Source organism: Gordionus sp. m RMFG-2023, chromosome 1 (assembly GCF_954871325.1).
Source record: "Gordionus sp. m RMFG-2023 chromosome 1, tfGorSpeb1-WG-v2, whole genome shotgun sequence".
In the NCBI taxonomy this organism is placed as follows: Eukaryota; Metazoa; Nematomorpha; class Gordioida; order Chordodea; family Parachordodidae; genus Gordionus; species Gordionus sp. m RMFG-2023.
Window position 1 is genome coordinate 75,929,739 of NC_088775.1, and position 136,055 is coordinate 76,065,793.

A 136,055-nucleotide genomic window follows, 5' to 3' on the forward strand; every position below is an offset into this window, starting at 1 on the left:
ATTAAATATAATTAATAATATTTTATACTAATGAAAATTTACTATTATTTCTTTCCTGCTAGGCAAAAAAAATTAATGCTATTTTATATGTTAAAAAAATATAAAAATCATAATTATAGAAAAATTAGCTTTTTACAAAAGGGTTGCCAAAAAGTAGTAATTATTTTTTCAGAGGGTAAAGTGCTAGAAAATTCTATTAATCTATTTATATATGATTTATGGAGGCTTAGCATTACATAACCTCCTTTGAAGGGCATTATCGCTTCTGCCACCCTTTAGGCGGGTTCATAGTCATAGCCAGGATTTTCCTAAGGGGGGGGGGGGGAATAAAAAAATTATTGGGGACTTCGCCTTCAGACCCCATTTTATGTGGGCCTTTGGCCCGCCGGGTTACTTTAGTCTATATAGTCATAAAATATTTTTACAAGATAGGAGGTAAATTTTAATAAAGAAAATAAGCCTGGAACAAATATGAAATATATTTTTATTAGTTTATATAAAATATAATAAATTACTTGTATATACATTAATATAAAAGCATGGTAATAACTTATTCCAAACAAGTATAATAAATTTATTTATAAAAAGTAAGTAGACATATAGTTAATATTCCTCTATTATAGAATTAGTCAGGGGCGTCGCTAGCCTTTACAATCTCAGGGGGCTCAACTAAAAAAATTTAATGGCTTCGCCCCCCATACTCCCAATTTGCATATATTATACTTTTTTAAAATTTGCTAACTCTAAACAATTATTCTGAATTTCATATTTTGTCATTTATTATATTTTGCATATGTTAAACAGTATTAACTTTAAAAAATTGTTTTTTTTTACATCCTTAAGCCATTTATGGCGTAACTTAAAATATTTCAAATGTAATAAGAATTGTTTCTTTCTTTTTGTTAAAAACAACTTTTATATTTTAAATCAATTTGTTTATAAACTAATATTAAATTTTATAAATCAGTTTCTTTCTTTTTGTTAAAAACAACTTTTATATTTTAAATCAATTTGTTTATAAACTAATATTAAATTTTATATTTTATAAATCAATTTACTTAATAAACTAATGTTCAATTTTTTATTTTTAACTTTTAAAAAAAAGATCAATTTATTATAAATTACATTAAATTAAATTGCCAATATATATAGGAAACTATTTTGAATATGTGATCAATATATTTTTTTAATTTAAATATCAATAAATTTACGTAATATACGTCTATAATATTTATTTTCTGCCTTTGATTTCTGCAACCTTTTCATGGTGGCAGCGGTGGGATTGTTAAACAGTATTAACTTTAAAAAATTGTTTTTTTTTTACATCCTTAAGCCATTTATGGCGTAACTTAAAATATTTCAAATGTAATAAGAATTGTTTCTTTCTTTTTGTTAAAAACAACTTTTATATTTTAAATCAATTTGTTTATAAACTAATATTAAATTTTATAAATCAGTTTCTTTCTTTTTGTTAAAAACAACTTTTATATTTTAAATCAATTTGTTTATAAACTAATATTAAATTTTATATTTTATAAATCAATTTACTTAATAAACTAATGTTCAATTTTTTATTTTTAACTTTTAAAAAAAAGATAAATTTATTATAAATTACATTAAATTAAATTGTCAATATATATAGGAAACTATTTTGAATATGTGATCAATATATTTTTTTAATTTAAATATGAATAAATTTACGTAATATACGTCTATAACATTTATTTTCTGCCTTTGATTTCTGCAACCTTTTCATGGTGGCAGTAAAATTTTCTAAAATATTAAATATAAATTAACTTCTTAAAATTTTTATAAAATCCAATACTATAAAATAGAAAAATTCAAGGATATTGTAAATTATAAATTATGAAACAGACCTCAAATAATAACGTTAATATTAATATTGAATTTCCAACATACACAGGTAATGGCGATGTTTTTCTAAGTCGTTTCGAAGACATATTCAACGATGCTCAGATCTCTGATATCGAAAAAGCAGGATCCTTCACAAGAAGACTACCAGACGGAGAATACATCAAGCTCAAATCGATATGTTCACCTACCGATTTCATCAATCCATCGATATTGATTGAAAAATTTAGGTTATTACACCCGAGGAAATCTACAAGTTCGAAATTGTTATTATTCAATGCAGCTGTACAAGGTAAAAATGAAAGTTACATCAATTGGGTAAGTAGATTATGTATTTTACAAAATGAATGTTCGTTAAGCGATAGTAGAGTCATTGAAAAAGTAAAAATTTCATCAAATAGCAGAAGTATCAGGCAGAAAATTACGTTGAAAGGGAATATTACGTTAGCAGAAGTCTTTAGTTTAAGAGATGATTTTGAGGAGACAGAATTAAAAGAAAATATAATAGCTAAAGTTGAAAACATTTCTTTAAATGAAAAGACTGAAGAAGAAACAAGCGTAAAACATTTGGAAAGACAAAGAGGCATAAAAGTTGAAGAAAACAAACAGGTGGTCAGATACGACGATAGACATAATCCACGATCGAATAACGATAACAGACAACGATGGACAGCAAGAGGCCATGACTTTCAAAGAAATATTTATCAAGGAAATAGTTATAACCCCAATTACCAAGGAAATAATTACAACCCTAGATATCAGAATTATAACGCGAATTATTACAACGTCAGAGCAAACTATCCAGGATCGTATAATAATTTTTCAAGATTTGAAAATAGAACCAGTCATAATAACGATAATAACCAAAGATTTTATTATGATTACAATCACGGATTCAACAGATGCTATGATACTTCAAGATGCACGCAAAGGCATAGTAATAATTATAATGGAAATCGAGGAGGAAGTTACGCATGTAATTGTAGACATCATGTCGACCATAATAATCAAACACGATACACTAATAAAATAAATACCATAAACATAGAAGAAATAAAAGAGGATGATAATAATAAAATAGAAAAAAAAGAATATAATTTGTATAACTTGGACATAAATAATATGGATGCTGATAAAGACAACACAGATAATAACGCGTATAAAGTAACTTTAAAATTGAATAACCTGTCAACGATGATGCAGGTCGATACTGGCTCTAGATTCTCAATAATACCTAGTTCGATAGCTAAGAGCGCAGGCATCACTGAATTAAAGAAATCTAATTTAAAATTAACAGGCTATGACGGCTATCAAATCAAAATATTAGGAACGGCGCAAATTAGCGTAAATTATGAGGGAGTAACTAAAAATTTACAAGCGATCGTTGTTAATAGCAATAAGAGTCCATTACTTGGCAGAACTTGGCTAAGTGCCTTCAAAAATATTTTAAAAAAATTTGTGGGAAATATAGGTGATGATTATTGTAATGATAAACTTACTAAACTCATACATGATTACAAACTTAAAATGGCCGATAAACCCATCTGCAAAACCAATATCAAGCTTCGCTTAAAGCAAAATGCTGTACCAAAAATAATACCAAATGTTAAAAAAATAAATTCTTATAGATTAGAAGAAATAAATCATTTGATAACAATTGAAGAAATTATAGTTATTAAAAACAATAATGAAACAAAAATTGAAGAAAATAATAAAATAAAAAAATTTATAATTAATAAAAAATTTAAAAAAACTTTGGAAAAGAAAATTAAAACAAAGGTGATTAAATATCATGATGTTGAAAAGGAGATTAAGAATACGATATGGAGATCATATGTTGAAAATGGAAGGAGAAAGAGAAATTTTGTTATAAAGAACAAGTTAAAGAGAAATTATGATATAAAAAAGTGTTCAAATTGAAAAATAAAGGAGTAAAATTTAAAAAATAAAAATAATTAAATAAAATATTATAATATAAAATGAAACAATTCCAAAACGGAAATTTGTTGTATGATATAGATACTGGGAACAAAATTATAAAAAGACACTTGGACCAAATAAAAAAAAGATCAACTAATGTAGAACTTTCTTCTAATGATGCAACAGTTTTTAAAGCGAATGTTAATAATAATGCATCACCTTATACATTGAATTTTAGAAGGGGAGGTGATGAACCAAGAAACCAAAATGTACATCAGAATCGCAACGTTCAAAGACCAGTTAGAAATAGTGTGTTGCCTAGAAAATTTGAAAATTTTATAATGAATTAAATTTGATAATAAATTTTTTTTTCTCTTCCTTATATTAAAACAAAATTAGTTTTTTTGTGTGTGGAACTAAATTGATAAAACGTACAAAAAAAAAAAGATCAACGAAGAGGTGAACGAGCAAGAATGACAAACGACAAAAATTAAAAAAAAAAAAGGTTTTATGTTAAACAGTATTAACTTTAAAAAATTGTTTTTTTTTTACATCCTTAAGCCATTTATGGCGTAACTTAAAATATTTCAAATGTAATAAGAATTGTTTCTTTCTTTTTGTTAAAAACAACTTTTATATTTTAAATCAATTTGTTTATAAACTAATATTAAATTTTATAAATCAGTTTCTTTCTTTTTGTTAAAAACAACTTTTATATTTTAAATCAATTTGTTTATAAACTTATATTAAATTTTATATTTTATAAATCAATTTACTTAATAAACTAATGTTCAATTTTTTATTTTTAACTTTAAAAAAAAAGATCAATTTATTATAAATTACATTAAATTAAATTGTCAATATATATAGGAAACTATTTTGAATATGTGATCAATATATTTTTTTAATTTAAATATCAATAAATTTACGTAATATACGTCTATAACATTTATTTTCTGCCTTTGATTTCTGCAACCTTTTCAGCATACAAAATAAATTAACATATAAATATTTAAAACAATACAGGACATATCTAAAAATAATATTTTTTAATACAAAATCTATTTATTACAGTATAAAATATTTTCGATGGTTGATATAAAAAAATTTTACGTCTAAAGAATTACATGTGATAAAAAAGGTTAATTAATTCATACATATGCCTCAATTGATAATGGTATTTAAAAAGCACATAAGACTATATAATTCTTAGCAGCTTACTTACAAAATGTCATGAAACTAATTTAACTCTCTATTACTATTTTAGAGGCCTTACCAAATTAACAATTCTCGAAGAAGAGAATATAAACGACCAATCCAAATCATAAAACTATATGTTAGTTAGAGCTTCCTCTTAGATGACATGATGGAGATAATTAATCGAGAAAATTATTGTGAGATATTAAATTTCTATAAGATTTTCTTCCATTTTTAATGATATATACGACTACACAGTTGACCATTATTGCATGTCTAAAATATGCAATCATATGCACTGAGTAGCTGTAGTAATAATCTTAAATTACATAGCCACAAAATTAATAGATGCTGGTTAATTTACAGTCATAGCCATGACACTCACGATGGTAACCCATATCATAATTTATTATGTTAGAATTGATGAAACAAAATCCTAAAAATCTTTAGAAGAAATTATGCAAATATATTGATGCCTTGAGTTCAGTCGCGTTACGGGGGTGGTTTTCGGGTTTGGACCCCTCCCAGAGCAAAAATTTTTTTTAGATTATACGTTCAAAAGACTTAAAAGTGATTTTATATGAATTATATTTTTCTGGTTTTGATGTTTGTGGAAGGATATTATATTACTATTGAAATTATTCTGGATAGTATTATTATAAAGTCATTGAGAATAATCTACTAAATTATAATAACATATTATTGATACATTTAAAAAAAATATTTATTATATATTATCGAAGATATGGGATATGGTTATGATTTGTAAGATAAACCCGGCCGAAGGTCGGGCAAAAGGGCCGAAGCGCCTCCCAGATTTTATATGTATGGACCCCCTCTAAGGAAAATTCCTAGCTACACCACTGCTTGAGTTATTTACACGACAAGGATGACATATTAGAAATGAAACATTTTGTAACTATAAAATAAGAACCAGAGTGAAATCATGAAAAACAATTAAAATTTTATATATTTTTGTCGCACCATCTCTAGCTGGTATATTATATCTTAAAATAATAGTAGTTCGTAATAATATCTAAAATATATTCGTATTAAAAATTTAACTCAAAACTGTTTTTCAATGAAGAAAAAAAATAGTTTTGCTAACACGTAAAAAAAGAGAAATCTAATTTATTACATACATTGTGAGATGAATAATAAGATGTTTAATTATACTAATATTTTAAATAAATAGATGGCGTTAAATAGTTGAATGCATATTGTTATTTATATTTATTATCAAAAGCATTGATTAGTAAAATTTTAAAAATATTAACTGTAATATATTATATAACTATCAAATACGTCTTCAAAAGTGGAATTTTACCTAATATTTTAGAAATAATTATATTTAGTAGACAGAGTTGGGCAAAACAGCGAATACTTGTATCTAAGATACAAGTACAAGATCTTTTTGTATCTTGTACATAGTATCTTTTTTCATTTTTAATAAGATACTAGTAATATAATATCGATTAAAGTTTTTTAAAAAAACGATAATAATTTTATTTGTAATTCTTTTGGTATATATACATTTATATAATTATCCAATTTAACTTCTAATAATATGCAATTTGATTAACCTCGATAATATAATATTACATGTCGGAATAATATAATATACAAATATAAGGTGACCTTTAAATATATCTTACAATAATAAATATTCAAATGTAACATATCTTCTTTCCCACCAAGATAAGATTGTCTACCAATCTTTTTATTTACCAAGTTCAAGTTCATCTATATTTTTTTGTTGGCTTTACTTCCCTTGTTGGATAACCCGTTTGCCTTCCTTTGACTTGGTTCAATTGTTATTATTGATTTGATTTCGCGTAGTTGGTCGGGATGTTTTAATACGGTTTTGTACGTTTATTTTTTTCTTCTTTTTCTTCTTCCCTTTTCCAGGATTGTGATGGCGATTCGAGTTTTTCGACCAATTGTTCCCACCATCACTGTTTTATTTTCGCTTGTTATTTTATCATCATTTATCTGTAGATCTATAGCGATTTTTGCGATTCGTTGGTAGAATTATTTTCAATCGTAGTTCCCCTGAAGTTTTACGTACCACTACCATTGGAGTACTCCAGGTTACTCTAATTCACGTTACCATTATCATTATATTGTTGATCATGTTAATTTCTACATATGTTGGTAACGATAAGTCAAATTCTATAATCCCTGGAAATCCCAATAGGCTGTATTAATCATTTTGATGTGCCCTTTATCATATCATTAATTCTATAATCTATTGAAATCTAAATAGGCTGCATCGTGCCTTTATAATAAATTCTATAATCCATGGAAATCTAAATAGGCTGCATCAATCATTTTGATAGTGCCCTTTATCATTATCATAAATTCTATAATTTTGTTTAAGTTTCACGGTTGGTCTTCGTCTTTAGTATCTGGGTATCGTAAACATAGTTCTCCGGCGATTAATTTAATTCTTTATTATGGATTCAGTAGGGCCGCGACTTAATCTAATGAAATCAATTTCTTCTCTATCAATAGAAAATTTTGAGGATATTTTGTCTATAGTCGTCGATTTCATTAGATTAAGTCGAGGCCCTACTGAATCCATAATAAAGAATTTGAATTCGCGATCAATTAATCGCCGGAGAACTATGTTTACGATACCCAGATACTAAAGACGAAGACCAACCACAAAATTATAGAATTTATGATAATGATAAAGGGCACTATCCAAATGATTGATACAAAAAGATTAATAGAAAATTTCGAGGATATTTTACGTGTCTATAGTCGTCAGTAGCCCATTTATCTCATTCATCTTTTATCCATAATTGCTATATCAATTTATTTATTTATTAATTTTTTTAACAAAAAAAAAATTATAATTCTATATAATATTTAACTTGACCGAAGACCGAAAACCGCGCGACCTTTTACATCGTCGCCAAATATTATATCGATTAAAGTTTTTAAAAAAAACGATAATAATTTTATTTGCAATTCTTTTGGTATATATACATTTATATAATTATCCAATTTAATTTCTAATAATATGCAAGTTGATTAATCTCGATAATATAATATTACATGTCGGAATAATATAATATACGAATATAAGGTGACCTTTAAATATATCTTACAATAATAAATATTCAAATGTAACAAGTATCTGTATCTAAGATCTTTTATTCTGAAAAGACTTGTATCTTTTTTATTTTCATTTCCTTGACAAAAGATACAGATACAGATTCTTTTTATTATTCATGTTTAAATATTCACACATTACAGTTTATATTTTATTTTCCTTGGGAATCTTGTATTAATTTCCTTATTTTTTTCACCATATTTTAAATATGATGACAATCAAAAATAGCTGGAAAATTTATAACTCATATTAGAGATATGCAAAAGTAGGCCAGGCCCGAAACTAGTGTTGTTAAAAGGTTCGATTTGAGCCGATTTTTAAAAACGGCTAACTCAATATTTTAGCCAGAAAAACGCCTAAGCCTCGAGATTTCGATTATAGATGTATAAACCTTTGTGCTATCTATGACCAAAATCTTCAGTCTTGCGAAATATTTTTCTGGCTAAAATATTAAGTTAGCCGTTTTTAAAAATCGGCTTAAATCAAGCCGTTTAACAATATTACCCGAAACCGGCTTGGCCCGAACGAGCTTCGGCCGGGCCTATTTTTAAAAAAAATAAATCTGGTTTGGGCTTGGTCGGGCTTAATATTTTTTAAGAAAATTCGGGCCTAGTTGAGTCGGGCCTTAGAAATTTTTTTAAATATGTCTAAATTTATCACTTTTATGTTAAATTTTTTATGAAAAATAAAAGTATTTTATTTTATAAAAACAAATTAGACGCCATATGACATATATCAGTAATTATAAAAATTAATTTCTATATTTAAATAAATTCGGACAGGGCCGGGCAGGTAAATTTTTTAAAAAAAAATTTGGGTTCGGGCCGGACAAAACTTTATAAAAAAATCTCGGGCCGGGCTTGAAAAATTAGGTCCGATGCAGTTCACTAACTCATATTAAGGTAGATAGATAAAAAATAACAACACCAAAAGCTAAGATTATATTAGGGATCCAAACCGAAATGAATATAGGTTCAAGTTCAGGTTCGGATTGTATAATGAAAATATTTTTTAAATTTCATAATTAAAATAAAAACCTTCTTTTTTATTAATTGCACATTATAAAATAATATTATTTATAAATATAACAAATAAATATATCAATGATTAATTTTAATATGAACAATTACTTAAATTTTTTTTATTAAGCTGCACAATTAATATATTTTCAAAATTCGTCTCACTCAAATTACATCTATAAGGAGATAATATAAATTTATTTGTTGAAAAACATCCTCCCACACTAACTTGGGTAGCTGGCATTGCCAGTAAGATATCAGATTTGATGTGTCATTTATAAAACTATATGTAAAAATTTATATATTAGATTTAATTTTTTTCTAGACATTATAATTTAAAGCTTAAAATATTTAAAAAATATTGTAAAATGGCAATATACTAAAGTTTATAAAAATTATGACTGACGTTTATCAATCAAATGTGATTGATAATAATTTTTAAAATAATTTGAATATAATTAAAATTTTTGCAATATACTACTAGTAATAACTTACACATTATTATATAAGCATAAAATTTTGAAACTCGAACAGGTTCAGAGGCATTTTAGCGGTGCGGTTCAGGTTCGGCTAGAAATTTTTTAGAGGTTTAGGTTCGGTTTGGGTTTGATAAAAAATATCGGTTTTTAGCGGTTTAACGGTTCGGTTCAGGTTCGGTTTGGATCCCTGATTATATATATATAAATGTTATTCGATGGAACATCATTACCAATTTTATGTAATATTTTTTAATTTGTAGGATGATTAACACTCATGGTAGTGAAGAAGAAGGTAGTGAAATTTAAATTATGGAATTAAGTTCCCGTGAATCAAATCCCAATCTTAATATTTATATGGAAATTTTTGAAAAATAAAAGTTAAAAAAGAAAATGAACAGGCTAAATGTAAAAACCTTTAAACACAAAATAATGATAAAGGTTTAAACCAAATTTTGTTAAACATATTAAAGTATATTATTTATGTGTAGTTAAAAGTAGCATGAGTTATCTTAAAAATTTAATTTTACAATATTGTCTACCTTTATTAAAAGCTGCCCAAGATAAGAAAGAAAGAATTTTCCTGTGATATGAATATAATGAGGCTTTTTTGACAGTACCAAAAACTTATGGATTGAGTCAGATGATAAAAAAAAAATACTTTCAAAATATATTAATAAAAGAAGCCCTAAATATAGAACCAGGAATATAAACAAGCTCAAACTATAACACCAATAGATTTAACATCTAATAAAAAATTATGATTATTTTTCTTTTGGTGAAACAAATGTTGCTGAGGTAATACAAATAACATTGAACTGGTGGTTTAAATTCTATTAAAAAAAGTTCGAAATACATTATAAATGCTTAATTATCATCCTTCCATTTAGGAAATATTTTATAAATATAATAATGCAATACCTATATCAGCTCCAATTGAAAGGTTATTTAGTTTTGGCACAATATTAAGTACGCCGAAACGGCAAAAAGGACTTGAAAAATTTAATTATTTTATAAAATAATGAATCTATTTTAAATACTTTTTTGCAAATTAATATTTCAACTCCCAATAAAAATACTAGTCTCCCTTCCCTATCTATGCTAAGAATGGGCTATTACTAATATTAAAATGCCTGATTATTATAATTAACTCATCATTAAATATTTTATTAATTATTGTTAATATTCATTCTTATTATATGGGTGTGTTATGTTCTTCAAAAATAAAGATAAAAACTGTATTTTATAAACTATTCTATAAATTTTAAAGTATCTTGTATTTAAGATTTAAGTAATTAGACGAAATATAAAGTATCTTTTATCTTGTATCTTTTTGATATTTTGAAAAAGATACTAGTATCTGTATCTAAGATTCATTTTTCATAAAGAATGTGTATCCAGATTCTTTTTCCTGAGGACCTGCCCAACTCTAATAGTAGAGGATTATAAACTATATTCTACCTACTTTTTATAAATAAATCTCTTATACTTATTTGGATTTGGACCTTGAAAATAATTTTAGAAAGAGACATGATAATTAAATTTAAAAATCAATAATATAGTTAATTAGTGATGTTAAACTCGGCTAATTACGATTAAATTTGTTAATTTTCAATTAATAAATGATTATATTAATTTAATTAGGGTTATATAATAATTTAATTAATAAAAGTCAATTAAGATTCAACTGTTATTGCTAAATTAATATTTAGGGAGTGATATTGATATATTTTTAACACAGAATTTGATCGCAAGCTGACATAGTGAAAATATAATTTATATGTATTAATCTAATCTTATAATTAAAATAGTATTCATTTAATAAAAATTTAAATAGTCTTATTAATTTTTAAATAATAAAATTATATCTATATATTACTCAATAGAATTATAAAAGAAATTGTTCAGGGAGCAATTAAAAAAATTTGTTTTTAGTTCAAGGGGATATTAAGGAGTCATTAAAAAAAAATTTTTGCTTCAGGGGGCTAGAGCCCCTGCGCCCCCCCCCCTAGTGACGCCACTGGAATTAGTTACAAAATACTAGGTAAAATTCCACTTTTACAGACATATTTGACAGTTAGAGAATATATTACAGTTAATATTTTAACAAATTTTACTAAGCAATTCTCTTGATAATAAATAAATATAGCACCAATTTACATTCAATTATTTAACGCCATCTATTTATTTTAAATAAAAAAATGATATTAAAATTAATCTTCATATTATTCATCCCACAATGTCTTTAAAAGATATTTTCTGATGTCCTTATCAATATTTTATAGTTTTCTGTAAAATATATAGTTCTCTATATTGGTAAAAATTACTTGATTGTCATATGATAATTGATAAAATTAGATATACTGTAAATCTATCACATATAATATTCCACTGATTGTGCTTTAATTTTTTATATTTAATTTATGATTTAATTTATCAATAGTTTTATAATTATATTATACTTTTATTAAGATAAATAAATTAAAATTACTCACTTTATAAAAAATTATATTTGATATATTATATTATTTAGTAATTTTATGGATCTATTATTAATAATTGTAATAAATTTCACTTTTGTCTTAAGAATTATCTTTGGCTTATATTCCATTTCTTAAAAAGCATTTTTGGTTCACTTTTTTTATTATGATGAATAATTAAAAAATATCAATTTTTACATTCTTTCTTTCAAATTATTGTTTAAGATATATGCATACATTTTTGGGTGTCCAGGGGAGGGGGCTAAGGGGTATATTTTTTATTAGCTTAAAATGATATTCACAAAAAATGATAAATTTCTGCCCCCCCCCCTCCACGCCTACGCCTATGACCGGGTTTATTTTCGCATATCTTATACTATAATTAATTATTATATATAACAAGTATTCCATAATAAAAATAATTAACCGAATTTAACTAGAATGTTTTACTGCCAATAACCAATAAATAAATCCTTTAATATAATTATTAATTTATATTAGATTTGTTTTCATTGTATTCGTCAACAAAATACATTTAATATAAAGATTATTTTTTAAAAAAATTATACAATATAAAGGTGCAAAGGAGGAATTTCCACCCCATCCCAAAAAGGAACTAGCTCCCGTTGCATTTTTGAAATATAGTGGCGCACTTTTGGAAAAATATACGAAGTCCAGGAGAACCCCTCTTTAAATAAAATGATAATATGTTTATTTGAATTACATAATTATAATATTAGAACAAATAATTAAAAAAAATTTTTTAAATAAAATTAAGTTATATTAATATGCACTTTTATAATGTAAATTTATGTGTAATATTAAAATTAATTAATTATAATGCGGTAAACATATTTAACATTAAATATGACATGTCGAGATATTTTATAATTATAAATTAGTATAATATTAATATAAGTAAGCTACTTATACAATATTAATAATTTAAGTTAGCTGAAATTTGTGAATTCTTCATCCAAAAATCACTATTTTTTGCTGGCCAGTTTGATAAAAAAAATAAAAATATAGAATATCATTATTATTATTTTTTCTATAGAAAACCAAATTCAATAGTGCAATATATAAAAATTATATATTTTTTTAATTGACTTTACTAAAACACTAAAACAGTAGCAAGGTAGCAAGCAATATTTGGAGAGAGTAAAAAAATTATATTTATTATTTGTTTCTAAAAAAAATCAAAATGGAAATAATATACCAATTTCTTATATGCTAATAATTATTCCCTCAAATTTTTTCTAATAATTCAGTAAAAATTGTTATTTTATACTTCTACTGATTTGTATGGAGAATATTATTTATTTCATACCTAATCTAGGTTTATGATTATGGACATTATAAACTCTGGAATCCGCACTAATATGTAGCTTTTTATAAATAAATTATTTTCATCGATTGACAAATATCCATCTTATACATTATGTTAACAATAATATCCAATGAGGCAATACTACTTTATATATGTACAGGTGTAATATCTTACAAAATTATTTAAAATTTAAAGGGTAGTAATCTTCATTAGATTACATTTCCAGTATTATCAGATTTTTCAAAATAAAACACGCTAAAATAATTATTTAATATTCGGAAATAGCACGTGCAGAATTCCTATCCTATAAATTTCAGGAAAGTTGGACCATGAATATTTGAGCCATTTTTTAATTATATTTTGGTAATACACATTTGAATAAGATATTTCAGGTAATCATATTGCCTGAATTTATTGCTGGTAACATATATGTGTTCCTTGTGTCAATTGTTAAATAATGGCACCATTTTGCGTTCATATAAAATATTTCATATATATGCTGCGCAATCATAATTTATATTAAAATAGCTTTAAGGTATATAATTTATAATATAAATATATATTCCTTCAAAAAATCCTGATACATAGGATATAAATCTAAACCCATCTATTATATGTAAGTTATGTAAATTAAATTTTTTTTACTTTTATATTTTAATCATATTTATTCTTTTATTTTTTATCATTCTCTCATTTTATTTTACATCAATTAAACCATATATTGAAATTTATGTAATTCATATTCAAAATTGCATTAGAATAGTAATGTAATTCTTTAATCACAACAAGATTGTTGATTTAAATTTATAAACTTGAAATTTATAAACTTGAAATTAATAATAATCATTTAAAATATTATTCATTATAATAATATCAAAATAATTATAAGTGGGTTCTTAATAATAAGTTCCACGTTACTATATTTCTCCTATCCTCGTTAACAGAAGCACCTACATCTTTTTGATAAGATACTGCGTCGTAATATGTTGACGTTTTGCACCACGTAACGAGTGATCAGAAATCGTACTCGGTTCTATAATGCTGGAAATGTTCACGACTTACGTTTTCTCATAAATTCTGCTTCCGGCTTTAGCATTTATATGCATTTTAATTAAGTAGTGTTACTTTTGATATCCACTCTTTGCTAATCAAAATTTAAGGTATGATTGTCTTGCAAAATATCAGATCTTATAAGAAAATTATTTAATTTTTATGTCATCATCCTCTTTATGGTAACCTTTAATTGAGTTTCCTTGGACATCTGTCTATCAATGCGTCATTGGTGATTCAATGCTATTTATTTGGGCACTTACCTCTTTATATGATATAAATAATAAGTCCATTATCCTACAAAAAACATGTCTATTATCTACAAAAATCATATCCACCAAAAATGATAGACCCCTTTTACATCAAAAATATTAAGTCGATTATACACATAAATTGTAAGTTTATCATCCACAAAAATGACACTATTATCCAAAATATAATCTGTCTTTTATCTGATAAATGATCAGTTATTCACAAAAATGATAAATTTATTATCCACCAAAATGATAAATCTATTAACTAATTCCATTTAATCACTCTCTTGAATAGTTTTCCTTGCCGTCAAATTCCTCTTTGTATTCTGTGAATATTTGCTACCCTGCGAAATTCTTTGTCGGCTACTTGTCATATTAATATCTTTAGTGGGCACTCCATTCGAGATCAAATAACTTGTGAGCTCGCACATAAATATTTCGAATAATCGCGAGGATATTTGTTGGTTGCTGCAAGTGGTTTACCTTTCAACAAAGCATGAATATCGATTGCTATGAGCGAGTGATCTCTCAAAAGAACATCAATATCAGTTTGCTGCAAACGATTGATCTCTAAATCGACCATCTATATCGGTTACTAAGTGGGCATTATATTTTTTCATGCTGATGGTGAACTGTTTAAGATTACAAATTTGGATGTAATCAGTTGGTTATCCTTAATTTTATGTCTCGCTCATAGTATTTTATGTTTATTATCAACGTTAATAATACGAACTATTTCAACAGCAGCTCGCGACATTTAATAAAATTTATCAAAAGAATTGTTTTTTTTTAAATTTATTTTAGAATTGAATTTTTCTCATTTAAAATATCCCACAATAACTTTACGTTATTTTAGATTCTAATAATTTATTTCATAACTTTAATTTTATTACATTTTTTAAAAATTCTTTATATTAAATTATTTTTATTCTTTTGCTATTCATTCTTTTATTTTATATATTAGTCAATTAACCATCTACTCCAATTTATATAAATTTCATATTCAAAATTGTTTTAGAATAATGTATCGATTCTTCATTTTTTTAAAAAAAATTATAAATTTATAAATTATTATACAATCTTTACAGAAATAATAATATAATGTCCCAATATTTTAATGTAAAAACATTAAAAGCTTATTCTAAAAAATGCAAATGGTTTACTACAACTACGAGTTCCCTCAAAACAAACATAATTATATCCAAGATTATTCATTCGATATTATAAACTCGGATAATCAACAATAATTATTTAATTTATAGAATAAATAATTATCAATATATATGTTCATTAAAATATAATTATAATAAAATTATTATTAATAATTTAACTTTACTACAGTTTCAATTAGAATTGATTTTTCGGTAGGTCCTTTTAATTCGTGTCAAAATTTTAGCTTGATATATATTTTTAAAAAAATGTTCATCATTATTAAATAGTATTTTTATTATTAAATGCCTTTTTTAATTTGTCATAATTATTGGTGTTTTATCAATATTTAAAATAACGAGAAATATTCTGTAATCATGAAATGACGTTGTAATCAATTATACCTTTGACGTGCATACATACATTTATGATAATATTTCCTACCGAAATAACTAACAAATCTATCATCGAACCCCTAATAAAAAAATTACAAAATAATCTCAACACTACCGAAATCAGCGATATACAACTATTACAAAACAACGATAAATACGGCAGGCATGAATAGCTCGAAGCACTTCCAAGCCAAACCTTAGATTATCTCTTAACCAATAACCAACTGAGAGTTACTATAGGCTTTAGACTTGGATGCTCGCTTACACATTCACACATGCCACCAATGCAGCCTACCCATTCAACCTAAAGCCAGACACAGTCTAAACTCGCCATCTCCGGAATAAAGCAATTAATAAAATCATACATAACGCTTTTAATAAGGCTAAAATACCCAACATCCTTGAACCAACCAATCTCTCATACAGGACGGCCTCAGACCCGACGGCTTAACCTGCACCACCTAGTACAATGGTAAATCCCTTATTTGGGATGCAACCTGCGTATCCTCCTTTCCTTCATCAATTAATACAAACCCTCTTACTTGTGGGGAAAATAAAAAAATTAATAAATATTCAAAATTAAATAACTTTATATTTTAGCCAATAGTCATTTCAACGAACGGCAATTTTTCACATACATATATTTTTTTTTAAACCTTATCACGAAAAATTATTAGCATAACAAACAAAAATCGCGAATCCTTATTTCTTAAACAAAAACTTCAATTGGAATTTTTTATACTCAATTATACTTGTTTTTTAGGTACATTTTCATTATTAAATTAAGCTCTTTTTAGAGCCTTCGATACTAATAATATATATATATTTTTTTAGTAATTTTATATATTTTTACATATTTTTATATAGTTGTTTTAATATTATAGTGTTTTATCATTTATTTTAAATTATACCAATATCAATATATAAAATAAATTAACTTTTACAATTAACAAAAATAGAACAATTATTCACAGAAGCTCAACAAAAGGCTTCTTAGGATACAAATTTATCTGAAAATAGTTTATAATATGTATTTTTATACTAAGTCTTTTTATAATACCTTGAAAAATAATTTAAAAATTTAATTATCGATAAAAATTTAATTTCTTTTACGCTTATTATCCATAATCAATAAATTTGACTTGTATATACTATGCTATATATGTACTTAAATTAAAAATCATGAAAACTATATTCTCGTGAATATTAACCTTGATATTCATTCTAACAAGTAAAAAAAAATAATGATGAAAAAATATATTAAATGTCACAAAAAAATAGAATAAAATAAAATTGTTTAAATTTTTTTATGACCAAATATCGTCATCTCATATTAAATAATATCTAATCGTTTTGACGGCAAATAGATTTAATTTAATTTTTTTTTTTACTAAACTCATTATATTTTAAATACAAATATTAATACATAATCCCAATTTAATTTTAATTATATTCGTATACAAATATATTCTAAATCAATTTTAATTCTGATGGATGCAGAAAATGTTCATATACAGTTTGGACCTTGGTGAGCAATATAATATTCAATTTCATATTATGATGATTGGATAAATATTAAAAGGAAAAGGAAATTAGAAAGAGGAAGAAGAAGAAGAAAGAAATGATAAAAGAAGGTAATAATATAGTAACTAGGAAATGCTCTGAGGTATGAAGTAGGCTTGGGGGAAAGGGGACGTGAGGATGTTTCCCTTCTTTCAAAAATTTGCCTGTTCATGTAAATATCATTTTAAGTCAATAAATATTTCCCCTTACACACCTTGTGATAACCCAAAATTATTTTTAAAAAAAGTAACATAACCAAAGTCTTACAATTACAATAAGCGGACCTAAAGATTTCCAATAAAATTCATGGGGGAGAACCCCACTTAATATCCCCCCCCACTAAAATTTTTAGCTACGCCTACGAGGAGAATATATGGTTTGTTGATTTGGATTTCTTACTTTTTTGCTAATTTATTTGGAATGAGTAACGGGGGAGGGGGTGAAGAATAGCCTGTTAGTCTTTGTTACTAATATATATATTTTACCTAGTTCTTTAATTATCTGATGATATTGGATTGAAGAAGTATATAATTATTTTTAAATTGGACCATTATAAATAGGAACATGTTATTTTAAACATATTATATTAGATCCCCTTCAAACATACTTGGGCTAATAAATATTTTGACAAAATTTATAATTTTAACAAATGATGGATAAAATTTTAAAAACAATAATAAAAATAGATTTGGGTCCATCATAGCAAAACTACACGTTATAATCACCTCAATTAAATAAATATAATGACTTCTTTAATTATAATTATAAACATATAATATATATAAACTAATTTATTATGGTTAAAATTTTTGATTGATTAGGAGCCCTGATAATTTGCTCTATAGGAGCTGCAAAAATATCATAAAAACGTGTCAGTCCAAAATATTATGTTACATTATATATTACTGTCGAAATTTAAATTTTTTAAAATAGCTAATTTTTGTTCTGAAAGTACGCCAAAGCCATAATAAAAGAGCGAATTTCTTATAAGCAGATTTTAAAAATCGATCAGATGTTAAATCATGTAGGATCGGATCCCACTATGAATCCAGCTTAAAATTTAGCATGGACCGAAACGGCGTGGACAGCCCTGCCTTTAAAAATATTCTGTGCAAGTTGCCCGAACTGGTAAAATAACAAGTTCCATGCCAATTCTTTAGACCGGTCGGTAAACCGAATAGCAGATCCTCTAATGAGCACGTACTGAATAAATAATATATTAGCATGCAAAAAATGTTTAAATATTAATAAAATTGATCGGAAGTTTAATTTAAAAAGAAATCAATAAATTATAGATTTAAGCCCAAAGAGGTTGGACTCAATTTTGTAGGAAGCTTAAAGCTGGTTATGCATAGCTCCAATTTTTATATTAATAATCAATTATGTTGATTTAGCAATTGATTAAGTAATTGAATAGTGTTTGGTATCTTTCATATAGTCAAATTAGTAAATGAACTATCTTTTTTGAGCAGAAGTAGCTATGTTCTAATTAAAGAGCTAATTTTTTTAAAAATAGTAAAAAGATATTTTTTTAAGCTTTTATTTTAAAATGGTTAATAAAATAATTATTTATAATTAGAATAAATAAAATGATGAATATATCAATTAATTTTTGCAAATTCTATCTACCTTATCTTGCATCCATTTATATATAGCCTAAACTAAACTTATATGTTAAATAAATTTCGAAAATGTTTGCTATTTAATAACAAACTATTAAAATATATATTTACATCCCGTTGAATGATGATTTAGTTTAGAGAAGTAACGTATAATAATAATAATACTAACAATTCATTTATTAAAATGCACTGAAATCTCTCATTCAATGGTTACAGTCAATGACATTGACTTCTTAATAAATCGTTAGGTTACGAGTGAATATGTATTTATGAGATAAGAAGATATTTTGTTAGATTATGAAAATTTTGAAAAACATAGATTACAACAAGACAAATCCCAATATCAGTATTTCATTAATTTGTTATTAGATTAAATTAAAGAAAAATTTAGACGTATTTTTCAGAAGCTTTTATCAAAGATATGATATTTTAGAAAATATTCTCTGTGCAATAGCGCATTACTTAAAGTAGAGTTGACAACATTCAATTATATTAAGAAATTACTATATATAATTTAATTTTAAAAAAAACATTCATTGATTATTATAAATACTATGATAATACTATTCTTAATTATATACAAATAGCGAAAATAACCTATATTTGGTTTCTTTTAAAACCTTATTCAACAAAAAAACGTCTAATTTATCGATCGTAACGTATTTTTTTTTTAGTATTTCGACTTTCAAAAATGTTTATAAAATGAAAATTAAAACATGCAAATAACCTATTTTAAATGGGTAATTTGTAATATAATATCTTATTTCATCAAATAAGGCCATAATAAATAAATAAAAGGGCCTATACAGTAAAAAAAAAGATATAGAAATTAACCAATTCTAAGATAAAAATAACAAAATTTTTATTAAAATGGTTTACATTGCATAATATAAAATATAAGAACTTTTATATATTAATACCTTGAAGCTATTTTTTTTAGAAAAATATTATATAACTAATTATTTATAAATCTTAAATAAAATAGATGGAAATTAGGGTTTAAATGGAAATAAATCGGAAGAAGAAAAATGAAAGATTAATTAAATGATTATGTTTTTTTGCTCATCCCGAAACAGAAAATAAATAATTTTTATGACTAAGCTATTATTTCAAAAAGATTTATACTAATCTAATCACTTTTATTGCAAAAGTAAAACTAAAATTATAGGATTATTTGGGGCATAAGTTAATGCAGAAGGAAATAAAATAAATACTGGGTATATGCCTCAGCTAATGAAGGAAATAAAATAAATACTGGGTATGAATGATAATACTGAAATGATTTTTAGAAGCATAGCGGAGTCTGCAAGGGTTTAAAAATTAATAAAATTGAAATATCAGATGTGGCCTATTTATTTAATAATATTTGATGCAATTATGGCAAATCTCTGGTATTCATAGTGTGTTGTATTTGTGGAAGAAGTGTTATTAAGTGGTAATGATAAAACAGATTAAAGTTGAAAATAGAAAGGTTTACGAAATGGGCAGAAGAATTTGAATATAGATAAGTAGAAAGAAATCGATATTTATTATATCAAGGTTTACGAAATGGGCAGAAGAATTTGAATATAGATAAGTAGAAAGAAATCGATATTTATTATATCTAAGTCGGTTCTTGTGGATGCAGGGGAAGAACGTTATCGGAAAGGTAATTGAAAACTAAAGGGGGTCGATTCTTTTAAATAATTAAGGTCAATTTTGTTGAGTGATTGCAAAATGTGGAAAGTACTGAAATTACTTGTGGAAATGGATAGTTATGGGCAGAATTTTATTAAATAAAAGTATATCCAGATCTTAAGAGCAAGATATACTCGTCAGTGATTAGGCTGGCTTTATTGTATGGAGATGAATGCTGATTTAAAAAAAGCAGAAAAGCAGATAATGAAACAGAAATAAGAAGGCTCAAAAAGGTGCTGAGTAAATCTAAGGATTTGTGAGTAATGACATTATTAGGAAAACGTTGGATCACTTAAATTCAGGTTGAGAAAAAGGTAAGTGGGCTTCTTTGGTTGTAGAATTTGGAATAAACTTAGAAGAGGACTCTCAAATAAAAAAATGGAAGAATGTGGTTGTCTAAGACTCATGGAGCTCAAACCTATCAGAGGATATGATTAATCACAGAAAAAGGCGGAGGACTAGAATTAAGAGTCCGAATAAAGCTTATATTTCATATAAATGATATTAGATTGGAATAAAATCGTAAATATGGCGACATTATTTATTTTGAAATTAATGGCTGAATAACAATTTTTTATTTTAATATATTTTAAATGTCAAGCAATATCAGAGCTGTAACTAAGAACTTTTTGTTAGAGGGGGGGGGGTTGTAAGAGTTACTTTATACAAACCAGAGGTGTTGCTTGGGGGGGGTCTCTGATATTTGCGAAAAAGAATACCTACATATTCACAAATTAAATTTTCGACCACTACTAAATTTTCTGTGTAGCGGGGGGGGGTGGCTTTTCCTTTAACGTTAACAAGCTTTTAATGTTAAGACTAATTATTAATTTAATATAATCAATTTTTAATAACTTTTTATTGAAAATTATATAAATCTATATAATGATAAATATAACTACAAAACAAAGTAAACAAAAAAATCTAACAACTTAATTTTAAATAATCACGTTTTTTAAAATTATTATATATTTGTTAAAACTATTTATAAAAGAGCTTACATTTAAATAAATGCATAATTATAGATTTATATCTTCCCAAAGATTATGATAATATCTAAGAATTTTGATTTAAGTTTTTGTACAATGCCTATAAATTTTGGCGTCATTTATAAATGCCTAATTTTGCCTCCTAGATTTTTTAAAAACTTGAATTATTGAAGAAAAAAAAACTGTTAGTAGATGCGACTATAAGAATAAAAAGAAAATTGTTTAGATCTTCATTTGTTAAAATCTTTTTGGTTTCGTTTTGGGTTAGGGTATTAATGTTGGTGTTTGAAGGGAATGAAGAGATACAAGTAAAGCCCCATAATAATTTGCCGAGGGCCAGTGATAGTTGTCTTCATCAAGTCTTAATCCATCTACGTGGGATAATTGGTGGTTACAAGATTGTTGGAAATGTATATATTGCTGTCAAACCTCGATTAACAACATGATTAATTTCTGAATGATGTTGGTGTCACCCATAGCTATGCATGCCATTTAAGCCCTGCCTACCCTTTAAGTCAACTGGATAATTGCATTTGTTACACAAATGCGTCTGTACGATGTCATATCCTAGATGTAAACCTATAGCAACTCTCAATTGCTTATCTTATAAGAGATTACCAAGGTTACGACTAGGAAGTAACTCCATTCATGACCACCAACTCCATCAGTTGATTTAAGGAGTTAAAGAGAGTCCAAAAGTCTATTGCCTGCACTGCTTGGAAGTTAAGTAAGGTGTGATTACATTTTTGTGAATGAGGATTGATGGAGATGGTATATTACCTTCCATTTGTTAGTTACGTCTATTAATAAAAGGTCAGTGGGGTATATGAAGCCTGGGATAATAAAGTTGTTTGTAAATCTGAATGATAAAAATGATAATAAAGATAAAAGATTGAGTGGAAAAGTTTAAACTACTAGATATGAAAAATAATTGAACGAGTGACCATTTGAATGGGGCTGATTTAACGATTACTATTTTTTCTGCATATATTTATAATTTGTTCTAGTTTGGATATAAAATTGTCTTTTTAAAAAAAGGAAGATGAACGGAATATATGTAAAAATTTAGGTATTTAGAACATTTAGGTATTAAAAATAGACACTAGCATGCTGGTAAAGTTGAAAAATATTAACATAAATTTTAAAAACTGGAGCCGAATTTTTAAGATTTCTTTTTTTAAATATAAATATAAAAACGAATACTTATATCTATGTGAGATGGCTAGCTAGTCCTATTATTTTTTTTAAAATACTTATTATATATTTCTTTTAAAATTATATTTTTTTAACCCCTCCAAAGGGGATATAGATAAGTATATAAAGTTTAACACTTTTTTAAAGTATGAGTATCCTAATCTTACTATATTTAAAGAATAACCTAATATGAAGAGTGTTATTAATAAAGTATATAACTACGTGGGTGTGGCTAAAAATGTGTTTAAATGGGGTTGCCTCGATGATGAAAACTATGATATTGTTCTATCAATCAAAGCTATCATTAATATTTTATACTTATTTAATTATATATTATATAAATAAAATTATAACAATTAATAAAAAAAAATTGTTTGATACAATTCACAATTTAATCTCAACAATAGTTGTTAATTGTGGCATTTTTTTTAAATCATGCAATCATGAAAAATAAGGTATCTGAAATGTATATAAAAATGGCATCTGTATCTTGATAATTTTTGGAAATGTATCTGTACCTATATCTATTTTTAGGCCATGTGTCCGTATCTAGGGAATTCAAAAATATCTTTAAAACCGTGTTAGAGACCTGCAAAATTAATTATGGTAAAAAATTCTATCTAGCTCCGACCTTTGACCTCTGCTGTTCCACACTTTTTATTAATGGAATAATTAGAAAATATAACTCAAAATCATTTTTATTTAATTCTCTATTTTAATGTTATGCATTACATTTAAACATTTAGCACTATCTCTGATAATTTAATGATGTTTATTTATTTTCTATTTATTACAAAATATTAAAGAACAACAAGAAATGTTTTCACTTTTCTGATTTTTAAAATTTTTTAAAATTAATTTTAATTTTATGATATTCAATTCAGAAAAAAAGTAAGAATATGAAGGAAATATAAATATATTCGAGCCATGAACAGGGTTGCCAGGTAAAAATTATAATAAGTGTTCTAAAAATTATCACCTTATTTATAGATTCCCGCCTAATCACCAAAATATTTGCTTATTTTAATTTATCTGCCCTATTTTTAAAAATTAACAAATAATTTTAAAGCACCTTTTTAAATTTTATTTTCTTCCAATTGATAGAGGTATAAAAGTAAACCACTTCTTAAAAGAACCAAAAGCAAAAAAAAATATTAAAAAAAATAAGAAAACCAATATTATGACAAATACAAAAATGCCAGTTCTATCATTTTACTAAAATTTGAATTAATTCTTCAATTCTTTTTATATTGAATTAAATTTTAAAAAACCAATAACTAGTAAAACAGAAGAAAAAATTATAGTCAGACAATATATTTAATAATTCCTAATTTTTTGTTTTTTTTTGTTCAACCCATAGAAGTAAGAGAATTAATATTCTTAATTGTGAGATCATTTTAACATATAAGAGAGGAAATTATTGAAAAAAGATACAAAATTAATTAGCTATAAGACAATCTAATGTTAGAGATATACTGCATAAAAAAATATCGGGATTTTTAAGCCTACTCAGAATAGAGGGTAGTGATCTGCATCAACCCTAATTTTCAACAATTTTTATAATTACTCAAAATGCAAGATATATGTTATATGGCGTCTAGTTACTATAAATAAAATAAAATATTTATATTTTACATTAAAAATTCAACATAAAATTAATAAATTTAGAACTAAAAAAAAATTTCCAAGGACCGACCCGACCCGGACCGAATTTTTTAAAAAAATATTAGGCCCGACCAAGCCCTAACCCTATTTTATTTTTAAAAATAGGTTTTTGCATATCTCTAGGGCACCTTAAGAAAACTAATTCAAAAGTGAAGTAGAATGTTTCTTATTAAAAATAAGATTTATTGGAATTTATTTAATTGAGAGAAACAAGTTTCCATATCAAACTATCTTCGAAGATTACACTTGACAGGATATTACTTCTATAAGGCAGGAAAAAACTCATTTGAAATTTTGTTTACATCATGCTATTACATATATCCTGAGAAGAAACCATTAAAGAACATTACAAAGAAAGTTAAATTGGGATTTTAAATACTAAATTAGACAAAAGAGCAATGGGGAACACAATCATAGATTAATCAAAATTTTATATAGATTTTGGATAGTAGAAAATAGGATTTTAAAAATATAAGTAGAAACCAACCGTCCTGATTGCTTAAGAACTATTAGGTTTTCACATAGTATCATGGGGCTTGCGTGCGAAAAGCTTGGGATGCATTCTATTTATAAATTATATAATGATTATTGTTAAATATCAAGATATCGTCAATTAACTGATACCAAAGATACATTTATTAGGACATAATGTATATCCACCAAATCACTTTAAAAGGATGATATCAATCTCTTAAAATTGAGATATCCTCAAACTACTTAGAAATCAACCACCTAAACCAAGGATTATTTGGTCAGAATGTGTGCCAGAATCTTATTAATTCAATAATTTTGGAAAGTATTCGTGATATGTGTAATCTATACAATCGGGCAATTAAGTGTGCTTAGAAGTAGATATATTATAATGCAAATAAATATTCATTAGCTAATATTATAGATTTGAACATTTCTATATGATAATGCAATTGCATTAGGAAAAAATAAAAAGATTTTTTTAAATTTCAAATAATGCCATCATATTTTGCTATTTTTATACGAAATATTTATAATTAAATGGTAATATTATATCAATAAAACATTGTGCATTAAAATAGAATTATAAAAAAACCACTTGGTTTCACGCCTTGTAGGGTGTGGTGTGTGTGAATAGGTACAAATTCAGATACGACACCCATTTTCAGACCTATGATAATATTTTAACAAAAATTGGGCCAACTATCCCTGGTCTCCCTTATATTAAATCATGATAGTAAAATCATATTAATTATTATAAATATGTAATATATATTTATTTTAATAATTGCAAATGTTGTAAGGGTCAATTTTGAATAAGCACCTAGTTACAATTATAAATTGCATAATTAGTAAAGTAACTTATAACTAGTTGTAGCTACATTTCAAAAGAAAATTTATTTTATAAATTATTTATATACAACCCTAATTCTTATCTTATCTTAATGTAATCTTTAAAGAAGGAAAGAAAGAAAGAAATATCATAAAAATTTGTGCTTTACTAAGCAAATCTTTCGATAGGAACACTTGATGTAAATAAGATATTATATATAAACAGTATTTAAATTTGGGAAACCATCGTATAAATTGCGAATGAGATATATAAAAAAGGAATTAGTAATAAATATTTTTTCGCAAAAAAATATGACTAATTACTTCAACAATACCAATAATTTTAAAAATAACTTAAATTCTGTTGTGGGGAAGAGGTATACAGAAATTTATCAGGAGGGAATGGAACCACAAATGCCGATTCATAGTTATAGCTCTGGATTTAACGTTTAGGTAAGCTTAAATATAATTAAGCTTTATAATTCATATATTTAAAACACCATAATTGCTGTTAAATTCAAGCTTAAGCTTAAAATAATTCCTAACAATTTAATTTTTTTTAGTTTTCAAAAATATTTTAAAATGGATTTAGGATATAAGAATAAATATTATCCTTATTAACATATTAATGAACATTAACATTTTAAAAATATATTTATTTTTTATTTACAAATTAAGCCATTAAAAAGAAATTGATTAAAATTTTAAATAATTATTTTAAAGTCAATATCAACTCTCAAACTACATTCATCTTTGAAATTCTAAATTGATATAATAATAGTAACAAGATTCAATGAAGTAATTTTTTAAATATCCTTTTGAAAATGCGAAAACAATAGAAATAATCAAAAGATACAAACCCAAAATTAGTTAAAACGTTCACGCATGATAAAATTTAATATAATGGTTTCATATTGGAAATTATTTTATAATCGAATATCAAACTTGAAAATCACTTATATATTTAATGATTTGAAGAAAAAAAATATTTCCTATACCAATTATCTGTGTCGTGTTGCCTATTTCGCATATAATAAAACTAATAAAAAGTTTATTACCCTTACATTCGATATTTATATAAAACCTTTCATTTATTATGTTCAGTTAAAAGTTATATTTGCATAGAATAATAAAATTTAATTTATCATTCTGATGGTGATACTAGTGTTTTTAATGTAACTAGAAATACATTTCGACAAAATAACTTTAGCCTGCAACTTACATTTTTTGGTATGTAACTATAAATATAACTAGTTTCATAAAATTTATATTCTATTATATCTTAAATAAAAGGTGTTTGAATATTTTTATAAATGTGCGTTAATACATTAAAGTTAAAATAATATAGTTTCTAATTTTTCCCGCCAATCACATCGGAAATCTAAATTTTATGATATGTGATGTCAGGCTTGGCCCAGTGGGAATTTAGTTTTGCCAAGCCCAGAAAAATAAAATTTTGCCAGGCCCGTTTCAATTCTTCACTAAGGTTATCCGGATTGGCCCTGTTTTTAATTTTTTAAAAAAATACAAGGTCTAAAACAAAATAAATATTGTTGAACACCAAAATACACAACTATTAATCTTGGGGTGTAGTTAAATTAAAAACACTATGTTTTGTGGATTATCCCTTCTATGAAATATCAGAATTCGTCAAATATACACCGTGTTGTAAGCGATAAATCTGTCAATTCAAAATAATTCAATCTCTATAACAAATAAGAAAGGGATAGATTTACAATGTTTAAAGATTTCAATATCATTTTAAACTAATTTTCTAGGACATAAAAATAATTCTAAACAAGAAAGCAAACTTATATTTTGTATTATGATGGTCTAAGTTGAGAAGCTATTTTTTGACTGGGGTGGGGATGGGGGGGGGGGATTCCTATTAAATAACTATTCCGGTGGAAACCTAGAGTAGGGAGAGAGAGTACTACTTAAGTTCAAACTTTCAAAATTAATAATACTTTGCAACAACATTATTATGAATGAAATTTTCAGGAACATCAGATCAACACCGTTCTTCTTTATTCTAGTATGTGAAACACCGATTAACTCAAATATCTAGTGGCTGTATGGTCATTGAGTTTATTGATGTGGGGGGATGGTTTCTTAAAATGAGTATACCTCAAATTTATACCTAAGATACCACAAATTAGTCGCTATCCTTGACCAAATTATATTTTTACATGTGGTGTTGGGGGGGGGGTACCGGCGCATTCTAATATTAGACAGATTCATGTCACAATAATAATAAAATTTTTAAATTGAAAATTTTGATATGAACTCGGCATTTTATCCGATTTTATTTCCACCAAAAGTTTACAATTTATCCCAATTTAGAATTTAAAAGATAAAACCAAAAATACCTAAATAAAGAAACTATAAACATTTTAATATAATAAATCTATAACTCAAAATGCTATCGAGTTCAATTTTGCATGTCATTTTAGGCTAAATAATTAGTGTTGTTAAATGGCTCGAATTTACCCGATTTAACTTTATAGCCAAAACATTATTAGCTAAGCCTGGAAATTTTACCAATAGATGTGTAAACCGTTCTGTCATCCATGGGCAAAATTACAAGCTTGAGTAATTTATTTTTAGCTTAAGTCTTGAATTAGCTGTTTATTAAAAATCGCTTAAATAGAGCCCTTTAACAACACTACAAAAAAATCAGATTAGACTCTAAATTAATGTCATATTTATTCTGCTATTGCTAACTAATAATACTGTTTTAATATATTTAGAATTTTTCCTAATTTTTTTTAATAAGATATATTAAAAATTATATCATCTAATAACTTACTAATATATTTTTTTTTAATTTTCAAACTAAATCTCGAATTATTTCGTATAAAAAAGAGCCAGGCTTATATCACCGATTCGAATAATCAAAGTGGCTTTTTCCCTTTTAAATCTCATCTTTCCATCTATGAAAAAATTCAGACTAGTCACTGTATTTTTAGAAATAAATATTAATAAAAACTTAAAAAGATTTAATTTTCTTTAACAAATTCAAGCTTTTAAATATTTTTTTTTTCAAAAAAGGCCAAAGGTTAGAGGAGGAGTGTCCTCATCTGTTTAAATTTTATTAGGATGACATAAACTTATCTATATTCACATATTATATTTTTAAAATTTGAAATAATGAATAATTTTTAATAGCAAAAAAAAATAGAAATTTTTTTAAAAATTTCAATTCAAAAAAAATTTTTAATAAAATCTGCCCGTCAAATTTTGGTTAATGATGCTTACTACCAAGTGAATGTTTGGAAATATTTTAAATACCAATCTAATTTGCTAAATACCGACCCAAATTTTTTAAAATGTAATAAGACCCTTATTATTTAATATATTAAAACGGAATCACGTGGTCGAGTCCGGCCTTCTATATATCATCCCCCCAAGGATGGAACTACCAAGTTAGAATAAGAAAAAAAACATAATCATTCCTGGGATTCGAACTCGGGAGCATAGGATAAGTAAGCCAAGCTCTTGCCTACTATACCATAGAGGTTTTCCAAAAATCACGATTTTTCAAATATATATTATAAATATATTTGGTAGTGCCTATCCAAATGAAAAATGAACAAAATTCAAATTTGATAGATGGTACCTTAAGGTACCAAGCATCATTAACCTCTAATTTTCTATAACTCTTTTCTAGGGTGATATGTATCACTTTTTTAAAAAAAGTTCTTTATAATGAATTTTATATAATATTTTTTTTTCTTCGTATAATTTTTAATATATTCTTATTTGTTTTGTTTTAAAATATATTTCATTTTGATATCATTTATATTGTATTGTATTTTTTAATTGAAATCGTTTTAAATATATTTCATTTCTTTTTGATATCATTTATTATATTGTATTGTATTTTTAAATTGAAACCGTTTTTAAATAAAATCATTCACAATAAAAAAAAATATAAACTATTTAAAAAAAAATTATATTTTCAATATATAAATAATAAATAAAATTACATCCCCGTTACCTTATTTAGTAATTTAGTGTTGTTAAACGGCTCAATTTGAGAAAACGGCTCAAATTTTAACAGTACTAAGTGATATCATAATTTGTAATAATTGTTTGATAAAAAAAAATACGGCTTTAAAAGTGGCGTCTGTGTTCCAAATTTTCTATCCCCCTCCCCTGATATCTGCCAAAAATTAATATTTGTTTTCTTGCAATTTATATGCAAATTAAGAACGGGCATTTCATTAACTGGCGCTAGTGTAAACGGCTAGTTTTGACCTGATTTTTAAAAAGGGCTAACTCGATATTTTATTCTGAAAAGATATTATGCAAGCCTTAAGAGTTGCTCATAGATGGCACAAAGGTTTGAACATCTATTAACGAAATCTCAAAGCTTAGACAATATATTTCTGGTGAAAATGTTGAGTTAGCCGTTATTAAAAATCGGCTCAAATAGAGCCGTTTAATAATACTAACTAGCGCTAGTCATTTACAAAATAATTCAAAATGATTATATAGTTGATTCATATTCTAATGTTTGTAAATACAAATAATACCTAACATAGAAATATACAAATTTTAACCGCTTCCCCCTCCCTCCCTCTTACTGCCCCTTTACTAAAATTTTCTAATTATCTATAGAATGGGATGGGCTAATATAAGAAATAATATTTAATTTATATTAATTAGCATAAAATAATAATTTGTTGACTAAAACCTTTCATTTATATCATCTTTATAAGACACGCTAAATGTTTTATAAGATTAACTTTAAAATCGATTGATTTAAAATAAAATTGTTATCTTTATTTATATTCTTATATATATTTTTTTGTTTAGCTCTTATTTTCTTTAAAATTATATTTTGTACCATTTCCAATAAATTTAAAATTTCATTAATAATATATCAGAAATTTTTGGAATGGAAGTAATATATTTATCATTTGTTAGATTCAAATGTATTTTTTTTTGAATCGTAAATGTATTATATCCTATTATGCAGTCAGTGCAAGTCTTAAAATTTCAAACTTTAAACACTCAATTTCTTCCCGTTAAAGGAAGGTGAACATGATATAACACGTTACATATTAATTATAAATTTAGGTCAAAATTTTTTTTAAAATATTTTATATTATATAAAAGCAAAATGAAATAAATTAAATGCAAAATCAAATTCATTTCCAGCTGTTTGAATATTTATAAAATATAATTAATAATATTTATTAATTAAATTTTATTTTCAAATTTTTAAAATGAAAAACTATTCATGATCATGGTCAATCGATGAACTTGAACAATCAAGTAACAGCCTCACTTTTGTATATTTTCTTTACACTTATTATTACGTCAAATTGTGAATTTTTTTACATTTGGACTCATTTATTGTAAAAACAATATATTAAAAATTAAATTTACTTAATGCTTTTTTTTCATCAATAAATTTTTACATGCAAAAATTATTTGACATCAAATAATATGAAGCTAAGTTATTATGGGGCAGTTTTTAGCCCATCAGTATTTTAAATGTGTAAAAATTTTGACTTAGAAAAAAACTATCTTGTAACTCGGTCCCGGTTAAACTTTTAGTTAAAAATGATACTATCTAAATTGTTTTATATGTAGAAATTTGTCTGTTTTTGTGATTAATAATTTAAGTTAATAAAACCCCCGTCCTTCACTCCCCCAAAATAATTACTATAAATTCAAAATAAAATAAAAAAACTGAACATTTAAAAATTGTAACAAAGCTAAATGCCTGCAATAGGTGATCTTAAAAATCACCAATAGAATTTCTGGAGCATGCAACATAATAGTGCCTCACCTCACCTCTTAGTTCCCCATTTTTTTTTTATTTAGAAAGTATTATTTCGTTCTACGTGAATTTTTTATACATAAAAGTTTTCGTGTGGCTGTTTTTATATATTTGAATTAAAATAAACTGATCATTATGGAAATTAGGGGGGATGAAATATTGAAATATAAACCTAAACAATTTCCAATTTAATTTTAGATTAATTTTTGCAAAATAAGGAATATTAAGTATATCATAAAAAAATAAATTCTGTCTAAATAAAAATTTGTATTATATTTTGTCTACAGATTTTCAGATATTTCATGGTCAGTGTCAACCTCAACATTATAAAAAAATATTTCTAAACATGAATTATTGCCTTTTATTATATTTCTCTTTCTGCTTACTAATATTGAATTGAAAGATAAAAAAAAAATTCTTCAGATAATTTAAAATTTATTCAAAATCAAAAGAAAGATATAAGATATTTTTTATAAATATTTATGATTATTTTTTTAGAAAATAACAATAAATATTTAAAAAATTTGGTAAATAATTTTTATTAAAAATCGTTTATTTTCGGTGAAATAGTAAAAATTAATAACCATCTGTTAACGCTATTATTAAGGTTAAAATCTTTTTTTTAATATTTGAGTAAGTAGATTGGTATTTGAAATTAAAATTTGGTAATATTTTGTAGGTTAGAAAAATAGGATTTAATAAGAATTCTGATAAATCGGGTTATATATCTAAGATTGTTCAAATTCTAAATCTTGAGGCCCAATTCCAACCTAATATTTCGTATAAGAATTAATTTTATAAATTGAAGCTTCAATCCGAATCGTTTAGTTATAATATGTTAATAATTTTATTAAAAATAATGATTAAAAAACAACTTTATTTAAAAAAATGCAAATTTACTAAAGACATTTAATTTTCAAGGGGAAGATTTTGGACCATCGGGTTTAACCATTGTATTATAGATAATTTTTGACACGATAGTTATTTGGCAAATTGCATAAATTTTTCCGGATATTATATTGCAGGATATTTTGTTTTTTAAATCGTCAACTCGTGTTTTTATCAGCATGTTATCAAATGGAGTTTATTTTTTTATATATGTTTTATTTGATAAAATGATTTATTAGATTGGGGGGGGGGGTCATTTTGCCTACAAATTTTTTAAAGGGGTAGTTTTGGGGGTTATAAATTAAATTTATATGAAATGCAGTTTTTTTCATTAAATTGAAATATGATTAAAATTCATGCAATCATTAATAAAAATCGAATTTTTGGGGGATTATCAATTAAATTTCTCGATGAAACAGTTTTATCGAATATGATTTACAACACCTATTACATCGGTATCTCAAACTCTTATTGTTGTTATCCACTTGCATTATTGGATTGTAACAAGTATGTTCTATTCCTGACTGTATCAATTGGTTATTTAAACAAAACTCCTAAGTTGCTTTATCGTTATGAGTATATGTATTACTTTAAAAATATTCATTTGAAAAAAAAGAGAGGAAATAATCATAAGTTTGCATGGAAGGATCATATACATATATACTCTAATAATAATCGGAACTAAGGATTGTAGCTCTAAATGATAATAAAGAAATAAAAATTATAGCTCTAAATATGTTAAAATATCAAAAACTCGAAAATGATAATATTTATAATTTAGATACATTTTACAACTTTTTTTTTAAAAAAAACTTCCAAAAATATTTCTAAAAAATAAAATAAAACATTAACCAATCAGATAAAGAACCAATTCAATGCCCCCCCCCCCCATCTCAGAAAGTATCAACAAACGAGATTTAGATGTATTAATTTCAAAAGAATGATTAATTATATTCCTTACATTTAAATACCAAAATCATTGCAAGATATTGCCATTAACGGTTATCCTTTTAAAAAAGTTTAAAACACCTTTAGGTAAAATATAATGATATTGAATATTTAGCTAAAGTTATTTTATTTAATATTTTAATCCGAGAAAATTTTTTATGACATACATTCAAAGACTATTATATCATAGACCCGCAGACCCGGTCCTATATCTGGCACAGCCCTGGTACACGGGTCGGACCATATTTTTATGGGCCAGACTTAAAAATTTTTCTAAATACCCAGGTCGAATATTTTAAATCGCCATTATTATCTATAAAAATTAAAAATAAATAAAATATATATTTTTTTTAAATTGTATATCAGGCACGGAACAATATATCAAACATTCATTCCCTTACATGTTTCCATTTTTTCGATTCTTATAAAATATTTTTAGGAAAATAATATTCAAATTAATTATTTATCTAATAATTATTTAGTCAAGGATACTTAATATTCTAAATATTATGTACTTTTTAAGGGAAAAATTATTTTAGATAAGTATCATATTATCTCTCTTTTCTCTGAGGGAATTACTTATTGCCAGGGAGAGAGTGCAAAGAGGGACAATCGACTAATTGAATAGGAAGTGTGGTGATTCAAACTCACTATAAGATAATTTGAAAAATTATTAAATATGGATTTCATATCTGAACAACGAACTTTAAAATGCTGAGGTATATACATATTTTTTTTAAACCAAGTCTGTAGAAATCTTAGATCAACGTAGATAATAACTGAAGTCTGCGTTTTTTAAAATAATTTCTAACGCCAAGTGATAATTTGACCAATTTACACGATATTTAAAATGGTTATTTGCTTTTCAAAAGAAGGATTTGATATGCTCAATTTGTGCACATTATAAATATGTTTAAAAATATTTTTATATATATTATGTAATTAGCCGAGCGTAATTTAAATAATATAAAAAATTGTTCTCTGATTCTGATGATGAAAATGATTCTTAGCTACAATTAAATACTACAATTAGCGAAATTAAATCTCCAGTAAACACTACATTTAGCCAAAAACCAAAATTCCTTCCTACCTTGTTAAATGACATTGGTATTTTAGTATTTTAATCCTACCCAATATCTGGCTATCCCTTTGACTTTAAACATAATAACCTAACCATTACACACCATCTTATATATTGCTGCACAACAATCATTAGTATTATAACATTATAGTGACTTGCTCAACAGTAACTTACCACCAAGATTTCTTTGATTCAATCAATGATGAAATTACTTATCTCAATCAAATATACTTGCTCAACTTACCACCAAGATTTCTTTGACCCAATCAATGATATTCCTGCACAACAATCATTAATACAAGAACATTATTGTGGCTTGCTCAACACTAACATACCACCAAGATGTCTTTAATTCAATCAATGATGAAAATACTTATCTCAATCATATATAGTTTTAAGTTAATTTATCTAATTGATTTTAAAAATATTTTTAAACATTCCAAAATTCCACAATCATCTAAACCTCAAATTTTAACATATATTTTTCAAAAATATAGATTTTAAGTTAGTTTGTTACATTTTTTAAAATATAAATTTTTATTTAAACATTACTCAATTATTCTTAATACAACAAAATTTAAATTTTCAATTTAATTTTATAACTTTTATTTATTAATTTATTTTTTTTTATTATTTTTAAAAAATAATATTTTTGAAAAGTTATTCATTCATACATACCCCCTACCCTCTTCTCCTTTTTTTTTTATTCTTCTAAAATGGGTATGTCAAGCATTTGTAATGCCTGCCATAGAAATATAACCTTGACCCAAGTTATTTGTTTTTATAAACATGGGCCCAGGTCAAAACCATGTATAAACTCTGGTAAACCCCCTTCAAATGTAATTTTGTACAACAAAATTGAAACAACCCCCATTGTAATTCAAAATTTTTATCCTGATTTTTATGATAATTTTTTTAAAGTGGGAAAAGCCACCAACCTTAATCCACCTACCCCTTAAATCAAGGTCTTTGATTTCTAATTTTTTAACAACACTTTAATCACATACTCTCTTTTTACAAGCACATTTTTTCTTTGTACACATTTATTCCTCACAATTGAACCAAATTAATTTTTTTTTTCTTTTTACTTTTTCATTTATATACTCTTCAAGACTCAAATTCTCTCACATTCCTTTTTATATCCCCATTAATACAAAATAATATTTCTTCTCCCTTTCATAAACATACCCAAAATAATTTTTTTTTCTCCCCTTTTATATATTGTTTCTCATGCATAATATTTTTTTTTTTTACTTGTACACATTTATTCCTCACAATTGAACCAAATCTTTTTTTTTTACTTTCTTATATATATATTCTTCAAGACTCAAATTATCTTACGTTCTTTGTAATATCCCCATTAATACAACATAATTTTTCTTTTCCATTTCATAAACATACCCTAAATAATTATCTTTTTTTCTCCCTTTTATATATGCTCCTCAGTCTTTCAATCTTTTATTTACTTTAACCATTACATTTATTAAAACAAATAACCAACCTCTATCAAACACCAACCAACCCCAACAACCTTTATGCCCATTCTTTCCTCTCATATTTAATAACCTTATCTTTACAACATCATTATTCTCTGCAGATTATTTCTTCCTAGTTTCTGTCACATCCCCATTCTCAACACAATTATTCACAACCTTTCTTTATCAACACAATGGAACGCTGCCCCACGTGCTCCAAAAACATAAAAATCACCAAATCCGGCCTTTTCACCAAGCACAAATCCAAAGGCAGTGCTTGTCCTGAGTCTGGAAAGCGTCCTTCCCCTCCCTTCCAAAATCCCCTCTCCATTTTTTCTACTCACAGTTATACTTCCACCTCATCCAATAACGCCCACATACCAACCACATCAGACACATTCATTTCCCTCCCACCTACCACTCACGTCGACATCATTAACTTTCTAAAATCCGACAAACCTCCCATTATTTCTAGAATTCCCAAAGGCTCTAGAATACAAGTAGCCAAAGCTCTCTCTACCTGTCTTCATTCACTAATAAATAACTTTTCCTCTCTAGATCATTGGCTCAAACTTTTTTCATTTTCTTTCACGACTCTCCAACCTCCCAATCCTGAGATTCACAAATCTTTAACCCAACAAATTAAAGACGCAACCATACACCCCCTCACCCTCACATCCACTTTTTCTCCTCATAATTCTAAAAAACTTTCCAGCCTCCAATTAAAGGCTAAGATAATTTCTAACAAAATAAACAATCTAAACATCAAATCTGCTCTCCGCTTACTAGCATCTGACGACTCAATTGCAACCAGTAATGAGGAGAGCTACAACAAACTTAAACTTAAGCACCCTCCTGGAGGTGATTTCATACCTCCTCCTCCGCCCAACATATTTCCCACTAATTTCACCCCCGTCGAGGTGCGCAAAAGTATCCTATCCTTTCATCACGACTCCTCGCCCGGGTATGATGGGCTTCGCCCCATCTTCCTCCAGGACCTTACATCCCCCCTCATAAGCCAGGTCCCTATTTTACAGAATCTAACAACATTCTGCAACAAAATTGCTCATGGACCTGTTCCCGAATCCATCAGGCCACTCCTGTTCGGCGCTAAATTAATCGCACTCGAAAAGCCGAACAAGGACATCCGGCCGATAGCAATCGGGACCGTATTCCGTCGCCTCGTTGCTAAACTCATAGCTTCCAAAATTAAGGACAACGCAGCCTTAATTTTAGCACCCCATCAACTCGGTATTGGCATCCAGGGAGGTTGCGAAATAGCCACACACGCTACTCGCATCCATCTCCAAACCAACCCTAGTGACGAAATCCTCGTCAAAATTGATTTTTCTAACGCCTTCAATTCCATTCGCCGTTCCCACTTTCTTCCACAAATATACCACTCATTTCCCACCTTCTCCCAATTTTTCCACTCCTGCTATTCCAAGCCATCTCATCTCCAATTCAACAACTACTTACTTTCATCATCTGAAGGGATCCAGCAAGGCGATCCTCTAGGCTCGATACTTTTCTGCATTGGAATCAACGAAATGGTCAAAAACATTTCTACCAACTGCAATCTTCCACTCCACACTTGGTACATCGACGACGGAATGTTCTGCGGCTCCCCTCACGAGGTCGCCAAGGCCCTCGCCATCATTAATACACATTCCGCCGCAATTGGACTTTCACTTAACGAACAAAAAACCGAAATATGTCCACTTCATTGTTCCATCCCATTCACCCATAACTTCCTTACAACCGAGCTATCATCCCTCACTCATCTCGGCTCACCTGTCGGTGGCTTGCAATCCATTAATCACTTCTTCTCTAACGCATCATCCAGCTTACTTCACTTCAAAAACATCTCTAAATTTCTCCCTCGCCATCAAGCTTTTTTTCTCCTCAAAAACTTTTACTACATTCCTAAAATTCTTTACGCTCTTCGATCCACCTCAATCTTTAAATTTCCCGACTCACTAAAATCATTTGAAACTTCCGTCAAATCTCTTGCCGAAGAGATCCTTAATCTTCGTTTCAACCATAATTCATGGCTACAAGCATCACTTCCATGCAAGCTCGGGGGCATCGGCTTACGCTCACCTTTAACTCTTTCCATCAGTGGATTCATCGCCTCCCGCCTCTCATCTGACTCACACATTAGCCAGCTTACTCACTTTCCTGACCCATTATTAGCTGAAGCCCAGACCATTTGGGACAATTCCGTTGTCCCAAACACTCCTCGACCCTCCTCCTGTTTACAGAGAGACTGGGATACTCCACTCAACGAAGGCTCCGTCGCTTACCTAAAATCGAGCCTTCATGACGACGATCTCACAGTCTTTCACCAATTAAACCAAGGATCGGGTTACGAGTTTCTGGAAACTATACCCTCCAACAACCTCGACTTATTGCTGACCGCTGACGAGCTAAGATTTGCTATTGGATTACGGCTCAATTGCGAAATTGTTCTACCGTACCAATGCAAACATTGCGAAACCAGCGTCGATCGCAAGGGCAGACATTGCCGCTTTTGCCGAGGCCGTTTTCCACGGCACACCAATTGCAATGACATCATATTGCGCGCTCTCAAATCCGCAGGCATTCCATCAAGACTTGAACCGACCGGCATTTTTAGATCCGACGGAAAACGTCCTGATGGAATGTCCTTGATTCCTTGGTCTAGGGGACAGCTACTAGTCTGGGACTTCACCTGCATTGACCCAAATGCACCATCCAACCACAACGTCGATGCCCTCGCTCTAGCAGAAACTCGTAAAACTATCAAATATAGTTCCATAGACCCCTCTTTCTTATTCATACCTATCGCCTGCTATACTCTTACCACCTTCGGTAGCAAAGCTCTAAGTTTTTTTAAAGAATTAGGCAAACGGATTCGGGAAAAAACCGATCAGCCTAAAGAGTCCCTTTTTTACGACAAAGACTTGCTACAGCCATCATTCGCTCTAACTACCTAAGTTTCATCTCTTCCATTGAATAATCTCCTATGTCTATGCTCTCTCTCTCCTTTCTCTTTCCTAGTTTCCATTCTTTTATCCCTTACCCTTTCGCAAATTATATTTTTATATTTTTTTACCTTTATTAATTTTACCATATAAAAAATTTATTATTTGCTATAAACTTTTGATAATATATTATATCAGCAACTATTTATATAAACTGGCCGATATTTTTTTTAAATTTCAAATCCGGGCCGATCCGTTCAAATTATACTTCTGCAGGTCTCTGATATATATATATATGTTAGCGTCAATGTGTTTTTTCCGACAATATATTATTTTTTCAACTTTAAATCATTTTTTAAGCGCGTTTTTTAAAATTTAAAACTCTGATTTTATTTAAAATGTATGCCGTAATGTTTGGAATACCTACCCTACGAATATTAGACAATTTTTCCATGAACTTATAAATAAACTTATGATAATTTACATCCATATATTTTTTACATAAATTATAAATGACTCAAAGGTTAACAGCAAGATAGGTATTCTAAGTATGATAGAATATATTTCCAATAAAATCAGATTTTTAAATTTTAAAGAACGCTAATAAAAAATGATTTAAAATTGTGAAAATAACACTACCGGGAAAAAAATCAGTGAGACTGACATATGTATATACTATTTAAAAAACGATAAAAAATAAAAAATTATATTAGAAGGGGATGGGGGTGGGGTGATGGATGCACAATTATGAAAAACATAATTGAGTTCCTAAAAAAGTACACTAATTGTATTTAAATATCTATTTACATTTTTTGTCTTAAGAAAAGGTTGGTCTTTAATATGTAGATTCATATTTTATGGGTCAAAGATTTTTAAAAAAGCAATGTGTTAGGGACAAAATGCCCACTGGCGGATGTGGCAATTGGAGTTATCCAATGTTTTGTATATATTTATTTATTTGTTTCGGTTTGGTAAATGTGTTGCTATTGATATTTATGGGAAAAGTGGTAATTAGGGTCCAGATGAGAGATTTACCCATAGCCAATAGAATAGTGACCATAAGGTCTAAGGGCATCATCAGATGAAAGGTTGCGAAGTTCTAAAATATTGGGGATACAAGCTTATTTTAGGAATAACTGAAGATTATTTATTGGCGAATGACGCTGTTGACGATTCTGGCTTAGGATAAAAATTAACTCATATCTGTCCTTAGGATTAGGAGAGTTGCAATTCAAGCAACTATGAGGTTGGACTATATTGCAGCCAAGTCTATAACCTAGGGTAATTCCTAGTTGTTCATCAACTAAGAAGTTTCTTAAGTCCTTACTGGTCAAAACTTCCGACCCCACTCATGACTGCCTATTTTAACATATTTTTAAAGAGTTGTATATCTTAATGGGGAAGATATGTGAATAAAATGGAGTAGGATTTTGAAATTAAGAGTAAAAGGATATTTTTGTGATTTATTACATATGGAAAAGCGGTATCTGTTTAAACATTGTTCTGACACATTGCAAGGGCATAAAGGAAGATTAAGCTTGATATTATCGAGTTATTTAATAATCGAGAAGAAAGAAAAGATTAGAATGAGACGGTATGAAGGGGTAATTGGTCGAACACCCATTTTTCTAGGAGGAAGTTAATCTTCAATTAAATTGGGTTAAATTAAAAAAAATTCTTCCCAAAAAGGTTTTAAATAAGATCCAAACGTTAGATAAATTCTTTAATTAAAAAAAGGAAGATGCACGAAAGATATGTAACATTTTAGGAATATATAAGCTTGCGAATTATATAGAGCCTCTATTGTGATGGGAGAATGTTTAGAATTGGGTCCAAACTGAATATGTTGTAATGTTGACTACAGATTCTTTGGGGAGGAATGTTAGATAAGGGTGAGCCAAAAAGTGTTAGATTATTAAGTTCAATGGTTTTGTAGCCAAATAAAGCATTTTGTTATTATCCAGAAAACAAATTTATGTCTAAGTTTCTAGGATACGAGCTATATTTTTAGAATTGGCCTCAAGGAGGGCCACAAATTGTCCTATTGTCAAGGTACCAAATCATTAAATTCAAATCGGATATAGATATAAGATCATGGGTAAGGTCATGAATACCACAAAATAGAAGAGTTCTAAGGTCTATGAAATTTGTGAGGAGAGGAACTTTAATGCCATAACACGTTTCTGAAAATTTAGAGTAATCGGGGAATTTTTGATTGAAATATTTAAAAATGATCACAAACAAAATGTTAGAAGCATTTTTGAAGTCCAATTAGGGAGGAGGATTCTGCAGGTAAATTTGTAACACGTGTGATGCTATTTTGCATTCTCCTTGACATATACTAAATATTTAAATTATCCTTTGCTCAGCAATAACTAAACTTACCAAGGAATTTTATCAAATTATAAATGTATTTTATAAATTTTAAATTTTACTTTACAGAGGAAAGAATTTTATCATTAATTTTAAAATTATTTTTCAATAACAAATCTTCATAACGATTTTTTAAACATCCTCTGGCATTGAAGATTATTCGGTGGAGAATAGTTTTTGATTTGCAATTATGTATATTTATAATTACTTGTAAAAAAAAAAATTGCCTGTATAATTAGTAATCATCATACCAATTATATATAATAATACTTACCTAGAGAAATGATTCATCTATTAAAATACATTTTGAAGCATTAAATATAAAAGCGAATTTGTAATGACTACAAAAATACGAATCGAGTAATTATTAATTTGCAGTATGAATAATACAATTATTTAATTTGAATCCACGAATATTCCACTCGACCGCTAAAAGATATTTTCAAATAGTGAAAAAAAGTAGATAATTACATTTAAAAAAATGTTTAAAAAATGGAAATAACATGTTCTACAAAGAACCTATTGAATATTTACAAAGAATTTTGAAAATTACCAATAATTTTGAATATTTATTTTTGAATAAATATTACTAATATTTTGGAGATGATGAAAAGGATAATATTTTTTTTTCTTATTCACATTCGATTCTTTTTGAAATATATACTCATGTTATTCGTATTTATAAAATACGAATTTCGAATAACAAATATCGTTTTAAATGCATAGTAATAATAATCTAATATATTTATACTATTTTTTATAGAAAAATCTTATAGCTAGTATGTATGGCAATTAGATTCGTTCTAATTAATATTAAACGTATCATTATTTTATTCTCTTTACAGAAATTTTTAATAATATCATTTTCCATTTTCTTTTCCTTTCATTTATAATTCGAGGATTTATCTTTAAGCTTGTAAGGAGGGGGGGGGGGTCAATCGTTTATTTGAAACAGAGTTGTGGGTTATTTGACTTTGAATTATGGAGAAAAAAATTTAAACCTTTCATTTCTTAAACGGTTAATGAACTCAAAAGGACTATCTCATCTTAACCTTTTCTCAAAGGAGGACAGTTTCATTTAATACCTCTTGATAAATGGTGGGACATGAATGACTTAGTTATTCCTAGTAATCTTGTAATACTATCGAATGAGGAGTTGAGCGAGGACATAGAATATACTAGGTGCGATATAAGCATTCCTCATAAATTAATTCGGTCGCCATATAGATATTAATTCAATAAACTCGAATAAATTGAACTTGATCAACTTCAATCGTTTCGAACTAATATATATTTATGTGATAAAAAATCAGATTATTCTTATTAATAACCAATAGTTGCAGGGAAAGCATATTTTATGTGACTTTATTTGTTTCTAGCTTTCGTCCAACATAAATATAGATCCTAATGCTAAGAAGCTAAACATCACTTTAATTTTTGTTTCACCTCCCTGATATAAGGATCTTTTTAACTCTCTAAGGTATAGATTCCTTAAAATTTTAGGGAAAAAAATAACTCAAATTGAATCATACCTTCTTTTTTAGATTTTATCGAAATCTCGATGTTCCGGTGAAACTATTTGAATTTCCAGAATCTTTTATTTTTATATAAATGTTTTATTACAATTCATGTGAGATATAAAAAGAAAAAAAATACATAAAATATAAATTTGATAATATAATAATAATTTATACAATTTTTTCTTACAATACTTATAAACAAAAGTATAACACGAGCATTGAATAATTTAGATATTCATATCAATGTTTAATTGTTTTAATCTATAACTAATCATAAAATTTTCAAAAAATATTATCTTTATTTTGTAATACTTACTATCTTTTCTCTAACGATTATTTGAAATAGTAATATATAACTAATTTAATTATATCACTTAAAGACTAACTATGCATTAATAATTATCTCTCTTATAAATTATTATTTTTTAAATATAATTTTTTAAGGTGGCCTGTCCTGTCCTTTAATATAATCAAATTAGAGTTATTAAGGTATGGCCATATTTGTATTTTTTTAGAAACATAAAAAAAATATCTAAATATTGAATAAATTATTATTTTTGTTAAAATAAAAATTTTATTTCTAAATAAATTATTTTATTTATCAAAGATTTTGTCCTTTTTAATAATTTTCCAAAAACAAATATTGATAAAATAAAACAACAATTCTTTCTAGTGAAACAATATAAAGCGTATTCAGTGTCACTAAAAATATTTTTCCCAAGGAAGCGATGTCTCATTGATAGAAACTTTTAAAATATGTTTTAAAATTAAATAAAAATAGTTAGCATTGAAGTTACTTTGTAAATATTTTATGTATGCGTTTATAGCATATAAATGTATCTTTTAATGATGAATAAAAAATAATATACAATGCTAAAAAAAAGTGTATCACAATTATATCAATTTTCTATATCGGATCTAACACATTTATGAGAAATGTATTTATATTATGCCTAATGATATATTTGATGATATTTGATTTGATATTATTAGATAGTATTTTACGAATAAGGAAAATACATTATTCATCGAATAATTTTATATCTATTATTCGATTGAGTTATTTGAAATTATTCGATCAATTATTCTTATAAAATTAATTTATCATATTCATACATATTGGTAAATATAAATATATTTGTTTTGAAAATTATTTAAAAATATTTGAAACTATTCCTATTTAATAATATGTTACTACTAGATTAATTAGGAATCTTCTATGTTTATTTCCTATTTCACTTTAAGCATTTTGGAAAAAGGTGATAAACTGGAATAAGCTTATTATAGGTTTGGATATGGGGCAAACATAATTTCAATAATGTTTTAATTTGAATTGATACTTGTTTGATTTTTTATATCCGCATACTTTTTCTGTATAAATTTATATATATACACGGTTTTGATTCTACTTTTATCGACTCAATTATATTTGTTCATCTTTTATCTGGAAAAATTATTTTTTACAAAATTTAATCCCTTTTCTTATTGAATCGAATGTGGGACGAATTGATAGTAATTTATTTATTTGTACCAATGCGAATAATTTAATTATTCGATATGAATTTTTGAATAGAATAAGAATATTTTAAATATTTAATTCGATCATATTTATGTTAATCGTTATCCGACCTTTTAGAATTTGTATAGGTGTATAGATACGTATCATTAAAAAGTTTGCTTATCCAATACGGTTTTAACATAGAAAAATTATAAATTATAAGATTTCTGAAACCCCAAATTAAAAGGCTAAAATTTTTAAATAACAGGCTTACACTGTATAAAATGGGCAAGCATAATTAATTAACTTGTGGAGTAATTGATGTTGAGTTTTAAAAATTTTATCGATTGAAATTAGATTAGCGTAATAGTAAACTAATACTATATTACTTTTTTTTTCTAAACAAAATTATGTGTGAATCGTAAAATCAATATTTTTTTAATTTTTGAAATTTTATAAATGCTTAATAGTGACTACTTATATGTAAATAAACTGTTTAAAATATAAATAGAAAATAGCTTATTCATTCAGATAAAGGGCTAACCCGTAATTAACCCGTCCTAATATGAAATAAAGTAGCCGGACTAGGCCCATTATTTTTTCAAAACATTTACAGACAATATATATTGTTATCCAGGCAGAGCCTTTTATTATTTTTTTTAAATAAAATTAATTTTATTTTTCTCATGATAAAGAAGGTTGCTGTTAACAAAATATATAAAATTAGGTAAATATAAGTTTAATAGTTACATTCCTATTCACCTTATCATAACAAAACCATAATCCAAGTATAATAAATAAATATAATAATGCAAGTAAGGGTTATTTGAATATGATATGGGAATGGGATAGTTCTCTTAATTTAAATATGTTTGATTATCTAGTGATATGTTTGATACACTTTTAACTGTTAATCACTATAATTTATTAACACTACCAAAGTAATATAGAAACGATAGCTTACTTTACCTATACAGTAAAAAATAAAAATAAACTAAATATAAATATAAATTAGCTTATCCCAAAAGAACAATCACTTTTATTTTGTCAGGACAAAATATTTTTTATAACTAATTTAATGGGTTCGTTTTCTTATTTGCTTTCAGGCTCTTTACAAACGAGGCTCGCCAAAATTAGACTATTTTAGGGTATGCCAACTTTTGGTTCTTATGAAGTTTTTGGTTTCCTTATGGCTACTTATTTTGATTTTCATTTCCTTTGTTTTTTTGCTAATTTGGATTTTATTTTTCTTATTGATTTGGCTTTGGTTATGGACCTAAGTTATTTGTTTTTTTTGCAATTTCGAAGATTCTGAATAATTACTATCAGGGCATTTTTATAAGAGCCATTTGTTGCTTTGTATATATAATTTTATAATCATAATTCTCCCAAAAAATTAAGACATTTATGGGGCAAGGATGCAGCAATTATTTTATCTAATTATGATTCCAGTTTTCTGAAATTGCAAGAATTGGAAATTAAACCTGAATCATTTACGATAAAATTGGAATCGATGTAGTGATGAATGGAATGCCTAAAATGAAATCCATGACAAAAAAATTTTTTTGGAATACCAAAGTATAATTTCTGCTCAAAAAAAATTGATTTTTTTAAGAAATATATAATTTAATTTAAAAAATATATATAAATTCGAATTTTAATAAAATATAAATAAATTCGATTTTTTATAAAATAGATCTATCATTTCTTTTTTAAACAAAATAGGTTTATCGGTTACTTTTAGATATTTAATTTTTTTTTAATGATCATCATTTTTTTATTAAAAATAGGTTGGAATTTCTAAAAATATAGATTATTTATTTTACATCGAAAATATAAAATACCAATATAAAATTCTATTTGATGAGAAAAATAAAGAAATAAGACTCTTTTAAAAATATAGCAGCATTCATTTTTCACTATGAGCGATTAAATTGATATTCAATAATTGTGAGACTATGTTTAAGGTACTCGGACATAAACCCATGCATGGGGTTAGAAAAATACTTAATTAAATATTACCTGAAATGAGGTTATTTAAATTTTACGCAAGGATGATCGTTTTTATGAAGAACACTTGATTATTTAATATTCTTATTATGTCTATAACTTAAAGGGAATCATAAGAGATATTCTAAAGTTCTATTTTCTAATAGTACTCTTCTTATTTCAATATTAAAATTCAAAGTAGTGTCTATTTATATTGAGGTTTTAATGACTTGTTTGATGAGTTTTATTAAGCATAGGCTCCGATATCTTTTTTTTTAGTAGGCATTATTTAAAAATGGAACATTTTAATATGGGTGAAATTATTTTGTTTCAACGATAAACAATAAAGACGTATAGATTATAATTTCTTGGACCATATGTGTAATAATGCTTATTAAGAAAATATAATGCATTTCATATAATTTTTAACTTTTTAACTAAAATTTGATCATAACAGTGAGGTAGAAGCTCCAATCAGGCAAAATTTATATTATCAAAGTTGCTTGACTTAAATTTCCGAAATTAGGTGGTAAGTTACAATATATGATTTTAATCAATATTCAATTTACGAGTGTCTCTTCCTATTAATTATTTCCATTTTGAAGGATTATTTATATTTATATTAAATTCTGACTGATGTGTATGCGTTCAATAATCAATATCATTTTATTGAAGCATCACCAAAATCGAGGATATTTTAAAATTTCAAATGATCTTATAAAATTGAATATTTTTTGTTATCTAACTGAATGTCCCCACTATGGCTCCACTTTTCTGCTATGCTTGCTATGTCTGTCACTAATATATAATTAAATTTACATTTGATTATTTGTCTAGTGTTGTTAAAAAAAGTTCGATTCACTCGATATTTCAAAACGACCCGATTAAGATGATAGCCAAAATAATTTATGTAAGCCTCTTGATTTGGCAAATAGGTGTATTTTTCTTCCATCTATGAGCAAAATCGCTTACTTTCTTTCTTTTTTTTCTTCTTTTATTTCTTTCCTTCCTTCCTTCCTTCCTTCCTTCCTTCCTTCCTTCCTTCCTTCTATACCTAAAACGAATTATTTGTTATTCGATATTCGATTCGATTCGTATTTTACGAATACGAATAACACAATTATTCGATTCAAAAATTCGAATCGAATTTGAATAAGGAAAATATATTATTCGTCGAATAATTTTTTATCTATTATTCGATCGAATTATTCGAGATTATTCGACTAAAATAATTTATAGTATTAATATATATTGGAAAATAATCATATATAAATCATATATTATTATTAGGAATTATTTGAAATTATTTCAATTTAATAAAATCTCCTAGTGGAATAATGAAAATTGCGCCAAATTTTGAAACTCCATTTTAATTTATCTCTTAATAGACCATTACTTTAGAAATTTCTTTTATGATAGAGATGGATGAAGAAGGTAATTTATATAACACATAACATATACAAATATAATAAACTGTTAATCCCATCACATCAAGAATGACGGGCAAACCTGATATTTCTCTTTCATTTGATGATGGAGAAATCATAAATTTGACTTTTTGCCTAAAGTTTTTATTACTTTATTTGTAAAATATTGCTAATGCCGTGATATCTAAAATGGCGAGGGACATATTGTCGATACAGGGATCTTCAACCCCATGTGAGCGACTCTTTTCTGTTGGAGCTCATATGGTTACAAAATACAGAATGTCGTTAAAGGAGGAAACAATCCGAAAAACTTTATGTTTGAAAAATTGGCTGTTGTCAGATTTATCTTCTACATTATATATATGAATATTATATTGATTTTTCCACATTGTATATAAATAAATTATATATGTATGCTTCTATTTTGTCTCACTAATAAAATTTGTTTGTCTTTATCCTTAGTTAAATTTTATAATAGATCTTTTTTAATTCATGGTAAATAAAATTTTCGAATCGAATCGAATAATCATTTTATTATTCATACGAATACGAATAATAAATTATTCGATTCGATTCGTATTTTTGTAGGTATACTTCCTTCCTTCCTTCTTTCCTTCCTTCCTTCCTTCCTTCCTTCCTTCCTTCCTTCCTTCCTTCATAATTGTTTTGATTATATTCTCAATCGGGCCTTTTTTTAAAATGGACCCGAATTGGGACATTTAACACATCTATCCCAATCTGAGTAATTTTTAATGCAGTCTAATATCTAATTATTGGAAAAATTTTTTCGCATTTAGATTTTTTTTTATTAAATTGATTTTCCTTCTATAAATTAAGGTCATAGGGCTATTATCAAGCTATATAAATTAAACAATTGCTCCAAGATGATTTTACTTCGAGATATTTGTTAAATGCAAAATTGGAGATGATCTAATACCTTAGAATTTATTTACATTATTCTAACTTATTGTCTCATCGTGTATTCTTTTTTTAAGCTAGTTATCAGATAAAAAAAAAGACATTTTTGTACATCTAATTAAAATAAAACTATATATCATGATAAAAATTCACGATAAATTAAAATAAAGAAAAACTATATCAAGCTTATAAAAATCTTAACAATTTTTAATAAAGGCCATAAGGCTAAAGTAGTGTTATTAAACGGCTCGTTTTGAACCGATATTTAAAAAAGGCTAGCTCAATATTTTATTAGGAAAAATATTATGCAAGCCTTAAGATTTTGCTCATAGGTGGCACAAAGGTTTCAACATCTATTAGCGAAATCTCGAGGCTTATAGACAATATTTTTCTAGCTAAAATATTGAGTCAGCCGTTTTTAAAAATCGGCTTAAATCGAGCCGTTTAACAACACTAGCTTAAAGTAAAATATGTGTTTAAAATTTTCTTAATAAAATTAATTCATGAAAAAAAAGCGAATTTTTGAAATAATTTTTCAGATTAATAATTGTTAGTTTGGCTAGGTAATAATTTATTTTACACTGATAAACTTTTTCTTGTTAATCTTTTTAAAGATGATCTAAGAATATTGAATAATAATTCATCTCTACCACAACGGCTTATTTAATGCATTATTTGTCATATTTTATATAACTATAATTAAAGCTTTTTATGATTTAAAAAAAAAATAAAATAATAGCACACCCCATCTAAAATGGTAGTTTAAATTTTTTTTTAAATACTATAATTTACCTTTTTATCATTTAAATTCCTAATAGAATAGAAATAGAATAGGAATATCTAATACATACAGTATATTGTAAATTTATAATAATTTTTTTATTTTATACTTCAAGATTCAAGTATGTAGCCAACTCAGACATTATCCTTGGAACATTCTTTCGTCTTAAAAATTCACATATCGTCATAAAAATCAAAAATTATTCTTTATAAAATAACAACTTTTTGGATTATAAATCATGAAGAAGGAAAAAAAAGATGATAACTGAATAAAATATCCTCTAGGGAAAACTCTTGTTTGGCTTTAGTAAAGATTAAAAAAAAGAATTTTTTATCAATAACGATAAAACAAAATATAATTGAATTAATATTTTTATCTAAATTTTAAATAAAAGTAGAAAAAACATTATGAAAATTTAAAGAGGAGACAGTCCAAGTTGGTTGTTGATTTTTTTGTTTAAATGTAAGTTGTTTAGTTGATTTTTCTCTCGAGATATTAATTTGCACAAAATCAAATATAAAGAAAAATAAATAAATTATTTATTGAGTTTATTGCGTTATGACAAGGTTATTTTTGGACGATTTGTATGAATTGTACCAATTGGACAAGGATAAAAACATTAAAAATGACAAAAATATTGTTATATTGCTACAAATATTTGCGACTCGAAAAGATAAGAATTCCAATAATTTTGAATATAATTTTATCAAAAAAATTGATTATTGTCATGATTTTTTTATCGCTAATGACGAATCATCAAGAACGAGATTGTTTCGGACAGATAAATTCTTAAATATATATCATGGCGAAAAATTATTCGGTGAAATTACAAAATCTCATGATAGCTCATTATTTTATTACGCATTTCTACATTTTTACCAAAAAAACTTCGATTATAAATATTTTGACGAAAATTCCCTATATTATAAAGATATTTCGGGTATTAACGGTACTATACTCATTAATTTTGGAATTAAAAAACTACCTCCACCATGCCAGATTTGCAGATTAAATTTATTTCATGTTAATAAAATTTATAACGAAAATATTTTCTTTTGCAATCTTAATGGAACATACAACAGTCGTTACTATAGCAATACTTTAAATTTGATACAAAATGTTAGCAAATCCACCGCTAAAATCCTATACCAGGACATTGTTGATGTCTTTGCAAGATTTAGAAATACTTTGAATCGTCAGATCTTGAGAGTTATAACTAAAGAATCTTGTAAATTCTCCAAACTCAAGCGCTACTTTTATCATGGAACATTTATTCATCAAAAAGTTGATTACAGGCAGCTAAAAACTTATGAAAGATACGGGGCTTTGAACAGAAACAACAACAATAATCATGAAGATGACGATGATTACAGAAATAGCGACGAAAAGCTTAGTCAAAATCATTGTAGTTTGCATTATTCGGAACAGGGGCCGGCTATATTTAACAGTCACACTCGACTTATTAGTTTTGGTTTGAGGAAGATCAAATCCACGCCAACAGTTTCCTCCCACCCTTGCCATAATAATATAACAAGACTATGGAACTCGGAGTTTAATTTGCATAGTGAACGTAAAATACCCGTGATTACACCTTTAAAATTTCAAGAAGATTTATCCATATTAGAAGACGTAAACAAGGAGAGCAATAATAATAACGAATACGGAGACGAGTCTCAACATGTATACATACGAACGTATTCTACACCCATATTTTCTTCACCTGATCGAAATATTTTACCTTTGGGGTCTCCAACTAAATTTTCGCTGCCAGATGATTATCTCAATGTTCAAGCCATCACAAATAACATTAATAATAATAATGAACCTTTTGATAAACAAATAGTTGAAAACAAAATCAATAAAAATAAAGGACATAATAAATCGTCTAAAAACTTTGAAATCGATGTCACTAAATCAATTAATAAATTTGACAATAGAATATACCCGATAAGCGGTAATGTTAGGAATCAAAAATCACCACAATTTTTCAATAAGAATACTGGTTTGTCAAAGTTTTTCGATTTTTCTACCCTCGCGGATTATTACAATTCTCTCAAAACTAAGCAATCTAAACAAGAATTAGCTAAATCGGATAATTTCTCGAACACAAAAAGCGGTTCTAGTTTGCTAAGTAGCGCGACCAAGCCAAAAATTTTAAATATTGTCGAAGCCCTACAACAATCCAATCAAAATTTGTCTTATAACAAAGCATCAAATTATTTAAGTCGCTCAGATAGATCTGACATAAAACATAGGTCATCTTTGGCCCTTTTTCCATTGCATTATAACACAGACGCTAAATATAATTCGGCGACAAAGAACATTAATTTTATTACCGACATTGCCTCCATATCTTTAAAACAGCCTGGTCGAAAATTCGCGCAGTTGCAAAAGCCGGAAACTCTCATGAAAAAGAAAAAAACACATAAAAAGAACGGTGCAGGCATCGCTTCCACCTCCATTGCAAATATTCAAGAGACAAACGAGGATGACAATTTGGTGTCCAATAGCTATATATATTCTCAGCGTTCGAGTGACCCATTAGTTCCCACCATTTTTTATACACAAAGACAAGCTTCTCCCAACAATATTTCCCAAGATCACAATTATCCTGTCATTGATACGCCTGAAGAAAATGAGGGAAAAACTCCGCGCCATTCTTTAGCTAAGATTGATAAATCTGTTTTACACCCACCCGATTTAATCGCTGCGAAACCAGATAAGCATCAATATGCATGGACCAAATTCTTTAAATCTTATAAAAAAGATACCTCAAGAAGTAAAATAACATCCTCGAAAGATCAGGATTTCCATCCTTCTAAAAAATTGTTCAAATCCCAGCCCTCGAAATCAAACTATAATGAAGATGATGATTCTATTCTATTAATACCTTTAAAAAAAGATGATATTCTACATCAGACTAGCAAACAGCAAATGAGCCACGAAAGGAGTTATGGAACTACCAATGATGCCCTCAATGATAGCACAGAACTGCCTTACCTGAGCGAGAGTTCTATATTCAAAAATTTAGAATATATCGAAAAGGAAGAGACCAGGGTATTTCCTACTAAGGGTAATCAACGACCTACTTATGATCATTTTCAGCATAGGCGAACAAACTCTTCGCCTTTTAAAACTCTATCCAATAACGATACCTCAGACCCTAATCTAGCCATCATCAAAGATTCCAATTTATATTCCAAGATTAAAACAACAAATGATATAATCAATGACCAAACCTTAACCAAAGATAAATCATCATTTAAAAATTCTAACGTACCAAATGAGGATAAAGCTTTGTACGTTTATTGTAACAAATATATGGACAAAGAAAAACAAAAAATCGAAAATCACGAAGACACTATCGGGAAAAGGATAAGTGATCAAAGTAACAATAATTATTCTAATCGTAAGATCGCCTCTTTAGAAGGTCTAAATATGGACCACATAAGGAATTCGTACTACAAATCCGATAATATTTTGATAAAAAATTTAATGAAAATCCCTTACAAATTGATTCATAAAAAAAGGCCCGAAAATAATCTCAAGAAAGGTTACGAGAACCGCGTATGGAAAAACGATTTAGAAAGAGGCACCGATTCCAACAAATCTTTACTAAAAGAGGATAGCGAATATTACAGTGGAGATTTAGAGATCGTCAAAAGACCGAAGGCAGTCTTCAAACCAAATTCTTCGAATTTTAAAAATTACTATGCCACCAATGGTTTGAAAAGAATAAAAAACTCTGGCGATGATAATAATCTGAAACAAGAGAATGCGGGATACCGCCTTTTCCGGCGCAAGGCTTTGTTCGAAAAACGCAAAAAACTCAGTGATTGGTGCCTTATATTAGCTGTTATCGGACTGGTTCTTATGATATTCGAGAACGAATTATTCTATAGGACACAATCTCCCAAAGTATTTTGTATAAAAATATGTTAATGTTAACTTAATACCGATTTTTAAGTCATTTAAATATTTTTTTATAAAACTTAACAACTAGCGGATTTTAAAAAATTAAATTATAAAATTGTAAATTAACTTTCAAGACAACCGTAATTTAGTCACTTTTTTAAAAACGACTGAAATAAAAATATATTACCTAAGCCTCTAGATTTCTAAATTGATGGCAGAAAAGACTAGTTTTCTTTTGACCGAATCTTGAGGCTAAATTGTTTTTGGCTAAGATCTTTTGATTTAGCCGTTTTTTATAAAAGCGCCTAAATTGCGGTTTTCGACATACTAGGATATAAGTGAAGAAAACTTTTTTTACATTTTGTGAATATTCAGTAAATAGGTTTGCATAATTTAAATTATTATTTTAGTAAATTTTGTTTTCAATCGTCTAACTCGATCCAACTCCAAAACGAACTGCGAATCTAAGTTGATTGAATAGGCTTGAGTGGCTTATTTCTTTGGCCTCAGCTTCGAGGATTGACAATTTTTCTTCACTTTAACCTCAAAGCTGAAACGATTTTTTCCCCTCAATTCTGAGGCTGCGCCATTTTTTGGTAACGACTTGAGTAGAGCGATTCTGCAACACTAGTCATATTGTTCGCCCTCCTTTAATTTGAACATAGAAGTTATCAATTATAAAACCCTTCTTTTCAGTTCATAAATAAAATATTATTATGCAAGTCCTACCATGCTCCCTTCCATATGTTCATTTGTAATTTAACTCTTAAAGAGGAACCTTTTTCTTTGAGAACCACAATTTAAAAAAAGGAACTTTTATATACTATATATGCAATTACCGTTTTATAAAAAAAAAATTTTTTTTACCAGGCAATCACTATCATTGTCGCCTTCACCTTCAAAGTTCTAATAACAATATCTACAATAATGTTGCTCATACTCCTTATTTACTATTATAAAACAGAACTCCGGGTAATTTCATATAAAAAATATTATGTTGTGTTATTTATGTTTATTTTTTGGTTGAACCAACATTTTATTTATGTTATCGTATAATTGATTCATGGTGGATAATTCGATTACAATTTTACAAATTTACAACTTCCTCCCTCATAGATAAAATTATTAATGTAATAATTTTTTTAAAAAAATCTATTTTATATTGACATAGATATTTAAAGTGGAAAATTTTGTCGAGGATTGGAGAGTTGCTATAACATCTAAGGGAGTCCTAATGTTGATAATAGAACTAGCCATTTGCTGCATACATCCCGTTCCGAAACTTGCTTTTTTAAAATATCTAATGGATAGAAACAAAATGGCTCATTATTACTTCAACGATGATAATGAAGATCTACAAACAAATTCTACCGTCCATTTAACTATTTTAGCCCCTATAATTCAAAATGATCTGCCCATCGCTCATAAGTTTATTATTATTTGCAATCTGATTTCGATATTTTTCGATCAGGGCGCAATTATTATAACTAATTGATTTAAGAGACCCCTTTAAGAAAAATACATCACAGGGTTATTTGAAAACTAACAAAACCATAGATATTAGAGCCACCATATAAAAATAACCTTAAATATAATTTGTTTTCATATGATATATTTCATTCCATTTTAGTCAAACTGATGTGATACTTTCGGTGCTAATGTTTTCGCGTTTGTATTTGGTCGGTCGTGCTTTACTATTACACAGCAAAATGTTTAGCGATACTAGTTCCAGAAGTATCGGCGCGCTAAACAAAATCAAATTTAATACGCAATTCATATTTAAAACGTTGATGACGATGTATCCGGTAACGGTGTTATTAAGTCTCATGATATCTTGGTTTCTCTTGGCCAGCTGGATATTACGCACTTGCGAAAGGTTATTTCCTTTGATACAAATATTTTGTGGAAGATTGTTGTTACATTTGAGTCTACTAAGAAAGAAAGAAAGAAAGAAAGAAAGAAAGAAAGAAAGAAAGAAAGAAAGAAAGAAAGAAAGAAAGAAAGAAAGAAAGAAAGAAAGAAAGAAAGAAAGAAAGAAAGAAAGAAAGAAAGAAAGAAAGAAAGAAAGAAAGAAAGAAAGAAAGAAAGAAAGAAAGAAAGAAAGAAAGAAAGAAAGAAAGAAAGAAAGAAAGAAAAAAAAAATATTTATAATTTATTTTCTACTTTATATATTTAAATTTAGGCAACATGACCCAAATAATGCCAATATATTTAATGCATTTTGGTTAACCTCAATCACTTTTTTAGCTATTGGTTACGGTGATCTAGTTCCAAATACTTATTGCGGTAGAGGTATAAGTGTCTGTACCGGAATAATGGTATATGTCTATATTATTTTTGTTTACATTTTACATTCGAGGGGGATTTTATTGGTTTGCTACTCACGCAAAAAAATTTTACTACATTATCTTCAATTTTTATTAAGCTATATGCAGCTATAAGCCTTAAGCTAAGAAACATACCAGATACTTCACTTCTAGCGTTTGAGAAATTGAACATTTAAAATATATTATATATTCATTTTATTATTGCAAAAAACATACGATAAATTATGTTGCAAATGTTCAAATGATAAATTTTTTTTTTTAGACTTGTTATTTAACATAAGCACTCTAACCTTAGAACGATTTGCCTTCTGAATGGTTTTATTGTTTATTATATTTATTTTTAAAATAGTTAATAATTTTTAATATAAAATTTTAAATTGGGTCTAACGATCAAAAAAATTTTTTTTTAATTTTATTAACCATTTTACCTTATCTTATATTTATTATTATTTTGTAAATAGTTTTTTTTGTCAGGAATAATTTTTTTTTGCTTGTTTTATTATTTGGAGTTGGTTCGAAGTTCAAAACGACATTTGTCTTTAATAAAATTGTTTATAAATTTTTGTCGAATAGCTGACATTTATAGTGGAGAAGGTAATTATAATTGTAAGCGGCAGATATGTCATAAAGTGATTTGCCTTAAATTTTCGCTTGGCGTAATTTCAAATCATTCATGCATTTTTTGTTCAATTTCTAAATTTAATTAGGAAAAGAAAATTCAAGTGGAGCATTTATTTAGTTTATACCAATGTAATTATTTAGGATAATAATAATAATAATAATAATGTAAAGGCTAAATCTAAATGGTCAATCCTTCAATTATTTTGAAAGGAATTAATGGACGAATAGGTGAGCATATTAACGTATGCTCATGGAAAGCCAATATAGGGGGGGGGGCTAAGTCCTTGGCAATTTATCAACCTTGCCATTCAAAAAAAGTAACGCCTTACTCGTTACTTAAAAAATACCAAATATTATATATGATTTTTATATTTTTTACCAATAATTCCAAAATTAAGATAAACAAAAGCGCTTAAGCTCAACATAACTTGTGCTAAACACACTTTCAAATAAATAAAAAATTAAATAAGGGAATTTATTTAAAATATGATCTTTATTTTCAAAAAAACTTATTACATCACCTTCAGAATTTTCATCATCCTCATCAAAATATTTTTATCTTTATCAGAATTTATTCTGAATTTATATTTTTGCCTTCATATGTTTTTTTAGATTTGAGCTGCTGGAAAGGTTGAAATATTTTAATTAGAGCACAATCTACATTTACAAAGTCAAGACTTAGTGCCCTTAATTTTCTTTATTTATATAAAATGTGTTTCATACTGGGGTGGTTGTTCTGAATTAAAAAACTTGGCTTAAATTGTTTATTTTAAAAAAAACATAATATATAATAAGATGAAATATTTTTTTCCATATTTTTTAAAGAGCGTTACTCGAAGAAAAAGAAACGCGTTATTCGTTGCCCTTTAAAACAAGTAACGAATGGCGTTCTTTTTCCTCAAATAAGGTAAGACGTTACTTTTATTAACATTTACAAGACTATTAAATATTATTAAGACTAACAAAAAAATGTTATATGTTCTGCTGTCAAGAAATGATTATTTCTTAATAAGCTCGAGCTTATTTAAGGGATAATCGTTTAAAATTTAAAATTAGGAAAATAAGGGGAGTACCGTTGAATAATGTCAAACGCATAAAAATCTGATTTGGCTTATTAATAGTTGCCATTCTAATTAATTAATATGGAGCATAAAACTATAAATTCCGAAACCTACAGAGCTAACTTAAGTCAACATATTATTTTAGATAGAAATCTATGAAAAATTAACTCAATTACAATCTATCAAGCCTCGCTTTCCTTTTGCATATAACCTAGGATTCAGTTAGCGAAGAATGACTTTGCAGAAATGAGCGATGGCATAAATCTTTAAGATTAATTGGCCCCATATCATCCCCATGAGGAACTTTATTTAAATTTATTTGATAAATAATATTCTATTATAGTTCTTAGGAATGGTTTAGGAGTATGTAATGTTAAAGAATACTAAATGGGGTATTGGATATTTAAATAGTTTAGCTACATTGTTGGGTGTTAAGGTATTATTTTAATTCTCGGAAAATGTTTATTTTATTTTATTTATAGATCTCTCTTTATTTATACAAGTTAAAGGTTCTCTCACATTATTATTAACTGTGAAGAATATACTTTTGCTTATCAACTTTAGCTTGAGAGCAGGGAATCTCTTTATTTTTAGATCAAGTTGAATAAGATGTTTGTTGATATGAAACTGTCATGAGGTGGATGTTTAAAATATTGCAGAATTATGAGGGATAACTGGCATTAATACCATATGATATATGATGAATAATTATTATATTTTTTCTGTAACACAAGTTGTAGATCATTTTATTTATTACAACAATTGAATAATAAAGGGGGGTTTGATATTTTTTTTTTAATTTCGGAAAATTCTTTAAAAAGTTTGAGAATATCTATTATAATAATTACCCTGGGAATTTTTTAAAAAATCTATATTTGGAATATTATTGATTCTTTTAATTTATATAATTTTAATTAATAGAAAATTGTAAATTTTTTTTAAAAAAAAAATATTCATCGAAATTTAATTTTAGATAATCTATAGATTCATTTAATAATGTATGTTTTTTTTTAATTTATTGATTTTAAACCTAAGGGTGCTGGTTGTACCGCTTTAGTTGTGGCCGTGTTAGCCAAAAAACTCGAACTTACTAAAGCCGAAAAACATGTCCACAATTTTATGATGGATACGCAATACACTAAAAGAGTAATTTAATTAATTATCTTATAATTTGAGAATCACGTGTTTTTCCTTACACATGCCCTAAAAAATTATTTATGGTTTATAACTTATTACATGTCATTTCTATCCCTTCACACTTGATTCCATTTTAAATAATTTATAGTAAAATATATATATTTAATATTAAAAAACTATATTATAGTTGAAACACGCGGCCGCTAACGTTTTAAGAGAAACCTGGTTAATTTATAAATTTACCAAGTTGACTCAACGCTCAAATGTTAACCGAATTAGAAAACATCAAAGAAAATTTCTTGCCGCCATTAAAAAGTATAAAAGAATATTTCAAATAATAGTAGCTAAATAATTTGGAGACAACTATAATTCTGGATTTTAATAATTTTAGGTCTTACAGCTATTTTTAGATTTGTTTCCAAATTTATTTTAATTAATAAACTTTCTTTTGTAATTGTAATACTTGCTTGTTGAATAAAATAAATTTATATTTTTCTTGTTCTTTGTAAAACTACTATAAAGAGTTTTATTTTTTTTAAACAATTTTTAGTAAAATATAATAAATTAGTTAAAATTTATCACATCTTTTGAAGCTTGCGGCAAGTTAAAACTGACCAAAGGAAGCTGCTGGATAGCCAAAACGCACTAATCGACATCGCCAAAGTATAATTACCTTTAACTACCATACACTTAATACATTCACTAACATTAATTTAATAAAATTACCATATATTAAGTTGAGAATAAAAATTTTAAATAAGAAGGGAAAAGCTAAAATATGATAAATTATGTCTGATGGATATTGAGCATGGTTTGAATGAAGTTAGTAGGTCATCTTAAAAATAAAACAAAAAGTTACAATTGTGATAAATTGCGAAGAGAAGAGAGATTTTTTTTAAAGATATAATTACATTACATAGGAGTATCCAGGATTTTGCTAAGGGGGGGGGGGTACTATTAGATGAATTTTCTCCCCATAAATTTTATTGGAGAACTTTAGGTCTACTTATTGTAGGCTGACTATATTCAATTTTTATAAAAATAATTATGGGTTTTCACTTTTATTTTATATAAAAATCCTTTTTTAATTTTTTTTTTCTCTTTAGCTTTCACATTTTCTGGTTGTAAGCTCCTTCAACATCTCTCTCCACTTTATGTTATTCATACAATCTCTTTTATCTAATTTATACTTCTTTATATTGGCTCTAACTTTATGGTCCCATTGAAGTTTTGGCCTTCCTCTTTTACGTTTGCCCATCGCTTCCAAACTCTCAACCTTCCTATCTAGTTCATAGGCCTTCTCATTGTGTGCCCATACCACCTAAGTCTGTTTACCATTAACTTAGTCTTAATGGGCACTACCTTTAAACTACTTAGTATTCTTGTACTGCGCACTTTATCCTTTCTTGTTACCCCAGCAATCATCCTCAACATTCTCATCTCCATAGTTTGTAGACTTCTCTCGTCTGATTCCTTGGTTGGCCATGTTTTCGAACTATATAGAATAGTTGGTTGTACTATAGATATGGAACTGTAAATTTTTCCCTTTAATTTGTGTGGGATCCTTTTGTCAAATAGCACTCGAGATAAAGATCTCCACTTAAACCACCCTTGATTTATTTTACTCATCTCCGTTTGTTTGTATAGTGGAGCCCAAATATTTGCAGCTTTCAATTGCCGATATCTGCCATTCATTTATATCAATACTCTCTGTTTCATCTCCTCCTATCACCATATACTCCGTCTTTTCTCTATTTACTTTTAGTTCGTGCTTTTCTAGGATATTTATCTAACTCACCAATCTTTCTTTCATTTCATCCTTGGATTCGGCAAATATCACAATATCATCTGCAAATATCATATTCCACGGGACTGTTTGAGGTATAGACTATGCTAATTCATCTATTACTGTAATGAAGAGAAGTGGGCTGAGAGCCGACCCTTGATGAACTCCTTCGGCTATTGTGAAGCCTGCTGAAGTACCTGTTGTGCTAAGGACCATTGTTGTATGGCCCATATACATATCCTGTATTATTCTTATATATTTTTCGGGAACCTTTTTGTGGCGTAGCGCCCACCAGATAAGTTTTCTTGGGATTCTATCGAAGGCCTTTTCTAGATCGAGAAAGACCATATATAGCTTTTTGTTCTTTTCCCTGTATTTTTCAGTTATTTGCCTAATTGCGTGGATAGCATCAGTTGTTGATCTTCCAGGCATAAAGCCAAACTAAGTCTCTCCTATTTCGATTAGGTCTCTTAATCTCTTATCTATTATTTTTTCGTATAGTTTTATTTCGACAATTGTGTGGATCACCTTTATTTTTGAAGATAGGAACTAGATAGCTCTGCCTCCATTTTTGAGGGATCTCTTCATTTCCCAGTATTTTATTGTACAGATTTGTGAGGTGTATTCCCTCATCTCCTAGTGTTTTAAGCTATTGGAATATCATCTGGACTCCTAGCTTTGTTGTTTTTCATATGCTTTGAGGCATGTGATTATTTCTTGTTCTATTATAGGTTGTACAAGGTTTTAACATGGGGAGTGTTCGTCTAGATGTAGTATGTGGGGATTAAAGTTGAGAAGCTCCTGAAAATATTCTTTCCATCTATTCATTATTTCTTTTTCCTTTATTATCAATTTCCCATTTTTATTTTTGATTACTTTCGGAGCTCCGTTTATATCCCTAGAATTCTTTTCTCGTTGTTTGGCTAATCTGTATATTTTATTTTGCCCTTCTTTGGTATGTAGTTCTTCATATATGTCATTGTATACCATAGATTTGGTCCTAGCCACCGCCTTTGTAGCTAATCTCTTGGATTTTTTGTATCTTGTCTTGTCATCTGGGTTTTTGGATTTGTACCATATTTTATAAAGGGCTTTTTTCTCCTGTATAGTAGTTTGTACCTCTTCATTCCACCACCATATTTCTTTATATGATTTGTTACCTCCCCTTGTCAAGCCTAGTGTCGATTTGGCAGTGTCTATTAATCTGGATGAAAGGCCTGTCCACATTTTTACACTACTTGTGATGAATCTATTGTTTCAATGTTTGCATTGATTGCAAAAGCATCTGTCATTGTTTTTAATTTACCCCATTTGATGCATGGTCCCAGTTTTATCTTATTTTGAGTGGATTTATTTGAGATGTGTAAATCCATGACTAGTAGCTTGTGTTGCGTGGCGATATCTTCTCCTGTGATGACTTTGCAATCTATTACATCTTTTAATATTCTACGAGAGATTAGCATGTAATCTATCTGTGTTTTCCATGTACCACTTTCATATGTTATTACATGACTGTCTTTTTTCCTATAGTAGGTGTTGGTTAAGGCAAGGTTGAAGGCTTGCCCAAATTTCAATACATGCTCTCCTTCATCATTTCTTTTTCCATATCCAAAACCACCATGATGCCTTTGGTAGCTATCTCTTGCTTTCCCCACATGCGCATTTAAGTCACCACCTATTATGACTAGGTCATCTTTAGGGATTTCCATTACAGCTTCATCAAGGTTAGCTCTAAAGTCATCTATCTCTTCTTCCTTGCAACCCGTTTGAGGAGCATATACTCAAAGGATGTGTAGTATTAATTGACCAATGCAGAGTTTTATCTTTATTAGTCATAGTCGTTATTTTAAAAGTTATTAACTTTTACTAATTCTTTCAATTCTTTCCTATAATGATATTTGTATACATTTAAGGAGGGGGGGGGATTTTATTAGCCTAAAATGATATTTACTAAAGGAAGCAAATTTGCGATGAATATCTTTCGGAAAATCCAAAAATTTTAATCGTTTATCAATAACTTATCAAATGAATTTTTATATATCCTATCAATATTTACAAAAAGGTTACTTAAATATATTAAAAAATAGATTTAGTATCATCCCATCTTTGTAAAAAAATTTTTTAACTATATACATATATCATAGGAGTTTAGCAAATTCGTGATTATGCTTCATTCCGGTTTTTAACAAATTTTAAAAATTAATATCATTTATACCACGTGTTTTTTTATAATTTCGAAAAATTTTATTTTACCGGAATCGTACCAGCCAATTTCATCATGAATTTTCTTTAATTTATTTGAAAAACTTTATATCATCGGCTAAGTGTTATAGCGTTATCCACATTTTTGCAAAATACTTATATTGATAAATGAATTCTTCAGCACTCTATACTTATAGCTCCACGATAAAAATAATATTGAGAATAATCATATATTTACATTACTACACTGTGATCTCCTATTTAATATATAGGTAATATTCTTTTTTTTCTTAAATGTTCTCCTGAACATAAAAAAATAACACTATAATACTCAGCCGACGATATATAAATTAATAATAATTTAGGATAGTTTCAAGGTTTACGGTAAAATTTTCCTGATATTTCAGAAGGTAAGTATTCTATACATCCTGGAATACAAATCCGGATAAAATAGGTCTTTCAAAATTTTAAACAAACCTCGCTTTTGAAATGATTTCTGTTTTCAAGATTTACGTAAAAACCTCGATTTACTAAGTTCCTTATGATATATATATCTTAAAATAAAAGGGAAATATGTTAAAAGTAATATTTATAAATCTAATAAAACCTTATCTAAATTATTTTTGGAGTTTTTTTGTTATTAAGGCTTTGATATCGATTATTTACATGCTATTTTCCTTAATCAATCAAAACGAAAATCAATCTCGTATGGATATAAATATTATATCATTTTGTAAATCCTATGACATATGAATATAGATACAAATGTCTATACATGAGACAGTGACTCAAAGCAATGCAACTCAAATCAGTATAAATTCTCAGCTGGACACACTTCAAACTCAGATCAATCAAATTTTCGTCGAAATGCAAAATTTTAATAAAAACATTAAAAATGCAAACATTCAACACAATATAACATAAAATTATTATATTATAAAGAAATTCATTGATTATTTTACGAAATAGTATAATAATAATTTTTATATAATTATTATATGTATAAAAAAATACTCTAATTTTTTAGAAACATAAAAATTATTGTTGAATTTATGATTGCAATAGAAATAAAATGGATTATTTAATATCATGGATCTTATTAATTTGGTCTAAAATATTTAAATATTAGCGAGAGATTCTAGAAATAATAGTGTAAAAACATTTTGAGACAGATAAAAAAAAGGAGTAAGATATAAAATAAATTCTCAAATAATCACAATAATTATTTTAAAAAAAACATCATATCTGAAAATAAATGAAAAAAAAACAAATTGCTAAATTTTTATAAATTTGAATAGTTTATTGAGTTTAGTGAACCCCAAAATCATAAAATCTGAACAATCTAAGAAATCGCTACTTCAAATTTTAGGAACCGGAAGCAACCCCCATTTTAAATTTCCATGGAGCAGAATAGATACTCAATGTTTCATTTATTTTTATGTATATTGTTCGAAATATGATTCATTCCGAAGGGTTTATTTAAAACCTCCAGGTCCGAAATTAAAATAAGCCAAAAAACATATCACTTTTAAATTGATTCTAAGTTTCAATTATAGGTAAATTTAAACACGTTGATTGATTATAAAATATAAAATCTAAGGGCGCCCATGAACTTTTTTTTTGTCAAGGGTTAAGGGGTGGGTATTTTAGAGGTAAGCCTATGATTTTTGTTTGTTCTATGAATTCAGCATAGTTTATATCAGAGGTCCACAGACCCGGACAAAAGCTCGGCGGGTATCAGATTATGTGTGGTAAATGATATAATGGAGCATTTAATGTTCACCTAATACACTCAAAATTATTTTTTAAAAAAACATTTTAAAATATCCGGGCCGTAAAATCTTCAAAAAATAAAAAATCCGGGCTCCTAAGTTTTTTTTAAAAATAATTCCCGGGCTGGGTTTCCGGTTCTTGGAATAGGTTGCAGATCTCTGAATTATATTATGCTTTTTTGTAAATGATTTGGAATAAATCCATAAATTATTTTGATTTGGACCATCCTTTTTACGCCCAAAGGAATGAGTAAAAAGAATATTTTTTGTATTATCAGAGGTTGCGTTAAATCTGAAAGTCTTGAGATTTTTTCACATTACTTTTCTCTCTAAGGTTTCTCCCCTTATTTTTGAAGAGTCTTTTTTTTAAATCTTAAAGCCATAAATATAGTCTTTATATTTATTTGACGGTTTTTTCGGTATATGGGACGAGAGGTTTTAAGGGAGTAGTTGCCTGATTTGCTAAATTTGGATATGGGCGGGGATAGAAACGAAACCTTTTGTTTTTTTTGAAGCGTTATGTCAATATTTTAGCCAGAAAAATATTGGCTAAATCTCGAGATAAAGGTAATAGATTTCCAAACCTGTGCAATCTATGACCAGATCTTCAGTCTTGCATAATATTTTTATGAATAAAATATTGAGATAACCTTTTTTAAAAATCGGCTCAAATCGAGCCGTTTAACAACACTAGTTATGAGTTTATGATTACAGGATTGTAATCGTCTCATGCATAAGGCTCTAGATTCCCGGTTTATAAACATTTTAAGAGAAATGAGTAAATATAACGACTTTTAAAAACCATAATTTATGCCGTATAAATAATAAATTAGCAGAAAATTATATTCCTTTAAATATAAAAACGATATCAGAAAAATTTAGGCAATAAAAAAATAAAAAATAAAATTGAGTTTTCTCATTAGAGTTTGAAAAAAATAATCAAAATTTGAGCCAAAATCTATTTAATTTGTTGAAGTTCTTAATCAAATTTTCTAAAAATGCTAAAATCCTTTGTAAGTAAATCCTTGTCAATTTCATGAATAAAAATCTTTCAAATGAAGATTTTTTTCAAACTTTGACTAATAATATAATCGATGACTATCTAATGTCCTATTTTTATTAATGTAATTGATTTGTAAATAAAATAAAAGATTTAAATTTTAATTGCTATACATGATTAATGATATATTTAATGAAATATTATAAAAAATACACTCTAATATAAAGTTTGTATATAAAAATACTGTAATGTAAAATCGGTAAATAATCGAGAAAAAATTTAACTATAAAATTATTTATATATTTTTTTTTTATTTAAGACTCATTAGAATCTTCCTCTCCATTTGTTTGTTCCGTAATTGATGAGCGTTCCTGTTCAGTTTTTCGATCTATCCTTCTAGCATATCTGAATAAAAAATTGGTTTATGATAGAGGGGGCTTCAAATCGTTCAATGATTGAATGGAAAAACATTATTTAATACATATTTTTATTAATATTCAAAGATAATATATCAATAAATCTTTAAGCAGCGTTATACAAAGCATTTCAAACTTAAAAGAATCATTTGAAATTTTAAAAACATCTTGTGGAACATGTAAAATAATATAAAATTGTTTTAAAAAAATGCTTCGCAGATAATAAACTTTATCTTATTCAAATAAAACTTTCTTAGTAAAATATTATTAACTTTCCCCTAAACTAAATAAGTTTCACGTTAGCGGAAATGTGTTTTTATAGATAAATATACTTCTTCCTTATAAGTAAGAAACATTGTTTAAATAAATTGTTAAATTATGATTCATAAGTGAGGTGGGAGGGGGGTAAAGACTAAATTTCGGATGGAAAATTAGCGAAAATAGAAAGATAATTAAAGTTATGTTACTTCCTATGTCAAAAATGTATCGTGTTAATTGCTCCATTATATTTATTTCCAGTGGGAAAAGTTCTTCATATTATTTAAACGTTAATTTATATGTTTAAACCCCACAAAGAAGATCAACTATATTCATGCCAATAATATGTCAATTTTAATTTTATTTTAAAATACAATTAATCATAAAATTTTATTGTACCTTTTTAATAGTAGAATTTTTTTACAAATTAATTAGGTTAAGTAGAATCAAGCAATTGAATGTCCAAATTAGACATTATGTAAAATTTTATTTTTAAATAGTAATATGGCTCATCCCTACCAACTCATAGTTATAGTTAAAGTAGATATAATTACAATTAATACAAGTATGAAGTAAGATATAAAAAAAATGCGCGTTACCATACCCTTTCCCTTAAGATACGCCATTATTAATAACAGCATTATTATAAATAAATGTGTTACTCGATGAGTGGTAAAGCTAGAAGAAGTAAACACGCTCCTAAAAAGTACACGAACCCATTTCCGGCATGACCAATGAACCAAGCGTCTTTATTGAGCGAAATCGAATATAGTTTCGTGAAAAACAAAGAACTAATTATGGCAGTAATAGACTCGGTGCACGCTATAAGAGCAAATATTTTGCCTTTCGATTTATTAATTTTTTTAAAATATAAATAAATTAATATAATAAGTGTAAACCTCCATAAGTGTATTTAGAATTTTGCTAAAAGGGGGGGGGGGGATTTTAGATGAATTTTTTCCCCATAAATTTTATTGGAGATCTTTAGAGCTATTTATTGTAGGCCTTGGCTATATTAGATTTTCATAAAAATAATTTTGGGCTTTCACTTTTTATTTTATTAACCACTTGGGTGAGGTTCATAGGACTCAAGGCATGCTAGAATTGATATTACATAAAAACAGTTAAATACTATGATCTGTTCAGTAGCTTCATTAAACATATTTTAGAATCAACATTCCAAATTCCATTTATTTTGGTTGAGTAGTTTTTAATATATAAGCATGTTGTGACTGATTGGGGTCTGTGAGAGCCTATCAGAGTAAATACGTAATTTGTTTAAAATTATTATAATCATATATATACTACTTAATTATAAAATTTATTAAAACGAAATTTAAATATATTGTATTTTAAATGAGATATATTGAAAAGAAAACATATATACATCTTTTCTGGTGGAGTTATTTTATTTAAATTATTTAAAATGTAATATCATTTTTCATATATTTGATGTGAATTTGAGATAATAACATTATCATATGTTCCAAAGAAAGGAAAAAATGACATAATACTATTAATTTTTCAAAATAATAAAAATGTTGATACAACTGACCCAAGCAAACCTGAAATCATAACATTTTATATTATGAATAAACGTGGTATGGTATGGATATAGTTGATCAAATGACAAAATGTTATTCAATTTCAAGAAGGTCAAATAGATGGCCCTAGCAATTTTTTACACACTTCTAGACATACTTTCAATTAATTCACATAATATAGCAAGCATAAAAATATCCAATTATAAATAAAAAAAATATCAATGGAACTTATTATGTCATATTTGGAAGTTTGAAAAAAAAAGTATAAGATTTCCGTGACTTTTGAAAATTTTATTTGCATGTATAAGGTAACAGACCCGATTCTAGGCCCATTAAAAAAAATTTCAAACTGCCTCTCAAAAAATTTGACACTTGCCCCCCCCCCCTCCCCCCAAAAAAAAATTTTTGGAGAATATTTTATGGATAAATTTTTTAAAAATAAGAATGTTGTTATGAAATCTTAGGGAGATTTTTATTTCTTTTATCGATTTTTTGGATTGTTATTTTTTATTTTCTTTTATCGATTTTTTTGAATTGTGACTAACTTATTTTTGACCAATTCTTGGAATTTGTATTTTTTGAAAAAGATTTTTTTTTGTTTTCTTTCTTAGAAAAAAAAAATAAAAAATTATATTTTTTTGAAAAAAGATTTTGGTTTTTTTCTTAGAAAATGAAAAATAAAAAAGTTGTATGAAAAATAATAAAATTGAAAAAAGAAAATCCATTCAGCATTAAGGAAATATAACATTATTTAAGATTACGTAAATCTCGACTTAGAAATTCGGCGACTTAGAAATTAAACATAAGAAATCTAACACTGGCAACGACCAGAGGAAATAACTAAAATTCGATATAAAAGTATCAAAGATGACACCATCGATTCCCATTAAGGATAACAGTGATTCTTTCTCAACATTTCGTATTAAATTAGAGGCATATTTTATATTGAATGATATATCTGACAACGAGAAAAAAAGGGCAGCACTCGTATCTGCATTGTCCACCTATAAATAAAGTAATTTTAAAATTCGCTCCCAAATCTATTAATAAAATTAAATATGACGATATGTTAGATTCTTTGATAGCTAACGAAAAAAAAATAGCATTATTAGAAAGTTTCCAATTTGTTAAACGTACCTAAAGAGAGGGAGAAACTAATTTGGAATTTTTAAATTCGTTAAAGGCTTTAGCATTGAAATGCAACTTCAAAGAGAAATATGAAGAAAATCTAAAAATGCCGATTATCAACGGATTGGAGAGTACAGAGATCAAAACAAAGTTATTATTAGAAGAGGACATGGGAGTAGAGGAAATCGAAAAACTCCTCCGAACTATGGATTTGATAGAGGAAAAAGAAAAAGCGAAAGATATATTTTATTGTCAAGATGGAAAGGATCGATGCGAAATAAAATAGAAAGTAATAAAAAAAATTATATACAAGACAATCAAAAGCGCAATAGTAATAATAATAGCCAGGAACGATATAGGGACAATTATACTTACCAGACAAGATTAGATAATAGATTTATTAGATATAATTATTATAACAACTCGAAGTATGGAAGGCATAATAATGATAACCCGCAGTACAATTATAATAATGATAACAAATATAATAATGATAACAAATATAATAATGTTAACAAATATAGTAATAATGACAACAAATACTATCGATATAATTGGTACGATAACAATGAATATTATTATCATAAAAACAAATATCAATATTCTGATAAGATAAGGGGAAAGTACAGCACTAACAATAATAACTATAAATACAACGACAATCAATATTTCCAGACAAAAAAAACTTGCTTCAAATGCGGTAGTGACAAACATCTGATCAAATCTTGCGATCAAAAAGGCCACGAGGAAGATATATCGTATATATATACTCGATGGATATCAAATCTTGTAAAGAAACATTCAAAGTCAATCTAAGTATAGAGGGTAAGGAAATAAACATGATCCTAGATACAGGAGCTTCAGTATCAATTATTTCGTTAAAGACTTGGAATACAATCACCTCCGATAAAATTAGGAGAAATCGGCAACAAAAAGATTAAGAGACTCACGATCAGAATAATTCAACAAATAGAGCTACCGAAGAGGGAAAAATTTACGAATTCCAACAAGACTAAACTCACATCCAAGATCAACAACTTCGACTTCGGAAGGGGAAGGAAATGGAAGCAGGATACGAAAATAAAAAAAATACTAAACGAATTCTTATTAGCTTATAGAAACACCCAGCATACGACTACGGGAGAAACCCCAGCACAGATGATGTTCGGACGGAATGCTCGGAATCATCTTGAAATGTTTAAAGAAACCCATGAGAGCAAACAAGACGATACGCACACAGATCAAAGAGGTACATTTTTTAAGATAGGACAATCAGTATGGGCGAAAACTTATAGTGACAAAGTAAAGTGGATCATGAGGACTATAGTATGCCGATCGGGGAAGTTCATATATACTGTGGATACCGCTAAGGGCCAGTGGAAGAGACATAAGGATCAAATTAGAAAATCTTTTTAAAAAAGGGAGATTTTAAGAAATCTTAGGGAGATATTATTATTTTAATTTCTTTTATCGATTTTTTGGATTGTTATTATTTTTTATTTTTTTTATCGATTTTTTTGAATTGTGACTAATTTTTTTTTGACCAATTCTTAGAATTTGTATTTTTTGAAAAAGATTTTTTTTGTTTTTTTTCTTAGAAAAAAAAAATAAAAAATTATATTTTTTTGAAAAAAGATTTTGGTTTTTTTCTTAGAAAATGAAAAATAAAAAAGTTGTATGAAAAATAATAAAATTGAAAAAAGAAAATCCATTCAGCATTAAGGAAATATAACATTATTTAAGATTACGTAAATCTCGACTTAGAAATTAAACATAAGAAATTTAACAAATGTAATAGGAAAAAAATAACTGCTGTTCAAACATTATCAGTTTTTAAAAAAACTGTTCATTCATGTCTGCTGAAATTAGTGTTGTTAAAATGTCCAATTTGGCTCAATTTTTAAAACAGCTTGATTAAGATTTTAGCCAAAATAATATTATGCCCTCGAGATTTTGTAAATAGAGATTCAAATATTGCTTCCACCTATGAGCAAAATCTCCAAACTTATACATATTTTGTCTAAAATTTTAATCTGGTCATTTATATAAATCGATCCGAATCAGACTTTACAAAAATATTAGCTGAAATATCTAGTGCGACAACCGCACCCCATATTTAATGAGAAACGAGGAGTTAATAGTGGATGAAGATAATTATAAAGGTGCCAAGATTCAGAATAAAGATGAGGCTTAAGCTTTCAAAAACAAAAAGAAGAGGTTAGATCATTTAGTTATTCTTATTTCAAATATTTTTTAGAACCAACAGATCTAAATCAGGTATTACCAAATAGGTCAACATCACTTGAAAAGACTGCTACTAATAATGGAAGACAATTTTCTTTAAAGTTTTATAAATACGAAATGTATAAAATAATTAATTGAAGCTGATGCAGTTTTTTGATTTCCTTGTAAGATTTATTATTTAAACAATGGTGAATCAACCCATACTAAAACGGGTTTTACTAACTGGAAGAAGGTTCTTGAAAAAAAAAATCAGAAAATTTAAAGATTGTGTTGCATCCTGTGACATGGAACGGAACTTTGAGTGAATTTATGGAACGGGACGTGTACCGGAACCTTCCTGAAATATATATATTTATTATTTAATTCTATAATTAAAAAATAAATTTTTTTAATCCGTTTAGCAGGTGACTATATAAAGTTCTTTTTATTTTTTAAATGATACACTGAAATTTTTTTTCTCCGATGAAGATTGGAAAATATGGGAAGCTAACTTTTCCAAAAAGAGAACATTTTTCCAAGTGACTTTATATGTCAATGGACCATCTGTAAAACAAGGCTTCAAAAAATTAATTCCCTGTTATCACAAAACTTGATTTCAACTCTCAACAAAAGGGAAAAAATGCATTACTTTGTCCTGCCTTATATCTAGATCCTAGGTTTAATCTTTTTTGAACGAAGAGGAAAATAATATAGCTATAAATCATTTATTGGTTACATGGGAACATATTAAAAATTTAAGAATGAAGATTTAAATATAAGTAATTTTGATAAATCTTCTGAAGAAAGACAAGATTATGATGAATTTTAAATGTTTCTAAGGTCTAAGGATAAAGAAGGAAAACATAGCGAAACTTACATAAAAGACGATATTCTATCAACACTGTAAAAAAAATTAGAGCGGGATCGTCTAGATAAATAAATAGAAATATTTGCTAGAATACTGGGCATCCAATAAAATAAAAAAAATTTATCCTGTATATATTGGCCCAAATCGTATTAGCAACTCCATGTAGCCAGGTCAGTGTTGAACGTTGTTTTTCGATACTCAAATTTATAATCAAACCAAAAAGAACACGTAATGATAATCTTTTAGAAAATATATTAGAGCTTTAATCTAATAAATGATTCATTTAATGATTAAATAAAGATTAATTAAAATGTGAATAAAAAATATAATTAGATATTTTTCTAGGAACGTTCCAAAAGGTGGAACGAAACAATTTTTTGACCGGAGCTTAACGGAACAAAACGCAAAAAATGCCTTTGTTCTGGGTCCCTGATAGAGTTGTTAAAGGATCGAAAGATCGCCGATCCTAAATTCGATCCTAAATTTGTCAATTTTCTCGGATTTAAGATCCTGACTTTAAATTGTGGATCGTGATCTAGATCATTTTTTTAAATATTAGATCCCGATCCTTTTAAAAATTTATTTTTTACTTAAAAAGCAATAAATAAAAAATTTTGAAAATTAAATTAAAATATTATTTAAAAAAAATATCTATCTATATCATATTTAATCAGGGACCCGAACCGTTATTTATAACGGTTAAGTTGGATTACGGTTCAGTTTGTAAAATATTATAATGGTTACGTTTTGGTTACGGTTCTTAAAAAAAATTTATAAAGGTTCGGTTCAGATAATTATAAAGATTTATAAAGGTTCATTACGGTTTGAAATTTTTTTTAATTGAAGAAACACCATTGTCTAATTTATTTTATTATAAACGTCTATGAATTATATATATAAAAAAAATATATAAGATTAAAAATAACTCATTTTTAAATATATAATTTGAACAACGTATAAGTAATATATTTTCTAATATAAATGGATTCATATTTGTTCGTTGTGACGATATCACAAATTCTAACCCCGAAAAGGCCCTTTCTACAGAAACTTGTGCTGCGAGAACCACCAGTACTATAAGAGCAGGTTTATATAATTCTGGATATTCAAATTATTTTAATTTCTAAAAAATAAAAACTGAACCGGTTTAACCTTTTTTTATAAAGGTTCTTTTTACTCATTCAAAGAATAATTATATTGGTTCGGTTATATGGTTCAGATATTTATAAAGGTTTATAATGATTAAACGGTTCGTTACGGTTCACTCCGGGTCCCTGTATTTTATCAACCACCATTCCATCAGATTTTATATTTCAGCAATTTCCCAAATTTTTTGTAAGTACAAGTTATATTTATTTATTAATTATATTATAATATAAATAAATTCTAGGTTTTAATAATGTCCTCCATTATAGATTTAGAAGATGATACATCTACTTCTATTGATATGATAGTAGATATAAATGAGAATGAGAATCTTTTACCATTTCATAATTTACATAAGGATTTTACTTTATGTGAAATGAATGTAAGTAACCATACAATGATCTATGCAAAATGCTCTTTATGCAAAAACAAAATATCTTCTTCAAAGATTAGCAGTTCAAACCTAAAGAGGCATTTAGAAGTAATTAATTCTTTTAAAAATTATTTGTGAAGATCATAACAATATGCATATAATAAGAATTATAGATTTCCTTCACTATATGATGACAATAATATATTGGCATCAATAATTCACCCAAAATTTAAGCTCATTGGCCTTTTATTAATCTGCCACAAAATTTGTTGCTAAAAGAAATGTTAATTGCCCATTTAGCAAATATACAGGGTTGATCATATGCAGATCCTTCAAATAAATGCATGAATGAAATCGATACCTTTTTTTGGAAAAATTCGTCAGCAAATGCTCTTTCCATTAATAATTTTTTTTATTCTAATGATGATTCAGTGAATATTTTTAACTACAGGAGCGCTTGTTTAGTAAAGCTAAACATGTATGAAAAACGTGGTTGTTTAAATGATGATGATTTAGAAAAACTTTTATTATTAAAGGCTAATTTAATAATAAATAAATATATTTTAATTGTTATACTTATATTATATTATTCAATTACAATAAATTTATACCATATTTAATTAATTTTTATATTAGTTAATTTTGCATCGATCAGAAATTTAAATAAGAAAAGGATCGTGATCGTGATCCTTTTTTTAAAAAAAAAGGTCGATCCTAAATTTCGATCCTCTTTTTTTCGAAAGATCGTGATCGGGATTCGTCTTTTTAAAAATCGATTAACAAGCCTGGTCCCTGGTAACATCATATTTTGTCAAACTTTTATATCCACACAAAAATGCATTTCCAAGCATTATGCATCAGTTTAGATCATCCTCATCGAGTTGTGAAAGAGAATTATTAAATCAGATAAACGTTAGAATATTAATATAAGAAAGGGCAACTTGGTTTTACTAAGACATGAAAAATCATACTGAAACTATTAACTTTGGAAATGTTTTTAAGGCATTTAAAAATACATCTCAACAAAAATTATATTGTTAATGCTTTATTTTTATTAGTTTTACACTGCTCAATCATTAATAATATAATCAATTGTAATATAGTTATAAAATTTTCTTAATTGCATATATTTTATAATTGAATATCTAACAAGTATTACAAGCACAATTAAACTATATAAACATTATTACAATTTGTAAAAACATTAATTCAACTTATTCCTTTTCAGATATAAGTCAATTCTCATCTGCCATTTAATTTTATAATTATATTTTATCATAATTATATTTTTAAATTTTTATATGTGGCATTTTTCAAATAAAATCATTCAATTTTATGTTCAAATAACTCAAATATTCGTTCTATGATGTTAAAAAAAATTTCTTAACTGTCCCTCCAAAATTTTAACCCCCTCCCTCCGCTATATGGATGAAATGGGTGAATTTAGAATAGTCCTGTTAGGTAAAGAACGAAATAGGAATATTATTCACTCAAGTGAAAGGTGTGGCATGTGTCATAGAATAAAGGATAAATAAACTAAATATTTAGCCAAATATGGAAATTTTTTTTATGTTTGAAGCATATTAATGCATTGTTATGCATGACAAAATTAATATATTTCAAGGTCCTATATTTTTTTTATGTTTGAATGTATTAGTGTGAATCTTTTTTATGAAAGAATATAAAAATTATGAATTATAATGATATGAAAGATAAATTATTTTTTTTAAATTTAATATTTTAAATTTTAAAAAAGTGTTAGAAAATTTCGGCACATATAATATCCTCATTATATTTAATCTAAGCATAATAAATTAAAATAAATATTTTATAAGTGTAAGGTTAGTTCTTATATCCAAATATCATGAATATAAATGTAGATATATATATATTTAAAATTGGGGTCTATTAGACCCCACCAGAGCATTTACATCATTTTTTTCACCGTAACATTGAAGAGTTAAAATCTCTTTTTTTTAAAAAAAAATTTGAATTATAGTCGTTATTTTAAAAATTTATTAATTTTTACTCATTTTTCTTTAAAATTCTTCCTCAAAATTATATATTGCATACATTCTTTGAGAAAAGAGTGGTGGAGAAAAATTTTTCTTAGCTTAAAATGATATTTACGAGAACATGCAAATTTGCGATGGGCTGGTTACGCGCCTGTTAAGATGGGTTTTTTTTAAAAAAAGGATTTCGGTATTATGGTATCTTATCAGAATCGCCAGAAAATAAAGAGCCACGCAACTCTAAAAAGCACGGCCCTAACCGTGAAAAATATTAAAATTGTCTTTCGGCCGCCCGTAATATCTTTTAACCTGGCCCAAAAAATAATTTGCACAAATTTGGTGCAGTCCGAAAACTTTGCAAACCTCACCCACAGGCTGATCTTTATGCCTTGCCCAAAATTTTTTTTAAACTAGCTTGATCATTGGCTTTATCAGTGCTCTGTGTAGTTTTAAAAATATCGTTCTATCACGATCTTAAATATTACTTATTTTAGATTTTCAATATTCACCAAATTATACCCCAAAAAAGTATTCAAAAATTTTACTCCAAGTCTATCAATTAAAATAATAAGCCGACCCCAGATTTTAAGAAAGCAATTTCGATTTAGCTCTTAAGTTTAAAAAGATATTTTATATCTGATGTAAAGGAAATTAAAAGGTGAATTCTAGGTGAATCCTAGAGGGTGTTTAAAATTTTATAATTTTTGAAAGATATTTTAACGAAATTTAAACTGTTGAATAAATTACATTTATTTTTATCATATTATGAATTTAATCAATATCAATATCTAAAGTAGTGATGCGTCCTAAGATATAAACATTACATTAGTTATAATTAGAGACTGCAGAGGTAACATTTGCACGGCCCGGCCTGGATTTTTTTTCAAAAATCTTTTGGGCATGGCCTGGGTTTTATATTTTTAGGCCCAGCCCGGGTATTTAAAAAAAAATAATATGATTCGGGTACTGCAGGTCTGATATGTATATATATATAGATAATATACCTATATCTTGTTTTTCGACATTTTGAGATATGTTAGACCTGAGGGTAGTGGACGGAGTCGAATCGAACATACTTATTATGGCCGCTAAAAAATTATGTGAGATAAATTTTTTTTAAATTTTTAAGATAGGAGAGCCTCCAATGAGAAAGAAGTATTTAAGAAGGAATGCAGAGTATTTAAAGCTTAGAGGTTAATGTTTTTTTAAAAAGAAAAAGTTAAACTGTAAATTTTTGTTTTAAGTTGCGTCCAAACTTGTTTCAAAAAAACAAAACCTTAAGGAAACCTAATGATAAAGTTTTAAAAATTTGGCAAATAGTTTTTGGCTATATCTTCATTTTTCTATTCACAACTTATTTCGTGTTTTTTTTCCTTAAAGTTTTGAAAGTTTTTGAATTAAATTTTTTGACGTTTTGGACACAGCAAACTTATTCAAAGTAAATTTCGTTCACTTTAAAATTGGAGTGTACACTCAATTTTTTTTAATTTCATGAGTTAGCTATAATTAAAAGAAAATATCGTATTCCTACATGTAATACTTATATTTTAAAGCAGAAAACTTGGCCGCGCCAGCTAAAAAAAAATTTTTGAATAGCTAGCACGAATATTTTGAAATGAATTTAAATTGTATAAATTAATTGAATTCGAGAATCATAAAAGGAAAAGTTTAACATACATTTGCTGCTCATATTTTCAGTTCCCTTATAAAAATATTCCCCAAAATTTTCAGGAGAGGAAGGAAGGAAAGATTGTAAATTAGAATTTAAAAAACCGATCCGTGTTTAAGAAAAAAAAACTGGTCGTAGGTTTAAGAATAAAAACAGTCTAGGGTTAAGAATAAAAAACAGCCGAGCTAAAAAAAAAATTAAAAAAAACCAAGATCGGGGCTAAAGTAAAAAATAAATCTTGACTGAATGAATAAAACTTTTAAATCAGACTAGGGCAAAAAATTCGACCGCTGTAGGTCTCTGATTTAAAGACCCTAACCATGTAGATGTCATTTAAAATATAAATGTTTTATTTGTATATAAATCAAAAAAAAATTAAAGCTTTTGCTCAGTTTTTGAACCTTCAAAGTCGGAGTGCCACTTTAGTTAAATGAATGACAAATTAAATTGTTTAATAAATATGCGTGCCAATCAGAAATGATTCCTTTTATCAGCACGCATAACAACTTTTCTCGCCCCTCTCACGAGATTTTTTTTCTTCCCATTATATTGTTTTCTAACAGTTTGAAACCAGAAACATAACTCGAAATCGGGTTAAAATGTTTAGAAAAAGAACCTTTTTTTAAAGGGGAATTGGAAAATCCCCTTAAAATTTACAGGAACTGGAAGCAATTTTGAAAGATATTAGTCAAAACTGGAACCTTTTTTTATTTATTTTAAATTCTTTATAAAATATGTTGGACAAAAAGATATTCATTTCGGAAATAAGCTTCTTAAAATTTTATTATATTTATATTAATTAATTTTATAGTAATATGTTGCAGAATCATGCAGCCAGCCCAGCCCGCAAGATCAATAAAAAAATAGAGGTCTGACCCATGGCCCGAAAAGATATTATATTTCCTTCTTATTCTAAGCTTTTTTTGCCTAATTTGAATATCACAATTCAAAAATGATTTTTTTTTAAAAAAAAAACAGAAAAAAGCTGTTTAAATAGTCAGTTGTATGTTTTATTTTCATTTTATAAAATCAAGAAATATTATAAAATCATAATTTATTTGCTCAACATTTATATTTAATGCATAGCACATAATAGAGAAGATATTAAAGAAATTAAGTTTGAAACATATTTCCATAATTCCATCTATAAAAAGTCGGTGCCTAAAAATTTTATAACACCAGGTTTCGGATTGAGGGCCGAAAAATAGATCGCAGGTCCCTGGAAGGTGTCGCTCGGATTATGAAACTGGCTGGATATATTTATTACCTTTACATTTAGAATAAAACGGATGGAAGGCATATTTTAAAATTTTTGGGAATAAAAAAGGATTATAAAGAACTATTTATTATTATACATCTATGAAATTAACTATCAGGTTGTTTTGATAAAGATTGGCAAGTTATAATATAAATTAGAGGCATGCAAATAAATAAAAATAATTTTACCCATTGGTTTTGAAAAATGTTGTCTCCCATTTAATTTTTTTGTAAAAGCATAATAAATAAAAATGTAGAATATTATTTTGGAATGCGAACCCGGCAAAATTTTAGCCCCGGGTTCGGTTTATGGAAATATTTTTAAACCCGGGTTTGGTTCCGGGTTCAGCTCGGGTTTAAGAATTTTTGAATTGATATTAAAAAACTAGACATAAATTTGGTATAAAAATAAATTTTTTATTTTATTTATAGGCAAAATACATTTAAAAATACAAAACAGTCATAAACCTTGAAATAAAAGAGTTAAAGAGTAGTGTTGTTAAACGGCTCGTTTTGAGTCGATTTTTAAAAACAGCTAAGTCAATATTCTATCCAGAAAATTATTACGCAAACCTGAAGATTTTGCTCAAATAAGGAACAAAGGTCTAGACATATATTAACAAAATCTCGAGGCTTAGGGCATAATTTTTTTGGCTAAAACATTGAGTTAGCCGTTTTAGAGAATTGGCTCAAAATGAGCCATTTAACAACACTATTAAAGAGGATAAATTTTAAATAGCAATGATTTCATAGAATTAAAAAACAGATATATAAATTTAATTTCAATTATAATATACACTTCATTAATATATATTAAAAATTAATCTGAACAAAAAATAAATCAATATAATAATTTTTACTTTGACTTGTTCATTCCTTTAATTAGAAATCTTTGAGACTAAGTTAAAAATTGAAAATAAATGGCGTGAATGTATTTAATTGCTTTAAATTTATTTAACACTCCAATAGGAATCTTTGAAATTAAATTTTAAAATAAATTAAAAAATGGCGTAAATAAATTAAGTTGTTTAAAATTTATTATCACTTCACTTAATGATAATATTATAAAATCTCAATTAAATTATTAATATTTGTATTTACAATTATACAAATACCTTAATATATGATTTTAAACAATACACTGAACCCGCTTGAACCCGGGTTCATAAAAATTCCTGGGTTCGGTTCGGGGTTTTAAAAATTTTATAAATGGGGTTCAGGTTAGGTTCGGGTTCATATCAAAAACCCGGGTTTACTCCTCCGGGTTCAGGTTCGGTTCAAATCCCTGATTTTGACATAAAAAATTTATTTCTACCAAATATAATCTCATCTCTGCCTCGCCTGCAAAGAGCGCGCCTGTATTATTTTTTAAAATATTTTTTTTTTACTCGCCTCTAAAAAAGTTTTCATTTTTTTAAATAAAAATGGGTGACCGGTAGTATTGTTAAAGGACTCGATTTGGGGCGATAGCTAACTCAGCTCATAGGGGGGATAAAGGTTTGGACACCTATCTGCGAAATCTCGTGGCTTAAGCTATGGCTAAAATACAACGACAGGAACTTAATAGTTTATTATACTTTTTTCAAATATTTATTTGAAAAATCGGATCGGTTTTTAAATATCGGGTTGATTTAATTTTTTTTCGATAATGGTATATCTAATAATATTTGCCTATTTTATTAACAAAAAATAATTTCTTACAATAAGTGTCTTCTCTATTTTTATAAAAATGTAAAAGTCAAAAAATAATATTATAATTAGATTGGCTTCTCCACAATCGATTATTTTCCTGGGAAAAAAAATTAAGTACAAAATCTAATACTTACCATTTTTCTTTTTATATGTCAATCGTGAGGAGGGGGCTTCCCTAAAAATTTGGGACCCCTGCCAATTTAGAAGGCTAGCAATGCTGTGTTTTACTTATAAAGTAATATACTGTCTAGTGATTTCCATCATCCCAAATAATGCCCTTCTGAAAGAAATCAAAGATTTTACAGGAAATATTGTGATAGGTACTGAATTTTGAGGACTAAGAATGTATAATTTATGAATCTGGTTAATGACACATACTAACCTCAATTTATTCATTAAAATGGATACACTTTGAAGTCCACCATTGCATTGAATTTAGATAAAAAGTCTTTTGATGGTGTCTACTACAGTCAATGACATTGACTGCTATACAACTGACCTCAATGTATGCAAATTTTTAACAAATGAATCATCAAACATCAGTTCAGATTAGTATTATTGTCATGCTCTAGTGCAACAAACAATTATGAAGTTGATATTAGTCATGATGGTCTTTGAAATTATAGCTTTAAAATTTAGATCTGTATAAAATAAATGTATTATAACTAGTGCTGTAAACGTTACTACAAAAAAGAAACGCGTTACCGTTGCTCGTTACATCTGAAAAATGGAACGCGTTACCGTTACTCGTTACCATTTTACAAAAGGAACACGCGTTACCAGCTTTTCAAAAAAATAACGGGCTACTCGTTACTTAAAAAAATTAAATGTTATATATAATGCAAAAGAATATTTTTTTCCGACAATATATAATAAAATAAAACTATAAAAAAAGAACATATAAGATAAGATCTTTTTATAATAAAATTTTCATATATAATCATAATATGAATAAAATTATACAAAAATAATATATTATAAGATAACATCTTTATGTAACAATTTTTTAACAATTGATTTTCAAAATTTTGATCAGATAAACATGAGCGCTTAGTACTCAACACAGCCTTCGCCGTGCTAAACACACGTTCAATTGGCGCAGAGGATGGGAGAGTGGTGTTATATTTAATAAACAAAATTTTCAATTCGGGGAATTTATTAAAAATATTTAAGGAAATATCTTTATTTTGAAAAAAGCTTGAAAGATCATCTTCACAGAGATCTTCATTCATTTCCTCATCAAAAAAAATTTATCTTTATCTGAAAATATTCTAGTGTGTGTGTTGGATAAAGGAATCAAGCCTGTTCTTTCTTTATCAATATCTTTTCTCAAACTGGAAATAAGTTCCAGCATTCTTCCTTTATTGACCTCTAATTTTATCAAGGGCCAATCAAATTTAAATAGTGGGTGAATTATTGCCGATAGTATATATTCATCATCATAGATGTGTTTGAATCTATTGAAAATATGATAGTCAAAATATAAATTATAAGCAATATTTGAACTGTATACCTTTTATCTATGGCTTCCAGGATTGAATCAATAAGCGGCTTACAAAACTTAAAATTATTTAAAGCCAATTTTTTAAGTTTTGATATTATAATGGTTATAGTGGGAGTGAGATATCCCAAATGCATATTTTCTTCGCTCTCTAAAATTGAAAGAGCCGTAGCTATCGAATACATGGGTTAAATAATAAGATTCTATATATAGTATTTTAATAATAAAATCTATAATGAAATTAAATAAATTTTTTCAAAATCATTTCATGATTAAGTTTTTATGTTTAAAATAATTATATATTAATTCATTCTTTACCTTCAAATGTTTTTTTAAGTTTGAGCTACTTGACACTGACGTTGAAATATTTGCATTGAGACATAATTTACATTTACAAAGTGTAGACTTGGTACCATTAATTTTCTTAATTGGTTTAAAATATAATTCAAATTGGGGCCAGGGAAGGGTTAAATCATCTTCATCTGAAGAAGTAAGTAATGGACATAATATTCTTAAAATAAATTATAATAATAATATCATTATTAACATTTACTTTGAATTTTGATTGAATATTAATTTCGACTGATAATTTAACAACGAGAATTTTAAAAAAAATGTTGGAAGTGGTTGATATGAATTAAAACTCGGCTTAAATTATTAATATTAAGAAGAATTAAAAAATAAATAAAGTAATTTTATAATACAATAAAATATGTTTTTCTTTTTATTGATATTTTTAAGAAAAAATATAAAGTAATGAGTAAAGTAACGTTTTGTGTTACCGTTACTCAAAAAAAGAAACGCATTACCGTTACTTGTGACCTTTAGATAAAGGTAACGAATGGCGTTCCTTTTCTTCAAAAAGAGTAAAGATGTTACTTTTTGACGTTACTTCACAGCACTAATTATAACCATTCTACCAATTTTTTGATTTATTTCAGAGTTGATGTTTTAATTAATGTCATTTATAATTTGGCAAAATATGAGATCATGTGACTTTTGTTAATTTTATAATTCAAATATAATCAATATTAAAAGTGGTAATATATGTAGCTGTAAGAACTAAATAATGTTCTAAATAACAAACCTATAAAAATAACGTAGCCATATTTTGAAGTTCCAAACAGGATGAGCCCCAAAATTTTTGACAAAAATCCAATCATAGCTATTCTAAGATCTTGAATTTTATATTTTTTGAGGAGAGGTAAACATATAATGAGTGCTAGAATTTGGCCCAGTTTCCAAGTAAACAAAAAATTTGCAAACATATTGGCTGTCCAGTTGAATCTATGCACCACAAACAAGTACAAAGTATCAAATTCACCTTATAAATTAAAAAAAATGATGTATATCATTAATTACATTTGTATGAAATAAAACATTAACCTATTATGCCAACGGAGGATTAAAAATCATTTAAAGTTAAAGTAATATAAAATTTTAAATAAATTTAAATTATAATAAAACTCACCAACTGTAACAAATGTCAAAATGTTTAGCAACATACATAAAAATAATAATTTGATTTTAGTTGAATGTGCAAGATTTTTAACTGTGTTATAGTTATCTCTTATAGCAGTAATAATATTCCAAATTTTAGGAGAATGACTAATATTGGTAAAATTAAAAGTCTCAATTGCAGATTCATTGTGTATATCAAAGTTTTTAGTGGTAAAAATAACTATTAAAAAGCATATTGATAACATATAGATAGATCCAATTATAAGGAATACATATTTTAATGATATAATCTTTAACAATATTCCACCAGATAAAGATCCACATATAATTCCTATTAATCCACAAGTTTCTAATATGGCAAATTTTATAGTCCTTTGCTTCTTTGAGCTAAAATGTGAGATAAAACTATATAACGCTAGCATTTCTATAATTATTCCACCAAACAAACCATTAATCATTGGTCCAATAATTATGTATTTAATTGTTATATAAGGATATGAGGATACAAAGACATTCAAAATTGCTGATATCAAGCCACCTACAAAAGGAAAAAATATTGGCTTTTTTCTATCATATATATCTGACCAAGATCCAACTATTATGGACAACAATATGGTCGGTAAAGATCCAGCTAATGTTGAATAAAATATATATTGAGATGCTAATGTTTGAATTTTGATATCCCAATCATTTTTAACGACTATATTTTCAATTGAAGTATTATTCAAATTAAAAAAATTTGAAATTTGTATACATATATGTGGATTAAAATTTGGATATAAACTATGCATGGCTGAGGAGTTTAAGTCTGAAAAACATAAGATTTTTTCCATAGCTTTTACGTATACTAAAGAGCTAAAAGTTGGATAATTTAATAAAAGTGCAAAATTGAAAAATAAAAAAGTTGGTTCAACCGATATCGAATTCATGTAGGATTTTATCTTGCTTATCATTTTATTTCGCCTCGATAACTTCGGTAATTTAAATAAACCGAATAAGGATACTTTATTTATTTATTTCGGCAAGATTATCGAAAACCACTATGATAAACTTTATGTCAATCATTGCCAAAAAATATAAAAAAGAATCAAGAAATCCTTTAAAGTATTATGATTTTTTTCTAAGAGGGCTTGTTTTTAAAAATCCATTAAATTATTTCAGATTAGTTAAATTTCTAGATTATTTATCATTATCAAGTCAGTGGCCAGCGTCTACATGAGCGGGAAGGGTAGGAACAGTTTGCATCCTATTTTTTGAGGGGGTAGGGGGTAAGCTGCTTTAATGGGGGAAGCATAAATTTTTTTGGGGGGGGGGGTTATCTATTAAATTTTGAGATGAAATAGGACAAAATTTATTGCTGTAAAAATTAATACTTTTATTATAGTATTATTATTATACAATTCATCAACCAAATCTATATATTGCAAACAATCATACACATTGTTTTCCAAATAAACTATCCTTTTAAATATAATTCAAAAGGTTTATATTCAAGCTCATAATGCCATAATAATTAATTCATTGTAAATAATGGAGGTTTTTAAAATTAAATTTATTATCTAAAATATAAATTATTCACAAAATATCGATAGTTGGTAGTAGAGGTAGATTAATTTAAGTTATCCTCTATAAATTCTTTGAAAAAGTATCAATAAATAAATGGGTGAAAATCATGATAAAAAGACACCGCCGCCGAAGTCGGCGAGGATTTTTTAGGGGGGTAGGCAAAGGTTTTTGAAGGGGGTTTGCATCCAGTGAAAATCCTATCATGTAGACGCTGTCAGTGGTGTAGCTAGGAAAAAATATTAATTCTAAAATTTGCAAATATTTGTGCTTTATTAATGTCTAACCCCTTAAGTAGCCAGCATAAATGAAAAAATATTAATAACAAAATTTTGGCCAAATTTATGATTAATAGGCGTCTGAAAGCATTATTCTGAAAATTTTATAAATGGTTAGGGGTCAATTGTAAATTATTACAATCTATTCAGTGTAGAAAGAAGAAGAAAATTTGCCCTTTCCCCCCAAACCTCCCATTTTTTATGATCATTAAATATATTATTATTTTAATTAAATTTTTGTATATAACAAAATTTTACAGAGAATTTTATTATAGATTTTATTTATTATTAAAATACTTCAGTATTAATAACATCCTTTTATTTAACTATGTATTTGTCAAATAATGAAATTTGTCATATTGAGAAAAGTTGGAACCCAAAAAAATAAAATATAAATATAAAGAAATATAATTAAATACTAAACTATAAAATTTAAATCTTTATTAATTACTAATAATTAATTATAATTAAATATAAAGTGGAAACATAACCAAAAATAAAAGAAATATAAAAATTAATATAAGAAAAAAAATAAATAAAATAAAATAAAAGTAAAAAAGATAAAAGATAATATCCTCTCTTTCTATATAAAACCATATATATATAGTGTCATTATTTACATAATTTAATACTCGTCGTATTATTAACAATATACATATTCAAATTTTACATGAACTCTAAATATTCAACTTTATGGAAAAAAAACTATTTCCCGTAAAATTCAAATTTATATACACAAGATCTTTAATCAAAATAATACAATGACAACATCCTTCCACTTAAGTCAGACCCACCACTTAGTGAATGACCAACTTCTTTCGATTTTGACTTTACTGATCTTGTATCTCCACCAAATCTATTCTGCTTAATCTTTAATGTTCTAACGATGGTCGTCCATTGTCTAGTAATCTTCACTTCTAAGGATTGTTTGTATCCGATAACAGCTTGAAATTCTGGGATCCTATCTTCTGTTATAGCTCTTGATATCAATAATTGACGAACCAGATTAACTCTTGCTTTTAAACGATCCACGATTGCTAGTCAACGATTATCGATTGATACTATCTTTACCATCTTTGCTTCTTCTAAAGCCTTTTGAATTCTCTAGATAAATTATTCTAGTCTTAGCTTGTTTCTAACGTTCGTAATGAAGGATTAGCGCTTTATTTCTGTAACCGATTGATGACTTATGTTAACGTTTAACGATTCTAGCTTGAAAGTATTGACCAGTTGTTCTTGCTAGTCGTCTATTTCTAACGTTCTTTTGTGTTAAGCGATTGACTCTTTATCTCTGTAAACGTAAAAATAATTGTTTTTTAATTTTTTGAAGCCAGTTTTAAAAGACTCATTTAATAAGTCCAAATCCAAAATCTGTTTCCATGATAACAATATACAAAACCGTCATCTAGCAAGATTAAATTTTTTATTGAGTACATAAAAAAATAAGGAAATTAATATAATTTAAAAAAAGTATATTCAAGCATGTTTCAAATATTTATTGAATGCAATAAATAAATATTATACTTCATTAACATATTATAAGAATAATGAAAATTTTGGAAACTCTCATCAAAATAAGGAATCTCTGATTCAAACCTCATATAGGCTTATTTCTGATTTATCCAACATCAGGGGCGTCGTTAGCTTTTACAATCTCAATGGGTCTCAACTTAAAAAATATTTATGGGGGGGTTTTGCCCCCATACCCCTAAATTTACGAACCTTCGGCCAGCTTTTGACCGGCCTTCGGCCGGGTTTTATATTAATATATTATACTTTTTTAAAATTTGTTAACTCTAAACAATTATTCTGAATTTCATATTTTGCCTTTTATTATATTTTGCATACAAAATAAACTAGCATATAAATAATTAAAACAATATAAGACATTTCTAAAAATAATATTTTTTAATACAAAATTTATATAATATTTTCGATTGCTGATATGAAAAAATTTTGCGTCTAAAGAATTACAAGTGATAAAAAAAGTTAATTAATTCATACATGTGCCTCAATTGATAATGGTTTCTAAAAACCACGTAAGGCTATATAATTTTTAGCAAGTTACATTGACAAAAGGTCATGAAACTAATATAACTCTCTGTTACCATTTTAGACAAATGTTTTATAGAATGGACTAATAAGGAAAAATTTATAGGTCTTACCAAATCAACAATTCTTGAAGAAGAGAATATAAACGACCAATCCATAACATAATACTCTATGGTGGTTAGAGCTTCCTCTAAGACAGCGTCTACATGACAGGATTTTCACTAGATGCAAACCCCCTTCAAAAACCTTTGCCTACCCCCCTAAAAAATCAGTTTACCATTATTTTCACCTATTTATTTATTGATACTCTTTTCAAAGAATTTATAAAAGATAACTTAAATTAATCTATCTCTACTACCAACTATCGATATTTTGTGAATATAAAGAATTTATTTAGATTTAAAACCTCCATCATTTACAATGAATTAATTATTATGGCATTATGAGCTTGCTGAAATATATAAACCTTTTAAATTACATTTAAAAGGATAGTTTATTTGGAAAACAATCTGTATGATTGTTTGCAATATATAGATTTGGTCGATGAATTGTATTATAATAATACTATAATAAAAGTATTAATTTTTACAGCAATAAATTTTGTCCTATTTCATCTCAAAATTTAATAGATAACCTCCCAAATAATTTATCCTACCCCCATTAAAGCAGCTTACCCCCTACCCCCTCAAAAAAATATGATGCAAACTGTTCCTACCACTCCCGCTCATGTAGACACTGCTCTAAGATGTCATAATGGAAGCTAGATAAATAATCGAGAAAAGTTTTGTGAGATATTAATTCTAAAAGATTATCTTCCATTTTTAATGATTCATAAACGACTGTACAGTTGGTCATTATTGTTTATCTAGAATGTGCAATCATATGCTCTCAGCAGCTGTAGTAATAATGTTAAATTACATTGCCACACAAATAATAGATTATGTTAATTTGCAGCCATAGCCATGATACTCAAGATGGTAACCAATATCAGAATTTATTATGTTAGATTAATTGATACAAAAACACAAAATCTTTAGAAGAAATAATGCAAATATATTGAAGCCTTGAGTTATTTACACGGCAAGGATACAATGATATATATAACTATAGATTGGCGATCATGCATAAAAAAACGTCCACACATTGAAATCAGCTGTAGCGCCATTTTCTAGCTTGTACGTTGATCAAATGCCTCAATAATAATAATAATTTTTAAAAATTTTATGTCTAATAAATTGTTAATAATGTAATTATGTAAAATAATCAAATGAATCCTTACCTCAACTGATCTTCAATTAAATTATATTGGTATTCTCTAAAATAAAAAAACTCAACATTTAATCCAATAGTAGTACATAATATCATTAAATTACTTTCACCCAGAAATTATTCAGAGACATAGATTGCCACAATATCACTTAAACAAAAATCACCAAAATTATACCCATACAAAATATTCCATACTTATATCTATTGCACCCTCAAATATTCAACCAAATAAAGTCCACTGCCTATATGTAATTGCCAAAAAAACTTCACATTCCTTTGACTCAATCAAGAAAATACTTCTTTCAATCATAGTTTTAAATTAATTTATTTGTAATATAAAAAATAAATTTATTTTTAAACATTCCTCAACCATTTAACCCCCAATTATTTAATAGAAAATCTAATTTATTTTATACATATTAATTGCAAATATCAAAATCATTTAATTTTTTTATATATATTTGTTATTTTTTCTAAGAAAATTAGTTTTTATAGTTTTATCAAATTCACTTGATGTTTAAATAAAAATCTTACAATTCACTTATTGTTCATTTATGGAATCCTTATTATTAAATATAATAATATTTTATGATTCATTTTGTAACTATAAAATAAGAACCAGAGTGATATCATGAAAGCAATTAAGATTTTATATATTATTGTTGCACCACCTCTAGTTGGTATATTATATCTTAAAATAATAGTAGTTCGTAATAATATCACAAATATATTCATATTAAAAATTTAACTCAAAACTGTTTTTCAAAGAAGAAAAAAATAGCTTTCCTAAAAATATGTAAAAAAAAAGAAAAGATATCTAATTTATTACATCAATTGTGGGATGAATAATATGACGTTTAATTTTTATAATAGTTTAAATAAATAGATGGCGTTAATAAATTAAATGCAAATATGTTACTTATATTTATTATTAAAAGCATTTATTAGTGAAATTTTAAAAATATTAAGTGTGATATATTATACAACTGTCAAATACATCTGAAGTGGCATTTCACCTAATATTTTATAAATAATTATAAATTATAGAGAATTATAAACTAAAGTTTTCTGCGATACTGGTCATAGGTATAACAAGTTTAATTTTTATTTTATTTAATTCATTTTTAAAATTCTATCTTTTTTGAAAACTGAAAATGTAATGCTTATATAGCATGTTACAAACAAAAAATCAATTTACATATTAATTTAATTATTTATATAAAAAAAATCAATTTAACAATTTATATAAAAAAAATCAGTATAATAATTTATATAAACACAAAAAAAAACAATTTAAAGGTTAGTATTAATCAGGTCATATCAACATAAACTATATGTCTACTTACTTTTAATAAATAAATCTCTTATACTTATTTAGATTTGGACCTTAAAAATAATTTTAGGAAGAGACATGATAATTAAATTTAAAAATCAATAGAACTCGGCTAATTACGATATTAAATTTGTTAATTTTCAATTAATAAATGATTATATTTATATATTAGGGCTATGTAATAATTTAAATATTAAAAATCAATTAAGCTTCAACTGTTAATGCTAAATTAATATTTAGTGACTGATATTGATATATTTTAACACAGAACTTGATTGCAAGCGGACAGTGAAAATATAATTTATATGTATTAATCTAATCTAATAATTAAAATAGTATTCATTTTATAAAAATTTAGATAGTCTTACATATTTTTAAATAATAAAATTAAATCTATATATTACTCAATAGAATTATAAAAGAAATCGTTCAGGGGGCAATTAAAAAAATTTATTTTTAGTTCAAGGGGATATTAAGGAGCAATTTTAAAAAAAAATATTTTTTGCTTCAGGGGGCCATTCAAATTTTTCAGGGGGCTTGAGCCCCTGCGCGCCCCTAGTGACGCCATTGTCCATCATCAAATTAAGGAGAATAATTTCTTTTAGGATATCATCAGCTAGTATTCATATAAAATACAAATATTTATTAGATTGTGGTAATGGATCCTTCCTTAAGGGTTTTTTATTAACAATAAAAGCCATAAAACACTCCTTGGTAAATTGTTATCAACAGAGTTTTGAATAAGTTTGCATCTTCTCATGATATGGATCCATTAATATTTTTGATACGTACAGGGGTCAGGCCATGTTTTAATTTTTTTAATATACCCGGGGTGGGCCTAAAAATTTTAAAGATACCCAGCTCGAGCTGTATATTTTAAATAGCCATTATTATCTATAAGAATTGAAAATAATATAATACATTTTAAAAAAATTTAGATCGAGTCATGCCAATTTTCATTATATTAATTTCATAAAATCTGTAAAAAATATATATTTATGTGCTCAATAAAAAAAAATTTCTAAATGAATTTTTATACATTCATTCGCAATTTATAAGCTAAAAAATTTATTTTTGCTAGATGAAGGGTTTGCCTAACTTAAACCCACCTATTCTGTGGATAGACTGAAAGATATTGGGGGTGAGTGGGAGGGTTATAAATTATTTTTAAAACAATGGGTAGGGGAATTTTAAATATATTTCAGGCAAAATGAGCAACTGACTTCTATTTATTATTAGATATTATTTTTTTATTTCATATTTTATAAGTTTAAGTAAAGAACATTAAAATAATACATAGTTAAATAAGCCAATATAATAATTTTTAATTACCACAAGAGGTATGCAAATGACAACATTTTCAGACCCAATATGAATTTAGTTAATGGCCATCCCAAGTTTCGCTTAGGCCAATTTTAATTTTTTTTAAAGATTGTGATAAAGATATATAATTGTATAAAATGCAAATATTTATTAGATTGTGTGAATATTTATATTGGTAGACACAAAGCATGTTCTCCATAGTTTCGAGATTTTATTTATCTAATTAAAATTTTTTAAAAATAAATTTTGAAAAATAAATATTATTTCACTTGCACCTAACTTGTCATTTCTTGCAGTAGGCAGAAAAATTGGCAAAATTTATAAATGACAAAAACATTATTTTCATGATTGTAAAATAATTAAGGAAAAAATTCTAATTCTCTATCATATAAAGCAAATATTTATTTATATAAAGAAATTCATAATAAAATAATGTATAAAAATGTTCTTTTTAATATGTTCAGAAATTTAAAGATTGTAAACAATAATATATAACTGTATAAAATGCAAAAATTTATTAGATTGTTGGAATATTTATAAGGGAAGGCATAAAGCACTCCTTGCACAATGTTCTCCAGAGTTTTGAGATTTTATTCATGTAAATAAAATTTGTTAAAAATTATACTTTTGAAAATTGAATATTCCATCTGTAAGAATTTTAGCATATATGTTTATGATTTATAAGATGTTAATGGTAGCTTAAGTGAATAAATGTTTGATATGATATGAAATTTTTATTGGACCGAATAAGTTATGGTGATTTTTATTGGAAGAATATTTTTAGCTAAATTTGATTTACGTTGTGAGACAGCTTTTATATATTATAGATATTAATTATGAAATTTTTGTTTTTGTCACTTTTTGTAAATTTTGAAATAAAAGAAATAATTTGAAAAAGTAGTTTGTGTAATTTTTTAACATTTCAAATATTTAAAGAGTAAAAAGTAAAGTAAATAACATCTATATTATAATTTTCCGATGTCCTCACTACGTGATCGTTACGTCATGTCATCGCTACGTCATGTCATCGTTAAGTCATGTCATCGGCTTTTATTTATTTATTTTTATTTGTTTAATTTATTTATTTTATACAAACAGATGATCCTATAACTATTTTCTATGCACCTGTAGGAGGCCATATTAAAACCCAAAAGTAATACATTATTTACTATTGTTTATTTTATTTATTTATTTTATACAAACAGATGATCCTATAACTTAAATTTTCTATGCAACTGTAGGAGTCCATATTAAAACCAAAAAGTAATGCATTATTTACTATTGTTGATTTTATTTATTTATTTTATACAAACAGATGATCCTATAACTTAATTTTTAACTGAGTTAATTCAATAAATTTAATATCTCTAGGCTTGGGAAAATTTTTTCAAAATTATTATGGGTTGGACTGGGCTTAAAAAATATTTCTCAAAATTAATATTGGATTGGTTTTCTAAAATTATTAAGGATTGAAATGGGCTTGAGAAAATCAAATTATTAAGATCTTGGATGCTTGGAAATTTTTTCCAAATATTGTAGGCTTGAACCTATATTGGGATTTTTTAATGTTAAATGTTAGTCTTATGTTAATATTTTTATAAAGTATTATATTTTGCCCGTAGACTAATTCGTAAATCAGAGATTTCCCCTATTAATATCTGTGCCCCCCCCCCATTTTTTTGATGATATCCCTCCAACTACTAGATATATGCATCTAATATTGACCTATCTACTGGTTTACAGAATTTTAATGTTCGTTTTATTTCAATAATAACGTTTATTTATATTTTTGCCTGATTTATTTATTTGTCTAGGCTAACCCAACCTTAATCCCTCTCATTGCTACAAAACATGATGAATCTATTAAAGATAAGCAAATAAAATAATGATGAATAAACAAACGCCTTGCCCGTTCTAGAGTTACTGGTAGCCAAAATAATAAAAAACTACGCTTAAAATGGACTCATCTGGAGGTTTATTTCGTTTTTTTATCTTATGTTTTATATTTATATGTTTACTTTATTTTCACCCAGTTGCCTCCAAATAATACTACCACAATCCCTATGCCACCTCTGCCTATTTTTTTAACAAATAAGCATTCAATTCCGTACTATCATTCACTTCACTAGGAGTTATTATAAATATTACTTTATCTGATTCTCTGAGAAACTTTCATGATTTAGAGGAATGTTCAAACTTGAATGTGCAGTACGGCCATTTTCATCAACTTTATTAATGGAAAAATATGCAGTAGTTCTGTCATGGCCTTAACAATTCTTACTACCTTTTTATGGTTGAGTTAACATTGTCGTTCATGATTCTATTTTAGAGGGGGCTACCAATGCTGACATTGACAGAAATATCATTTTGCGTTCTTCTTTTACCAGTATCCCAAGGCATAGGCATATGACTCATCTTTATCAGGACGTATTGTGTTTTGTACTGTGCTTTGGTAATCCGTCATTACTTTCATCTACAACCCTAAATGATATGAAATTGTACATTAATTATTTCCTTTCCAGACAACCTTCCAGATTTATTTGTCGCTTTTTCCATCAAAAATTAAAATGTTAACAAGGATTTGCTCTTAATTATATCAAATACACAACATAATAATTATTGCTCATTATTTTTAAAAAAAAATAAGCCTAAATTTATGTCAATAAAAAATATTTTATACTTTGCATATAAGTTTCATTAGTGTTTAATGTCATTTGTTATTTAAATAGATAGCATTTTTTTTTTACTTAACATAAAATATAGACAAATAATTTGGGAAATGCAAGACATACATTAAATTTATCCGAAAAGCTACAATAACCCTATATAATAAACAATAATTTATTTTTTATATATAATTATAATTGATCATATTACCAAAAAGTATAAGAGTCGGTTATTTTTATTTTATTTGTCATGATTCTCTAATAAGTGGTTTGCCCAGGCCTTCCCAGTTTCCCTTAATACGGAATTCACATGTGTTTTTTTACATCTTAAACTAATAGGTAAATCAGATAATTCCCTTTCATGTGATGTTAAATCAATTAAAAATTTAACTATCTCCGAGGTGGGAAAAAATTTTCAAAATTATATTGGATACGACTGGGCTTGGAACCTCAAAATTTATATTAGCTTGCACCTGACATGGGAATATCTTTAACAAATTATTAAGGTTTGAGCTGGGCTGGATAAACTTTTTAATAATTATATGCTTCCTAATATTGTGAGCTTAGATCTGGCATGACATCTATCGTAAAAAAATGAATAAAAATCTCATTCCCCGTCATTTTGACGGGCTTTCTACTAGTTTTATTTAATTTTTAAATTAAGATTGCTATAAATTTTATAGACGCTGCTACATTTGATAAAAGCTAAATTCAAGGCTTGATATTAAGGATAGAATGCGTTAACGGAAAGTTTCTAGCTATGCAGGAGCGTCACTAGCCTTTACAATCTCAGAGGGCTCAATTAAAAAAAATTTATATGAGAGTCCTTGCCCCCATACCCCCTATTTTGCGGGCCTTCGGACGGGTTTTATATTAATATATTATACTTTTTTAACTTAAATTTGCGAACTCTGAAAAATTATTTTAAATTTCATCCTTTGTCATTAATTGCACAAACAAATAATAAAAGTAAAACAATACAAGACATTTCTAAATATAATATTTTTTAATACAAAATTTTATTAATTTATTACAATATTAAATATTTTAGATTGCGAATATAAAAAAATTTTTGTCTAAAGAAATACAAATGATAAAAAAGGTTAACCTCAATTAATAATGGTTTTAAAGAAACACACAGGGCGATATATTCTTAGCGAACAAAAGGTCATTAAACTAATAGTTGTACCATTTTAGACAATGTTTTATAGATGTAACTAATAAGGAAAAATTTGTAGGCCTAACTAAATCAATAATTCTTAAAGAAGATAATATAATGAACTAATACAAATCATAAGATTATAAGGATTAATGATAAATACAGCTAAGTCAACGTATAGCAATTTATAGATAACTAACCTAATTTGCTAAATATCGACTAAAATTTATTAAAATGTAATAAGACCATTATTATTTAACATATATTATACCGGAATTACGTGGTCGAGTTAGGCCTTCTATATATCACCCCCCCCCCCTCCCAAAGGATGGAACCGCCAAGTTGGAAAAGAAAAAAACAAGATCTGTTAGGAATCGAATCCAGAACCATCGGATTGATAAGCAACAATCTTGCTTACTAGGCCACATATGCTTTGTAATAATCACAATTTTTTAAATATATATTATGATAAATTTGGTAGTACCTATCCAAATGAAAAATAAACAAAATACAAATTTGATAGGTATTACCTTGAGGTAGTATCTATCATTAATCGACTATAAGGTGGTTAAACCAATGTCATTGGGTTAGACATAGATGACATTATGATGCTAGATATGTAATCGAGAAAATTATTGTGTGATATTAAATTTTTAAAAGATTATTCCATTTTTAATGAAATATCAACGACTATACAGTTGACCACATAGGCATAGCCAGGATTTTTTCGGCCCTCTTTTGCCCGGGCTTCGGCCGGGTTACCTTAGTCTATATATAGTCATAAAATATTTTTACAAGATAGGAGGTTAATTTTTATAAAAAAAATAAGCCTGGAACAAATATGAAATATATTTTTATTAGTTTATATAAAATATAATAAATTACTTGTATATACATTAATATAAAAGCATGGTAATAATTTATTCCAAACAAGTATAAAAAATTTATTTATAAAAAGTAAGTAGACATATAGTTGATATTCCTCTACTATATAGAATTGATAACAAAATACTAGGTAAAATTCCACTTTTACAGAAATATTTGACAGTTAGAGGATATATTACAGTTAATATTTTAACAAATTTTACTAATCAATTCTCTTGATAATAAATATAGCAACAATTTGCATTCAATTATTTAACGCCATCTATTTATCTTAAATAAAAAATAATATTAAAAATTAATCTTCAAATTATTTAGGTTAATGATGCTTACTACCAAGTGAATGTATGGAAATATTTTAAATACCAATCTAATTTGCTAAATACCGACCAAAATTTATTAAAATGTAATAAAACCCTTATTATTTAATATATAATTAATACGGAATCACGTGGTCGAGTCCGGCCTTCTATATATCATCCCCCCAAGGATGGAACCACCAAGTTAGAATAAGAAAAAAAACATGATCATTCCCGGGATTCGAACCCGGGAGCATAGGATAAGTAAGCCAAGCTCTTGCCTTCTAGGCCATAGAGGCTTTCCAAAAATTACGATTTTTCAAATATATATTATAAATATATTTGGTAGTGCCTATCCAAATGAAAAATGAACAAAATTCAAATTTGATAGATGGTACCTTAAGGTACCAAGCATCATTAGCCAATTATTTATCCTACAATGTCTTTAGATATTTTCTGATGTCCTTATCAATATTTTATAGTTTTCTGTAAAATATATAATTCGCTATATTGGTAAAAATTACTTGATGATAATTGATAAAATTAGATATACTGTAAATCTACCACGTATAATATTCCACTGTTTGTATTGTGCTTTAATTTTTTTATTTAATTTAAGATTTAATTTTATCAATAGTTTTATAATTATCTTTTATTTATTTAGATAAATAAATTAAAATTACTCACTTTATGAAAAAATTATATTTGATATATTATATTATTTAGTAATTTTATGGATCTATTATTAATATTTATAATACATTTCACTTTTGTCTTAAGACTTATCTTTGGCTTATATTTCATTTCTTAAAAAACATTTTTGGTTCACTTTTTTTATATATAAATGCTTTTTTTCCAAAAATGTATAAATTATGATGAATATTTTATAAAAAAATATTAACCTTTACATTCTTTCTTTCAAATTATTGTTTAAGATATATGCATACATTTTTGGGGATTACGGAGTGGGGAGGGGAGGACGAAAGGGGATATTTTTTATTAGCTTAAAATGATATTCACAAAAAGTGATAAATTTCTGAAGGGGGAATTTCCCCCTCCCCCTTGGCTACGCCTAAGAGTATCTTGTGACTACTAGTGGCTGACAGAGTATCCTGTGACTACTAGTGGCTGACAGAGTATCCTGTGACCACTAGTGGCTGACAGAGTATCCTGTGACTACTAGTGGCTGTCAGAGTATCTTGTGACTACTAGTGGCTGACAGAGTATCTTGTGACTACTAGTGGCTGACAGAGTATCCTATGACTAGTGGCTTATCCTCTGACCAGTGGCTTACAAAGTAAATTACAACTATCGAAGATATTATACCCATAATCGCATATCGCTTTCTGGTCATTTAACTATAGATTAGTTTACTTTGAAATAAATTTCATATTTTTTTTTATTGATTGACTGATATATAAAAATAATGAAAACATTAGATAAAGAAATATTAATTTTAATTAAGAATAATTTTGAATAAGTATATTTGACCGAAAATTAAATATCATTATTACTATCATTAAATTTAAATTTTTGACTCAAATAATTGTGTTTGAATAAAATCGCATTCATTACAAATAATTATTTTAAGTTTACTTCTTTACCAAAAAATGCTTATAAATTTTTTTCAAAAAATAAATAATAAAATTTCACTTTATAAACAACTAATATAAATTATTATTATTGAATTGACTTATCTGATTCTTCATTATTTAACAGTCTGCACAATGGTAGACAGAACCAAATATAAAAGACAATTTAATGGAAGGCAGGGCAAAAAGGTAAGTTTAATTTGGAAAATTTTATTATTAAACGATTTATTTTTAATAATTTTATTTCTGTTTTTAACTCAAAATTTTTGAGTTTATATATAGTTACAAAAAATATATAAGTCTCTTCTTTTAGTTAAACAAATAATTTTATGGTAACAAACTTAATATTTATTAAGAAAATTAAGTTAACAAAAAAATATATATTTTGAATAACCTTTTATATAACACAAAAAATGTAAGCATCTTTAACATTTCCCTCTTTTTTAAATCTTCCCCATCGTATTTCGCTGCTTGATCGTAATCGCTCCAAATTTCCATTATTCGTCAATTGCTATCTTTGATCAAATTTTCAACATTTTGTCAATTTCAAAAAATTTCTTATATGTATATTTTATGTATTTTATAAAAAAATTTTATTTTATATTTATTTATAAATAAAAATCTTTTTAGGTCTTAGATAATATTTTTTATCTTGATTTTGTTCTTTCTTTTTTCCTCCTCTAAAAACTTGTGTACTCGGGTGTAGAATTTTTGTCGTTATTATTATAATTTATTTCTTTCATATCTGTTGCAATATTTTATTTGGAATCATGTTCGTAAGGTATTGTGGAAATTTGAAGTGCTCAACATAAGCATAGTCAATTACCTACCGTGTAATTTACTGTGCAATTTTATGAAAAAACATTTATAAATGACTAGCCAAGGGACTTTCGGAACACTAAGTAATTTATTAAAATATTTGCTTTTTCGTTAAATTTACCTTTTCATATTCTGATTTAGGCCCATTTTAAGAATTATTCTTTATATGTTTAAAATTTTCTAATTCGAACAAATCTATTTTTGGATTGGTTTATTTCTGACAAGGTGGGAAAAGCCACCAACCTTAATCCACCTACCCATTAAATTAAGGTCTTTAATTTCTAATTTTTTAACAACACTTATTATGGAAGTTAATTCAAATTTAAATTCCCTTAAAGCTTGGGAGAATCTTTTAACCTTTCCTTTTAAAGTCTTAATTAAACCTACAGATAAAAATAAAAAAACTATTTTGCATTAATGTATAAAATATAATATAGACCATTTTTATGACTTAGAAATGGAAAATTACTTTCCCTGATTTTGATAAATGCAAAATTATATTTAAAAAAAATAGACCAAGGGTATGTATGTGGAGATTAGCTTCATCTAATGATAAATTGGCTCCATTTGATGAACATACTTTTACTTTATTAAAAGAATTGCACCCTCAGGTTTTTCCTGAAGATCTTCCCATCGCTATAAAATCTAATTTAATCGAAATAGGTAAGGAAGACGAAGAAGTAATTAAAACAGTTTTATCTTTTAATAAAAACTCTGTAGGGGGAATTGACGGTTTTCGCCCCTCTTATTTCCAATTTTTAATTAACCCTAAAAATCCTTATCAATATTCATTTGTAAATTCATTGGTAATACTTAGTGAAAATATATTGAACAATGATTCCTAATTTTTGACTAATTAGTTTTCGCCTGTTTTTCTACTACAAATTCTTTTTGGCGCAAGATTAATTGCTTTTTCTAAGCCTGATGGTGGAGTTCGGCCAATTGCAATAGGGTCTTTTTTTAGGAGATTATTAGCTAAGATAATCGTTGAGCGCATCAAACCTGAGGCTTCAAAAATGTTCCAAACATATCAATTAGGCTTTGGTACTAAAGGGGGGTGCGAAATAGCCGCTCACTCTCTTCGCATATATATCGAAGATCCTCCTCCAGACGCCGTAGTCTGTAAGCTTGATTTTAAAAATGCTTTTAATTCTTTATCCAGTAAAGCATTTTTTATGAAAAATTCCCAGTTTAAGCAAGATTTGGGCCCTCTGATCTTTAGTTTAGGTATACATAACCTAATTCATTGTCTAAAATCCTCTTTTAATTTAGATTTAAACATATGGTATCTAGATGATGGTACCATTTGCGGACCTTCTAAAAATATTTTTGCAGCGATAGAATATGAGAAGAATTCTCTAAACATAGGCCTTACTCTAAATAAAGCTAAATCGGAAATATGCATTTTAAATTCAAATACTCTCAAAGTCCAAGGGTTTAAAATCATTAAAAAAAGTGAAATTAATCTTCTAGGTTCACCTTTAAGCAGTTTTTCTAACTGTGAGGTATTCGTGGAAAAATTTTTTCGAAGGCTTATTAGGACTTGAAACTATTTTATACGAAATTCCTTCACACCAGAACTTTTTTCTTTTAAAAAAATATTTATTTATACCAAAGATTTTACATATTTTTAGATCTTCTTCCTTTTTTTTAAATAATGAAATTATTAATCGTGTTTATGAATTTTTTAGAAGTTTATTAGAAAATATTTTAAATATTAAATTGGAAGATTTTAATTGGGGTTTCTCACAATTACCCTCGAAAATGGGTGGTTTAGATTTATATTCTTTAAATCTTATATCTCTTTCCTCATTTTTGGCATCGCGTTTGATGAATAACGCCATGATATCTTCTTTTATCTCTCCTAAAGACAACCTTTTAAACTCAGCCTTGACAACCTGGGTATCTTTAGCTCCAACTGAAGCTGTCTTACCCACAATATTAACACACCAATCTATTTTCGAATCTTTAATTAAAAATTTATTTTAAATAATCTCATCAAACCCCCCTTTTGGAGTATATTCAACTATTACAGAATGCTGACTGTACTAGTGGTTATGAGTGGTTGGAAGCATTACCAAGTCGTAACCTAAGTAACCTCTTATCAGATGAACAATTAAGAGTTGCCATAGGCCATCGACTTGGATGTAACATTGTTCAACCACATACATGCATCAAATGTAAAATATTAGTTGACTCCAAAGGGAGACATGGTCTAAATTGTATATATAGTCAAGGCAGGCATGCAGCAATTAACTTAGCTATTAGCCGTTCTCTTACCAGGGCCCGAATACCAAGCATCCTGGAGCCTACAAATTTATCATTAGATGATGGCTTAAGACCAGATGGCTTAACTTCGGTGCCTTGGTCTTTAGGGAAATCCTTAATTTGGGACTTCACATGCGTATCTTCTTTCCCAAAAAATTTAAATTCTAATCCGGTTGATATAGCCGAGAAAAAAAAACAATGAAATATTCCAAATTCACAAATTATATTTTTACACCGATCGTTATCTCTTCCCTTGGACATATGCCAAGCGGAACTTTAAAGTTCTTAAAAAATATAGGGGATATAACAAGAGCCCTTACATCAGAACCAAAAGAATTCTATTTTTTAAAACAAAACCTTCAAATCACTATTTTAAAATATAATTATTCATGTTTTTTGGGAACTTGTAGTCCCAATTCGGTTTTTATATAACATTGTTTTATTTTATTTTATATTTGATATGTTAAAAATATTAGAAATTTTAATATATAAGAATAAGAATTATTTCTGATTAAAAAAAGGAAGCCCAGTGTTTAAAATCATTATATGGAGAACGGTCAGTTTTTTTCTTGAAGGTTAAGGTTAAAAAGATTGCTAGATATGTAATTTTTAAAAAAGAAGTTTAATAAAATTTGATTGTTGTTTAATAAATACTTATGGTAATGCAAGCCATTTATCTTTCATTTAATATCAGTCCATCGTCCAGTCCTAATCAGTTTATAATTTACTTTTTAAAAAATAAGATAAAATTGTTATAAGATAACAAATTATGTTATTTGTAAATATAAATACTATAAATAAATTTATAATATATTTAAACAATTGATATTGTAAACAATGTTATAAAATATTTCAATTATATATGATGATATTCTCTTTATCCCATTCTGTTTGGATATCTTCAACTTCGGGAACAGATGATGAAGTAAAATAATCACTAAATCTTCTTGCTATAAGATATTGAGTAAAAAAATTATTATAAAATTTGTGCAAAAGAATGGCCTATTAGTTAATGCAAATAGCAATATGTTCAAAATATTATTAATGTCAAACAATATAACCAAAATTGACAAAATTATTTATAATGTTAAAATGAGATCTGTGATAATGAAAAGGTTAGTATTTATTTATATCGTACGAATAACAAAGATCTTTTCCTTCCTAGAGGTATGGATAAAGGCCCCAACATAGAAAAATATAGGCAACGCCAAGATGAAAGCTTGAATTGTTATCAATGGAATGTTCACTATCGCGAAATTACTGCAACCATACTTATTTTTCCACTTTTCATAGGTTTTATTCATCTAACCAAATAATATTAAGAAAATTTTTAAAAATATCTATGAATGTGAGTGTGCACATGTGAAAGAAATCAAAAGTTTCCCTAGGGTTTAAATTTTAAACTAGAATTAAATATTACATGACTCGTTTAGTATGCCTATATGATCAGAGTTTAGAGTCTGGACGAAAAATGGTTCGGGTTCTAAATACTTGCTAAAAGATAGTAGTTCTGTTTCCAGTACAGTTCCGAAAGTTCCAGATTTGGCTTTAAACTCTATGATAAAACTTGAGTTAACCCAATTGTATTATCTATAACCTATTTCTTCCTTACCCTTCTTTCCTCTAATTATATTTCATTTAAGGTAGTTAAATTCCCCAGTTAAACTCTCCAAAAAAAAATCAGTTCCATTAATACTTTATTTTTTAAAAACATGTGAATTTATCCAAAGATCAAAAAACTAAAGGAACAAAATCAATTCCACTTGAAGAGCTGAATTCGTTCCTTCCTTTAATAAATCCTATTAATTTATGAATCGGTAAATATTTTAAAATACTATAACATTTATAATTTATATACACTAACCAAATCCATTATGTCGATGCAAACATCTTTAGGCACTGCAGTATTCTTCGAATTATCATCTCCACGAGTAATGTAAAATGTATTGAGCAAGGAATATGATTCACGACAATAATTACATATAGAAAAGTTAGTTTCATTAATCTAATCATTATTTTTAAGTGAAATGAAAATTTAAAAAAATTATATTAATATTTTCTAATATAAAAATTGACCTAATAAGATATACAAAGTTATAATGTAAGTAAATAATAAAATATTATATTCAAAAAAATTCAGAAAGCAAAACACCTGGAGCTTTTAGGTTCAAAATTTATAACATAAATATTAAAAAGTTATGTTTTCATAAGAATAAATTTCAAACTTAGGAGTTAATTTTATTGAACAAAATTGTTATTGTTTTTTTCATGGTTCATCTATATATACATTTGAAAAACAACAACATTGATACAAAATGATACTTAAAGGCAAATAACATAACAATATTAATTTATCAAATTAATCATTAAACATATTATTAACAACAAACAATGAAATAAATAATAATATTATCCACAAGGCTTACTAAGTATTTACAATAATTATTCAGTAGCGCGCTAACTTTTTTGGTAGCTATAGCTAATAGCGGCTACTTTTTTTATAATTATTTTATTTTTTAGCGCGCTACTTTTTTTGAATTTTAAAAATGAAGGTAAGTGTAAACATGAAAATTTAAATATAATATCATAATTAATTATAATTTTTATGATTTATTATTTAATTTTGAAATTAAAATATAATTTCAATTTGTAATTTATATTTTCATTTGTGTTAATAATTTAAAATGTCATCGCCTATGGATATCCAAATCGTTGAAAGTGATTAAGACAATGATATTAATGAAATGGAAGATACCAGGGAAGAAAATGTTCAAAAAGCTATAATACAAATTTCCCATTTCCTAGATTTGAAAATTTTTTAAAATAAATATATAACCAAAACTGGTTTCAAATTTATTTGTTTAAAATTTAAAAAAAAATATTTCCTCAAATCAATCCAGTAGCTATAACCTCAAGAAACACCTAAAGGTAAATTGTCATTTTTACATTCTAATAATATTTATTTTATAAAACTGAGCAGGTAATAAATTGAGTATTATAGAATGACAAACTATATGAGTTTTAAGGAAATGGAGAAACATCTAAATAATTTTGGTATAGGCGACTCTACATCCAAAAAGACTAATTCAATTCAAACCAAATTAATTAATAATGCAAATGACAATATTTCTCAGAAATTGGCTGATAAAGTTATTGTTGATTTTATAATTTATACAGTTCAGCCAATGTCCTTAGTTGATAATCCATCATTTACCATGATAATTAAAACTCTATCCCCTGGTACAACACTTTTATTCCACCAGACACTAATGAATAAAATAGGAGATAACTTTAAAATGATGAAAGATGCTCTAATAGTAGAGTTATCGAGATATCAAATATATGTACCACGGGAGATAGTTGAACACATAACAGAAGGTAAAAACTTATTTATATTTATAAATTGATCTGTAAATATTTTTGAGTTTATTTGGGAATCACAGGCCATTGGCTAGACCCTAGAACTTTAAAAAGAAGATCTGTGGCATTAACCATCAAAATGATAATAGGATGCCAGACATACGATGTACTTGCAAATAAAATTATTGATAATCTATCTTATATTAAAAATATGTATATAAGATTAAATACGATTTTACCCTCAAGTGCTAGTGTCGAGATATTATTTAATAAGGCAAAACTTATACTTTCTGATCGTTGCTCTAGATTTGGGGATGATAATATTGAAATGATTTTATTATTAAAATGCAACAAATTACCATAAATATTTATTTTTATTACATAAATTTTTTTAAATCAAAACTAACTATATTTTAATATTTATAAATGTTGAATTTATAACATCCTGCAAAAAATAAAAAATTTGTTTGTAAATTTTTTTTATAAAAGGTAGCTAAAGCTACTTTTATTGATAAATAGCGATAGCGCGCCCCTTTTTTTAACATATAGAGATAGCGCACTACTTTTAAAAGTAGTGTTTAACAACTCTGTAATTATGGCATATTGAGAATAAATACTGGCAGTTCAAAAATTTATGAATTTGGTATGAAATTACCAACACATAATTCTATATTAATTGTATAAAATTCTCACATTTTTAATAAAAAATTTGCAGCAATCTATTATTTACAGGGATTTGTATTTTACTATATTTCATTTGTTATTGTTGAAATATACATTTGAAAACATAAATTAAATAGTAAAAAAATTAGGCAATTTAATAACAAATATTTTAAGAAAATTTTATTTAATTATAATGGGAAGTGTATAAGATAAAAAATTTTTTAAATAGCATTATATACTTTATTTATAGCTGTGTAATCTACTTCACAATCAAGAAAATTTTGATAATATTGATAAAAATTCTGAGTAAAATTTGTTATTGCATAATTTATTGATATTCCTGTTTGGTTATCATTATAAAATACAAAACAATCTATAATTATATAGTTTAAACAAATGATATTTAAATTAATAAAAACCAGAGCAATATGCTGATGTCCAAAGGTCATTTATAAAGGTATAACTTTTCAATAATGGTTGAACTACATCATTTTCTAAAATTTCCTGAGGGCAATTATATAAAAATGTATTATTTGTATTTAATCGTGTCAAATTTATATGTTTATCACTCTAAAATAAAATAAAAATAGATTTAGTAAAAAAATATTACATTCAATAATTTTTCATATGACTCATTATACAATATATAGGTATCTATACACTTTTGGCAATAATGTATAGGTTGAGAATATTTTATGATGCAATTATAGATGGATAATAAGGATATTTTGTAATTAACCATTAAGGCATGGCAATTCTCCGAATATTGTATATTGTTATAGTAAAAATCAGGGTTTACATACTCTATTTCTATATTATTAAAATATTTTGAGAGAGATCTTTCCATAATTGAAAATTTTATATTATATAACAAGATAAAAATAAATTTCATTTAAAATTTTTATATTATTAATAAAATAGACATATTTCATGTCACTCAAAGATTCGCCAATTCATATCATTTTTGACAGGCCATAGGACGTGATAAATATTATATAATATGAAATATTATGTAAATTTATAGATTATAATATTTTAATAACAATGCTAATATCTTATATTTTAAAGGTATTTTATATTTACAATAAAAACGAACAAAAGATAGTTTATATATATATCTTTTTTTGATAAATCGGCGTAGCCATGATTTATCCATAGTATGGAGGGAGGAGGGGGGATTTAAAATATTCCAAACTTTTATTTTGTATCTCTTAGAAAAATTTTGAGTATAATATTAAGTAACTTTATATCATTTCAGTTAAAGTTGGCTGAACAATTGGAAATACCATTCTAATATCTATGCTATATAGATCCTGACAATACTTAGTAATTCCTCAATCTTCAACCAAAATAAGAAGCCAGTTATTATGAAAATAAAATAGTCACGTGAAGTGGGCCAAGCTTATGGAAGCACTGTAACAGAAACTTAGTCAATTATTAAGTATTGCTTAATTATATTATTGTTTTAGTCAGTTGATAGAAGGTAGTAATGTTAAAAATTCCGATTCGGTTCGATTTTTAAAAATGGCACGTCAGCCAAAATAATATTATGTAAGCTTCGAGATTTGACAAATGGAGGTCCGCACCTTTCCCATCTGTGAGAGAACTCCCCATGCTTACATAATATTATTTCGGCTAAAATCCTTATCGGGCCGTTTTTTAAAAATAATAGTAGTTTAAAGTGGGAAGATATAATTGGTAAAATAAGGAAAAAATTCCAAAAGTGACATCATAACCTGCTACAGTGAAAGGGAGGATATTTTTTTACCAGATGTTGAAAACAAATAAAATGATTTTATAATATTTTTCTTTTTTCAGTGGCTTCGCTAGGAGGGGGGTGCAGGGGCTCGAGCCCTCTGAAAAATTTGAATAGCCCCCTGAAGCAAAATTATCCCCTTGAACTAAAAATAAATTTTTTTGATTGCCCATTGAATGATTTCTTTAATAATTCTATTGAGTAATATATAGATTTAACTTTAAAATTTAAAAATTAATAAGTCTATCTAAATTATTCTCAAATGAATACTATTTTAATTATTAGATTAGATTAATACTTATAAATTTTATTTTCACTATGTCAGCTTGCAATCAAATTCTCTGTTAAAAATAGAATATTAATATCACTCACTAAATATTAATTTAGCATTAACAGTTGAAGCTTTATTGACTTTTATTTTTAAATTATTATATAACCCTAATTAAATAAATATTAATTGAAAATTAACAAATTTAATATTGTAATTAGCCGAGTATTATATAACCCTAATTAAATAAATATTAATTGAAAAATTTAATATTGTAATTAGCCGAGTTCAAAATCACTAATTAACTATATTATTGATATTTAAATTTAATTACCATGCCTCTTCTTAAAAATATTTTCAAGGTCCAAATCCAAATAAGTATAAGAGATTTATTAAAAAGTAAGTAAACATATAGTTTATAATCCTCTATTAGATATAATTAGTTATAAAAGATTAGGTTAAATACCACTTTTACAGACGATTTGACATATTGTTAATATTTTAATAAATTTTACTAATAAATGTTTTTGATAATAAATATAAGTAATAAATTGCTTTCAAATATTTAACGCCATCTATTTATTATAAATATTTTTAAAATTTAACATTTTATTATTTATCCCAGAATGGATGTAATAAATTAGATAACTTTTCTTCTCTTTTTTACGTGTTTTTAGGAAAGCCATTTTTTTCTTATTTGAAAAACGAGTTAAATTTTTAATACTAGTATATTTTTGATATTATTATAAACTACTACTATTTTAAGATATAATATACCAACTAGAGGTAGTGCGACAATAATATATAAAATCTTAATTAATTTCTTTTATCATAACATATCACTCTGGTTCTTATTTTATAGTTACAAAATTTTCATTTCTAATATGGCATCCCTTCTTTATAAATAATTTAAGGCTTCAATACATTTGCATAATTTCTTCTAAGGATTTTAGTGTTTTTGTTTTATCAATTTATCTAGCATTATAAATTCTGATATAAGTTAATATAGTGAGTGTCATGGTTATGACTGCAACCAGCATCTATTATTTGTGTGTCTATGTAATTTAAAATTATTATTACAGCTGCTGAGAGCATATGATTGCATATTTTATAAACAATAATGGTCAACTGTGTAGTTGTTTATATATCATTAAAAATGGAAGATAATCTATTAGAAATTTAATATCTCACATTTTTTTCTCAATTACTTATCTAGCTTCCATCATGTCATTTAAGAGGAAGCTCTAACCACCATATAGTTTTATGATTTGAATTGGTCGTTTATATTCTCTTCTCCAAGAATTGTTGATTTGTTAGGGCCTATAAATTTTTCCTTATTAGTCCATTCTATAAAACATTGTCTAAAAATGGTAACAGAGTGTTATATTAGGTTTTTCACCTTTTGTCAATGTAAGCTGCTAATTTTATAATAAGTAGTTTTTAAAAACCATTATCAATTAAGGCATATGTATGAATTAATTAACCTTTATTATCCCTTGTGACGCATAATTTATATAAGCAATCGAATATTTTATACTGTAATAAATAGATTTTGTATTAAAAAATAATATTTTTAGAAATGTCTTATATTGTTTTAATTATTTATATGCTAGTTTATTTTGTATGCATAATATAATAAATGACAAAATATGAAATTCAGAATAATTATTCAGAGTTAGCAAAATTTTAAAAAGTATAATATATTAATATAAAACCCTGGAGACCGGGCTAAAGCGGGCTGAAGGCCCGCAAATGGGGGGTCCCCCCATAGATTTTTTTAGTTGATCCCCCTGAGATTGTAAAGGCTAGCGACGCCCCTGTATACAAATATTGATAATAAATTTTTTAAATGGCACACTTGAAATTTACAATTAAATTTAAAAAAAAAAAATTAATATAGTGATTAACTAAGAACACGGGAATGGATATCTAAGAACATCAATACGGATCATGCTGTTTTTAGAGATAGAGTTATGTTCTAGAATGATGTCTGGTGTTATTTGTTGTAGTTTTGTATTATTATGATATATATTTGTACATATATATTATAAAATGTCAATCAAAAAGAATATATTTTATTTATTAGTTATTTTATCGAGAATTGATATTCAAACACTTGGTATTTTTTTGTTTACTTTTTTACTTTTGACTTTTGATAAATATTTTATACGAGATAAATTTTAATGTTCATGTTTTATGGAAATGAAAAGAAAAACTTTTATGAGATGAAAATTATTTTAATTTGATGTTAATAATTTGATTCAGTCGGGGATTTTATAAAATGAAGAATATTGAATTGATTTTTTGAAATATATTGTGAAACAAAAAATTATATTATTATGAGATATCATTATGAGATTTTGATTGTGAAAATTAAAATATATTTTGAATAAAGAAATTCTTGGAAATTAATATATTTACATATAAAATATTAGTGCAGTGGTACCAGGATTCGTGAACACTTATTAGGGAAAAATAAGCTAATTTAAAAAAAATAGTGAATATTTTGTGAAGAGAATCTTAGATATTATAAAAGAAAAAAATTTCTAGGACCGGGTTCCTAAAAACATTAGTGGATTCCGGATATTTAAAGGTAAAAAATTTATTTTTATATTATAAATTACACAACGCAATAGTAGGATTTTTGGATTAAAATTAGAAATATATAAGATAAATTTTTAAATTTTGGATAATTAATGAAAAAATGGCTTTTTATTTTAATGATAATTATAATAAGCATAATATTAATAAAATGTCAAATTTTAAGAGTAATTTTAATAAAATTTTTTATTCAAATTTTAATAAAGTGGATATGACCAATAATGTCATTACTGCATTAATTTTTTTGTGTTTTATGTAATCTTAATTAATGAAACAATTAATAAGGAAAATAAAAAGAAGATCTCTTAAAAATAGAGAAAGTGATATAAAAAATACAAATACTGATAATATAATTCCTAAAGTTTTGGTGAAATCTTCAGATATCAATGAAGATATAAAAAATAGTTTACATTTAATTTTGTTAGAATTAAAAAATTTAAATGTTAAAAAAAATGTTGAAGAAAAAAATGATAAAAATTTAGATACGGGTGACGTATTTAAATTTCTTCAAAACATTGAAATATCGGAGGATATCAATAAAAAAATAGATTCAATTGTAATTGAATTTAAAGAGAAAATTTCTGATGTTTTAAGTAAAAGGCCAGAAGAAATTTTTAAAAAAAATAAAATAGATAATACTTTGAGACATAGTAAATCTATAATTTTAAGTGAAATTAGAGAAATGAGAGAAAATATGAAAAATTTGTCCAGAGAAGTTTCCAACTTAAAAATCAAAAGTAATAATGTGATTGAAAGTTGTGAACTTTGTGGAAAAAAAGGACATATAAGTAAAAATTGTTATTCAAGAGACCGAAAAACTGATGAGAATTTGACTGCAAAACCAAGTGAAAAAAATGACATAGTGTGTCATCGATGTGGTTTTGTAGGACATATAAAAAGAAATTGTATGGTGAAAGAAGCCAATTTCAAAAGTGGATTTCCCCAACGAACATCGGTAGTGATAAATCCAGTGGTTCGAAGTATACAAAATCCTCAGAATATAAATGTGAATGAAATTAAAACCAACAATACAGACCATGATAGAATGTGTTTCAAATGTGAAGAAATGGGACACATTGCCTTACATTGTATTCAAAGTGTGAGTGGGTTACAGTGACTATATGATTTGAAAGAGAATCATATAAAAATAGAAGGATCATATTTAGAGAATAATAAATATTTTGATATATATATTTTATTAAAAATTTTGTGGATATATATAATAAAATTGATAATCGTTTTAATGTAAGAAATTTTTATTGTGAAGTAAAAAAAATTTCAATTAAACAATAATCTGAATAAAAAGGATTATTGTAATCAAACAAGTGAGAAATATCCAGGAGAGATTTTTAATAAAAACATAAATGAGATTCAGAGACTTTTAAATTCTGAGATGAATTTAGGTATGAATATTAATTGTATTGAAAAAGAAATTAATCAGTGTTGGTGTTTTCGAATTAAAAGTGATAATATATTGTAATAAAAGTTTTAATAAAAATAACATCTGGGAAGAAAAGTATTATTTATCTTAAGCAATAGAGAAGAATATTTTAATTTAAGAATTAAATTGTTATCAATAAAATAAAAACATTGACTTTAATAAATTCATGTGAATAATACCATGTGGTATGGTATTGGAAAGTTCAATGACATTGTTGTGAAACAATGTAAAATTAAAATTTTTTTTAATATTATGTGGTAAAAAAAAAACTCTTAAATAAAAGTCGGTGGACAATAAAAGATTTTAAACTTTGACCTAGTTAAGAATTATGTAAAATAAAAAAGTTCTAAAAAAGGATGGAGATGTGATGATATCGTTTATAGTTTTAATAGTTATAATTATAAATTAAAATATTATTTTTTTATCTATAGTTATAATTATAAATTAAAATATTTTTTTTTATCTATCGGCATATCTTCATATTTTTTTTTTGTAACATAAAAAAATATGATTGTAGTGGCATATTATATATATATTGTAATTTTGTATTTTTGCTATATGAAATGTCTTAGTATGTTTTTTTTGTGGTTCATATTATTTTCTTAATGATATAACGAAAATATATATGTAATTTTAATAGTGATAATTATAAATTATTTTTTATCCCTATTTGTATTCTTTTATTTTGTTTGTAGTCAATTATTTGTTTTATAATTGAACATTAAGAAAAAGAAAATAATTATAAAGGATTGTCGAATCCAAATTTATATGTATTATAAAACAAACAAAATATATTAATTATTATAATCTGCATGTCGAAAGAAGACAATTAAGAGATAAAAGTCGATGATGTTCAAAGATAAGATTCGATAAATGACGAGGAAATAATCAATGTCCTTAAAGAACGATAATTATATGGTATCTGGTTTTTTGAAGGGTGGGCGTGTTGTAGTTTTGTATTATTATGATATATATTTGTACATATATATTATAAAATGTCAATCAAAAAGAATATATTTTATTTATTAGTTATTTTATCGAGAATTGATATTCAAACACTTGGTATTTTTTTGTTTACTTTTTTACTTTTGACTTTTGATAAATATATTATACGAGATAAATTTTAATGTTCATGTTTTATGGAAATGAAAAGAAAAACTTTTATGAGATGAAAATTATTTTAATTTGATGTTAATAATTTGATTCAGTCGGGGATTTTATAAAATGAAGAATATTGAATTGATTTTTTGAAATATATTGTGAAACAAAAAATTATATTATTATGAGATATCATTATGAGATTTTGATTGTGAAAATTAAAATATATTTTGAATAAAGAAATTCTTGGAAATTAATATATTTACATATAAAATATTGATTGTATATATTGAATTGTTGTTAACGGAGTATTATTTGTATAAATAGTTTATTTTATTGCAATAAAGAATTCTATGAATCCTAGTGTTATAAATATAATATATATATTTATATGTTACAATTATATTTATAATTTATATAATAAATTATAAAAAGTTTTGTCATCATATCTTTTCTTTATTTAGCTTAGTTAAAGATATTTTATAGTTAAAAAAATGTCCTAAAATATCATCTGTTATTAAATTTTAATCAAAATCTTTCATATTTGAAACTATTGATTTTTTAAAAAAAATTTAATTTAATTTATACTCTTTCTTTTATCATATTTGTGCCTTTGAAAATGATATAAATTAAATTAAAAATTTTATTCAATTTAAATTTTACATTAAAATTTTATTAAAAAATCTGTTAGTAAAATTACAATAAATAAATATGATGAAATTAATATAAATATTATGTATAATTGAAGGTATTTGAGAATCTGTAGTCATATGTTAATTATTTGACAGGGGCGTCGCTAGCCTTTACATTTTTAGGGGGCTCAACTAAAAAGAAAATTATGGGGGACGAAGCCCCCCATACTCCCCAATTCTTTTCACGGCCTTCAGCCGGGTTTTATATTAGTTTATTATACATTTTTAAAATTTGTTAACACTGAACAATTATTCTATATTTCATATTTTGTCATTTATTATAAAACAAAATAAACTGGCATATAAATAATTAAAACAATACATGACATTTCTAAAAACAATACAAGACATTTCTAAAAATAATATATTTTAATACAAAATCTATTTATTACAGTATAAAATATTTTCTATTGCTGATATAAAAAAAAATTTGCGTCTAAACAATTACAAGTGATAAAAAGGTTAATTAATTCATACATATGCAGTGTTGCCATGTCTCCCCCCATCATCGGGAGATTCTCGCAATTTTTTAGTTTACAAGCAGACATCCTCTCCCGCAAAACTACCGCATTTAGAAATCTCCCGCAAAAATCTACCGCAATTTTTTAATTTCTCCCGCAATATAGGTTTTTACCGTTTTTAATATAATAAAATAATTTTGAGAGACAGTAATTGATTATTTTTATATTTTTAAAATAAATTTTAAATATTTATTCGAAAAACATGTCTAGTTTGTAAATTTCTTTCTATTCTGTTTTATTTTTATCCAAAAATAAATCAACATCATTTCATTCATCAGTACAAAGGAGTATATCAACATCGATTGCAATATAAAAATATTCTCCAAAAATAATAAATAATAACTACAGTTACGGAAATTGTATACACCTATCATGTAGTTCAACATTCACAGAGCTATATCATCACAATGTGGGTCGAATCTTTTTCCCATGATATTTAACGACTCCAATATAAGTGAAAACCTTACTTGTGGTAGAACAAAAATGAGCAAGGCTATCACAAGTGTTTTAGTACCTGAATCCTAGAATTCTAGACCATTTGAAAGATGGGCATCCATATGCAATTCTGACAAATGCATCTAATAAGGGAAATATTAAAACATTTCCCTTGATTTTTCTATTTCAAGAAGAATAAGAACATTTCAATAAAACTGTTAAATTTTTTTCCTCGGATAGTGAAAAATCCAACGATGTAGCTAACCACATAATGTAAATATAGCTGATACAGGGTTATCAATGAATTGCATGTCAGCTTTCTGCGCTGATAATACCTCTGTAAATTTTGGCAAAAACCAAAGTGTATTTACCGAATTGAGGTAGCACAATAATGAATTAATACCAATTGACTGCATATGCCATATACTACATGATTCTTGCAAGAAGGCAATGAATGTACTATATGTGGATGTTGAAATAATTATGATGAGATGTTTTAACGAATTTAATTCATCAACTATAAGATTTAATGAATTAAAAGAGTTGGTGGAGTGGTCTGACTTGGAATGATGTGAGTTGTTGCGATATGTACCTATCAGGTGCTTATCGTTAATATATGCCATCGATAGAATTTTTAAATTTTACAAACCCTTAAAAAAATACTTTTTAAATAAAGATTTTAAAAATTTTGAAAATTTTTTTCAAGTATGAAATAGCAGAAGCATATTTGGGATTAGTTTCACATGTAGGAAATCTACTTCATGAAGTTAATATTCTGTTGCAATCAGAATATTCTTTATTAATAAAGATTCATAAAATCATGCTACAGCTCTGTTCATCTCTACAGTTAAAAATTGATAATAAATTTTATGACGCTATTGCTAAAAATATTAAATGTTCAAATAATACTCTAAATATTACATTTTTAAATGAAGCAGATATTTTTATTAGGACAATTTTAGAATATTTACGATCAAAATTTGATTTTAATAACTCTATTTACAAATGTATAAATATTATGACCTTGGAACAGAAACCGTCAATTAATGGTTTTTGTAATTTAAATAAATATATTAAAAATACCGAAAGACATTGATGTCTTGTTTCAGGATATTGTAATTCTCTCTATTTTTTATGATTCGCCAGAATACTTATAGTTAGAATGTCTAAAAGCAAAGAAGAAACGGGTAGAATTTTTCCGTAATAACAATAAATCCCCATGCTTGGAAAAAAATTGCGAGTACGTCTTCTTTACCTCATTCTAATGCCCCACCCGAGCGCATTTTTAGCCTGATGAGGACTGTCTGGGAAAAGGATTGCTTTAACAACATTAGAGGCAGAGCTAATGGTTAAACAAATTTATAATATGTCATGCCAGGAATTTTATAAATAACTCAATAACGACGGTAAACGTTTAGTTCCATTGTTTTTTTTATTATATTTTTTTATTTATACATTCACATAAAATAAATATATTTTTTACATTGTAAATCAAAAATAGAGATAACACATCTGTAGCATAATTTTGTGAATCTTTGTTTCTGATTGCAACTGCACATTAACAGTATATAGTAGATTTCCTACATGTGAAATCATTTCTAAATAAACCTCTGCCATTCATTACTGAAAAAAATTTTCAAAATGTTAGGACAGCTTTTATAATCTTTAGAAATATTTATAGGTTTATAAAATTTTATAATTCTATAGATGGCGGGTATAAGGAACATATCGCAACCAACATTGTGCTGACTCAATTCTGTAAATACACTCTGGTTTTTTTCAAATTCACTGAGGCATTATCAGATCATAAAGTTGACATGTAATTTATTGATAATCCCTAATCTGCTATATTTACCATTATATGGTGAGCTATGTCTTTGAATCTTTTACTATTTGAGGGGAAAAAATTTAATAGTTTTCTTGAAACGTCCTTAATTTTGTTGAAATAGCGAAGGATCAAAAGAAACATTTTAATATTTCCCTTATTAGATGCATCTGTTAGAATTGCATATTTATGCCCATCTTTCAAATCGTCAAGAATTGACCTCCTGAATTCAGGTTCTAAAACATTGATGATATTGCTCATTTTTGTTCTACAAAAGTTTTAATTTATCTTGGAGCAGTTAAATATTATGGGGAAAGATTCTACCTACATTGTAATGATAAGTAGCTCTGTGAATGTTGTACTACAAGATAAGTGATTACAATTGCCGCAACTGTAGTTGCATCTGTATTATTTCTTATTTATGGAGAATATTTTTGTTTTGCAATGAATGTAGATACACTCCCTTGCACTGATTATAATAATGTGATTGAACAATAATAAATAAAATAATTATCATTGAAATGAGTACAATATTACTTTATTATATATTTAAACGTGATACGTGATAATTAAGCGCCTATCCCTATAATGTTATACACACACACAAGGTAGATTTTGAATTGCGGATGTTTTGCGGGACATTCGCATAAAATATATTTTTTACATTGTAAAAATAAAATCGTTTGTTTTTTTTATAAAATTTTATCTTGTTTACATTCTTTTTTATAAATTAATATATTTTAATAAATCAAGATGTTATTTTATTTTGAAAAATAGTTACCGAATTTGTATTTACATAAACTAATTATAAAAAATAATAGGCGGATAATTAAGTCAATTCAAAATCCCGGCCTTTTTTAGCAAATTTTTTATTTCTACCGCAATTTTCATATTTCTCCCGCAATTTTTATATTTATCCCACAAATGACCAAATTTCTCCCGCAATATAAAAATTTTGACCTGGCAACCCTGTACATATGCCTCAATTGATAATAGTTTTAAAAATCACATAAGGCAATATAATTCTTAGCAACTTACATTGACAAAAGGTCATGAAACTAATATAACTCTCTATTATTATTTTACACAATGTTTATAGAATGGATCAATAAGGAAAAATTTATAGGCCTAATCAAAATAACAATTCTTGAAGAAGAGAATAAAAAAAATAACCAAACCAAATCATAAAACTATATGGTGGTTAGAGCCTCTAAGATGACATAATGGGAGCTAGATAAGTAATCGAGGAAATTATTGTGAGATATATTTCTAAAAGATTATCTTCCATCATTAGTGATATACAAATGACTACACAGTTGAACATTATTGCTTATCTAAATAAAATATGCTCACAACGCTATAGTGATAATCTTAAATTACATAACACAAATAATAGATGGTGGTTAATTTGCAGTCATAGTCATTACATTCACGATGTAAACTAATGTCATAATTTATTATGTTGGATAAATTGATAAAATAAAAACGCTAAGAATCTTTGGAAGAAATAATTATGCAAATATATTAAAGCCTTGAGTTATTTAAACGGCAAAGATGACATATTAGAAATGAATCATTTTATATCTATAAAATAAGGACCAAAATGATCTGATGAAACAATTAAAATTCTATATATTATTTTCGCACCACCTCTATTTGGTATATTGTATTTTAAAATAATAGTAGTTTATAATAATATCAAAAATATACTTGTATTAAAAATTTAACTCAAAACTGTTTTTCGAAAAAGTAAAAAATAGCTTTCCTAAAAACACGTAAAAAATGAGAAGAAAAGATATCTAACTTATTACGTACATAGGATGAAAAATACTTGAAGGCAAATTGTTACAATATTTATTATCAAAAGCATTTATTAGTAATAATATTAACTGTAATATATTATATAACTGTCAAATATGTCTATAAAAGTGACATTTTATCTAATATTTTATAAACAACTGTATATAATAGAGGATTATAAACTATATGTCTATTTACTTACTTTTTATAAAGAAATCTCTTATTCTTATTTGGACCTTGAAATATTTTTAGGAATAGGTATGATAATTAAATTTATAAATAAATATACAGTTGATTAGTCATTTTGAACTGAACACGGCTAATTACAAAATTAAATTTGTTAGTTTTCAATTAATAAATGATTATATTTATTTAATTAGGGTTATATATTAATTTAAATAATAATAGTCAATTGAGGCTGCATTTAAAGTGGAGACAGATCTGTTTTTTACATCCGTTCCGTTAAAAGACGGTTAATGATGCTTACTACCAAGTGAATGTATGGAAATATTCTAATTACCTAATTTGCTAAATACCGACCAAAATTTATTAAAATGTAATAAGACCCTTATTATTTAATATATTAATACGGAATCACGTGGTCGAGTCCGGCCTTCTATATATCATCCCCCCAAGGATGGAACCACCAAGTTAGAATAAGAAAAAAAACATGAACATTCCAGGGATTCGAACCCGGGAGCATGGGATCATTAAGTCAAGCTCTTGCCTACTAGGCCATAGAGGTTTTCAAAAAATCACGATTTTTCAAATATATATTATAAATATATTTGGTAGTGCCTATCCAAATGAAAAATGAAGAAAATTCAAATTTGATAGGTAGTACCTTAAGGTAGTAAGCATCATTAACCTTAAAAGACAATCTCAATAAATATGATATATATTGATTTTCATTTTAAAAAAATTATAAGTAACGTTATAACGCTCTATAAAATTTGCCGGATCAAAAAGTCAAAATGTTTTTACTTCAAAATTTGCCGGATCCGTTTTTAAGATGGATGATATCGGAACGGACGCATTATGAACATATATATCATTTTTAATGAGATTGTTGACGGAACGGATGTAAAAAACGGATCCGTCTCCACTTTGAATGCAGCCTAAGCTTCAACTGTTAATGCTAAATTAATAATTAGTGAATGATATTGATTTTCTATTTTTAACACAGAATTTGATTGGAAGCTTATGACATAGTGAAAATATAATTTATGTGTAATCTAATATTTAAAATAGTATTTATTTAATAAAAATTTAGACAGTCTTATAATTTTTAAATAATAAAATTAAATTTATATATTACTTAATAAAATTATAGAAATCGTTCAGGGAGCAATTAAAAAAATTTATTTTTAGTTCAACGGGTTAAGATTCCATTAAAATAAATTTTTCTTCAGGGGGCTATTCAAATTTAGGTGCTCGAGCCCCTGTGCCTCCCCCAGTGACGCCACTGCTATTTGATGAAATAATTTATAATTTTGAATCTCATTTTTGTCTATATTAGGCAGAATAATTCACATTTCTTGGAATAATTAGGAGTGAATAAGGGCTCTTACTACTAGTGTGATGTGAAAGTATATATTAAATATTTTAAATAAAATTATATCTTAAGAAGTTAAATGATATTATAAAATTATTAAAATATGCGTTTTTAAATATCAAATTATTAATTTATAAGTAGAGGTTTTTGTAAAATTATTAATTTATTTATAAGATTTTTTTTTAATTGTAAACATTATGTGGTGGTGTTTTTTTAAAAAAATTGTTGAATATTTGTATAACATAATTTAATTTTTAAGTATGGCAAAATGATAAATATAATATGATCATTTTATTTGTTTTGAGCATCTGGTAAAAAAGATCCCCACTTTCATTATAAAACTGTATCATATCTGGTTTTAGTTTTCATTAAATTTTAGTGCTTTCAATTTTACCAATCATATTAATTAACCGTTGTATAAACCAAATAAAAATTATGATATCACGCCATAAGCGCAATAGTTTTACAAGAGGGAACGCAAGAGCTCAAGCCCCTTAACAAATTTTAAGAACACCCCCTTAAAAAAAATCATTTTTGTATAAATACATTTATTTTATTGAAGTATTTTAAAAAAAATTTTAATTTTTCAAAATATTTAAAAGTAGTTTTTTTCTAGATGCAAATTAATATGCAAGAAATGAAAAATACTAATTTTAAAAGAAATTTTAAGTTTGAGCACCCATGAGCTCCGAAAAATTAAAATTTCTTGTGATGTTCATGCTTTCTACTCAAATCCTAAGCTAACCTGATAGTTTTTAAGAACCAAAATTTTTGTCGGTCGAAGAAATATCTACCTGGAGAGAATGCAAGGAAAAATTAAAAATCTTATTAAAACTATTATTATTAATCATTTTCAGGATTATTATGAAAATTTTATAGAATTAAAATAAATCCTACCTAAAACTATTGAAGGGGCTAGAAAAATAAAGAAATTGGAATTCAATAAGAAAATAAATTAACTTTTACTATCATCGATAATTTAAATATTTGATTTATAGCCGCAAAACAATATGCATACAGGTAATATAATATTATAAATAAAATACCATTAAAATATAAATTAGAATATATATAATATTACTACAAAAGGTTAATTTATTTGGGGAAAAAATTGATAATTTGGATTATATAAGGGGCACTTCGTCTTGTCTTTTCATCAGATAGGCTGACCGCCATTAACATTGAAACTTGTACTAAACTAGATAAAGCACTCTTCCACATCAGGCAACTGAATTACATGGTGTAATTTCCGGTATGACTAAATACTGCATTGCTATACTGCATTGCTATACTGCATTGCTAAACTGCATTGCTAAACTGCATTGCTAAACTGCATTGCTAAACTGCATTGCTAAAATGCATAAAAAGCAATTAATCATAATGAATCAAAATTTGATTATATAATATTTTTTAAAAATTTATTTTCAAAAACATTTTTTTATTTTACATAAATCAATTTTTAAATAAGTAAAAAATTGATATTAAATTCTATTTTTACTTAATATTATTGGAAAAAAATATATTTACTAGCTTATTACAACTTAAATTTTATTTTTCAATTACAAAATTTAACAAATTTATATCCATAAGAGGGCGTTAAATGCATAAATATGAAAATATATTCTTAGGAAACCAGAATAAATATTGGATAGCGCTTTTTTTGTATTTGGGTGTAAATACATGTGAAAAACCTAAATTTTCTTTAATAAATAAAGGTTTCTTTGACATTTAATTAATGAGTAGGTTTAGAATCAAAAATATTAGAAAGTTTGTAAGGAACATATTGCTGGCGTAATTGATCAAAATCTCTTCATTTTTGGTTTATACGTGTATATTTAGGTGTTAAACATTATCCTAAAAAGTATTTTGGAAATATTATGATTTGACCGAATGCCGAGCTCAAAACCGACCACTTACTAAATATTCGATCGACCAAATTTGGTAGTAATATTATATGGAAAATGTTCATTTTTGGTAATTTATCTATATATACGTGCAAATAATTATCCCAAAAAATATTTTAAAAATATCGTGATTTGACAGATAACCGATTTGAAACCGAAATACTGCGTTGCTGGCGCTCTTCATGGAAAATTCTTCATTTATGGTTTATAAGTGAACAACAAGGTGTTAAGCATTTTCCTAAATAATTTTTTGAAAATATTAAGATTTGACCGAATCGCGAGCTGAAAACCGACCACTTACTAAATATTTGATCGATCAAATTTGGTAGTTAAAATAATTCTAACTTTTATTTATTAATACTAAAATAACTCTATATTTAATATTTCTTTATATATATTTAATCTCTCCGATTAAATATATTCTATTTGGTATTTCTTTTTTTTATAAATTCAAAGTATTTCTTTATTGTATAAATCTAATTATTTAATTATAAATTTTGTATCTCTCAAATTCTAATATCTTTTCATAAAATATAATCATAAATTTTATAAACCAATTTCATAATAATAATGTATATGTTTTTAAAAAAACTTCTTTCTATATAAGTAATTCTCTAACTTATCATTTAAAAAAAAATTATTTTTTTCAATAAACTCATAACACATGTTAATTTAAAAACAACTCATATTTTCCTCGTTAAATCACATTTTTTAAAAACATAATTCCATAATTGATGGAAAATATATTATAAAGTTTCAATTATCTACTAATATTCTCCCAATAATTAAGAATTTAGAATCACTATATCTAAATTAAGAGAGTATTTTTTACATATTAATTTTATATATATCCACTCATAAATAAAATAACACTCAATATTATATAATATTGTTTCTCAATAATCTCACCGATTATTATTATATGACTTATAATTTCTCAATAATCTCACTGATTATTATTATAACTTAATATTATTGGTTAGAATTTTGAACATTTTACTACTTATTAACATTTCTTTATTTTATAACTTTTTCTTAAATTAATTTCAATATAAAAAATTGTAATAATTCTATTAATGAATACAAAAACATTCGTTTCTTTGTTTTACAATTATTATATCCCTCCGCGTTAATTCTTTATCCAATCAATATAAACAAAAATCAATATTTTTTTATATTTTTTTATATTTCTAAATATATATTAATAATTGATTGACATTTATAATTTAATAATAATAATATTGATAAATATATATATATATAATATACCAACATCAGGGCCGTAGCCAGGAATTTTCACTTAGGGGGGCCAAGTGCTAACTTGGGGGGGGGGGCACTATTTTTTTAAAATCAAACAAATAATTACGCATTCATAGAAATTTTTTCCTATTTTTATTAAAAATTTAATAACAAAATAATACTATAATATGAATATACAAAAAAAAATAATACTATAATATGCATATACAAAACAAAATATTACTATAATAGAATACGGCGATTTTTATTTTTAAATTTTAATATAAATGAACTAAAAGATAAATCCTGCTTTATTCTTTTTTCATACGCCATTAATACTAAATTTTGTTTACGTTTATCCTTCATAGACTCTCTACTGCTCGATAAAACTCTCTTTAATGTAGAGAACGAGGCCTCACAAGAAGCCGTTGATATCCTAATGATTATCGCTGCTGAGTAGCATTTATATAATTCTTTAAATGCATGATTATATTTTTTTTATACATAATATGTAAGATGTTTTCAAAATTATGATTTTCTTTAGTTTCCGAAGCTAGCAATCCTTTTACTATCTTCATTTCATGATGCAGTGTTTCCATATTTAAGTTTAACAGGGATTTTAATGGGGCCATTTTATCTGATAAAAAATAATCAGGGTCAAGGGGGAACAATGTATTAAAAGATTAAAATCATCTTCTGTAAATCGGTCTAAAAAACGATCCACAAAGTTATCTATAATTTATAATATATCCTTTTTAAAGAACTCCAATTGGAGTCTTTTTCACAATCGAATTCTAGTTTGCTATCAACTAAAAAATCTTGGAAATTTTTAGGCGTTTTACGTACCCGTGATAATTTTTGGGGAGTGAGATTAAATTTTGATAAAAGTTTTTCAGCCTTAATCATAATCAAAGCAAAAGAATTATCACTTCTTTTATTTTTTAATATATTGATAGTAGAATCAATACAATTTTTAGCATCCACTAAATTACTATCTACTGATTGTAGATACTTATTTAGTGGATCTATTGTAATTAATATCTCATAAATTATGATGGCTAATATAATGTAATTTATATTAATACATTGAGATAAAAGACCAGATGCTTCGACTGAATCATGAATTGAAACCTCGGAATTAAGAGTTCTATTAGAAAAGTAAAATAATACTTCACCAATAGCCTCAAAATTCTCATAAATAATGCGAGATGTTTCTAAATGACCAGTCCATCTCTGGTCTAAAAGTCTCTTAAGGGTGTGGCCTGTATATTTACAGGATACGTTAAAACGCCTGAAAAAATTATACAATGCATTTGATATATTAAAAAAATTAGAAATAATAACAATATTATTATACCAATTTTGAACCACAAGATGCAACTTGTTGTTGTAGCAATGTATAAAAGGAACATTTTTATTAATTTTTTTTTGAAGAAGTGTTTGCACTCCTCCATTTCGGCCAGACATAACGTTTGCACCATCATATGCCTGGCTTATTATATTAGCTGAATTAATATTTAGATCATTAAGTAGCTTTAAAATGCAATCTGTAATGCTTTCAGCAGAAAGACACTCTAAATTAATGATTCCTATTAAATTTTCTTGGATTTCTCCAGAAAAAATATAGCGAATTATTATGCTCAGATTTTCACAACCTGAAGCATCTTTTGTCTCATCGGCCTTAAGACAAAAAAAGGGCATCTCGCTTTTATTATATTTGTCTGAAATATGTTCAAGCACCATATCTGCCATAATGGATATTACTTCGTTTTGAATCTGTGGTGATGTATACTGGGCATTTTGGGGTATAAATTTCATAATTTTATTTAATTCAGGGTCTTTTTGGATGGTGTAGGAAAACATTGCTATAAATAGTTCAGAAGAATAAATTATGATTTCATCTTTCGCAGCATCCGTAATATTTGTTGAACCAGTCCCACGGAAAGGTAGCTCTTGTACGCTAAGAAACAGCATCAAATCAAATATTGATTTAATATAATTTGATTACGATTAATTTGATCACCTCCCAACATTTTAGTTATTTCTGTACCATTGTTTATATTTTGATTTTTATCATGCCATATTGTAATTGAATTTAAATGAGCTTTTGAGCTCTCGTGTTTAAGCAGTCCCTTCTTGGCAGCTAACGCATTTTTCCAATTTATGAATCCCCAAATTCATCACTTGGATTACACAAGTATTTCCTACATGGAAAACAAAAGGCAGCGTCAGCTTCTACACTTTACTCCAACCAGTCTCGGCCTCTATACCATGATTTTTGAAATGATCTTTGCCTTCCATGGATATCTTTTTTCGCGTAATTGTTTAATTTGATTTGATTTGGTTTATTCTGGCCAAGGTCACCAGGGATTTGAATTGAACCATTAGAGGACTTTTTTGACACTAAAAATATTATAATTAATAAATTGTAATGAGGGAATGGGTCATAAATAATAATGGTCATCAGGATGGGCGAAGGAAGGGCATGCTGAAAATGAACAAACACAAAATTTATCTTGTATTTAAGATACAAGTTACTGTAGTGCCCAACCCTGATGAAGATTATCAGTAAAGTTGACCAGTAAAATTTCAGTATTAAAAACTAGAAAAAAGTCATAAACATTATATCTTTAAAGATTAACAAAAAAATATAATATTTTTATATTTATAAATCAATTACTAGTTGCTTCTTGACAATGAGAGACTGAGCTGCTAGATGAAGATGATTGAGTCTCTTCTTCGTTTTTATTTGTTTTAAAATCAAAATGTAATAATGAAACACCATAATCTCCTACTCCTATTCATATTGTCAAAAATATATAAATAGAAAAATTTGGGTTAAATTTTAAACTATTTACCATCTTCCTCCTCTTGATTTTCTAGATTAGCTTCATTCATATCTTGAAATATGAGTAAATATATTTATTTTAATAATTAAAATTATTATACAAAAATGATAATATTAATAATAAATGTCTTTCTCTTATCTTATATAAAATATATATATTATAAATAATAATATACAAATATTGCCCTATATCAATATCATATAAGTCATGAAATAATAATATAAATTTATACTAACTATGAGAAGAATCAGTTTCTGAAATTTCTGATGTAGTATTACTAGTAGTTTATAGAGGTGATGTTGCTTGACATTTGTTTAACTTTAACTTAAAATAAGAGTTTATAATTGATTGTTTCTTCATAATTTTAAAATAAACGCTCTAAAATAAAATAACTGGTTATATATTATAATATTAATGTGATACCTATAGAGTGTGATACACAACAAAAACAGATGAAAAAAAATGAATGAATGATAATTTAATATTGGGTAAAAATAAAAATAAAACAGGATAAAAAAAATTTTTACAAACTAGATATGTTTGTAGAATAAATATTCAAAATTTATTTTAAAAATATAAAAATAATCAATTCTAAATAGACATGTTTTTTGAATATTTTTGAATAAATATTTAAAATTTATATTAAAAATATAAAAATAATCAATTCTAAAAAAAAATTCAAATTTGGGGGGGCCAGAAAAATTTTTGGGGGCCACTTTTGGGGGCCGAAGATTTTTTCTGGCGGCCAGGTTTGGGGGCCAAAAATTTTTTTGGGCCCCCCCCCCCCCCCCCCCCGTGGCTACGGCCCTGACCAACATATATGAAATATCCACTACAAATATATAAGAAATATATAACAGTAATAATATTATTTGGAAAATGATCATTTTTGGTTAATTTATCTATAAATACGTGCAAATCATTATCCCAAAAAATATTTTAAAAATATCGTGATTTGACCGATAACCGATTTGAAAACGAAATACTGCGTTGCTGGCGCTCTCCATGGAAAATTCATCATTTTTGGTTTATAAGTGAACAACAAGGTGTTAAGCATTTTCTTAAATAATTTTTTGAAAATATTAAGATATGACCGAATGGCGAGCTCAAAACCGACCACTTACTAAATATTCGATCGACTAAATTTGGTAGTAATATTATTTGGAAAATGTTCATTTTTGGTTAATTTATCTATAAATATGTGCAAATCATTATCCCAAAAAATATTTTAAAAATATCGTGATTTGACCGGTAACCGATTTGAAGCCGAAATACTGCGTTGCTGGCGCTCTCCATGGAAAATTCTTCATTTTTGGTTTATAAGTGAACAACAAGGTGCTAAGCATATTCCTAAATAATTTTTTGAAAATATTAAGATTTGACCGAATGGCGAGCTCAAAACCGACTACTTACTAAATATTCGATCGACCAAATTTGGAAGTAATATTATTTGGAAAATGTTCATTTTTGATTAATTATTCTATAAATACGTGCAAATCATTATCCCAAAAAATATTTTAAAAATATCGTGATTTGACCGATAACCGATTTGAAACCGAAATACTGCGTTGCTGGCGCTCTCCATGGAAAATTCATCATTTTTGGTTTATAAGTGAAAAACAAGGTGTTAAGCATTTTCTTAAATAATTTTTTGAAAATATTAAGATTTGACCGAATGGCAGCTCAAAACCGACCACTTACTAAATATTCGATCGACTAAATTTGGTAGTAATATTATTTGGAAAATGTTCATTTTTGGTTAATTTATCTATAAATATGTGCAAATCATTATCCCAAAAAATATTTTAAAAATATCGTGATTTGACCGGTAACCGATTTGAAGCCGAAATACTGCGTTGCTGGCGCTCTCCATGGAAAATTCTTCATTTTGGTTTATAAGTGAACAACAAGGTGTTATTCCTAAATAATTTTTTGAAAATATTAAGATTTGACCGAATGGCGAGCTCAAAACCGACTACTTACTAAATATTCGATCGACCAAATTTGGAAGTAATATTATTTGGAAAATGTTCATTTTTGGTTAATTATTCTATAAATACATGCAAATCTTTATCCCAAAAAATATTTTAAAAATATCGTGATTTGTCAGATAACCGATTTGAAACCGAAATACTGCGTTGCTGGCGCTCTCTAGAAAATTCTTCATTTTTGGTTTATAAGTTAACAATAAGGTGCTAAGCATTATCCTATATAATTTTTTGAAAATAATAAGATTTGACCGAATTCCGAGCTCAAAACCGACCACTTATTAAATTTTTGATCGACCAAATTTGGTAGTAACATTAATTGGAAAATGTTTATTTTTTTTATATATCTATAAGTACGTATAAAACATTATCCCAAAAAATATTTTAAAAATATCATGATTTGACCGATAACAACATTTTATGACCTTGGCCTGTAAATTTGTATATTTCATTACTATGAAAAATTTTCTTTGTATTTTTATAAATTTTGAAAATATGATCCGAAAAAAATTTTAAACCCTCTATTATATGATCTTCCAGTTATTGAATTGATATTTATTAAATCTATTTAATTTAATAAGATCTTAGGACCGGGGCATTTGACTCAGGACATGGGTATCTTGTTTAATATTATAGAAACGATTAATAAATCAAGTAGTTTGACAAAATTTAAAAAATATAATATATATCATCAAGTCTATCTAACAATGAGTGAGAGGGTGTGATCGATTTATAAAATATTAAAATTGGTATAAAAATTCTTGTTTTCATCCATAAAGATAACCTTTTCAACTAAATTTTTATTTAAAAGCCTTATGTTTGCAAGAAACTCACGCTTAAGAGGAATTTAAATAGTTTCTATTCGAAACAAAGGATGACTATATAACAAATACAAACAATATTATATATATATAAATTATATTTAGTCTCTCTTTAATAATACTTTTTGTATTTTTAATGTATTTTTTGGCTTCTCTTATATTTTGGATATAGCTAGCAAATATATTTTTTATAAACGTAACATCGTGTTTAATTAGTTAATAAAATGTTAAAATCATAAAATATACAAAGATGCTTTCTACAATTTTTATAAAAATAATAAAGATTTATATAAATCACTATTTAATTATTGTCATTAAATTTTATAAAATTTGTGGCTAAAGTTAAATGGATTTCATAATAAGAGGAAGGATGCTTTGCAATGCTCTGAATCTATAATTTTATAGAGCTTATCTTCGAAATATATATGATTGAGTTCTTACATGGATAATCAAATTATTTGAAGATCGACCTTTTCACTAGAGATTAATTAAAATCAAAACAAGCGAAGAAATTGAATATTTCAAGTATCGGGATTCTGATTTGCATTTATTTTGATCATAAGTAACTCGATACTAAGAAAGCATATTGGCTAGAATCTATACCCTCTCGAGAAGTTCATAGTGATGGGCTTAGAAGTTCTGGCCATGCTTACCACTATCATATTCGGTTGCAGTCTCTAGGTTCTAAAACTTTCAAACTTCGCACATAATCTTCATGTAATAGAAAATCTTTAAATAATGCTATTTTTTATAAATATCTATTCGCAAATATGGAATTTTTTATTTTATTGTTTTCTATTTCGAGTGTAATAAATTGCTGGAATCTTCATCTATAAATCATTGATAAATTGGTATGATTAGAAAGAAAAAAGATGAGAGAAGATATAAAAAGTAGCAAAAAGAAAGAGAGAAGAAAAATTTATGAAGAAAGAATCGAGATGAAATAAGATAAAAGAAAATCTAAAGAAGTAAGACAAAAGAAAATATATGGTCTGCCTTGAGCTCGGCATTCGGTCAAATCATAATATTTTTTAAGATAATGCTTACCACGTTATTGTACACGTATAAACCAAAAATGAAGAATTTTCCATGGATAACGCCAGCAATGCAGTATTTCGGTTTCAAATCGGTTATCGGTCAAATCACGATATTTTAAAAATATTTTTTGGGGTAATGTTTTACACGTATTTATAGATAAATAAACCAAAAATGAACATTTTCCAAATAATATTACTACCAAATTTGGTCGATCGAATATTTAGTAAGTGGTCGGTTTTGAGCTCGCCATTCGGTCAAATCTTAATATTTTCAAAAAATTATTTAGGATAATGCTTAACACCTTATTGTTCACTTATAAACCAAAAATGAAGAATTTTCCATGGAGAGCGCCAGCAATGCAATATTTCGGTTTCAAATCGGTTATAGGTCAAATCACGATATTTTTAAAATATTTTTTGGGATGATTTGCACGTATTTATAGATAAATTAACCAAAAATGAACATTTTCCAAATAATATTACTATCAAATCTGGTCTATCGATAATTTAGTAAGTGGTCGGTTTTGAGCTCGCTATTGGGTCAAATCTTAATATTTTCAAAAAATTATATAGGATAATGCTTAACACCTTATTGTTAACTTATAAACCAAAAATGAAGAATTTTCTATGGAGAGCGCCAGCAACGCAGTATTTCGGTTTCAAATCGGTTATCTGACAAATCACGATATTTTTAAAATATTTTTTGGGATAATGATTTGCACGTATTTATAGATAAATTAACCAAAAATGAACATTTTCCAAATAATATTACTTCCAAATTTGGTCGATCGAATATTTAGTAAGTGGTCGGTTTTGAGCTCAGCATTCGGTCAAATCATAATATTTTCAAAATATTTTTTAGGATAATGTTTAACTCCTAAATATACACGTATAAACCAAAAATGAAGAGATTTTGATCAATAACGCCAGCAATATGTTCCTTAAAAACTTTCTACTATTTTTCGATTCTAAACCTAATCATTAATTAAATGTCAAAGAAACCTCTATTTTTAAAATTTTTTTTAGGTTTTTCACATGTATTTACACTCAAATACAAAAAAAAGCGCTATCCAATATTTATTCTGGTTTCCTAAAAATATATTTTCGTATTTATGCATTTAACACCCTCTTATGGATATAAATTTGTTTGAAAAATAAAATTTAAGTTGTAATAAGCTATGTTATAAATCCGAACTTAACTCAGGGTGTTTAATCAGTATTGGGAGAGCAATTAAGAATCCAAGGTTTATTAAATCTTTCCTTGAGTACCTTTTCTTTATTAACTCTTTCCTTTTTTATTAATTTTATTTTCAAAATGTCATCCGATTGTATGTGTGAAAAAACAATTTTTCTTAGCTATTTATATAGCCATAAAACATTATATGTATTTGCATATTAAAATAATAATTTTTGGAAGAAATAAATACATAAAATAAAATCCATCATTTAAATTAATCTTGTTACATAAACTATAAAAAAAATGTAAAATTTGTTTTGCATATACAAATATAATTTTTCGCAGAAATAAACACATAAAATAAAATCCATCATTTAAATTATCTTTGTTCCATAAATATACTTTGCATAATCCAACATCTCCCCCTTTTAAACTTCCCTTAACTCCATCGTGTTTGCCGATGCTACCATGTTCCTCCCTGGTTCATTCGAATTACTATTCGTTGTCAACTCTATACTTGGGCAAAACCTAAGTTTGTGTTCACCCCCGCACGCCCAGCATTCCACTCTCCTTCTTGTGCTATACGGTGCTATTCTGCGACCCCCTCTCGCTGGCGTTTCTGGTAGCCAATCTCCGTATCTTTGTTTCGCTTCGTTCCTAGCGGCTTCTACCCATTTGTTGGATTCTTCTGAACCGTCAACCTCTCTTATCTCTATCTTCATTACCTTGTTACCCACTCTAACATAGGAGGCCATCTAAATAAAATACTTTATACACATATATATATATATATTCGAGGATATTTGTATAGTAAAAGATTATGATGTTACGAACTTAATTTTTTTATTTTAATTTTTTATTATTTTAATTTTTTATTATTTTAATTTTTTATTATTTTAATTTTTTTTTAATTAATTTAGTTTGATTATAATTTTAACTTATTATTTAATAAAGAGTTAGTATCATTTTAGTTCTACCTTTCTTTATTTGACAACGGTTCTAATCTCTCAATCCTTTCAAAAACTTCAAAATGTTACAATGATGTTGGAGAGTGGAGGCGATAGGGCAATTTCAACAATTCAGTCTAATTAACTCTCCCACTAGCCTCAGCAATATAAATATCAATACCATATTGGTTCAGTGGTGTCTTACAGCTATTGATCCAGGCTTTAGAAGATCAAAAGTCAGTCTAATTAACTCTGAAAAGAGATTCTAAATAAAGGGGGAAGGGGATGTAGGAGATGACTATCGACACTAAGACAAAGAATGAGAGCAATAAAACAATGGTATCAATATTAATGGTCGTATTTCGGAGAATTAGTCGTTTAGCTAAAAAGAATGCGTCACAAGAGATCGTTATACGTACAAGTGAACGATGTAGCTAAAAGAATTTCGTTATAAATTTTTATTAAAGATATACGGTTGACTGTTATTTAAGTTGATAATATTTAGCAAAATATCAGGTTGTTGATTAACCAAAAAATCTTCATAAAGAGAAACGGCTTTTCGTCATTAGAAAATTTATGCCGCAATCGAGCTATTAGAGATCGGATTTTTATTTTGGATCAAAAGATACAAGAAATCATTATCGTATAAGAGATCTTAAGGCTAAGTGGATATATTGACAAGAAGACCAGGATTCTATCGTTAATCGTTGACAAATTATAGCCAATTGCTTATCAAAAATTTAGTATAGGATAAAAAATCGAACAAGAAGTCGTGGAAACCATCGTTACTCGCAGACAAATTATCGTCAGAGATTTACCGTCATTAGTTACTAGAAACCGTTAGAAACAAGCAAAGACTAGGATAATGTGGGAGTAAAACGAGATATAATTAAAAGAGCTAGAAGAATGTATCGGGAACCATGCCTATACTCGCAGAATGGTGGGACTAATCTAAGTGTAAGGGTGTTGTAATTGTTAAAACAAATTACAAAGCCGAAGGATATTCAAATCTACTCAAGAAAAAAGAATTAAATTTCGAATGCAAATGATTTAAAGAAAGATGAATAAAAAAGAATGATTATTCAAATTAAAGAAAGTTCAAGATTTTTTTTCAGTTTGTTTGTAAAACATTATGTAAATGAATTATAGAAAAGTATATATATATTCGAGGATATTTATATAAGGATAGATCATGATTTTACGAACTTAATTATAATTTTTAATTTTAATTTTTTTATATTATTTTAATTTTTTTTAATTAATTTAGTTTGATTATATTTTTATCATATTATTTAATAAAGATTTAGTATTATTTTAGTTCTAACGTTTATTATTGGACGAATATTATAGAAAAGTATATATAATCGAGGATATTAGTCTGATTTAGTATCATTTTAGTTCTAACGAGGATATTAGTCTGATTTAGTATCATTTTATTCTAACCTTTCTTATTTGACAACGATTATAATCTTCCAATTCTTATTCTAAATTCTTCAAAATGTTACAATTAAAATTAGCACCAAAAATATAATTATACTTATATTTTCAAGTATTAAACTTAATAAATTTATTTGCGTAATATACATTAAAGTGTACTCAATAACCACTTGATTAAAATAATTTTAAATAATTTAAAAAAATTGTATAAATATAAAATTACTACTATAATAAATAAAAGTAATAATAATTTACATAACATAAAATAGATTTGTTTTTACCTTTGAATTCCTACGTGAATATCTAACAGGCCCTGATTTACTTCGGTCCAAATTGTTATAAATCCGAACTTAACTCAGGGTGTTTAATCAGTATTGGGAGAGCAATTAAGAATCCAAGGTTTATTAAATCTTTCCTTGAGTACCTTTTCTTTATTAACTCTTTCCTTTTTTATTAATTTTATTTTCAAAATGTCATCCGATTGTATGTGTGAAAAAACAATTTTTCTTAGCTATTTATATAGCCATAAAACATTATATGCATTTGCATATTAAAATAATAATTTTTGGAAGAAATAAATACATAAAATAAAATCCATCATTTAAATTAATCTTGTTACATAAACTATAAAAAAAATGTAAAATTTGTTTTGCATATACAAATATAATTTTTCGCAGAAATAAACACATAAAATAAAATCCATCATTTAAATTATCTTTGTTCCATAAATATACTTTGCATAATCCAACAAGCTAGTAAATATATTTTTTTTCCAATAATATTAAGTAAAAATAGAATTATAAATTATTTGATATTTAATATCAATTTTTTACTTAATTAAAAATTGATTTATGTAAAATAAAAAAATGTTTTTGAAAATTTTTTTTTAAAAGATATTATATAATCAAATTTTTATTCATTATGATTAATTGCTTTTGACAATGCATTTTAGCAATGCAGTATTTTGTCATACCCATGTAATTCCCACATCTTATCCAAAAGAATTTACCCCATAGGAAATGGGAAAAGTGATCTCAACTTTTTAAAAAGACAATATACATATTTTCAAAGGCATGAGAGTGAAATACCTTCAAGACCAAAACCTCACTATATTATGCTCTCAATATAGGCTGCTCAACAGTGTAACTATCCTTTGCAACATGATCTTACATGGTGACTTTTCGCCAAACAATTCTGCTTTGAGCAAAACTAATATCCAATTGCCATAGGCATTATCGTATAAAAACTGATCTCAGCTCGAATCAATGAGAAAGTCTATACAATCCTCACAACTCAGTTAGGCGTGGTATTAAAGGTGGCTGCGAGTCTGCCGCTCATATAACCCGATCTATCTAAAAATAATTTACTAAACAAATATCTAATTAAAATTGATTTTAGCAAAGCACACAACACGATAAAACGATCTGGCTTTTAAAAATCCTTCATTAAGGGCTTTCTATGCTACTCCAGCTACATTTTAAATTGCTATGAGAATCCTTCCATCTTATAATATGGAATATATGCTTTCTTTTTCAAAAGGATTTGGGAGATCTTCTATATTTGATCTTTTTTTTGTCTAGAAACGGACAGTTTAGTAAAAAAATAAATAAAAGCAGATAATGATTTTATAAGCGGTACAAAAGGATGGGCGAGACATAGGCCTTCTCTTAAACGTCTACAAAAGAGATTTCTGTCAGCTAAGATCCCACCAACTGTTAAGTCTCTTTAAAGAGCTTATAGCTGAAGAACTAACATATCTTGGCTCACCAGTTGGAGATTACTTATCAGTTGAAGAATAGTTTAAACAATATGTATGAGCTATACATACAGCTTCTCACAAATAAATCTTTCTTTTTAATTAAAAACTGATTCAATATACTGGATCCTAATGCTTTGTGGTCAACGCCCCTATTTAAACATCCTGAACGAATCATATGAATCCTTAATAAAAAACATTATGGAAAAAATAACTAATCTTAAGTTTAATTCCAATTCGTGGCATCAAGCCACTCTCCTCTACAATAAAGAATTACGATCACCTATAACCATCAATATGTGGTTTTATTTTCGAAATTGGCAAACTCCAAAATAATAACTGATCATTTATCCTTGCCAGATGCGCTGTTTGACGAAGCTTATATCATATGAAAAGCCTCAGTCGGCGATGAATGATAAACAAAAGGATTGGGATAATCTGATATTGCAAGGTCCTTTTAATGCCTCTTTCGATCCTGCTATTTGAAGATATAACCCTATTAGCCTTTCCCAACCAAGGTTCTAGATATGAATACCTAGAAGCTATTCCCTCTAAAAATCCTGATCGAGATGTCAAACCAAGAATTCAACTTTGAAGTAGCCACTCGCTTAAATGTGGCACCATCAGTCTCATATGAGTACACCAAGTGCAAGAAACAACTAAGCCAAATTGGTTGTCATTGCCTCCAATGTAACATATCAGATGTAATTCTCTCATTAAACGGGCTTTACAGTCCGCGCGCTTTTCTGCTACTTTAGAACACTCTGGTTTCTTGATGGAAGAAAGTCCGAAGGAATTACAATTTTTAGCATGGTGGTTTTCTGAATTGATTCTCTCTTACCCACAACAAAAGGCATCTTAAAATCATAAGACTTTGAAACTAACAAATATGTGAACATTCCTGATGAATATAAATTTGTACCAGTTGTCACTACAACCTTAGAATTTTTTGGAAGCCAGGCCCAAACCTAATTAAAAAGCTTGGCAGAGCCAAAAGGATTAAGTTAGGAGACTCAAAAAAAGGCGTTTACTTATGTCAACGCATATAAATCAGATTATAAAATCTAATTTTATATGTTTCATGGGTTCATGGGTTCATTTTCCGAGCAGCCGAAATGATCTAGATCCTTTTTCCTTCCCTTCTTTGTTTATAATCTTTTTCTTCTCTTTTTCAGATTAAGAAATATAAGTCCCTTTTTTCTTATTTATATTTGCGATTCTGATAAGATTTCTTTTCTTATATACTAATTTCTGTAATAATTAAATTAATTTTTCCCGTAAAATTATAATTATTAATCTATATCATTATTTAATATATTCATGCATTTATAATGTATTTATAATATAGTAACATATTTTGATTATAATTATAAAATTAAAAATAAAATATTGTTAAGATATATATATAAAAGAAAGTATAAATATAAATAAAATAATCTTAATAATAAATAATAATGAAATATTAGCCGAGCTCCTTAGTAAAAGTTTAATTTATTACTAATTAGTACTAGCCAATTTTTAGGCTAAGTTTAGTTTGACTTAGTCAATTTTTAGGCTAGGCCTAATAACTCTAGGCGAGATATTTCGCCCATTACTCAACACTAAATATCATAAAATTTTGATCTTGAATATGATTAGTTGGAAAGAATTATAATCAAGTTTTATTTACAACTTTAATTTAAAAAATTAACCCACATTTATAAAAATAATCTAACACTTTTTATCTAAAAATTTAACCATTACAAGTTAAAGTTACCGTTTACAAAATATAACTAGTTACTGGTTAAGGTAACATTTTTCAAAATATAACTAGTCACAGTACAGTTCAAGTTACTCAAAAGAGGTATGTATACTAGTTAACATCTAAATTTGTTTATGCAATTTCAAATTATTTGATTATATGATAAAATAAAAGTATGTAAATCACCCACTGGTATTTAACGATCCACAATATCACGAGTATATCTTGGAGAATGCAATATTTACTATACGCTTTTGGAGTAGCCTGGGGCAGCCTATGGTAGTGTAGTGCAGTGCAAAAAGTATCCTCCGTAATTTTAGTAAAAAATTCTGGTGCCTA

At 26.5% G+C, this 136,055-nt stretch overlaps 4 protein-coding genes and 2 long non-coding RNA genes across 7 annotated transcripts; 1 reads left to right on the plus strand and 5 right to left on the minus strand.

The window, feature by feature from the left end:
- Positions 1-6,456: 6,456 nt before the first annotated feature.
- LOC135931622 (uncharacterized) lies at positions 6,457-50,080 on the minus strand. Its single transcript, XR_010573107.1, has 3 exons — positions 50,043-50,080; positions 49,945-49,992; positions 6,457-7,799 (listed from the first exon to the last, which is right to left on the minus strand). It is a non-coding gene; the product is annotated as an uncharacterized LOC135931622 (long non-coding RNA).
- A 3,248-nt stretch (positions 50,081-53,328) lies between these two features.
- LOC135923036 (small conductance calcium-activated potassium channel protein 1-like) lies at positions 53,329-63,921 on the plus strand. The gene is made up of 9 exons (XM_065457638.1): positions 53,329-53,851; positions 54,719-54,820; positions 55,020-55,276; positions 55,479-55,724; positions 56,031-56,166; positions 58,893-59,003; positions 59,182-59,309; positions 59,588-59,657; positions 63,742-63,921. The coding sequence occupies exons 1-9, from the start codon at positions 53,372-53,374 to the stop codon at positions 63,904-63,906; spliced, it is 1,695 nt and encodes a 564-aa protein (XP_065313710.1). The 5' UTR covers positions 53,329-53,371; the 3' UTR covers positions 63,907-63,921.
- A 1,973-nt stretch (positions 63,922-65,894) lies between these two features.
- LOC135924094 (uncharacterized) lies at positions 65,895-83,460 on the minus strand. Its single transcript, XM_065459356.1, has 5 exons — positions 83,313-83,460; positions 82,929-83,165; positions 76,727-76,810; positions 67,091-67,271; positions 65,895-66,159 (listed from the first exon to the last, which is right to left on the minus strand). The coding sequence occupies exons 1-5, from the start codon at positions 83,344-83,346 to the stop codon at positions 66,069-66,071; spliced, it is 627 nt and encodes a 208-aa protein (XP_065315428.1). The 5' UTR covers positions 83,347-83,460; the 3' UTR covers positions 65,895-66,068.
- On the minus strand, positions 77,972-81,870 carry LOC135924798 (uncharacterized). The gene is made up of 3 exons (XR_010571515.1): positions 80,723-81,870; positions 79,509-80,677; positions 77,972-78,658 (listed from the first exon to the last, which is right to left on the minus strand). It is a non-coding gene; the product is annotated as an uncharacterized LOC135924798 (long non-coding RNA).
- Positions 83,461-101,506: 18,046 nt separating the features above from the next.
- LOC135922071 (osteopetrosis-associated transmembrane protein 1-like) lies at positions 101,507-105,726 on the minus strand. 2 transcript variants are annotated; one of them, XM_065456491.1, is made up of 6 exons: positions 105,439-105,726; positions 105,293-105,398; positions 105,068-105,168; positions 102,670-102,810; positions 101,944-102,109; positions 101,507-101,755 (listed from the first exon to the last, which is right to left on the minus strand). In XM_065456491.1, the coding sequence occupies exons 1-6, from the start codon at positions 105,718-105,720 to the stop codon at positions 101,658-101,660; spliced, it is 894 nt and encodes a 297-aa protein (XP_065312563.1). In that variant the 5' UTR covers positions 105,721-105,726; the 3' UTR covers positions 101,507-101,657. The 2 variants fall into 2 exon arrangements, with proteins under 2 accessions (XP_065312563.1, XP_065312562.1); XM_065456490.1 differs by having other exon boundaries at positions 105,068-105,201; positions 105,248-105,398.
- A 16,969-nt stretch (positions 105,727-122,695) lies between these two features.
- Positions 122,696-123,937, minus strand: LOC135930390 (uncharacterized). The gene is made up of 2 exons (XM_065467187.1): positions 123,321-123,937; positions 122,696-123,254 (listed from the first exon to the last, which is right to left on the minus strand). The coding sequence occupies exons 1-2, from the start codon at positions 123,935-123,937 to the stop codon at positions 122,696-122,698; spliced, it is 1,176 nt and encodes a 391-aa protein (XP_065323259.1).
- Positions 123,938-136,055: the final 12,118 nt, after the last annotated feature.

Coding starts and splice junctions, on each gene's coding strand:
- LOC135924094 (XM_065459356.1), bottom strand. CDS start 83,346: ATGTTGCTAAACATTTTGACATTTGTTACAGTTG. Junction 76,811..82,928: donor TGGCTACGTTATTTTTATAG/GTTTGTTATTTA, acceptor ATAATTTTTTAG/CGGCCATAATAAGTATGTTC. Junction 66,160..67,090: donor CTAGCTTTACCACTCATCGA/GTAACACATTTA, acceptor TTTTTTATTCAG/ATATGCTAGAAGGATAGATC.
- LOC135922071 (XM_065456490.1), bottom strand. CDS start 105,720: ATGAAATTTATTTTTATCTTGTTATATAATATAAAATTTTCAATTATG. Junction 105,202..105,247: donor GACATCAGCATATTGCTCTG/GTTTTTATTAAT, acceptor ATATAATTATAG/ATTGTTTTGTATTTTATAAT. Junction 101,756..101,943: donor GGAAAAGATCTTTGTTATTC/GTACGATATAAA, acceptor AATATCTTATAG/CAAGAAGATTTAGTGATTAT.
- LOC135930390 (XM_065467187.1), bottom strand. CDS start 123,937: ATGCTGTTTCTTAGCGTACAAGAGCTACCTTTCCGTGGGACTGGTTCA. Junction 123,255..123,320: donor CATCTTGTGGTTCAAAATTG/GTATAATAATAT, acceptor TAATTTTTTCAG/GCGTTTTAACGTATCCTGTA.
- LOC135923036 (XM_065457638.1), top strand. CDS start 53,372: ATGGACCACATAAGGAATTCGTACTACAAATCCGATAATATTTTGATA. Junction 55,725..56,030: donor ATATTACGCACTTGCGAAAG/GTTATTTCCTTT, acceptor ATTTAAATTTAG/GCAACATGACCCAAATAATG. Junction 56,167..58,892: donor GTGTCTGTACCGGAATAATG/GTATATGTCTAT, acceptor TTTAAACCTAAG/GGTGCTGGTTGTACCGCTTT.